Source organism: Lygodium microphyllum, chromosome 12 (genome assembly GCF_053477565.2).
Source record: "Lygodium microphyllum isolate KBCC chromosome 12, Lygodium_microphyllum_v1.1.10, whole genome shotgun sequence".
Taxonomy (NCBI): domain Eukaryota; kingdom Viridiplantae; phylum Streptophyta; class Polypodiopsida; order Schizaeales; family Lygodiaceae; genus Lygodium; species Lygodium microphyllum.
Window position 1 is genome coordinate 75,802,099 of NC_141146.1, and position 144,179 is coordinate 75,946,277.

Here is a 144,179-nt window from a genome sequence, read left to right on the forward strand (position 1 = left end):
TAAACCCACTTACATCCAATAGCTTTCTTGCCCTTCGGCAATGATACTAGATCTCAAGTCTTATTGGCCTCTAATGCAGCCATCTCCTCATCCGTTGCTGCATCCCAATGAGCATGACCAACAGCCTCCTCAAAACATGTGGGCTCAACATCCTCAACTAGTTTCACCATATAAGCATAATGGTGAGCTGCATAACCTTCAAAACCAAATCTTTTAATAGGGCATCTCACCCTGCTAGACCTGCGTACCACTGGATCACTCAATGGAGTCTTTGCATTAACATGTGCTCTCTGCACACCTGGAGTCCTCACTGAAGGAATGCCAAGCTCATCATCCAAGCTCTCTGAGCCACTAGAGTCTCCATCAAGAACTGCATCAATGCCATTTGACACTTTATTCTTTCCTTTGTCTTTACCTGTAGTGCTACTAGATGCACCTGAAGATGTAGAGCTACTCCTTAGTCTCCCAGACCAAGGACTACCAGATGATGTCTCTGGTCCACTAAGAGTCCGTGATTCTTGCTTTTCAGCCTGCACATGACTGCCATGATCATCATCATCATCCAATGCATCACCACTAGATGCATACCAACTACTCATTTCATCAAAGATGGCATCCCTGCTCACTTTGAACTTACATGTGACAGGGTTGTAATAGCGATATCCTTTCTGCTCTAAAGAGTATCCAATAAAGACACACTTTTCAGCCTTTGGATCCAGTTTCTTTCGCAACTCATCTGGCACATGAACATACGTAATGCAGCCAAACACTTTCAAGTGTGAAACATCAGGCTTCTTACCTGTAAAACATTCTTCGGGGGTCATACCATGAACTGCAGCTGTGGGAGTTCTATTCATAATATAAACAGCAGTATGAATAGCCTCAGACCAAAAATCCTTAGGCATATTCTTTTCAGCCATCAAGGCGTATGCAACTTCTGCAATATGCCTGTTTTTCCTTTCTGCAACCCCATTTTGCTGTGGGGTATACCTGCATGTGAACTGTCTCTTTATCCCATGAGACCTCAGAAAATCACTGAACTCATTCAAGAGGTACTCTCCCCCTCCATCTGACCTCAAGCACTTTACTTTCAAGCATGTTTCTCTTTCAACTGCAGCCTTGAAAGTTCTAAAGTGCTCAAACGCTTCACTCTTTTCCTTCATAAAATATACCCACAGCTTTCTAGAACAATCATCAATAAATGTGACAAAGTATGAACTGCCTCGAAGAGATACATTTTGTGTAGGCCCCCAAATGTCTATATGCACAACATCAAGGATATTTCTGCTTACATCTCTCTCATGTGAAAAGGGATGTCTTTCCTGCTTACCAAACTGACATGCTTCGCGTACCTTATGAAATTCTGCAACTCTAAATGTAGGCAAACCTGTAACCAACCCTTTGGACTGCATTAATTTCAGCCTTTGTACATTTGCATATCCAATGCGTTTGTGCCAAATTTCAATATCTGCAACAACATCTTTTCCTTTAGCATACATAACAGCATTCATAGTAGGAATTCCAGCATCTAGAGTAAACATACATCCAACTCTACTTCCCTTTGCTACCAACCTGCACTTGTCATTGAAGTCTTCTACAAAGCAGCCCTTTACATTAAATCTGATTTGCAGCCCTTGCTCTACCATTTGACCGACTGACACCAAGTTCTTTGTAATAGATGGCACATGTAATACATCTGAAAGACTCTTTGTCTTACCATCATGCAAGGACAAGGAAACTTTTCCAACATGTAAAATTGGGTGGCATGAGTCATCACCCGTCTGCACATAACCTGCATTTTGCAAATCCTGCATCTCTCCAAACCATTCTGCATGGCTGGTCATATGATAGGATGCACCTGAATCAACATACCAAACATCATCATGCATTCCCTTTCCTGTAACAGCATTCAACATATGCTGCATAACAAACAGACGTTCATTTTTGTCTTCATTCTGTCGTGAAGACGATGCATAGTTTCCTTGCTGCAACTTACCACTGCGAATATCATCTTTCTTAGCATAACATTGGGCTGCGATATGACCTGTTTTGCCACAGTAGTGACACACAATACCAGAGTTGTTAGAGCCTCTATTCTGCCATCCACCTCTTCCTCTAAAGCTCCCCCTGCCTCTAAAGTTACCATGACCTCCTAAAACCTGCATATCGCCAAATTGCTGATTCAATCTATTTTGCTGGTTGTCACTACCACGTCCTATACCACGGCCTCTTGAAGAGAACCTGCCACGTCCCCTTCCTGAACTGGAGTAGAAAGCTTGGACCTGTTCACCACTTCTTTCAGATGTCTCACTCTGCATGTTGATCTCTTCAATGATCATAAGAGAGACCAACTCATCGAAATCTGGGAATGGCTTTCTAACATATACAGAAGTTACAAAAGACTTCCAAGCCTTTTCATTGTTAAGTCCACCCAAGGTTGACGACACCAAATCATCATCATCGGGCATTGCATCAATTGCTGCCAATGCATCTGCAATGCTCCTTACCTTCAGTGCATACTCATTGATAGACATCTTCCCTTTCTTCAATGTATTCAACTCTTGCTTGAGTTGAATCTTTCGTGCCTTTGTATTTACAAAAAACATACTTTCAAGTATGGTCCAAGCTGCATATGAATTCTCTGCATTTCTAATATGTCCCAGCATATTATTATCAATTACTACAGAAAACCAATACATGACCTTTTTATCTTTTGCATTCCATTCCTTCCGTGCCTTTGTCTCTTCTGCAGTTGGAGGATCACTCACCTCCGGCTCCTTTTCTTCACCTGAAACAAACTTGTAGAGGCCTTTTCCAATAAGAAAGTTCGTGACACGGAACTTCCATGAAGGGTAGTTGTTCTTGTCGAGCTTCTCAATGATGGGGCTTCCACTATTCTCTGCCATTATCACAAAACTAATACCAAACAGCAAGCAAATCTTCTGCAACCCTCGACCTGTAGTGCATAGCAATACACCAGACAGCCTTTTTCACTGTCTGCTCAACAATACATGCAATCTGCAACCTGTTTGTAGATAAACCTTGTGTTTACTCACTGGTAAACACTTTGAACTTACAGATCTGAAATCTGTAACTTCGGTCAATACAGTCGAAGTCACAATGTACCCTGAAACTGATGTCCGCAACCTTGCAGCTCTAAAACGGGGCCTAAAAGGGCCTCAGACGCCCAAAATAACTACGGGCAAGCCCTAAAGGGCTTATCTACAGAATACACAGCGATCTTTGCACACACCAAATCTCACTGCAATCTGAGATTTTTGCTCTGCCCTGCTTCCGGTGCCTCCACAGGCACTATCCAAGAGAAAGAGTGGAAGGATGGGAGAGCTTCTTACCCGTGGCTTGCTTGCTCGAACCTTACTTCTGCTGATTTCTTCTTCTTCTTCCACACACTTTACAATGTACACAAAGTATAGATAAGATACAACATAAAGGAAAGTGGCCTACTAAGTCAAACAATGCATAACCGACTACACTAGTCGACTGGTGCTATAACTATGCCAGTTGTAAATAGGTGTAACAACCTGAATATAATAAGTAATGAGTCAGTGGCCATGTGAGAGTCATAATGACCATCGACGTGCTAAGTGTAGACGTGTGGACCCATCTAACCAGGCGGTCCATCATCAATGTCCGCATGTGTTGAGCTTGTCATCTCAACAACAGAGACCCTAGAACCTCAATGGGCCAATCTAGCCAACAAGAGCAAAAAGGCCACACTGCAAAAACACGTATGTGTTGCATTCGGACTGCATCTAATCAAAGCGGAAAGCAACAACATCAAGCTACAATAGCGAGGATGACTAGATATGACAGTCCTAACGATAGATGCACCTTGAATACCACTGCACAGGTGATCAAAAACATCAGTGGAGAATCCACATCTGGTCGTGCAGTTGGGGACCCAAGGGCATTTGTCAAAGGATTAAATTTATGAGCCATTACCCGAAAGATGAAGACATAGTACCACCTGCTTATCTTAGGGTCAAACTCGCCGTGAAAAGAGAGCGCACTATCTATGCTTTGATTGATGAAGGAGTAGATTTTAATATCTTGACCTATGAAGCATGGACCCTACTAGGCCAAGCAGAGCTCACATCTACTAATCCAACTCTTAGCCCTTACGGGGGACACCCACAAGCACTCATAGGGAAGTGCAAAATCCTTGCGACAATTAAAACTGAAAGCTTGCCTATAATATTTCATGTTCCTCCAAATATTGCTAATTGTGGGAAGGAAACCCTCCTAGGAAGACCCTTCAAAAGGGCGACCAAGTGTGAGGCCGACTATGTAGCAGAGAGGATACACCTAACACTACTGGGTGTGAGGATAGTCACAACCTTTAGCAAGGGTGACCTTATCGAACCTCGAGGGAAAGGTAAGGAAGGTGCTGACATAACAGTTAAGCCTGCAACGAGAGCAAGGACTTGTTGGAAGAGTTGATACAAGCACAGGTCGAACAATGAGAACCAGTGAGTGAGGCCATGCCTAAAACAAGAAGGTCAAGAGACAATGCCAATGATAGGCTTTGGACTTACAAATATTGTAGAAGACCCCAAAAGAAGCCCAAGCCTTATAGACAAAGGCATTGATGGAGGGTCAGCATAACACCACGATGGATATCCAAACGTTGCTACATGCTCAAGGGTATTACGTAGGTAACCGATGGATTTGGGTGCCAAAACCCCCTGCTAAACCTCCTCTGTCGATTGAAGGCCAAATCGTATCAAGAGCAAAGAAGCATAGGAGGAGATCTAAACAAAAAACCAAGTCTCGAGTCAAGAACATTAGAGTGATCAAGCCCCTCACGATCGAAATCAATAAACCAAATGGGACTAATCGAAGGGTAGATCCTCAGCCTAGCATGCTTGACAAGCAGATATCATATGTAATCATTGAGGATACGCAAAAGCCACTAGTGCCCAAGGAGCCTTTGATTCCCCAAGAGGATGCCAAGCAGCATAGGCACAACATTGCTCATGGCAAGGTTAAATGCTCAACAAAGCAAATGGTAAAATCATCTAACATCCACGAGCAAATCTTCCAGCCATCAGTGTCGGAGCCACTTAGGAGTCCCAAGTCTCCTACACCCTCTTTTCCTAAATGGACACAGGAAGCACAACAACAATCATCAAGTGCAGCTGCTTAATCCCAATCTCTATCTCCATCTAAGCTTCCAGATGTCCAAGAGGTGGGATATGACAACATCTGTAGCTCTCGGCCCAAGGATATGCCTATGCAACCTAATGTGACTAGATCAACTCATGCTCGATCTACACAAGTGAATGCTCAAAGGGAAACAAAAGACATGACCACTTTCGATCGCCCTAGAAACTTGACAATGCAATCTACTAATAGTAGCCAGTCCATTGAAATAGTTGCTACTACTTCCAATCAGGGATCACAGCAGTCACAACCCCTGGCCATGACAACGCCCCTTGCGGAATGTGTCCTTAGCAGTTCACCTATGGAGGAGGTGCCGCAACCAGCATCCTTGACAACTCCAGCACTTCCAAAGCACCTAAAGCCTAGGTTGGAGGAGTTAAACAAAAGGAAATCGGCTGAAGAGCTAGACTCTCCAAAAAGAGAGGCAGTTGTAATCTCACAACCTAGTGAGGCTATTCAGCAGGCCACGGCTATGTCCTATGAGGACACACTAGAGAAAGAGAATGCTGAGGCCCAACCAAGCACATCGACGATTGACCTAGTTCAAGGTCTCGAGTCTTCAAGGGATACACCTCGATTGCCTAAGAAAAAGAAGAGAAAAGAACGAAAACAACAACGGCAGTTGCAAGTGGCTGTAGACCCCAAGAAAATTGAAACCAAGAGTGTCGAAGAGCTGAGGAATAAAGCATCGAGTCCATCCACCAATGAATCCATTGATGTCTCTCCTAATAGCGGTGAGACCTCAGAAACATCCATGTGTTCTAAAAAATCAAAGCACATGTTACCATCAACGGTTGCTTGCAACACTCAATCCACTGACAACAAAACTCGAATTGACCAATCAAGAGTGGATACAACGCTGTCACAACAAGGTGACAAATTTATACTAGTCACATCCAAGGAGAACCATGATGCAATAACAAAGCCTTAGTAGAAACATGGAAACCCCAAGAGCATAAGAAATCCTAGCGTTGACCAATCTTGCTCATCGCCTGAGCACCCAGCTATGCTAAAGCATAGGCAAACTCCTAGAACCTTGCATGAGATAGCAACCGAGCAAGGCCTTGTTGAACATAGAAGTGTCGCAGAATGCTTAACCGAGTTGGATGCTAAGCTCAAGGTATTCACACGTGTCTACATCCTTGCAGACATGGGCTCATTCCCTAGGGAGTAGCTTGAAGAATACTTGCTATTTCCCCTATCCTGGGAAGAGCAAGAACATATTGACGAGCACTATGACAGGCTCCTGCATGAACGCATGCGAGTCACCTCTGACAAGGAAGCCGACGAACTACACTTAACTATAACATTCAATGATGTGATCTGCCAACCAAACCTCTTAGAGATAGAGAAACTAAAGTGACAATCAGAGGGTTGAAGTCAATTTGAAAAACGTTGGTTTGAAAACCGTGTTGCAATGGCCGAACTAAGAGCCCAAATTATGATAGTCTCAGAGGAGCGATTGGCCAAATGGCGATCTCAAAGAGACCCAACCTATGTGGCACCAACTTCCTTTCGAGTGCTGACTGCCATTCGGGGTATGGACTTAGCTAGAACTAGCCAAGAGAACTCTTTGGCTGATAAGGTTCTCACTGAGGAGGAGTTACATGTTGCTAGTAGACTCAGACAAGGTGCCATGCTACTCGATGTTGCAAAATATCTATCGTTATTGAGTATGTTGCCACGAGTACTGGATGCGTTGTACAATTGGTTTTTATCCTCGTGAAGTGACATGGATTCGTAAATATGTACATAAATAAACAATGAATTTTGTGACCTGTATAGACAATATCAACACACACGAGCAATGATAGTCAAGCGCAGGGAGAAGAGTTGGGTTTGACATGTTAAGCTCCTCAGGTCCTCCTCTCACCACACATTTAGAAGTCGTGTGACCATTCCTGCCTCCAGGTGGAGGGCATGCAGCCCTCATTATTGCCATAAGAAGCCCTGACCAACATCTCTAATGGTGTAGATGGGGCACCATCCCTTTCTATACACCTTTTCCCTTTCCGGTCTATCCTTTCGAGGATGAACCCTGCCCCACTCCATGACAACCAGACCACGCAACTTAGCATAAGCTAAGATCTGCTAATGGATGGAGGCAAAATGAACATCATCACGAAGCACGTCCCTCTACAACAAACACTGCATGCCTCACCTCTCCCCTCCTCATCATATGCGCTTGATAACCCACTGTATAATCCCTTCCATGTGAATAGTTTTATCCTGCCTCAAGGCCTAATCCTTGGTTCGCATTTTGTAGGTCCCCTACAGTAGCCGACATGGAGCACCCACTGCAGCTAGCTTGCAAGGATGTTATCCACTATCGGAGGGAGCATACAGCACAAGCTCCTCCGCCGGAACACTACGTACCTACCCTTAAAAGGTATGCAAAGAAACGAGGCCCCAAGCAACACCACCCCGGACGTAGGCCAAAAACTCCCCAGGCCATGGGAATAGAAGCTCAAGGGAATGCCCGGGGAGTGGCAACCCCGACTGGGCCCTTCCTAGAAGCTCGGGTCCTAGGTGCTCCAAAGAGGAGAGGGCATCTCAAGACAAGCAGGAATTTGATGCATTGTTCAAAAGCATTCTAGAAACAGTTGCGGCCAGGGACTACACCATTCAGGTCTCGACCGACATTTTCCCTGCCCAGCCTCACAGGAGCCCCTCACCAGCACAGCCTCGTCACCCGACCACCGAGACTCGCCCCGCCTCATACAAATAGAGTAGCCCCATGTATAAAAGCTTATGAAATGCTACTTGGCCATACCTTTTTATCTCTAAATGGTTAAGTACTTACAGGTTCCCCAATTGTACAAACTTTTCATATCTGCGTTTAATATAATTCACAACTTTAGCAAAAGAAAAAGATAATCAAGCACAGGTGATAAGTATCTAAGTCAACACCATGGAATTCATATAAGTGATGTCTCCTTGCATTGCACTGGTTTATTATAGTTGCGGCATGTGCCGTGCATGTACTCTCATGAAGTGACAAGTGGATGCAGGATGACGCAGGTCTTTGTGTGCAAGTGTTCAATACCCAAGACACCGCAAGACTACCAACCCCACGAAGAGCTGCAACAAAGCCATGCTACCAAAAGCGAAAATCACCCTTGCCGATCACCCACATCACATGGCCCAAAGCATGATCATAACCACTTTCTCTTTCTGGGTTACACTCTCACGGCAGCTCTCTTACCTCAATTGTACCAACATCGCATGTTCCAAAGAGGGTTGCAAAATCTCAAGTGTATCTCCCCATCTCAACAACTGCTTCTCCAACAATGAGGCTAAGACACAGTCATCGCTGTAATATCCATTTCCTGAGCCTTCGAAGCTTGACATTTCCCAACCCATTGAAAGGCTGATAGCCTCAACATAATGCAATGGTTGTACTCATGCAAGTCCCAAAAAAAAAAAGAACAAGAAAAAGAAAACAAAAGAAAACGAAAAAGGGAAAAAGAAAAGAAAAGAAAAGAAAAGAATGAAAACACAAGAAACACCCATGGTCACAGCACAACACCTAGGGGTCCTCAAATTAGGTACGTCCAGTGACCTTGGTTGGTTGGCTCCGTCCCTAGTCCCCTAGCCCTTTAACATCACCCACGATTGTTCAGGGCACATCAAGGGCAAGACGTACCCTGGGAGCTTGTCTCTCCTATGGTTAGACCTGTCAACCTGACCCATTCACACAATTCCCTCTTGCACTCTACCTTAATACCATTGCAATCAATCATGGTAAGCACCGCACGAATGGCCATGAAAAGTACATCATCCTCATTAAGCAAGTCCAATAGCTCCCAGCTACTGAAAGTGCGGTGTCCATGTGTTCAATTATGCTACGTCGTGCAGTCACAATGCAAAGGATATCTCATACACCTTCACGTGTACTTCTTCTCAACATGGACAACTTTGCTTTATCTACACATTGTTACGAGAAACCAGCCTGCGGTCTTCTAACTACGTAATATCTAAGTCTGCACGAGCACTCACATAATATCTCCACCAAAATATATACACAGTTTGGGACCTCAAGTGTAGGACAATACTTTCACATTGCTTAGAGCTCGACCTGTCTCCCAAACTAATTGAACTATGTCTTGTGCACGATAAAGAAAACTAGCACTACCCCTAGGGAGAGACCACCTATGAGAGGTTTTCAATTGCAAGTATTAAAGACTCCAATGAAAGTGTCATTCTCTCTTTATCGATACTCAACTCTGAATTCTTATCCTTTATCATTCTGCAAGCCCACCAAGAATCGTCATGTGCAAAATCCCTAACAAACCAACACTTGTGCTAGCCATCCATGCAATCAGCAACAAAAAACAACCCTACCACCAACTCCAACAATCTTACCACCAGTCACCTAGGCCACCAACATGCCCCCAATGACCTTCCTCCACACCACTACAAACACTCCTCCACAGCAACCACAAATGTCCCTTCCACCCACGTTTTCAGTGCATGCCAAAGCCTGCTACCTACGACGGTGAGTGCCATGGGACTAGCACTCGTCTAAGGAGGGGGTAATGTTAACCATCAGATGAACAAGGTGAAAAATTCACAAAAGCTAAAGCACAAGACAAAGGCCAAGGCAAAGTGAAACGGAAGACGAAGGCGCGCCAAGAATAATCTAGAAACACAAGAAGCGCAGAAAAGTCCTAAATAAGGAAAAAAAGTGCACAAGGAAAAGCGTAAGTCAATACTTTTGTAAAAGAGTGCAAGCGCATCATGATTTAATTTAAGGAGCGCCGGGCTCTCACCCATGCAATTTGTAAATGTAGACAGGTGGTGGAAAGGAAGCCAGGAAGATAGAAGAACAATGGGAAAAAGGGCCTAACCATGGCCAGCCAACTCCAACGAAAGTGTCATTCTCTCTTTATCGACACTCAACTCTGAATTCTTATCCTTTATCATCCTGCAAGCCCGCCAAGAATCATCATGTGCAGAATCCCCAACAAACCAACACTTGTGTTGGCCATCCGTGCAATCCCCAACAAAAACCAGCCCTACCACCAACTCCAACAACCCTACCACCAGTCACCTAGGCCACCAACATGCCCCCAATGACCTTCCTCCACACCACTACCAACACTCCTCCATGGCAACCACAAATGTCCCTTCCACCCAAGTTTTCAGTGCATGCCAAAGCCTACTATCTATGACGGTGAGTACCATGGGACTAGCACTCGTCTAAGGAGGGGGGTAATGTTAACCATCAGATGAACAAGGTGAAAAATCTACAAAAGCTAAAGCACAAGACAAAGGCCAAGACAAGGTGAAACGGAAGACAAAGGCACGCCAAGAACAATCTAGAAACACAAGAAGCGCAGAAAAGTCCTAAATAAGGAAAAAAAGTGTACAAGGAAAAGCGTAAGTCAATACTTTTGTAAAAGAGTGCAAGCGCATCATGATTTAATTTAAGGAGCGCCGGGCTCTCACCCATGCAATTTGTAAATGTAGATGGGTGGTGGAAAGGAAGCTAGGAAGATAAAAGGACAATGGAAAAAAGGGCCTATGGCCGGCCATGTAAAAAAGGGGATAAGGGGATGATTGCCCAAAAGGGATTTAGGGTTTTGTATATAAATTTGAAAAGTGAATGAGAAGCTCATTCTTGTGTATGGCCAAAAGTGGGTCTCCTCTTCTTCTTCTTCTTCTTCTTCCTTGCTTGAGCTTGTGCTTGAGAGAGGGAGTGTGAAAGTGTGAGGGAGTGAGTGTGTTAGGGTGAGGAACCGAGGAGAAGAAGCTCTCCATCTTCTCCTCTCTTCTTCTCTTCTCTTCTCTTCTCTTGTCTTACTCGTGGCAATGGAGCTTGGAGAGTGGAGCTTGAGGATGATGGAGCTTAGTTGAACCTTGCACTTGGATCGTGGAGCTACCGGAGTGCACGGGAGAGGAGGTAACTCGATCGGCATGGAGGTAAGCTCACTACACTCATGGATAGATAGTGTGTCGGCTATGTGAGAGGTAGCCATTAGTGCTCAGCTTGGAACGCTTGAAACAATAAGTGGTCCATGGGTCTTGGTGGTTGAGCGAGAGCTCCTACACTTATGGTTTATTCTTGCGAAGTAGGCTACTTTGGAAGCATCCACGAAATCAAGGAGGATAGCCCTTGAGAGTTGTCTGTGATGATAAAGCTTCATAGGTGCAGATCATGAAAGAGTTTCATGAAAGTCTTTGGGCTAGACATCGAGCTATTTGGGTGACCTATGAGAAGATTAAAGAGCGCTATTGGTGAAGAGGCATGTACAGAGATATCTCACAGTTTGTTGAGACATGCCCTGATTGTCAGTTGTTCTCTTTAGTGAGGCATAGAGATGAGCTTCATCCTACCTACCCGCTATGTATTCATTACAAGTGGATTATTGATTTGATTACTATGCGTGTTGATTTATGGCAGATGCACTATATTATTTTGGTATAAGAAGATCTCACAAATCAAGTGGAAAAAGGAGCATTGCGAACGAATTCTACTTCAGTGGTTTGTAAGTTTCTGTTGGAAGATATTATTTGTAGATATGGATGTAATCAAAAAATTACTGCAGATAAACGTGAGTTGGATGATGATGATGCTAGGGAGTTTTTCTCTTGCCTTGGGATTAAACTTGCTTTAACTTTCACATATAATCCAAAAGGCAAGGGGAAGGGCGAAAGAGGCCATCCGTTGATTGTGAAAGCCTTGGCCAAAGCATGCGGTGGATGGGTCAGGGAGTGGCCTAGGTCGTTGCCCTACGCCTTATTGGGTTGATCGCACTACTCATAGTCTAACTATAGGTTATATGCCAGTTGACTTGCACACTTACTTTGAGTGCTTTATCATGGCAGCAAGAAGAGATGACTAGAGAAGATCTTTTAGCTCTTCGTATTCATCCGTTGTTAAAGAGAAGACCTAAAGATATTGACAAATTAATGCAAAATCTCAAAGAGGCTAGCATTCGCAACAAAGACCACTTTGATAGCAGATACAGATTAAGACCTAAAGAGATTGAAGAGGGAGATTGGTATTGGTCTATGACAATAGTCTAGACAACCAGTATAGTGCTATCCGCAAGGTTTCGAGATGATGGTTTGGGCCCTATTTAAGTGCAGCATGTCCATGACAATGCTACATATTCCTTGGAAGGGCTTGATGGTACAGCCTTGTGGATTTCGATTGCAAGGAAGAGAATCAAACTATTCAAGAGAAGAGATTATGCAGCCTATGCAATTGAGGAGTTGGATGATGCGATTTATGATGGACTTGAGGAGTTGGATGATACGATTTATGATGGACTTGAGCCAAGAGATTATGAAGATGCGGATGTGGACATTGCAAATGCTTTTACAGAAGATGAAGAGATTGCATTGACCATTGAGCTTAGTGTTGATGAGGATGGGTAGCTGTGGCCCATCCAGAGGATGTGCAGGTTTGGAGGGGGCGGATGTCATGACACTGCAAGTCCCCATTGCAAACCTAAGGGTGAAGTTTTTCACCAAGGATTTGAACACATTAGTTAGTGTCATTAGGAATTTAATTTCCATTGAGTGTGTCTCTTGTTTGCATTTGCATGATGCACGAGCACTTGTAGTTAGGCTAGGCACAATTTCTTGAACTTTTCTTTTTTGTGGTAGCATCGCTTGATTGATTGCATAGCATGGTTTTCAAATTGGACACTGCATGAATGATTTGGCATGAAATTCTCTTTCAAAGCATATTCTTGATAGAGCACAATGCATGGAAAAATAGGTTCATATGAAGGTTTCCGTTTTGAAGACTCAAGGACTAGAGAAAAAGATTGCAATGTTGATCCTTCGCTTTGGACTTTCCTCATGTGACTTGCTCTTTATGTTATACCTTGCATAAACTTGAAGTTGTTTCCACAAAAACAAGTGACAGTTTGCTTGATGTTGCAATGGGAATTAAGCACCTCCTTGCATTATTAACTTCAGAGGTGCCCTTTTCTGTAATGAACGAGGCCTAGGAAAAACTGTGACAGTTGTTCGTCTCATGTTGAAGACATAAGGCACACTTGCTGGTGCGAGCATAGATCACGTGACATGTAAAAGGATGTGCAACAGGGAATCAATGGTAATGATGCAAATCTTGAGCAAAGAATCCAGGAGTTTGGACCCAAAAACATGATCATAATCCTTCTCAAGGGTTTTGGATGTTTGTGTTTGAAGCATTCCAAGATGTAACTCTTATTTGTTTGGTGATATGTGCTGTAATATCCTTGGTTGTTGGTATTCCTACTTTTAGAGGTGCCCTTTTTGTGTAATGAACAAGGCCTAGGAAAAACTGTGACAGTTTTTCGTCTCATGTTGAAGACACATGGCACACTTGCTGGTGCGAGCACAGATCACGTGACATGTAAAAGGATGTGCAATAGGGAATCAATGGTAATGATGCAGATCTTGAGAAAAGAATCCAGGAGTTTGGACCCAACAAACATTATCAGAATCCTTCTCAAGGGTTTTGGATGTTTGTGTTTGAAGCATTCCAAGATGTAAGACTTATTTGTATGGTGATATGCGCTATAATATCCTTGGTTCTTGGTATTCCTACTAAGGGTATTAGGCAACTTTTAGGACCTAGAGAGATTAAAGAAGAAAATTAAAGTGCAAGTACTATGTTCTAGTGAATGAAAGACTATATGCATCTATAATCTTGTAGTAGGAGATGATGTAGTCTTGTCAATTGGTGATCAAGTCCCTGTTGATGGCATTCTTATATCTGGGAACTCTTTGTTGACAATTGATCAATCAAGTTTGACACGGGAAAGTGAACTTGTTTATCCTAATGAAGAGAAACCTTTTCTTCTGTCTCATAGAATGGTTCAAGATGGGTCAAGTAAGATGCTCGTGACTGTTGTTGGCATGAGAACTAAGGTGGGTTTCTTTGCCTAGCAGGCCAGAAAAAACGAAAGGCTAGCACTTTTTGGACAAAGATTTTAAAGCCCTTCTACGGCACGGCCACTCTAACCTGAGTAAGCTCAACCATCGTTAAGAAGGTAACAACGAGAGGTTTTTTTTTCATCTTTCCAAGCTAAAGGGGAAGCACATCATCAGGCTATTTCCTATTAGAGATGTTGAGAGGATTCTTTACAGCCTAAAGGAAGTAAAATTGACCTTGTCAGGGTTGAAGTCTATTTTTGAAGCCAGATAAGTTTTGATTGTTGGACATATGTGTGGATATTATGGCACGAAGCCTTCTCCTACGAAGGTCGATGCCATAGAGGAGATTGCGAAGACTTGCTCTTCTACTTTGGAGGTTCCCAGGTTTCTTGGAGCTTGTGTATTTTATCTTATTTGGATTCCTCATTTTTCCCATATTGCAAATGATCTTTACTAGCTCTTAAGCAAAGGGCACCGTTTTTCTTGGGAGATAAGACCTACTAAAGCTATGCAGAAACTGAAGAAGTTATTGAGAGCTCCTCTCGCCGACTCTTCAAAAAGTAGATTATGAGTGTGGAAGACCTATTGTTCTTACTATTGATACTAGTCCTATCGGCATTGGATGGGATGTTGGCCAAGACGATGCAGATGGCAATAGGTATGGTATTCGGTTTCGGGCAAAAGTCCTAAACAAGCAACAGCGTACGTATTCAGAGATTAAGAGGGAGCTCTTGGGAGTTGACACAACTCTCAAGAATGACAGAGAGTACTTCACTGGTGATGTTGTGTTGTGGTTTTTGGCCTCTTTTAGGTATGATCAGGAATTGTTCTACTCCAGATATTGCCATGCTTAGGTGGATTGGGTACATAAAATCCATGAAACCTAAGTTTAGGCACATACCAGGTAAAGACAACCTAGTAGCTGATATGCTTTCACGAGCAAGGTATGATTATATGGATTTTTCTTGCATTGGTGATGATGATGGGGCTGATCTTTCAACCATGCATGCTAATCATATTTTTCATGTGTCTGCCTTGGAAAGCTTTGATAATCTTTGTATATAGGAGAGTATTTATAGATTGTTCATTATTTGAGTACCATGTCTAGACAAAATGGATGGACTCATGTAGACTTCAAGAATATGAAATGAAAAGCGTATGGTTTCTTCTTGCAAAGTGGGCTACTTTGGAAGCATCCACGAAATCGAGGAGGACAGCCCTTATGCCTCTGATAGCAAAACTGCACGATTGATGAGGCCATCATGGGATCTCATGATGAAGAAATATGCAGTTCTCTCACACGAATGGCTCTAGTTGGCGATGGTGTTGTCCTAGGATTCGGGTTAGCCTTCACGGCCATCTGCCCCTCGGTATGCTTCTCATCCCATTCCCTGGACCTCAGATAAATCAAAGAGGCCCTTGATAGGACCAAAAATGGGCTGACACTGGCTATGACACTAGTAGTCGGACCTCGTGCATACAACAGACACCTCCACCACCACACGGCCTCGTGGTCCAGGAGTGTTTGTAATAACTAAATGCACACTAGATACTTCTAATATTGCGTTTGTAGCTAGATAAGAGTCCAATGGCACCTTCCCCAAAACCCCACAAAGGGGGTATTCCACACATATTGGCAATAAGTGCCACGTATCACAAACACAGGAGATACCCCACCGGCTGATTGCCATGGCCCCACTACAGCTCTCCTACATCTTGGAGATTGGCCCCTCGATGTCATGCTTTTACATAAAGATACATTCGTACAAAACTCCTCTCTTTGTCAACGAGATCCAAGAGATACTATGTTTCTCACCAATAATTTTCCCCAAGAAACGAACGGCTATCCTACAGCAAGGGAAATCTCACCCTCTCAAACGTGGGTCAAGTATAATTCAAACAATTGCTATGCATTTCTAGGAGTTGATACCACATGTACGATCAATGCAATAGTGGATGTCTCATCGTGCACAAACAGTTATGTTTCGAAATCAGCCTATGTGCTAGTATACAAACAGTCTTTCCATGAATTCCAACTAATACGTATATGCTTTATTGCAAAAATCTAGCACCAAGGCGAACCTTGTGCTACTAGATCCCTTATTTCCAAATAGGCCGTTTTCTAAATGCTATGCATAGAAAAACCAATCAGAATTTATATTATTTCAGCCCTCAAAGTGTTGCACAAAATCCTACTCCCCCTCTGTTGGGGGTAAAGGTGCCTCCGCCTAGCCGCCCATGTATTACTACACTGACAGTCACTACCACTGCACACTGCAGGTGGCGAGCGCCCGTCACCGTCACTTTATTCTTTATTCTTTTAGTGACAGTTTGAATAAAGAAAGGCCCGAACACACATTGTGACTGTTGGAGTTCCCATTTCTTGTCTCTCTCTTTCTTGCTCTTGCTCTCCCACCATAGCTCTTGAGTGCAAGCTTCGATCCTTCTCACCAACTGGTATCAGAGCACGGCTTCCCGACTCTTGAGCTTGGCTCGTGGCATGGTCAACTTCCCATCGACTCCCCACTCGCATTGGGTCTCCTTCCCGACAACCATAGCTCATTCTCTTGAGCTCTCGTCACTCCCCGGCTTCTCGAGCTTCTTCTCGGCCTATTGAAGCACCATCAGGGCATTGACATTGAGGTATTGCTTCATTATTTTAGACATTTATCTCAGTCCACAGGTCTAGGTAAACAGGGTTTTCACAGGTTGTGGGCAGCCATAACTCACACCTCTTGGAGTTTCCTTCATCTGGATCTTGCTTCTAGCCTATCAAGGCTTGCTGAGGCTTGGTGTAGGCCTTCTTTGGCCCCCATTTATGCCCCCTTTGGGCCCCATTGTTGACACGTGGGACAACATACCCCCCCAACCAGCTCACATTTTTTTTGTGCATGTTTCAAAATCTGGCCCAAAAATCACTCTTTTTGTTATATCTCGAGCATTCGAAACCCGATTCAGGCAAGGTAAGAGTCTAACTTGGGGTTTTGGCACACTCCAGAAGCGATGATGATGTCGAATTTGCCAAATTCTGATGATAAAATATTCTGCAACAAATTTCAGGTCTGAGACAGCATGTATTTGTATGCCTATGGCTTATGTGATGCTTCTACTGATGTCTATTGATACCGAGTCACTTGTGGATGTTATGCCTCTTATGTGAGATGCATTTGGAGCTGATTTAGCTCAGCCATTGACTTTTTTGAACAATTCCAGATCTGTCCAAAACAGGACAGCCACCTGTTACTTCAATTTTATGCTTACAGGTCTTGGCATTTGATGCCCAATTATGCCAAGTTGGTGCCTATATATACGGGAATGTGTGCCTATGGTTTGCCTATGGATTTGAGCTTGGATTTGCTCAGTTTACAAAGGTTATATGCTGCTGGAAACTTCAGGGCTGAAGCTATTTATGCTACAATTGGGTTATGCCTATTGCCAGGGTGCTCCTGGCTACTCAATATGATGTCATGATGTATTTGGACTGTGCCACGTCTTGTTTATCCTCCGAAATGCTTTTGAGGTGAGATTAGAGCTCGATTTGGGTTTGACTATCACTTCTTTGCAGCTAGCATTTCATCTATGACATGGTTTATGCCTAGGCTACCTAGTACAGGTTATGATGTCTTGGTGAATGCTTTATGCTTTGGCTATGGATGGCAATTGTTTGAGCTCGTCTCGACATTCATTTGAGTATTCCCTTGAGTAGTTGGACATTGACTTGGATTTTTCTGTTATGACTTGGCTTTTTCCATTACGACCTTGGATACTATTGAGGCATTGGCTTGGTTACCTGTCTTTGGTACTTTGACTTGGTTTTGGTTGAGCTGTTGAGCTCGTTTATCCGCCTTTTGAGCCAGTGGGAGCATCTTGTATGCTTGACCGACATTGAGCAGGAGGTTTATGCTATTTGAGCATTTTGCAGATACTTGAGACTTTGGGATCTCTTACACTTACATGTTGCATGGTTCATGCACTGATATCTTGGAATTGCTTTTGACCTGAGCTTGGGCTTTACACTCTAGTGAGCATACACCTATTGGTGTCAGGTCTTGCCAGTGTTATGTATACTTTGCCCTACTATCCAGGGGGATGCCTACTCATCACTGATGGATGCTTTAGTGACATGTTTGGTTGTTTGCTCAGGGTCTTAATGACTTTTTAGTGTCGATTTATGCCCATTTATGGCTGGTCATGTCTTAGCTGTCATTTATTAACTTGGTGCAGTGATTTGGTCAGCAATCGACTCTCATAGTACCCTGCTATCATTTATTACAGTATGCATATAACTCCGGACTGACATGGATTTTTCACGCTGAAATATTTTGAAATGATGTACTTTCACTGGTACTTGGTGGGCAGCAGCTTTGGTTACACTTTTCTTGCCATTTTTCTCTCAATTTTGGTGATTTTTTTGTCATTTTCTGCAATAAACAACAAGCAGTTTTAAATTGTCTGTAGTCTTCCAGCCTGCATTATGGCGAGTTCATCCACTGATCATGCTATTTTCAACATCACTAAGCTTGATGATACGAATTACTCTTATTGGAAGAGCCAGATTTGGCAGGTGTTGGTACAGAAATGGCATATCAAACCTTTGAGGTTGAGCGGGCATCTGCCTGCAACTATGCCAGATGAGGAATGGCTTGAGCTTGATGAGTTATGCAAGTCCACTATTGTATTATCTCTCATAGAACAAGTTCATTACAATGTATTTGAGAAAGAATAGAGTGCATGGCAGTTGTGGGATAAAATCAAGAATCTCTATGACAAGAAAAGTCCAACGAGTCAGATGTATGCTCACTTGAGCCAGTTCCATCCGTTTGCTCACTTGAGCCAGTTCCATGCTATACTCAAGAACTTGACTTTGCAGGACATCACTTTTGCAGAGGATGCCACTCCTCTTTTCTTGCTTGGTACTCTTAATGAGTCATGGGATGTATTCCGCACTGCATTATGTGCCTCTACTGCTACCTTAAAGTTATCTGATGTTGAGAGTGCTCTTCTGCAAGAAGAGGTTAACCGTAAGAATTTGGATGCCTCTCGTGTGTCGCATGCTATGACACTTAGAGGCAGGAATGATGGATATGGAAAGCATGGCAGTGGTAGTGACCGTGGATGGGATTCTCAGAAATCTCGGTCCAAGTCTCGTGGGAAGTCACGTAGCAAATCCCGTGGTAGGAATGTAGATGTTACTTGTCACCATTGTGGGAAAAAGGGAGATATTAGGCCACAATGCCATGAACTGCACAATGAAAGGCGCAAAGATAAGGGGAAAGACAAAGTGCAGGATAAGTCTTCTGATCGCAGCATAGTGCCTGCAAAGTCCAGTGTTAAAATTGAAGAGATCAATGTTATGCAGCCTGAGGATGTTGATGATGATTATATCCTTGCAGCTTCTTCTAGTGCTTCGCAGATGACAAAGATACACTCTATGTATGCACAGTGTTAGCTCTTGGACTCAAGTGTGTCCTTTCATGTGACATCTTGCCGAGAGTGGTTTCATTCATACCGTACTATTTCGGGTTTTGTGTGCTTGGGTGATGACAGCTCTCTTGACATTGTGGGAATTGGTGATGTTAGGCTGCAGTTTCCTTCTAGCAGCAGTTTTGTTATGCAGGATGTACATCATGTACCTGCTTTGACACGCAGTCTCATATCAGCTGGACAGCTTGATGATGCAGATTATCATGTATCTTTTGGAGACTCTGCATGGAAGATCACTCGTGGCAGACTTGTGATTTCGAGAGGTGCCAAGGCTAGCAACCTCTATCCCTTGACTGTATCTGCTTCTTCCCTTGATCATGTTTTGTAGCTGCAGCAAATGCTCATGGTTAGGGTGTTGGACAGGCAGTTGGGCAGGCAGCAGAGCCTGCCGTGAGATGGTCTACTAGAGACAGACGTCCACCTGATAGATTTTAGCCCTCGATGCATTATGTCTTGGTTATAGATGCAAGAGAGCCTTTCACTTATGATGAGGCTATGCGCAGGGGTGACAGTCACTCCTGGGAGAGGGCTATGCAGTCTGAGATAGAATCCTTGCATAAGAATGACACTTGGGATTTGGTTTCCTTGCCTATGGGCAAGAAGGGTTTGCCATGCAAGTGGATGTACAAGCTGAAAAGTACCCCTAGATACCCCAAGCCGGCATACAAGGCTAGATTGGGAGCAAAGGGTTTTAAGCAGGAGCATGGTGTGGACTTTGATGAGGTCTTTTCTCCTATGCTTAAGATGACCACCCTGCGCTTAGTCTTGGCTTTGGTTGCTCAGCTTGACTTGGATTTATACCAGATGGATGTCAAGATGGCTTTCTTACATGGAGACTTGCATGATGAGATTTATATGGAGCAGCCTAAGGGCTTTGCAAAACCTGGCAGGGAGCACCTAGTGTGCAAATTGAAGAAAAGTCTTTATGGCTTGAAGCAGGCACCTAGGGAGTGGTATCATAAGTTTGATGCCTTTATGCAGTCACAGGGCTACAATAGGAGTGCTATGGATCTGTGTCTTTACACGAAGAAAGCCCTGATGGTTCTTTATTGATTTTGGTACTCTATGTGGATGATATGATGATAGCAGGGACAGCTCATGATGAGCTAGATGCTCTTAAGGCTCAGCTCAAGAAGAGCTTTGAGATGAAAGATCTGGGACAGACCTCTCACATACTTGGTATGTGCATTCGATGTGACAGGCATCAGGGACTCCTCTACTTGTCACAGAGGGAGTACATTCATAAAGTCCTTGATCGCTTCTGCATACAGGACGTAAAGCCTATTGGCTGTCCATTGCCTTCTTATGTGAAGGTATCACAGGCTGATTATCTACAGACGGATGAGCAGAGGGCCGAGATGGCCAAGATTCCCTATGCATCCGCAGTGGGCAGTCTTATGCATGCCATGATCGCCACTCCTCCAGATATTGCCTTTGCAGTTGGTGTTGTGGCACGCTATATGGCTACACCTGGCAAGAAGCATTGGGATACCGTGAAGGGTATCATAAGGTACCTGAAGGGCAATGCAGATATGTGCATATGCTATGGCAACCAAGATATAGAAGTCGTGGGGTACACTGACTCTGATTATGTAGGACATGCGGACAGTAGGAAGTCTATCTAGCTATTATTCATGGGCAGTGTACCAACCGCATCTGCAACTGACAAGTCGGTGACATAAATACACAACAGTCACCCTGGCATATCACGAGTGGAGCTCGATATCTCAACACTCCCCCTCGAGCTCAATCCCAATTCCTGCACACCAAGCAGGTCTCTGAACTTGTGCAGCTTCTCTGCGCCCAATGCCTTCGTAAATATGTCAGCTACCTGATCCTCTGTGCTGACATAAACTAGATCAATAAGACCTAGTAAAACCCTCTCCCGCACATAGTGATAATGCACCTCAATGTGCTTTGTTCTAGCATGATAGACTGGGTTATTTGCAAGTGTATACTACTCATGTTATCACAATAAATGACAGCTGGCCCATCTGTAGACTGATGCATATCATAAAGTAGCTAATGCAACCAAGCTACCTCACATGCAGCCATTGCTGCACCCCTGTACTCAGCCTCCGTGCTCGACAAGGCAACTGTATGCTGTTTCTTGCTGCTCCAAGTGACTGCAGCACTCCCAAAAGAGAACGCATATCCACTAGTAGAATGTCTATCAGAAATGCTACCAGCCCAATCAGCATCAGTGTATCCATGCAACTGTATCTGAACCCCAGTCTCATAAAACAGTCCATACTACAATGTGAACTTCACATACCTAAGTATGCGTCTAGCCGCATCCAAATGCGGTTTCCTTGGAGCCTGCATAAACTGACTTACCAATCCAACAGCATAGCTCAAATCTGGCCTGGCAATAGTCATATAAATCAAACTTCCTACTATGCGTCTATACATAGTAGGGTCTTCCAGAAGCTCACCTACATCTGTGCTCAGCTTCACATTCTGCTCCAAAGGAACTGAAATAGGCTTACAGCCTGTCATCCCATATTTGGACAGCATGTCCAATCCATACTGTCTCTGCAAGAGCTGTATCCCACTTGGTGATCTAATCACCTCAATGCCCAAGAAATAACGCAGCTCTCCCAAATCCTTCATCTCAAACTTCTGCTTCAATAGCATTTTCACATGAAGGATACCTTCATCACTGTCACCTGTCATAATCAAATCATCAACATAAATGACAAGTAGCATAATACCTTTCTCTGTTTTTCTCACATAAAGTGAGAAATCTGCCTTGGAAATCTGAAAGCCAATAGTGACAAGATACTATCCTATCTTATCAGACCATGCTCTAGGTGCTTGCTTCAAGCCATACAAGGCTTTCTTCAACCTGCAAACAAACTCAGGATGAACAGCATGCACATAACCTGATGGCTGCTCCATATAGACCTCTTCTTGCAAATCACCATGCAAGAAGGCATTCTTTACATCCATCTGATGTAAAGACCATCCCTTTGATGCAGCCATAGCAATGACTGCTCTTACGGTTGCCATCCTTGCAACCGGACTGAATGTTTCTTCCTAGTCAATGCCATATGTTTGTGCATACCCCTTGACTACTAATCTTGCCTTGTATCTGTTCACAGAACCATCTGCATTGTGCTTCACCTTATAAACCCACTTACAGCCAATTGCATTCTTACCTTTAGGCAAAGGTACCAATTCCCATGTAGCATTTGCTTCCAAGGCATCCATTTCTTCATCCATGGCTTTCTCCCATTTTTCTTTGCCTATGGCTTGCTCAAAAGAAGTGGGTTCTGGTTCCTGTATCACTTTGACCATATATGCATAGTGAATGGCTGTAAATCCATCATATTTCAGCCTATCCACAGGATACCTAGCTCTCGTAGACCTGCGCAAAATAGGTTCACTCCCAGGTGCTCTCAAAACATCCCTGGTCTTCCTTACTCCAGGTGTAACAATAGAAGGAATACCCAACTCATCATCAATGCTCTGTTCTGAGCCACTAGATTCACCATCCACATAAGAGTGACCTGCATTCACATCAAACATGGGCTGATCAACCTTCTCTTTTCCTTTTCGTGATACATGCATACCACTATCTGCATTGCTTTGAGAAGATTCTCCTGATCTCAATCTGCCTGTCCATGGCGAAGAATGTGAACCAATGCTAGAGGACGCTCCAGGTCCACTAATATTTTGTGACTGCTACTGTGAATTCTGTGCAGCATACCATTTTGTGCATCTACATCATCAATCACATTTACTGGTTTATACTAGCTACTCATCTCATCAAAAACAACATCTCTGCTCACTGTAAACTTACGAATAGAAGGGTTATAGCATCTATACCCTTTTTGCTGCAGAGAGTAACCAATAAAGATGCACTTCTCAGCTTTTGGATCCAACTTGGATCTCAACTCATCTGGCACATGTACATAGGCAATGCAACCAAAAATTTCCAAATGAGAAATATCTGGTTTCCTACCAATATACCTCTCCTCTGGAGTCATCCCATGTATTACTGCAGTGGGAGTCCTGTTCATTATATAGACTGCTGTAGCAACTGCTTCAGCCCAGTAAAAATCTGGCAAGTCTTTTTCATTGAGCATGGCACGAGATACCTCTCCAATATGCCTATTTTTTCTTTCTGCAACTCCATTTTGTTGTGGGATATGACTGCATGAATATTGCTGCTTTATGCCATGCTCCTGCAAGAACCTTGCAAACTCATTTGAGAGGTACTCTCCCCCTCTATCTGACCTTAGGCATTTTATTTACAGGTCTGTTTCTTTTTTCAACCATATCTTTAAGAGTTTTGAAATGCCCAAAAACTTCACTTTTCTTTTTCATAAAATACACCCAAACTTTTCTGCTATAGTCATCAATAAAAGTGACAAAATAATGACAGCCTCCAAGAGATGCAGCTTTAGTAGTCCACACATCAGAGTGGATTAACTCCAATGGCTTCTTACTCTCTTGAACATGTCTAGGAAATGGTTTCCTTGCCTGTTTTCCAAACTGACAGGCTTCACATACCTTATGCATTTCTGCAACCTTGAATTTAGGCAATCCTGCAACAATATTTTGGGCCTGCATTGATTTAAGTCGTTGTACATTAACATGACCAATGCGTTTATGCCAGATATCAATATCTGCAACTACACCGGTCCCATGTGCAAACATTGCTGTACTCAATTCAGACATGTCTGCATCCAACGTAAACATTCTGCCCTTCTTCTTTCCTTTTGCTATCAAGCGACCTTTATTTTTCATATCCTCAACAAAGCATCCATGAGGATTAAATCTGACCTGCAAGCCTTGCTCAACCATTTGACCAACAGAAACCAGATTCTTGGTGATATTCGGGACATGAAATACATCGAACAGGTATTTCTTTTTCCCATCCTGCATAGACAAAGGAATTTTTCCAATCTGCACAATAGGATGTGTAGTATCATCACCAGTCTCCACAAATCCTGGTTTTTCCATTTTCCTTGCATCCTCCATCCATTCTGTATGACCTGTCATGTGGTTTGATGCACCTAAGTCAACATACCACACATCGTTGCTTTATTCTGCACTTGTCACAGAATTGTTCATGTGCTGCACCATAAACAAATGCTCATTTCTGTCTCATCACCCTGTCTACTAGAAGATGCATAATTTCCTTGTTACAATTTTCCATTCATGATGTCATTCTGCTTTTTATAGCAGTCTTTAGCCATATGACCCATTTTACCACAATAATAGCATTCAACATTACTGTTTGCATTTTGGCCTCTTTGCCATCCACCACGACCTCTTTGGCTCCACTGCCTCTAAAGTTACCACGTCCTCCTCCATAGGACTGGTTTTCTTGAGTTTGCTGCATATTCTGATTCCTACCACGGCCTCCAAATCGGCCTCCTCTACCTCTGCCTCTACCTCTTCCAGCATTTGAGTAGAAGACAGTTTCTTTTGAAGTTCCTCCTGAAGAAGATGCACCACCATTTCTCTGCTCCTCTGAAATTAGAAGAGCAATCAACTCCTCAAAATCAGGAAATCTTTCACGAACTGAAATGGATGTCTGAAACTGTGCATAATCCTTTCCTAGACCATTCAAGGTCATAGAAACTAAATCATCATCTTCCACTGGCGACCCAATGGAAGCAAGTGCATCTGCAATCTTCTTCACCTCCATGTGGTAGTCATTGATGCTCATACTTTCTCTTTGCACATTATGCAACTCTTGCTTGAGCTGCATTTTCCTGGCTTGCGTATTTGTGCTATACATTTTTGACAAAGTATCCCATGCCTCCTTTGGCGTACTTGCATCCTGAATATGCACAATCATAGAGTCTGAAATACTGATAGACAGCCAGTACATAACTTTCCTGGCTCTCTCATGCCATGCTTTAAATGCCTGCATTTGCTGTTGATTGGGAACATCAAGAAGAACTGGTTCTTCTTCATTTCCTGCAACAAATTCCCAATACCCTTTTCCCATAAGGAAATTCGTCATTCTAAACTTCCATGCCTGGAAGTTGTTCTTGTCAAGCTTTTCAGTTACAATCTGTGAAAGAGAATCAGACGCCATTACAGAACACTGCAAAAAATTCTGTCACTGCAGAGAACACAGCTTCAGCCTTACAAGGGCAAATCTGCAAAACTGACGAAAGTGGTATTTAACCACACAGTCACTTCCTAGTGACGATTTTGCATATACAGGAACCAAGGATGATTCTGTAACTCCCAATGTCTCTGCACACGTCAAGGAAGCGAGAAGTTTTCTAGGTCTAACAAGATGGTATAGGATATTCATCAGAAACTATGCCCAAATTGCAGCACCTCTTACAGACCTACTCAAAAAGCAAGTTGCCATTATCAACAAGCATAGTTTGGTAACTGCTCCTATTTTAAGGCTACGTGACTTAAGCAAGGAATTTGAAGCTGTCATTCAAAGTTGTCGGCTTTCTTGCATTGGGATGCATACTAATGCAGGAAGGTCATCTTGTAGCTTACCCTTCAAGAAAACTGAAAGCCCATGAAAAGAGATATGCTACTCTCATGACCTAGAGCTGTTAGTTGTGATTCACGCTCTTAAATTATGGAGACATTACCTACTTGGAAATAAGTTTTCCTTAGTCACAGATCATAAAAGTCTTAACTGGATTTTTACTTAGCCTAATCTTAATATGAGGCAATGATGGTGGATCGAAATCCTGCACGAGTATGACTTTGAAATTAAGTTCAGACGACCTGGTAAAGAAAATGTAGTAGCAAATGCCCTTAGCCGTAAATCCTTTCTTAATGCTCTAATCGCTAAAGAACCATCTAGGGTAGAAACTCTGGCTACAATGGTATCAATGCAAACTAATCCTATCATCGAGTTGACCAAGGATGAAGCAAATAAGGACCCAAACTATCAACAATTGTTTTGGGAAGTTCAGAATAAGGAACAAGATCCCAAACTCAAGACTAAGTATCAAGAATTCTCTACAGATGAAGACAAAGGACTTGTTTATTTCAGAATGAGACTATGCATTCCTTCAAGTTAGACTCTCAAGACAAGGATACTTTGGGAAGCACATGACTCTCCTTTTTTAGGACACCCGAGGTATGCAAAAACTCTTAATGCTGTCAAGAAAAGCTATTATTGGCAAAGGCTCAAGGGTGATATACTTAAGTATGTCACTAAATGTCTAAATTACCAAATGATAAAATTTGAACATGCCAAGTTACCAGGAAAACTCCAGCCACTTGACATTCCCCAAATGAAATGGGAATTTATTAACATGGACTTTGTAGTTGGGTTACCTTCTATGCAAGGAGGATATAACTCAATAATGGTAATAGTAGACATGCTAACAAAGGTCACTCATCTTATTCCAACAAAAACCAATTACAAAGCTTCAGATATTGCAAGAATTTTTGTAAAATGGATTTTTAGGTTACATGGGTTACATAAAAGGATCATTAGTGATCGCGATTCTCTTTTCACATCATTTCTGGAAGAGTTTATTTGATGCCATTAGAACTCAACTTTGTTTCAGTACTGCTTATCACCCACAAACTGATGAGCAGATAGAACGAGTTAATCAAGTAATTGAGGATATTCTGTGCACATATTGCAGAAAGGAACCTAAAAGGTGGATGCAATATCTATCCTTAGTGGAATTTTCTTATAATGCCTCCTATCATCGAAGTATTCAGATGACTCCATTTCATGCACTATATGGTCAAGATTGTCGTATGCCACTTAATTTTTCCGATTCTACTCTAAGGGTAGAAGCTTTGAGAAAAATGTTAGAAGAAATGGATGATCAAATCAAGATTATTAGACACGATATTCAAGCTGCTGCCAAGGACCAACAAAAGGCGTATGCTGATCTAAAAAGGCAAGAATGAATCTTCAAAAAGGGAGACATGGTCTTCATCCGTTGTTGCATGGAATACGTACATGGGGTTCCCGAAAGTCGCTCGTCGTAGGGACGCTAAGCAAGATGGAAATAAAGATAATGAAGAGTACTTAACTCAAGGAATATTCACAGAGAAGAAGAAATTAAGATGCAATAAGAATTCTCAAGTAGATTTATGTTTCATTTGAGGCACAAGTTGTTGAAAAGACTCATTCCTCTAATCATAAGCTTGGACAAGAAAGTTTCACATATTTGATAAAGTTTGCAGCATCAAGAATACCCTTCTTCTCTCACTTTGCTTTAGTAGGTTCTTCTTCCATGCAATATTACTACAAAGGAGCTTTGTACTTCTTAGTTGTCTCAACACAACAAAGTTCAAGATGCAGCTGATGTAGTAATGGCATCCATAAGGTAATGAAGAGTCATATTCTTTATTGGTTCTTCAAGTAGTTGCTTCTCAGACTTCGATAGCAAAGTAAATATAAAATTTCTAACGAAGGAGATCTATTCTATGTGTGTGTATGAAGAAAAGATGGTATAAGCTTTCAAAGATATTTCTCTTGTTGCTCCTATTCACATCTTCTTGGAGGTAGGCAGGTCACGGCCATCCTAATAGCTACTCTGGAAGTAGTGGCAGCTATGGAGGAGGTCATGGCTATGACAAAGTGGATCAGTCGGCCTTGATTTATGAGGAGGAGCAGAGGCTAAAGAAGATGTTGGCCATACAAGCGGAAGACCACAAACACAAGAAAGAGGAGCATATGGGCTAGCTGCTGGGGCATCGACTGCAGTTGAATAAGCCCCGTATGAGGCTCAAAAGATCAAGACTGATCTAGAGCAGGATAGACACAAGATCAAGGCCGAGGTGACAAGCGCTACCACCTTCGATCTAAAGCTATTTCTCCTTCCCATTTGAGGTGCACCATACATTTCTACAGCACTGATTTCCTCCCCTTGAGAAGGAACGTAATTTTTATTCTCCCCCCCTTTGTCATCTTCTCTCGGCTTCTCCTTCGTTGTCACCTTCTGTTGGCCTCTCCTTCATCACCTGTATGCCTTCAACTTCTCCTTCGTCACCCGTCTTTGTCGTCGCTCGTTCGTCACTCGTCTTTGTCGTTGCTTCTTCGTCATTGCCCTCCGTCATCTTCTGATGCTTCCCCTTTTTAAACTTGTTCGCCGTGCCTCTATCCCCAAACTAGAGTTCACCGTTTGTAAAAAGAAACTCACTGCTTTTTCCTCAGAAAAAACTTAAGAAAAGCTTTTGGCGTTAATGATTACGTTAAGGAAAAGCTCTTGACGTCAATGATTACGTGCTTTCTTCTCCCTTGTGAATCCAAAGCCACAGTGTTGCTGACGCTTCTACACACAATAATAAGCTTCCCTCTTCTGTCATGCACATAATGATGATTAACTGTAGTTTGGGAGTCTTAAATGCCTTGGCTTTCTATGAGAATCAAAGACCGTAGATCATGTATACGTGACTCAAGGGCTGACAGATGATTTTTGACGATGAGAAGCGCTTAAAAATAGGAAAAAAATCCGAATTTTTGGGGGAAAAATAGAATTTGTTGAAGGTGTCAGCTGCAATCAGTACGCTTTTAAGCAGCAACGCCCAAAAGTGCTTTAAAGACCCATTGGACGGCGGTTGGTGAATTTTTATAATTTTTTAGCATGTCAAATGTGACTCTAGGAGATGCCTGGTAGTATGGAACTTCAACATGGATGCCCATGAATTTTCAGATTGTAATTCGGACGCCAGACGTGGAAATGGGAGTGCCCGGGAAGCCAAGGGCCAAAAGGGGCCATGTAAAAAAGACTTTAGCCCAAAAGATGTGACTTTTGGGGCTCCCTTTGGGGGGGACCCTAACTAAATTGATTTCGTGGGGGGGGGGTGTTTTTTGCGCACTGATCAGAGATGAAGGTGCCATGCTTGGAGATGACGACGTTTTGATGGAGGGGGGTTGGAGAGCCGCAATGTACCCCCCTCCTCCCCCACCCCCCACTGATTACATCTGCCTGATGCACTTTTTCTTCACTCCATATCGCCGGTCTCTACTCCTCCAATGGCTACCCAGTTGCTGAGATCCAAATTCAATATTTCTCTCTCCTCCCTCTCTCTCCCCTTAAGAGGTAGTTCATGCCCATGAAGAAGATTGAAGATTGATTGAGGACCGCTTGTCCGGCATGGTACTCGATCACTCTGTTGAGATATCGAGCTCCACTCGTGATACGCCAGGGTGACTGTTGTGTATTTATGTCACCGACTTGTCAGTTGCAGATGCGGTTGGTACACCGCCCATGAATAATAGCTAGATGACAGCTATCCTTATCTACTCTAGTTCGTGGCTCAGTTAGTATGCCACCTTAGTTAGTTGAGTTTGGTTTGAGACCCGTATATAGGGTTCTTCTATTTCTTTGTATGAGAGTTCTTTTGGCTTACACAACTAAGAAGAGAAAAACTGTTTTCAGCCTCCACCTTTGTGTGTATTCCCCCATTGTGCAAGCAAGAAAGCTACAAGTGAGACTCCTTCCTTCTCTCCCACAATTGTGACATGGTATCAGAGCCTTGTTCGTGGTAAGGAGCTCAAGAAAGCAAGCCAAGCTCGCGGTGTTCTGGTAAGAGGAGCAGTGTTGCTTTCATTTTCTGTTTTGGGAGCAGATCTCTGCAGGTAGCACAGCTGGAAATTGCAAGAGTGCATTATCTCAGGTTGAGACGCCCTTCGCAGTGAAGCAAGAGGGCAGTATATGCTGCGGGCAAGGGCTTTAGCCCTTGGCGACCTTGTTTTTTTTATTTGAGGCCATTTCGAGGCCTGTTTTGGAGGCGGAAGTTTTCTGCACACACTCAGGAAAAAGCCCTGTTTTATGCTGTGTGACCACTGTTCTACAGGTCGGTGAAAAGGTATCATAGATATTGCATCGTATTACAAGGAGAAATCATTTCAATTTGTTGCTTTCGATTCTTGTTGCATTTAGTGTAGGATAGGATTAGGAAATCGAACCGGGAAAGGGTAGAGTTTATTGTTGCAAAACATGGCATAAATCATGCAAAAAAGGGTAAAAAGATTACTTGGGACGCTTAATGTCGGTAAGTGAGTGATTGGTAGCATCAAAGCCTTACCCGGGAGGGGGTTTAAGAGCCAAGAGGCCAAGGAAGAGCTCATTTGCAACCATTGCACAGAGAGAGAGAGAGAGCCCCCGCAAAGATTCGATTCGATCTTGTCATCAGAGAGCCTACCGCTCACCCCAAGTATACCAATCACTTCCTTTGGTGCCTTAGTTGGGATCTAGAAGTTTCTGCTTGGAGTGATTACCTGACTCATGAGATTCGATCGAAATCATCATCGCCGGCATTCGTCATGCCGCGTTCGGCCCCCGTCCGAGCGGCCTTTGTTAGGCCAAGTCCTAGTCTCGGCCCTCGGACCTTGCCATTTGGCCGGCTCGATCCGAAAACCCTAATTGGCCCTCGGCCCATAGTCCACTCGTCTCGTCTGAGTGACAGCACTCGACCCTTTGACCAACATGACACTCGGCCCGAAGTCCACTTGGCCCTTGGCCCAACACTTGACTCGGCCCGTCCGAGTCATGCTACTTGGACCTCGGCCCGCGAAAAACTTTTTGTACTCGAACCAATGCGATTCGGCTCGTCCGAGTCACCCATTCGGCCCCTGCAATTCGGACCATTTGGGGCCAAGTGTGCATTTGCCTCAATTTCTTAGAAATTTGACCTGACCCAGTTGGAGCTCAGCAGTGCAAATTGTCGCAAGCCCTCTTGATGCTCAAAACTTGATGCGTGCGGAATAGACAAAATCGTAAGGCGCAGCCGCTTAGCAGTTTGAGTGGGCTGTCGCGATACCTAGAAACCTAGAAACCTATAGGCAACCTACTAAGCCATAAAACCCTGGCGAAGGCCTCATTGCCACACTGTGGGAGCTTTCACTCAACTGCTAAGACCCATGGACCGCTTATTGTTCAAGCGTTCCAAGCCAGCTCTAATGGCTATCTCTCACCTAGCCGACGCGCCTTCAATCCTACGAGTATAGTGAGCTTACCTTGATGACCGATCGAGTACCCTCCTCATGCAATTCATAGTTTAAGAGAGAAAGAGAGAGTATGCATCTATGTGAATGAGTTTTACTGTTTAGGGTTATATAAAAGAGGATTTCACTTTCTATCTTATTCATTGAGTTCTCACGTCTCTTGTGCAGGAAAGATGGCTAGGTCTAAGGTAGCTGCAAATAAGCTTTCGTTCAGAGCTCCATATTGTGTTTAGCCCCTTGGAGCATCTACTAGCTCCGATGCACCCCCTTCTCAACCTAACCCAACTTCCTCTTGCAATGATAAGCCAACTATTACATTTAGTTTGGGGAGAACAACGTTGTATTACATTTATCTACAATAACTATATAATAGTATGGTTTCGGGTCATGGATCTTCAGGAATCGGTAAATCATTGAAAGTTCAGGGTATCCTTTCCTTTGGAATCCATTCTTTTCATGGCACCCTAACACTTTAATCCTATCGGCAGGGATTACATGGGTTACTTCCTCATATACATATAGAGGAAAAGAAGATCAAGAGCAAGGGAGACACAAGCATCCCAAGAGGATAACAACAACTCCTCTATGTGAAAGGGAAAAAGAGCATAGTTTGTAACTTTTGTAAGAAAACTGGGCATATTGGGAATTTTTTCTATGCTAAGAAAAGGTCTCAAAGAGCATATCTTACTACAGTCAAAGAAGATGAAGACAACAATGAAGAAGAAGAAGAAGACCTACCAATACCACCTACTGTAAGCCTATAAAAGGAACTCATGATACACCAAAAAACTAAATATAATTGAGACCTCTCCCACCCTTTTATAGATTAAAATTAGGGTTAGGATTAGGTCACTTCTCTAACATAGCACCCTGTTGCATTTTAGAGTTTGCATCCCTTTTGTAATTTATGGTTTACACCCCTTTTGTGTTTAGGATTTCCTCAATTGTGAATTAGGGTTTGCACCTTATTTGGACATCCTATTCAAGCATATTTGTGCCTCGACCTAAAAAGACCTAGCCTAAAGACCTAGTTACATAGTTCCAAAAAAACATATAAAATGAATAAGAAGCATGTATAAGCCGTGATCAAGGTAACCATAGTTGTAATCTCTGATTTCATGAAAGAAAGAAATGTAACAAGCAACAAGGCATGCACCCCTTGCAATGGTTGTGCAAGGTACTCACCCCTTACAATGGTGGGAGGTCTAAGAAAGGAGTCCTCAAGAATGAGATTTGATTAATGGCAAAAAGATCCTATGCACAATTACATCCAATCCTTTTATACTCCCCCTAACCTTATGTTAAACCTATCCCAAGGTACTTATTTGCTCTATTATGAATCATCCCATCCTAAAGAAGCATTGTCCTCAAAGCTTGCAAAATTTTAGAGAATCTACAATGGATATCTTAAGGATAGCTTGGTGGCATGTGAACCCATGGTGAAATATAAGCCGAGTCTGAAATAAAAGTCTTGATACCATAGAAGAGTCCTTTAAGGTATGGAAACAAGTAAAAGAATCTAGTGGATTGCTGTAGACTATTAAAGCATGGTTGCCATCAAAGTTTTACCCATAACTTATGATAGAGAAGTTCAAATGACACGAGTTAAATCTTGTTGTAAAGAAGAGACTATAAGGAACCTATCTAGCATATAGAATTCAATCATTGTTGCCAAAAGGGCAATTCAATTCATGATAGAAAACTCACACAATAAGTTGTCCATTGTCATATAATTGTAATAATCCCATTATTTTGAAGGATTTGTGATGCCTTAGAAAGGATGATTGAATATGTTGAGAGATAGGTGTCGCAATCTTTATTTATAGCTTGCCACCAACAATGATGTCACAAAAGCCAAATACCTCTCTAGGTTCAAACGAGTAGCCATAAAAAAAAGTCATCACATCCATAAGTAAACACTACAAAAAAATACATCTCATCATTGCCTCCAAAGTCAAATGGAAATAAAGAAGCATCCTCATGATTCCCCGAATCAAATGGAAACATAAAGTCATCAAATGAAACAAGTAATGTGCTTCCATAGATTGGTATAGATCCTCATTGAACTCAACATGTGCTTCTTCAATTTCGTCATTTACTTGGTCTTTGGCATGGTCCAACATAGAAAGCCAATGGGTGTCTTGAACATCTTCAAAATATTTGTGCAACTCTCTAACTTGGACTTGATTATCTGCTAACTCTTCCTTTTCTTCAACTTTCTCTTCTACAACTTTATCTTTATTGTCTGGAAACTCTATAACTAGTGTCACATTAGCATTCATTTTCCTACATATGTCTTTGTGATTAGAGGATATTGGCTTAGTACATCTATAACATAAACCTTGAGCATGTAATCTCCTTATATCATCACTGGTTAGGAGTTTTCCCCAAATAGCACCATGATCTCCACTATGATACTCATGCTACCCATAATAGAATGGTTGTCCATAGTCATGACCATATTCATACCCACTAGCATAATGCTACTATCCATGAAATGGTTGATCATCATCATAATATTGACTATGGGATGGCTGATCATCATCATAGAAGTATCAATCAACATGCTATCCATATTCACTAGCATAATGCTACTCATGTCCATGATCATGATCATATGCATGTTGTTGTCTATAGTATGCATGTTGCTCCCCATGATAGTAAGCACGATCATCAAAAGCATGATGTTGTTCAATAGAATTTACATCACTATCATATGCATGATGTTGGTCATACCAATGCTCCTTTTACTCATGGTCATAGTACAATTGCGGATCATAGTGATACTACTATCCATAATACCATGACAAGAAGATTTGTTGCTCATAATATTGTTGATGATGAGGATGATGTCCATGCCCTATACATGCTTCTTAATAAGCATGTTACATGTCTGCATGGTATACTTATTGTTCATGCATAGCTCCTCCAAATGCATAGAAAGATGGTGGCTCACTGTTGTTCATTTTTAACTCCTCAAAAAATGGCAGTAGGCTTAGTTTTATAGTATTCTAATGCTCCTATGTATATATCAAGCTTCAAATCTATGATCATGCTTTACTCTGAATCTTTCAAGGTTGCATTATCAGTAAAGGAAGGAGCATGTAAAGAAGCTGTAAAAAAAAGGACTTGTGATTTGCCAAAGCAAGGGTAATACTCTCTTTCAGATTCATCATCCAACTATGATTGAAGTAGATATTTAGCAAATAGTGTACTCAATTGGATAGCAAGCCCTTGTATTCTCTATCACACATTTTGTCTGAATAATCCACATCTTAGATTTTCCTATTTTCCAAAATTTATTGTTTGTGGCATTTGCAATGGTCAAATCTGCATCTAGTAATGAAGGATGGTGTGCCAAATTATGCCCAAATACATTAATACATGCTTAGGGTTGTAAGTGAGAAGGGGTGCATCAACTTTTAAGCCAACAAATTTCTACTATAATATGACTTCACCATAGTAACTCTCAATAAAATCACTTGAATATATGAATCCTTGCATAACAATATCTCAAGGATGGCAAGCACAAGAGTTGCAGTCGCTACCAAGTGTAATCATCATCAAACTTTGGCTCCAAGGGATTTATCTCCTCAATTTTCATGCTAAACTTACTAGGAACAATGCTGCGATGATCAAACGTTTCCTACACTTTACCCTTTATTTTCTCTTTTTGGTTTATCATCGTGTATCTTATGGAACTATGGCTAAATATAACCCTCCTTCCCACAATAATTGCATGTAAGAGAGGCCTTATGACAATGGGACTTACTGCAAGACTATCCACAAGACCAAGACCTCTATGAGTCTCTACTAGAGCGGTCATTACTGCTATTACCATCATGTCTTCTCCTAATGGCCAATGCATGAGAAGTATGGGATGTATCCACATCCTTCCTATTTATCTCCTCTATGAGTAAGGCGCCCTCAATATATTTTTAAACCATTCTTAGGCATATTAGCACACATGGCAATCCAAAAAGTCATGACTCAGAAAGTGTTACAAACAAGAATAAGGTAGGGAGATTATCATTAAACTCAATGCCTTGGTACGAAGTCAGGTGGCTAAAAATAGAATGAAATTCGTTCAAATGTGCAGATACACTAGTCCCTTCATGATGTGAAGGTCCATGAGTTGTTTCAACCAATACATTTGTGAGCAAGACTTCGCTTGTCTGTCATAAAGATTGCATATCTTTTTCTACCATAACTACCAAGCATTATCCTCAAGTGCCGCAACATTAAAATAAACCTATTTTGACAATAATAATATAAGAGTGTATTTACATAGCTCATCCAACTCATCCCAAATATCTTGATCAAGATTTTGGGCTTTACGCTCTTGGTTTTCAAAAGTCCTAACTTTCTTTTTTTGAACCAATACCTACCATATCTACATCTTCCAATAAGTGAAATTTGCCATCAAGCTTTTCAATATTGAAATTAGTATTGTCATTCAAAGAACCAACCATAAAGCCAAAATACTATGTAAAATTCAATAGAATGGGCTACTATAAATGACTACAAATTAGCTTGTAAAACTCATCCAAAACAAGGGCAAAATAAGAGGAAACACAAAGTATAGAGCTATCCACCAACACTTCAAGCAATAAACTACCAAAGTACAATGTCTGCTCTCCCAAAGAGTGCTAAAAACTATAATTATAGTGATTCTAAAATAAAGACAGTAGTATATATCAATTAACTATGGGAAATAACCAAGAAAGAAAGCTCCCACTTCTAGGGATGGTCAAGTAGCAATTGGGATACAAAGAATACAACTAGTAGTGACTAAGCATAGACCACTGGTACCAAAGACTGTTACGAACTCAAATTGTCTTAGTAAGCTATACATTCCATAAGCATATACATCATTGAAAATTTGCTAATAGAGGTAAGTTTTGGTTTGAAATAGAGAATCAAATCAATCCACAAGCGAAGGTAATTACATCCAATAGCATATAAGAGAGCATATACATGAAACCAAGAGTCCCACAGCCTCAAATAACCAAGCTCTACCAAGTACAAAAATCTCCCACCACTAGAAGTGAATTCGGAATGCAAAGTGAGCAAGTAAAGCTCAAGACATATACATCAAAGCATCCAAGAAGCCCAAGCACATCACAAATACATAGAGGAGCATAAGTGTCCAATCAAGCCCTAGCACATCATAAATACATCCAAGATTAAGTGAGTAAGTATAAAAGCTCAAAACAAATGAGCAAAGTCTAAGTACATCAAATGTAGCTTAAATCCAAGTGCCAAAGCATGTCATAACCATATCCAAGCTCATAAATTAATGCTAGATATTATCGTAGACATGTAGCATACATGAAATACCATGTAGGCACAATAGACATTCAAAGCATGAGATTTATTATTGTATGCTTACTATCCAAATTGTTGTGACAACAATAAATCTCTGAAACATTGAGCTAATCAAGCTCTAAATAATCCAAATAGCATCTCAAAGCATAACTATACCATATAGGCACAAAAAATAACATCCTTGAAGCATAAAACATGCATTTTTGAATTTATTGTTTGCTATCTAAACTAGAATTGTTCTATTTTGTGTGAAATATGTTGAAAGATATGACAAATGATGTATGATCTAGGAAGAGATGCTCTGTATCCCATAAACACAGTGAGGAGAATGGAACAACCCAAAGGCTATTAAGCATGTACTTGGTTCTTATTTCAATGCAATGCTATTGTACTTTATACTTCCGATCTGTGTCCTTGTCATTTCCTACTCAAGATTGTGTTTATGAGTCCAAGCATTTAATCTTGGAACCTAATTCACTTGAGTAACAGTCATTGTCTCAAGTCTATGTCATCATGAGTCTTGTATTCATCTTCCAACCTCCATAGCTACCATGCTCTAGATCCGTGTTTCTGACAAAATAGAGAACTAAAAACTACACAAAATCAACTATGTGAGTGCTTACATCTATAGTTCTCATTGCACTCTTCATTTCTAGCTATAGGACATCTGAATCCAATGTAGTATGCAAAAGTTATAGCCAAAATACAAAAGTGTTGTCAAGCTTCCATAGTTGTCCACGACTTCTGTGGCATGCTTTGTATCCACTCAAAATGGATAGAATGGCTGCTCCTTAGCTCAATAACCACTCAATAATGCTTGGCAAAAAGCCTTGAGAGGCTCTCAACAAGCCAAAAGCAAGTTGAAATAAGCCAAAAGAAGGGAAGACTCAATGTATACCTCAAGGGGAAGAAACAATGATTGCCATGAAACCTTGAGTTGAAGCTTTGAATCTAAGCTAAAGTAAAGGATGAAGAAGCTCCTTGAATGGTTAGCTCTAATACCAGTTGAAAAGTAGAGTCCGAGTGGAAGCACATAAGTGAAAGCAATAGCTACGGCAAATGGAGCAAGAGAGAGAGACACTATATGTGGGAACTTCAACAGTCACTATGTGTGATCAGCCTTTCCTTATTCAATAGTCACTAAAAGAATAAATAATAAAGTAATAGTAATGGATGCCCACCACTTGTAGTGTACAAGTGTGCAGTCACAGTATGTGAAGTAAATATATGGTGGCATAGACACATGTGCCTTTACCCCCAACATGTGCTACCTTACTATCTAAACATACTAGAATATATGAATGAGAGCCACTTCATCAATTGCAACCATCCCTTCTTCCCCATCACTCTAGTGGCAACTTAGGTTGCAATGTAGAGCTATGTCATGAGCAAAGCTTGCTTGGAGTGCTCTCTAAAGCCACTTCCCTATCCCATACAAGACAAGGAAAGGGACTAGTATACAAAAGTACCCAAACAAAAAAGAGAGAAAAAAAAAAGAAAAAAGAAAATGCACATCTCCACACATGCATGAGTATCTATGGGTCCTCAAGTTAAGGGTGTCTAGTGATTCCAATCGACTGGCTCCATCCTCAACCCCTTAGCTCTTTCCCCCATGTATCGATCTATCACCTTAAATTTCACATCACGCATCATACACACAACCCTTCACCGATAGGGTCCTCAAGTGTGGGACAAACCTAGGAAGCCTCAACATGCCTGGCATATACCCAACTCCCAATCTCACTTTCCATCACTTCCACATTACATACTATGCACAACATTTTCTTACAACATTCTTAAGGTGACACTACCAAACCCTCCAAGCGCCACCCATCCTTCACCATCACACAACCTCTTATCCTCATATTCCATTCCATTTAAGTCCCAAGCATTTTCTAAATGCCATGGCACTAGCACTAATTAGTGAGGGGGTAATGTTAACTCGATGTAGGTTTATCAAAGCAAAGAGCAATTAAGAGCCTATACAAATTTTAAAAATAAGGAAAGTTAACTAGGACACATGATAAAGATTGAAAAAATGCTTTAAAAATTCAAGTCTAAGAAGCAAGGATGCAATGAATACTAGAAGCCCAAGACAGAAGCTTCCAAAGTCTAAAATGGCTGGGAATAGCAAAGATATGGAAACGTACTAAATTGTAAATCTAATTAATAGAACTTCTTGAACTTTTAAATTATTTTGAGTACAACGATCACTCTCATGCACCTTATAATTTGATTTATCATCAATGACCCTAAGGACATGCATGAACGGAGTTGTTGGCCACGAGCACTTTGAAAAATGGGCCTTGCCGAATTGTGAAAGAGGAACCCCATATTTAAGTAGGAAAAAACCTTAAATAAATAAATATTGTGGTTGAAACTTGTCCATTTCTTCTCATGTTTTCTATTGACTACAAGCTTCTTTGTTATATGCAAACTTGAAGGAGTGAAGTAGAGTGTATGCTTGTGATTGAGCTTGCCTTGTCTTGTTTCTCCACTTTCAATTGTAGAAATCTCAATCCAAAACATGATGGACATCCAGAGGCTGTAGCAGGGGCCTCACAAAGTGTACAGAGGCTGTAGCACAAGGATAACTTAGGAGTTTTACGAGTTGTGTATGTTTGAGGCATTAGGATTAGGAAATACAAAACTAAAAAAGTCTATCTGAATAGAAGGACTGATGAGATTTGTCATTCTCCTGGTGGTCTTCTTCTTCCTGTGTATGTTTGAGGCATTAGGATTAGGAAATACAAAACTAAAAAAGTCTATCTGAATAGAAGGACTGATGAGATTTGTCATTCTCCTGGTGGTCTTCTTCTTCCTTTGCTCCGTTTTCTTCTTCTTCTTTGACTGCAACTAGATAGGCCTTTTGGGACCTCTTTCTGGTGTGGTAGAACTTCTCGATGTGTCCGATCCTTTTGCAGAAGTCACATAAGAGTTGATCCTTCTTGCCTTTGTACCTGTTGCCAACATATAATGCATGTTCATCTATAGAGGTGCTTGGTTCTTCCTTAGTTTTTAGCTTCTTTTCCTCCTCTAATAGTGATGCCTAGATATCAACAAGTTCAGGGTTTGGCATATTAATTAGAGTTGTTGATACATTATTATATTCAGGAGGCAAACTCTTAAGTAGAACAATGCAAACATCTTCTTCCATTTTAATGTTGATTCCTGCAAATTGGGTTAAGTCCTTCCATGTAATTTAGATGCGTGGCAAATGATGTGCTAGACTTCATTTCAAGCCTAAAAAACTCTATCAGGAGACCATACTTTGATGATTTAGACTGTGCACCGAACAAAGTGTCAAGTCTCTTCCATGTATCTTGTGAGGTCTCACAGTTATCCACATGGTGGATATAGCTGTTGTCTAGCTTCAGTTTGATAATGGCCTGAGCCTTATCATCATTCTTTTGCCAAGTGATAACAAGATCCGCATCACAAGGCTTCTTTTCTTTTCCAGTGGTAATGGCCCAGAGGCGCTTCTTCATTAAGATGAGTTTGATGCGGGTCTGCCAAGTATGAAACCTGACTCCTTTGAAACTGGCTGTTGGAGAATCTTTGTCCATGTTAAACTTGCAAGAATAACAGCAAATCAGCTTTAGAGTTATCAGATTTAAGCAGCAGAAGAGTTGATTGGGATGCGTAAAAAAACACAAGTGCTTAGAGCACTAAAATGAGTGTTAATAGACACTATGTTTCTTCCTTAAATCTTCAAAATCTGCAAAATCCTTCAAGATCTTTCAAATCCAAATCTTCCCCTTCTTGATTTGATGCTGGGATCTTCAAATCTGAGTGACAATGGGTTGTTTCAGGTGGTAAGAGAGAGAAAGTGATGAGATTTTTGAGCTTGATGAAGTTTGGCCATGGCTTCTTGGATTAGGGTTTTGACCCAGCCCTGGTTTTTTCCTGATTGTGGGAGCTATACTTGATCATTTTTAAAAAAAATTATATAAGGATGAAGCTTACTTCAGATTCTGACAGCGTGACGAATCTTCAGCAATGTTGAAGCATGGACTAATGTTGTAGCGTGATGTGCCATAGAGGAGCGCCTGATGTTGAGGAAGATTTGTCTAGAAGAAGGTTCATGAAGATATGCTCTATATTTAGAGATCCAGCTCCTCCAAGGTGGGTATGTTCTTCAGGCCACAGACTGAGGTTATGACAGTAACTGACAGAAGTGACAATGCTGAGCTCCAAGTAGGGCAATCTCAGGATCTTATGTGATGCAGAGAACCATTAGTAGCGGGGGAACACTTCTCCAGAAGGAAGCTCGGTAAGATTTGGCCGGTAGAGGAAGTTATGAGAGCTTCGAGCAGGCAAGGTACTGCTGGCTATGGCTGCCACAAGGTCAAGTGGAGAAGAAGGAGTGGGAGATGAGGTATTGGACTTGTCCTAAGCTGGACTGAGCTCAAGTTGAGCTAGATGAGAGTAGTATGAAGGTGGAGGAGTAGTGCCATGCTCGACTGAGCTCTGATGCCATGTAAAAATACGCGGGATCTAGAGCATGGCAGATGCGGAAGCTATGGAGGTTGAAAGAGGACAAAGGAACTTATGAAGACATTGAACTTGACAAGGACAAATTGTTACACAAGTGAATTAGGCTCCAAGATTGAGACTTGGACTCATAAACACAATCTTGTGTATTGACAGTGACATGACACTTTACTGGAAAGAAAAGAGTACTATCATTGCATTAGAAAAAGAGTGCAAGTACAATGCTTTATAGGAATTGAGTGGTGGTACTTTCTCCTACTGTGCATATGGGATTCTGGTCATGAGCCCTCATTGCTCCTCACAAAGGGACTAAAGTAGGTGTGATTGCAAATATTTCAACACAAATGACAAGAGGCATATGCTTTTTCCATATAAATGACATTCGGCCCTGTTATTGTAGTAGTGAAATCTCTAAGAAAACCGAGCCAAAAGTGTTCTCAAATCAGTCCAATAGCATCTCATAATATTGACATAGAATTCTTAAGTGAGCATGTTGCTACCCTTTCTATGCAGAATGCATAAAAGAACAGAGAATATTTCATGAAGCAAATACTCCATATCATGCCCAAAAATCACAGAAACTCAAAAATAATCATATGACAACATAGATCTACTCTACTCAGCACTACAAATCAAAGAATAAGAACCATAATGCATAAAGCATGCTGTAAATAGAACAAATACACTAGAAATGATGGCACCAATTGCCAAATCCTTCATATTTTGAAGTAAATCCATCATACATCAGAATTAGACATTAGAGATGATCAGATAGATAAGAAGGATACGTGAAAATATCTCATCAGGTCACCTTTTTACAACTACCCAAAAACTACACTTCATGAGGCAAAGAACTTCATGAGACAATTAGAGGCTGTCTCACACATAGAACTATACATGATCAATATACTGTGAGACCATGACCATGGCTAACAGGGCATCAAATAGACATTCCAAGAAGCATAAGTGGCCTCTAGACAATAAGGTAAGTGCTATCTTGAACTATATAGCAAATTGTCATAATTTGTGAGACGATGGCTGATCCCGAGAGCTTCAAACGATGTCTAAGCTCAATCCCAAAGTATAGAGTACAATGCCAAGTTAATGCCCAATAGTGCTCAGGAGCTCAGAAGTTGAAGATGAGGAGTAGACTGATTAGAGATGGAGGTCAATAAACTGGCACAATTCATGTTGAGTTGTTGGTCATTCTTGCTACCATTGCTGAGTGGAAGGCGGGACAAGGGGAGTTCTAGTAGGACCTAGGGAAGCCCTGGAACAAGCCACAAGTGGTGGAAAGTAGCCAGGAGAAGATGGAGCTCAATGCATACCTTGATGGTTGAAGCTATGGTTACCCATGACCATGAATTGCTATAGGTATTTGAATGGAAGGTGAAGCAATGCCAGGTTGGGGGCTCGAGCTCTCGGTTGCCTTGGTTGTTGTGGTCAGTCCTTTGCTCTTCCCAACACTAGCTTCAATCTGGATATGGTAGCAACTTTTGCTTCCGCTCAATGAACATCTACTTTTTCTCTTGGATGATGCCGCATGGCTATGTTGCAAGACTAACTTCTGAGGCTTTGGAAGCCATGGTTGAGCCTTTGATTTGTTTCCTAATTCACGACTTGGTGTTATAACTGAAAGACTATCTTGTGAGTAGACTCATCGACATTGCCTTGCAATTGGGGTGCTTGCTCATGACAATGTGAGCAGCTCCTTATTATGAGTGTGTCATCTTAACTATTTTACATGCTTAAAATTGATTTTGGTGACCCGGGTTACACATTGATCTTTCTTTGCACACCAATGGTTAGGCACATGTGCCTTTACCCCTAATAAACACAACTAATGGTTGATCATTTCGCATTATTATCTTAATCAGAGTAGAGAGAGACCCGTTTTTTCAATTCAAAAATCAATCAGTCCATTTATGTTAAGCTAAAAGCACAGGGATTGTGTTGATTTTTTTTTGAGGGTGCTTGCAATCTCTTATTTTGTAAAAAAAATTGCCTTGCAAGTGTAGACAATGATACTTTATGGGAGAAGTATACATAGTATGTAGGATTATAGGAAAGGAGATTCCCCTTCCTTCACAATCATTAGATTCTTATCAATGCAATAATTGCACCAATAGTGGAAAATAACATGAGGACCCTTAGCCAATCTTGCAATATTTGGATCTTGTGCTCTAAGAAGAATTCGGTCTTCTTCCTTGGAAACCAATGTACTAGAGACTTCTTCTTGCCGGGGTTTCTCAATATGTGAGGGCTTGACATAACATGTAGCAATGTACCAAGGTTCAATGCAACCTCCAAAGTTGCTGGCCTAATTGTTCTAGTTAGTTCGTTGCTCTTTCCAACACTAGCTTTTATTTGGATATGGTAGCGACTTTTGCTACCACTCAATGAAATTTTGCTTGTTCTCTTGGAGGATGTCGCATGGCTATGTTGCAAGACTAACTTATGAGGCTTTGGGAGCCATGGTTGAGCCTCTGATTCGTCTCCTAATTCACGACTTGGTGTTAGAGTGGAAGTATTGTCTTGTGAGCGAGCTCACCAATATTGCCTTGCAATCAAGGTGCTTGCTCACGACAATGCGAGCAATTCCTTATTACGAGTGTGTCATCTTAACTATTTTACAAGCTTAAAATTTATTTCGACGACCTAAGGGGTTACACATTGATACCATGCCCTCGCCAAACCTCGGCTATCATGAAAGGCTAGAAAAGGTGTGAATTTGAGTCGCTTACTCTTCTTTTCATACTTTCTTTGCAACAACTCATTTAGTAGTGTTGTGCCTATGAGACAATTGCGCAACTCGTAGGATGGACCGGGGTGGGTGTGCTAACCTTTTGCTTAAATGTAACAAAGACAAGTAAAGTACTTTTATTCCAAGAAAACAATTCAATTATGAATGAATTAGACAAACTAGTATGCTATACGTACTATTTTTTGTGATCAAAGGGGGTTTCTCACAAAAATTGTGAGGGGCGCAATGTTACCAACAGGCTTTGTTGGTCAACTTGCTAGTGAAAATTTGTGTTGGTAGTATTCCAAGTCTATTCATTTTCCACACCCACATGTTGAGTGATGGGGACACGTTTACACATCACCATGTGCAAGTGCACATAATCTATGTAGCCAGTTCTCCAAAGCTTGTTTTTTTTTTTTGCTAGAGAGGGTAGGGGTCGTTAGATAGGTGAAGCCGATTTTTAAAAGAAGAAGAAGAAGAAGAAGAAGAAGAAAAAAGGTCTTCCATTAAATTCTCTTGGGCACGTTATGGTCCTCACTAGCAAAGGTCTCTTCTTTTTGAGCACAGCTTTCTTTCTGTTCTTTTATTTTCTCTCTCTTTTTAAATCCCATCATCTTCATCTTGTTCTGCCTCGCCATAGCCAGCCTTCACTTCCCCCCTTTCTCTAAGGGAAGCTAGGGTTTTTTCCTCCTCCTCCCCTTCCGGTCCCTTACCGTCCTCTCTGCGCAGAGTACTTATGCCCTAAATTTTTTTCTTTCCCCAGCCACGTCAATTCACGGCACCTCTCCCATCGTTATTATTACCATTGTGACGTCGTCGTCGTCTTGTTCTCCCTCCCCCTCGCTCTTTCGGCATGGCTTGCAGGGACGAGGAAGGCGCGAGTTGCTCCGAGGTTGCTCCGTCGTTGCACAAATTGTGCAAGTTCGACGCCGCAGATTCTAACGGTGCGGAATGGCGATCCTGGGAGCAGCTTGAAGCGTCTCCTGCTTCCACGTCTCCTCCCTGGGATAGCGGTGATGATGACTCCCCTGGATCGTGCGTTTCAGGTTAGTGGCAAAAATTCGTTGATCGCCTTTTCTTTTCCTTCCTTGTCTCCCGCCATGTCTAGCAGAAGTTGCTCTATAAGGAAAGATGCATGACACAAAGCTAATTTTCAGTGCGCGTCTATCACATGATTTTAGAGAAACGTTGCTTACATAGTGCTTTACGAAACTCCTCCTGGCGAACGAGAAAGAAGGAAAAATGGAGGCGCGCTATCAATAGCCACTACAGGAATCGGCTTGCATTTTGGTTCTAATGATGACGGGGAAAACCCTGTTGTCATTTCCAGTCCAGCGATAGGCTTCAAGCTGCGTTGCATTGATTAACAGCAGGAAGTTGAAAGTCGTTTGTTTGCCAGATTTCTACTTGTAAAGCAGATAGACGCTCGATTGAGGAGATTCAGGTCCTTCATTTGCCGCATGAACTCAAAATTCAGGCAATTGGTAACTTGAATCCTAGGATCCCACTGATGTAGCATTGATGGCCCCACAGACTTGAGAGTGGATTGTGGACAGTGACTCGTCCCACCACATGACTTCTTCTCTAGATGGCATTTGCCCATATGCATGGGCACATTCTGATTAGTGATAGTTCTTCAGTTCCTACATAGGGTAAGGGTGATATGCAGTTGATTCCAGATGGGCATGGTAGTGCTCATACTTTCGAGGTTTTTTAGTTTCCAAGCTTGGGATATCATCTCCCTTTGGTGAGCAAGATTTGTGGACTTGGACTTATGGTTGAGTTTAATAGGGACTCATGTTGGATTTTTCATGGAAAGACGAGACAAGTGCTTTGCCAAGGGTGCAAGGAGAATGGTGTTTATAAGATGCGGAGTTCCTTATCTTGTACTTTTGTTCTTCTTACTTCTTTGTCTCAGTACTTCTCTGTCTCAGTTTGAGCTATGGCATGCTCGGTATGGCCACCTCAACTATGAGAGACTTAGGGAGGTAGCTTGTGACCACTTGTGTGTGGATTATGAGCCATTTGCCATTTGTATCTTGCATCCATAGTAAACACCATAGAGATGTGATTCGGAGAAAGGCTTTGAGAAGGGCAAAGGGACCCTTGGAGCTTGTTTCTACAGATTGATGTGGACCGATGAGAACAGAGTCACTCAAAGGGAGTCTTTACTTTATGTTGATTGTGGATAACTACAGGAGGACTTCGGTATGTGGATAATTACAGGAGGAGGACTTGGGCATATTTTCTAGCACTAAAGTTTGAAGCCTTTTCACATTTTAAGGATTGGTTCATCTTCGAGGATGCTAACATGAGCACTTCTCAAGAGAATGGTATTTTGTGGAGGAAGAATAAAAGTATGATCAAGATGTTTTGAACTATGTTGGAGCATTGGGAGACACCTCAATGTCTTTGGACTGAACTAATGGCCATTGTAGTTCATATTCTAAATCAGTCACCTACATTTGCTATTACAAGTATGACTCCTTTTGAGGTGTATTTTGGGCTAAAGCCAGACATTTCCTATATCAAGGTGCTTGGATGTGATACTTTTATTCATATTCCAAAGAAAAAGAGGGATAAGATCGAGCTGGATTCTAAGAAACAAGTGTTTGCTCTCTCAATCACAAGGGTACAAGATATATGATCAAGATATGTGGTTCGTGGAGTTGCTAACTTCAAAGGGGGGTGAGGAGCACCCTATTTTGGAGATCTAAGTGATAGTTAGGCACCTGAGCTAGTTCTAGTGGAGTTTATACTTCTTGAACTCCATTTACAGAAGAGGAGATTGTTTCTTCTCTAGCTTCCCCTCTGATGGATGTTCCAAATGTAGACAATCTTGTGGCCTACGCGTTGATGCCCTTTGATCCATGATCTGGGCTCCCTAGGTATTTTAACTGTCATTAAATGCAGTTGTTGTCCCTAGTGTCTTAGGCACCAAGTGGCACAAGGGTTAGGTTTTTTTTAGGGTGTCCTAATATGATTAATCCGTGAGGGTTTCATTTTTTATTATTTAAAGACACTTTGTGCCTCATTTGCACAAGTTTGGCATTATTTAGTGTCATCACCTTAAGCGTTGTACTCTTTCTCTCTCTCTCTCTCACACACACACATTAATACACTATTCATTCATGATCAAGTATTGTTATGCATTCTTTCATTCTCATTCATTTTCCATTAAATTAATCACACAATTGCTGTGTGCTTGGGCCAATAGTGGTATCAAAGCGAAGTTCGCTCATCGTGCTCACCATTGCTTGCAATCATTTTCCACTAGCCATTGGCTGTTGAGCCCTTGCTCGGATGGCTGCCCCTCAAGCCATTGCCCTCACATTGGCTCTAATTCTCTCATTGGCGATTGCAGCCACTATCTTTGCGTGTTTTGCACCAATTGTTGTCCAAGGCTTCACTCTGTATCTACTGAGCAAACAATGTGCCAAAGACGACTTGCAGTATCATCGACAGTCCCCTTTGTCGTCATCGTCACTTGTCTTAGGCCATAGTTGCCTCATCACCGACCTGTTTACCAACACATGCATTATTCATTGTTATGTCTGCCGTTTGCCATCTTGTTGCCTTGTCCACGCTCCAAGCCGTGACACCCAACTGTGTTGGTTGCTTGGAGCCCTTGCCACGACGCCGTGCAATTTGATGCCCGCATTTGATACGCCTGTTGGTTACCATGTCAAACATCGCAATGCATTGCTTGGCTTCTCAATTCTGTCGTGCTGTCCTGGATTGCGGATATGTTGGCTACACGTCGACTTGTCATGTGCTGTTTGTTGAGACACGAACTGACAACTTGTGCCTCAACTCACATGTTTGCCATATTTGTTAATCGTTAAGCCCGTCATGCCGCTGCTTAACATGTATGGACAGCCTCATGACCTAGTTGCTGCCCTACACACGCACGTGTTCAACACGGAGAAGCTACTGACCATCATCCCGCTCCATGTCAATCGTGGACTTGCTGCCTTATGCTCGACAGCCTCGACATTAAAATTGTTCTTTACAATTATTTCTCTCCATTATTATACCAGCAAAGCCTTGTTTTGTGTTGCACCTTCTCAAGCACAATTGGGCCAAAATTTGGGGTTTTTGTCAAAAATTTTCCAATTTAGCTCAAATCCATGCTAGACATCTTGGAGCTTCCATCAAATTCACAAATTTCAATATCAAATTGAAGAAGTTAGCCGACTGTCGTCATTGAATTTGGGGCTTTTGAAAAAATTGATCAAATTTTCACTCCAATTTTGTCACCAAATTTGGGGCTTTTAAAAAACTCACCATTCTTCATCGACATTGAGGGCCAATTCATCAATTGGTATGACATCAAACATCTTTCGGGTAAAAATTTTACAACAATTGTCAAATCTCTCTTCAAATTTCCGATAAAATTTGGGGCTGTTCGACATTCAAGTCCAATTTCACCCCAATTTCTTCGGAAGATTTGAGGCTTTCCTGAAATTCATTAAATTTCATCGATATTGTGGCTCAATTCACCTTGTGGCGCGACATTGAACACCATTTGGGTAAAAATTTCACAAAAATGGTCAAACTTCTCTTCAATTTCCTGATACAATTTGGGGCCTTTCTTCATTTAAGCCCAATTTCACCCCAATTTCTTTGGAAAATCTGGGGGTTTTCTGAAATTCATCAATACGAATGAAAATCGTATTATTTGGCCGCTGCCCCTGTTTTTTTCCCGATATTGAAGACAAGTTTTATTATTTTGTCGTATTATTGGGCGATTTTTCAGTATATTCTGCTGCTGTCTGCATTATTGGAGCACTTTCAGCCATTAATTCTGATTTCAGCACATTGCTGATTGCTGCCTTGATTGGGTAATATTTTATTTCTGAAAATTTTGCATATTTGTTTGTCTCCTCAACATAAAGACAGCAAGAAAAATTATTATCCTCCATATTATTTGACTTCATTGAGGTGGAGAACAACTCTTCTATCAGTGATTTATTTTTATTCGGGCATATATTCTCTTTCTTCACTTGAAAAATATTATTTTATTGTCGATTTCCACTCATGGCCTGAAATAATAATGATTTGTTGGGCATGCTTGGTGCTAACGACAAGCTTGATGGCCATAGTGATAGGAAGTGGCCGGAATGGCCCCTCGGCACGTGGAATTGCCGTCCCCGACACGAAGCCGTCGTGGGATGCGTTCCGAATTGGTGGAACGTTCCCTGTCCCGTTTCAGACAGGGAACGCAGCAGGGAACACGTTTCGACAGGGAACGCCATGTGGCACCACTTACCTTCAGCCGGTCGCTGCTCTTGCCCGGATCGTCTGCAACTGCGCGTTTCGCCCGGCTCCTGCGTGCTGCTCCCGCTCGAGATTGTTTGCCCGTTGTTCCTGCCCTCGTGACCAGTCCACAGCGCCCCCCGTTCCTTGTTGTGCTGCGCCAGTCCCAGCCGCCAGCGGCGAGTCCCTCGTCTCCTCCCGCTTCCAATCTCTCTTCTTTTTTCTTCTTTCTCTTCCTTCTCTTCCTTCTCTTTCTTCTCCCTTCTTCCTTCTCTTCACTTCTCCCTTCTCTTTCTCCTTCTCCTCTTCTCTTGAGTCTTCCTTCTTCTCCAAGTTCCAAGTTTCCATTTTTCTCCTCTTCTTCTTCTCCCTTCTTTCCTTTCCCCTTCTCTCTCGATTCTTGAGTGAGCCTTGACTCTTCAGCCTTCTCCCTTTTCTCGAGCCTTCAATTTTCAGCTTGAAATGGCTTCATCTTGAGCCTTCAATGTTTCCTTCTTTCGACTCTTGAGCCTTCAATTTTCAGCCTGAAATGGCTTCATCTTCCCGCCCCGCTCGTCGGGTTGGTGGTCGAGGAAGGTTCGATGATTGGTCATGGTGGGAAGAAGTAAATGCTGATCGCCCATTGAGTGGTGGAGGATCTCGACCATGGACTTGTAAGCTTTGCCCATACAAGCGAACTAGTGGAGCAAACAAGGTAATCCATTAAGCTGAGCATTTGTATTTCGAATTTTTATTGATTTTGATTTTTTAAAGTTAATTATTAGAATATGGAATACCAATTGCCACTTGTTCCATTTTAATATTTAATGCATGATCAGGTCCGAGCTCATCTCCTACATGAGCCAAATTCAAAGGTATAATTTTGTCTGAATGTGACCTTGGAGAAGCAAAGGGAGCTTTGTGACCGTGTAGTAGGTTAACAAGCTTATCTTGCATTTAGACCACGATGTGTTGCAGTTGACCCTGCAACTTTTGTGACAGCATCCCCATCAGATGTATCTAGAGCAGGGTCATTATCAGGAACTGCTACCTCCACACCTACTGCAGGCATTGCATCAGCCATGGCATCAACAATGCCACACGTTGCACATAGACAGAGCATATTTGATGCTAGTCGGGATCCCAAGAAGAAGGAAGAGGTGGATACATCAGTGGTACGCTTTTTTTATCATGATCACATTCAATTTCGTGCAGCCAAGTCAGAGTATTTTAAATTGATGTGCAAGAAGATTCGTGAGATGGCGCTTCGTATGTACCTCCATTATCAGAGACCTTACGTACCACTTTGCTCGACAAGAAAAAGCGCCTTGTTGAGCAAGCAACAGTGACTAGAAAGAGCATGTGGACTGGAGTTTCCTTGATTGCTGATGGTTGGAGTGATACATGCAAGCAATCCATTCATGTTATGGTTGCTTATTCTCGTGGGTAAATGTATTTTATATCTTCACATGATGCATCGGGGACAAGAAAGTCAGAAGATGCACTTGCAACAGAGTGGGTTACAGGTGTTGAGCTTATTGGCCGAGAGCATATTGTGGGATTTGTTGCAGATGGAGAGCCCGCAAATAGGGCAGCAGGTGCTATTATCGAGGGATATTATCTGCATATCACAGCTTCATATCGTATGGCTCATTGCTTGAACAACCTACTAAAGGATATTGGTAACCTGTCATGGATTACACCTGTCATAGAGCAAGGAGCTCAAATGGTTAGCTTTGTTTTGAATCACCAGTTTCTTCGCTATCACTTCTCTTTGCGGTCGAAGAAGACACTTTTAAAATACTCTCATACCAGATTTGGCTTTAACTTCTTGATGCTAGGCAGGTTAAGAGAATGTAGTGGTGCCTTGAGGCAGTTATTTCTTAGTGATGAGTTTACCTCATCAACATTGGCAGATACTCCTACAGGTATCTTATGCTTGGAAAAAGCAAATAACTCCACTTTTTGGGATGATGTAAAGCGGATAGATGATATGGCATCACCTATTGTACATTTATTAAGGGTTATGGATGCTATGCAACCTTGCATTGGCAAGGTATATGAGGCTATGGATAGGCTGAATGAAAAGTTTCAGGAGTTTGCACCAAATGATGAGGTGTATGAGGAGATACGCCATTTAGTTGTGACGAGGTGGAACTCCTATAGCTCACCCATGCATGCAACTGCATTTGTTGTGGATCCTAAGTTCCAGGGCAAGGGTCGGGAGAATGACACTGAGGTTATGGATGCATGGAGACTTATATTGTCTCGTATAGTGCCTGATCATGACACTAGACAACTTTCATGTTATGGGACCTTTAGGGGTTCTTTTTGTTGTGGGGATGCATAGGAGGATCGCTGTAAGATTGGGGTAGCTTTGTGGTGGGAGGACTATGGTTTCGATGGTCTTGAGTTGCAGCAACTAGCCATCCGTATTTTGAGTTAGTCAGCTAGCTCCTCTTGTTTGGAGCAATTGTGGAGTACATACGCTCACATTGCTTCAAAGAAGAGGAACCACCTTGGTGTGGAGAGGGCAAACGATCTAGTATTCGTTAATGCTAATTTGAGGATGTTATGTAATAGTATGATAACAAAGCTCGATCCATTCACAGAGTGGGAGATGCAGCAAGAAGAGGAGACACATGCTGATGTTGAGGGAGATGCAGCAATTCATGATACACGATGACGAGGCTGGCACTTCAGGAGTAGCTAGAGTAGCCTCAGATCATGATCATGATCTTTGATTTAGTTTACTTATCATGAGTCTCATGATACATGACACATGTACATTGTATATGATATTATGATCATTGATGACAGTGTGATACTTGGGCTGTTGATAGTTGTGCCATGCCGATATTATATTTATACTTGAGTCTTGCAGTCTTGCAGTTGCCCTTTGGGCTATTTTGACATGCTGCATTTTGCTTTAGTCTAGAGATTAGACTTTATATTTGTAGTCTTTTTTGGGGCAATGAGCATGTTCTTTCAAAGATTAGACTTCAATTTCATATTTGTAATCTTTTAAGTCTTTTGGCAATGGGGCCATAGACACGTTCTTTCAGCTTAGACTTTAAAGCTTAAAGTTTAGTTCATTGTTCATTGTTCAATCATTTATGGCATATGTATTATGCATTTTATTATTTATAATTGAATAGCTTACCTCTTGAGCCTTGTAAGTCGCAATTCAATTTCTAATGAGTAGTTTTAGAATGATGCATGATATCTTAAAGTTAAAACTTAAAATGATTTGTCCTTGTGGAATATATACCTTGGTTTAAGTTTTAATACTCCAAAGTCCACATGGATTATGAGTGAAATATTAAATTTTTTCATGTATTTTAATTTTTTAAATGCCGTCCCCGTTCCCACGTCCCCGTTCCCTAGGTTTGGCGTTCTCGTCCCGGTCCCTGTTTCCCGTTTCATGTTTCTATGTTGACGGCACCAATTACTCGATGTGGGCTTGCATGATGTGACATGCATTAACTATTGAGCATTGGTCAAGCTCTAGTCAAAGGATATAGTCAAAATGTTGAGCTAGAACACGCTTTACAACCGATTAGCATTTTAAACAGCCCCAAAACATGCTTAATTAATGAAAAACACAAATTTGTTGCGCGGTTCGAGAGAGTTTCAGTGGTCCCCTAAAATCCTAATTTTTTGGGGTATCCTTTAATATCTATAAATAGACAGGTTGTCCACCATTGAGCCTCATTCTTTTGTGTCGGTTTCTCACTCTACTATGCAGATTTCAGCCATCAGCCACCTACCATCTATTGTCTAGCCATCATCGTCTGCAGCCCATCACTATCGAGCCCTAGGCGGCCTGTTTTCAGCCATTGACTTGTTGTTTGGAGGTCTCCATCTCTATCGTCATATCATGTGATCAACCTGTGTTTTCAACATTTGGTGCAAGGAGAGAGGTTGTTGCCATCTCTCCCACTAGGCGATTGTTGTAGTATTTGCGTTTTTGTTGTGGAGCAGGCCATCTACTTGAGCAAATACCTCTCTTGTTGTCTCTGTTAGCAGTCATGTTTGTCATGCCTTGTCATCTCCTGCCTGTGAGCCTCAGTCTGAGTCAGACGAGGACATTAGGAGCTCTGACATGTCTGTCATGTGTTATGATGGGGGAGGCTAGTCACTCTTGACTGGCTATCTTAGGATGTGTATTTCTTTTTGGCCTCTTTTAGTGGGCAGCCACTGGCTGCCCGGCCACTTTTTGGTCACTGTTGTGGGGCGCCCATTTTAGGGCATTTTTAGGGTTTGCGCCCATTTTAGGGTTTGCGCCCATTTTAGGATTAGGGTTAGGGTTTGTCCGTTGCCTATTTATTGGCAGCCCCCCTCCCCACTTGGTCAGTTGTCTTCTTGCAGATTCCGACACTCCTCCCCCGTGGTGGTGCTGCCATCATCATCAGCCTGATCTGGTGCCCTCACTGACGCTGTGGGCTGCGTGCAGGGACTGATCAGTCCATTTCAGTGTATTCAGCATTCATTTCAGTCAGTGCAGATTTCTCTTCCTTATTTTCTGCTTTCTCTCTCTCTCTCTCCCTCCGTGTTCGTATTTCCTCTTCCGCAGCGCACTCTCACATGGTATCATCGCCAAACTGAGAGCACGGAGGTCTTCATCGACTGGAGAGACACCACACCTATCATCTGTTGCTGCCCCCCTTCTCTCCAACAGCCAGGCGGCCCCTCCAGGTGGTCTATACATTTGCGTTTGCTGCATCAGCCCCTTCCAGAGGCTGCCACGTCATCAACCAGCCCCTGTCTACTTGCGTTTTCAGCTGGGCGGCCTTCTCTTCAGCTGGGCGACTCCACTACAGGCTGCGTTTTGCATCCAAGGTGGTCGTTTTCCCTCCTGGCGGCTCATCTCCAGCTGGCGCTTCTCTTCTGGGCTGCGTTTTGGTGCCTGGCAACTTTCCCTCCGGATTTTGTGCCCTACACAGCTGCGTTTTCACCTCCTGGTGATAGGCGACCTGATTTCCTGGAGTTTGGTGGTTCTTCTGGTGGTTGGTGACCCTTCTGGTGGTCATTCTTCGGCATTGGCACAGTTTTCTTTGGTGTTTTGCAGATTTAGAAGATGTCTTATCATCAGTCTACAGGTTTTGATGACTCAGATGATGAGCTTTTGTCTCGACATTCATCTGAACGGAGGCGTGATTTCTATCGCGAGGATCGTCATACGGAGTCTATTCCTCGTTCCCGTCCCCCTTCTATTCATGTCTCTCAGCGATCCCCTTCCAGTGGGCCGAAGATGCAGCCTTTGGTACCCCCTGTACAGGTACCCGTACTTCCTCAACTGCCCAAAGAGGACCGGTTAGATGGCTCCAAATTTTCTCTATGGTCCTGCAAGGTGGAGTGTATCTTGGACTCCTTCGATCTTTGGGAGCTTGTTTCTGTTCCTATTCCCCGGCCTCAGGTGGATCCCGCAGATGGGACATCTACACTCCTCCCCCATGGTGGTGCTGCCATCATCATCAGCCTGATCTGGTGCCCTCACTGACGCTGTGGGCTGCGTGCAGGGACTGATCAGTCCATTTCAGTGTATTCAGCATTCATTTCAGTCAGTGCAGATTTCTCTTCCTTATTTTCTGCTTTCTCTCTCTCTCTCTCCCTCCGTGTTCGTATTTCCTCTTCCGCAGCGCACTCTCACAGTCTCCTTAGTTCCGTGACACTTTGGTGATTAGCGTTTGGTGTTTTCTGCACTTCGACACTCGACTGGTGGTCAAAGCACTTGGGATCTGTCTTTGGTGGATGTCACTCTCTGACATTGCATTACTTTGCCCTTGGGCATATTGTACACTCTTAGATTCAATTACAACATTCATTCACTTTAGAGTTTCTTCTCTCTGTGTTTGAGTTTTGAGTTTTTGTGTTTTGCGTTTAGGGTTTGAGTTTTACTTGTCTTTTTTTGAGTCTTTGTGTTTCAGTCTTGGTTGTACATGTTGTGTTTCCTTAGCGCAAACCCTAGCATATCTTCACAAAGATATTCCAAAAATTCACTTGCCATCAAATCACATTTGTGAAGGTTGCTTACTCGGTAAGATGTATTGATTCTCCCTTCCTAAGGATTCTCATGTTCATTTGCCATCTATTTTGCATCTCCTTCATAGTGATGTTTGTGGTCCTATGTAGATAAAATCCATTGGTGGATTTCTATATTTTATCACATTCATAGATGATAAATCCCGATTCACTTGGGTATATGGGCTGCAATCTAAGTTTGAAGTCTTCTCTTGCTTCAACACTTTTATTGCTATGGTGGAAGATCAAAGTGGCTTTCACATTTGGACCGTTTGCACCGATAGGGGGAATAAATATCTTTCCAAACAGTTTTCAGAGTATCTTGCATCTCGATGCACCATTCCTTATTCCTTACCATAAAATGGAGTAGTGGAACGGAAGAATAGGTCACTTATGGAGATGGCAATATTCATGTTGGAAGTAAAAATCTACCTCTAATTCTTTTTGGTTCGATGCTATTCTATGTGCCACTTATGCTTTGAATAGGTGTCCCACAAGAGATTTATGCACCATTACTCCTTACGAGGCATGGATTGGCTCCAAGCCTTCTCTCTCTCATATGAGGATTTTTGGATCATTGGTGTATGCTCACGTGCCTTCTCAAAAAAGGCATAAGTTGGATGATAAGGCTGTTTGTTGCATATTTATTGGATATAGTGCTGAAAGTAAAGGGTACCATCTTTATCAACCCTCTACAAGGAAGGTTATTGTCAATCGTGATGTCTTTGCTGAATGGTTCCTTGGCTGATTCTTCTTCTCAGTCTTCATTTCCACCACCTACAGACTTATTACAGTAGTCTATTCAGCTTGATTTATGGCTGCAACAGCATCATGATATCTTGTTTGATAAGCAGTCCCCTATTCTTGATCAATTGGAGTATACAAGGGCTGAAATTCAGCAGCCGAAAAGAGTCCCTTGCTGGCTCTAGACACTCTTTGGGACAGCAAACAACCTCTTCCTTTGGCTGCCTACACACGAGTCTTTGTCGTAAGGATCAAGGTAATCTTCTTGCATGTGCATTGGTGGCTATAGCATGCAATGAAGAACCTCTATGTTATAACGATGCTTTTTCAGATGATTGTTGGGCGGAAGCAATGAAGGCAAAGATTGATTCCATCCATTAGAATGACACTTGGGAGCTATGTGACTTGCCTCATGGCAAGCATGCAATAGGTACCAAATGGGTTTATAAAATTAAAAGAAAATCAGATGTTTCTATTGACAGGTACAAAGCTCGCCTTGTTGATAAGGGTTATGCCCATCAGCAAGGAATCGACTTTGAGGGGACTTTTGCCCCTACCTTTTGCATCACTACCATTGGGAGTGTTGCTGCCCTTGCCACCCACTTTCATTGGGAGGTACATCAGCTGGACATCAAGACCACATATCTCCATGGATATCTTATTGAAGAGGTATATGTTTCTTAGCCTCCAAGATTTGCAATTAAAGGCTTTGAGCACAAAGTCTATGGCCTCAAGAAGGCTTTGTATGGTTTAAAGTAAGCTCCACAGGCTTGGTATGCCTGCATACATTCTCATCTATTGCATCTTGGATTTTAGAATAGCCCTTCGGCAGCTACTCTTTACATTCGACATTAGGGATCTGATTTTATTATTCTTGTGCTTTATGTTGATGACATGCTTGTTACTGGGGCCAATGCTGGTTAAATGGTAGCATTCAAGGCTGATTTACGGCAAACATTTACTATTTTAGATCTTGGTCTACTTCACTATTATTTGGGTATCCAATTTGCCACCATTGAGGGAGCCATCATTATGACACAATCCAAGTATATTGGACATTTTCTTCAGTGCTTTTAGTTTGAGGATTGTAAGCTCGTGTGTACTCCCTTGGAGCCTGGTTTTAGATTCACTTTTGATGATGGTAGTGGATCCTTTGATACTACTTTATATCAACAGGTTGTTGGATGCTTGATTTATCTATGTCACACGAGGCCCAATCTTCAGTTTGCTGTCTCTCAGTTGAGTAGATATATGCACAGCCCTTCAGTACCTCATTGGCAGGCAGTGAAGCGTGTCTTTCGGTATCTTAAATTCACCTAGGATTTTGGCCTTTTCTACAAGGCTGATTCTTCACTCTCTTTGTATGAATATTCTGACAGTGATTGGTTCTCATAGCGCCAACTGCTTCTTCTTGGGTACATCTCTTGTTTCTTGGTTCAGCAAGAAACAAACTATAGTCGCTACTTCTAGTTGTGAAGCTGAGTATAGAGCAACGTTCATAGCCATAATGGAGTGTGTTTGGCTCCTCAAGTTACTTGTAGATCTTCATGTGAGCCAGACAGCTCCAACACTTATCTACAATGATAGCCAGAGTGCTTTGGTCACTGCGCGGAACCCAGTGTTTCATGCCTATAGAAATCATATAGAAGTTCGTTATCATTATGTTCATGAGCGGATGCTAGCTGAAGAAATAGAGTTGTCTTATGTACCCACTGAAGACAACTTGGGAGATCTTTTTAGGAAGGCTCTTTCTCGACCAAAGTTTCAGGTTTTTCGACAAGCCTTGAACTTGATTCGATTTGTTTCATGATCTGTCATACTTTTGTATTATCATAGGTAGCTAGCTATATCCACTTTCTCGACCAAAGTTTCAGGTTTTTCGACAAGCCTTGAACTTGATTCGATTTGTTTCATGATCTGTCATACTTTTGTATTATCATAGATAGCTAGCTATATCCACTTGGATGAACTTATGCAGCCATGACCTTATATTTCCTTTTATTTTCTAGGATTTTGTCATTTTTCCTAGATCAGACCGCCCATTTCATGGAGGGGGCTTTGTAGGCCATCTTGTGGGCTATGCGTTGATGCTCTTTGATCTATGATCGGGGTTGCCTAGTGATTTAAACTGTCATTAAATGCAGTTGTTGCCGATAGTGCCCTAAGCACTAAGTGACACTAGGGTTAGGGTTTATTTCAGGGTTTCTTATGATGGTTAAGCTGTTAGGGTCTCATTTTTAATTATTTAAAGACACTTCGTGTCTCACTTGCACAAGTGTGGGATTACTTAGTTTGATCGCCTCAAGCGTTGTACTCTCTCTCTTTCCCATTAATACACCACTTTTCATTTGTGATCAAATATTGTTGTGCATTGATTAATTCTTTCATTCTCCTTCATTTTCCATTAAAATAATTCCATATTGCTCCACGCTTGGGCCAACACCAAAGACTTCAATAGAGGTATAGAGGTATAGAAGTAGAGTAGTGAGGGGAGTATGGGCCTCTTTGTCGTTGGGCTTATGATGTAATTTGTGATGTAGGGATTGAGGGGCTTCTCAAGGAGTGGCAGCTGTAGCATGGCCCATGGTGATCTTTGTTAACAATCAGAGACAGAGACAAGAGTGAAGAAGCAACAATCAGAGCAGAGTGCTCTCCCACTTTTTCATTATCATTCGACACACAACTTAGTGAATGTACAACCTAAGGTCACAAAGGACCATTCACACCAAAGCAGTTAAGTCCTAAGCACCGACTTATTTAATGTCCGCATAGTGTGGTACAATTGGACAACTTAAGTGTTGAGTATGGTCATACCAAAGATAGTAGATCGAGCTTGAAGTCTTAATACTCCCCCTCAAGGTCAAGATAGCATCTGCACACCAAGCAGCTGTCACAAGACTCTGACAACTATTACCTTTTTGTTGATTTCTTTATTACATATTTTATTTGGTTTTTCTTAGCCCTCTTGAAATCTAAACGCTTGAGTTGCATGGCCAGTTTGTGAAACGGACAGGAATGTCTAGTGAGTCAAGACTGGACAGTTAAGGTCCAGTATAAGTCTGGAAGAGACTGATAGCACTGTAGATTGACAAGCCTGGAAGAGACTTGTGAAAGTGTATATGGATAAGTGTGTTGAAGAACTAGCTTGGAAGAGACTAGTTCAAAGTGAAGATGGACAAATCTTCAAGAGATTAGTCCATGTGGGGTCATCAGTGGAAATTCACTTTCAGTTGAGCTACATTACAGATTTGGATGTAGCCATAGTCTGCAAAGATGGTCAGAAGACTAGTGGGGATGCAATGGAAGCAACTCCTAAAATTTAGGGAGTTACTATTTTTGGACCCCAGAATCTGTTCGCGTCATTATCTTCGTTTTTGTACAAGGATTAATCCTCTGGTGTGTGCCGAGGTCAAATTTTGAACCAAGGATGGAGAATTTTAGACCGAAAGGTTTAAACAGGAAAATTGTTACATATATGCCATGTGTCACAATTTGGGCATAAATTCCCAAAAGAGAGAGAGAGGGCAGTACAAAAACGAGTTTCAATGCATGGGGGGCTCATTTTTGTGAAAGGGAGATGGATTGCTGCAGATGGAGAGCTCTTGAGAGCTGGTCTACCTTGTCTATGATGCACAGAGGCTTGAGCTTGCTTCCTACTCTCTCTCTCTCTCTCTCTCTCTCTCTCCCCCCCTGACAGTGTGGTTATGTTGCAGAATCAAGGGCCTTTCTTCTGATTCAGGTACAGCTGTGTGGAATATGCTGTTTTTGCATGAGGCAAGAGCCTCTTTTCTTCAGGAACAGGAGCAGTTGTTTGCAGTTCCCAGCAGGGATAGGTGAGGGTGTTAACCTCACCAAGCAAGTGTTTGAAACAGCATTAAATCAGTTCTGATTCTGGACTGTTCAGAGGTTATTTCAGAGCCCAATTGATGTCAGAATCAAGGGGCACTTGGCCCAGATGATGTAGGACAGTGCAGGGAACAATATGAGCTGAGAACAGGTGTCAGAACAGGTTTGAACCAGTAATTACAGTGGGCTGAACAGTACAGGGAACAATATGAGTTGTAAACAGGTTTCAGAACAGGTCTGAACCAGTAAATACAGCAGGTTGAAATGGTCAATTCTGCACTCCAACCAGAAGATTCAGACTTGGGCAGAGTTTCCCCTCCTGGTCAACTTGATTTGGGTCAGTAATTGTACTGTTACGTTGCCAAATTTCACCTAGAATAGGTGAAAGACAGCTCATTGTATTTTCTCTCCTTTTAAAAATAAAGAAATACCGCAAGGGGCGCCTAACTTAGGGGCCAACAGGGTGTATGTGTTGCAACAGGAGCATTCTAGCTTCCTGTATGTCTTCTTGATTCTGTGTCTTTAAGTTCAGGTAAAGTGGACGATTGTAAATTGGGTGAAAGCATTTATGTATTTTGGTTGTACACTACCGCCCTTTCCAGTGAACAGGCCGGTTTCAGTAGTTGTCTAAAAACAGTGAACTTATCTTTACCCAAGAACTTGGTAAAGATATCCGCAACCTGCTCATCAGTCTTTACATGCATGAGATCAACTCGTCCTGCAAGAACCATCTCTCTGATGAAGTGGTAGTGTACCTCTATGTGTTTCGTTCTGGCATGATATACTGGATTCATGGCCAAGAGTACACTACTCAGATTATCGCATAGTAGCTTCACTGGAGCATCTACCTGTATGTCCAAATCAGCCATAAGCTTGAGCAGCCATGAAATCTCGCATGCTGCCAATGCAGCACCCCTGTACTTTGCCTCAGCACTCGACAAAGCAACCGTAGGCTGCTTCTTGCTGCTCTAGCTAATCATGCTGCTACCAAATCCAAAAGCATATCCACTCGTAGATCTACGGCCATATGAGCATCCTGCCCAATCTGCATCCGTGTATCCAATGAGTTTCAAGGGCTTATCTCTGACATAAAACAGCCCATACTCTACAGTGGACTTAACATATCCCATAATGCGTCTAATTGTATCCAAGTGCGGCTTTCCGGGCTTCTGCATAAACTGGCTTGTGAGCCCTACAACATAGCTCAAGTCAGGCCTAGTGATGGTCAAGTAAATCAGACTGCCAACCATCTGCCTGTACATAGTCACATCCTCTACTTCAGCTCCAGTGCTCACGTCTAGCTTGACATTCTGATCAAGAGGTGTATCCAGTGGTTTGCATTCAGCCATGCCATACTTCTTCAGCATTTCCATGGCATAGTGCTTCTGCATCAGCCATAAACCATTTTCAGCTGGAACTACCTCAATGCCCAAGAAATACTTCAGTTCTCCTAGGTTCTTCATGTCAAATTCAGATTTCAGCATCTTCATTACATGCTGTATGCCCAAGTAATCATCACGAGTGATTATCAAATCATCAATATATATGACCAGCACTACCAAGCCACTATCAATCTTCTTTGTAAATAGGCTGTGATCAGCCCTACCAACAGCAAATCCCAATCTCTGCAAGTAGTTACTGATCCTAGCATGCCAAGCTCTCAGAGCCTGCTTCAGCCCGTACAATGCCTTTTTCAGCCTGCATACATAATGCTGAAAATTAGGGTAAACATACCCTTCCGGCTGAACCATATAGACATCCTCTGCTAAGTCACCATTAAGAAAGGTATTCTTCACGTCCATCTGCTGCAATTTTCAGCCTCTAGCAGCAGCCAAAGCAATCACGGTGCGTATGGTTGCCATCTTGGCAACAGGGCTGAATGTTTCCTCATAATCAAGTCCATACTGTTGGGCATATCCCTTTGCGACCAGCCTGGCTTTGTATCTCTCCACACTACCATCTGACTTGCATTTGATTTTGTAGATCCATTTGCAGCCAATGGTCTTTTTCCCTTCAGGCAGTGGCACAAGATCCCATGTCTTATTTTCAGCCAAGGCATTCATTTCTTCGTCCATAGTTGCACACTAGTTCTCATCTTTCACTTTTTCAGCATATGCACCTAGTTCCTTGATCTCCATCACTTTTGTCATGTAAGCATAATGCTTTGCAGAGTAGCCACTGTATGTCAATCTGTTAACAGGGTATCTGACCCTCTGCGAGAGTGTCTAGGCTGTGGTGCACTGCTAGATTTCCCTCTCTCATGAGGTGGAATGTATCTGCTTTGCCTTGTACCAGGCGTATAGACAGTCGGAATACCAAGTTCACTGTCTAAAGTATCAGCAGACTCATAGCCAGAAGTCATTCTACCAGGTGTTATCATACTAGATGCATCCTTAGTAGCTTTCTCTTTTCCTTTGCTGTCCAAGACATCATATCTCCCCCTCACTGACATACTGGTGTCAGTGGACAGTGAGCTCCTCAATCTCCCTGTCCATGGGGATACTGTTTGACTACTAGGTCCTGTCATAGCAGTGCTCTGCTGCAAATCAACTGTAGATACATGAGTGGAAGGCATATCCGATGGCACTGTAGCCGGTGATACATACCAATAACCCATCTCATAAAAAATAACATCCCTGCTCACCAAAGTTTCCCTGGTAGAAGGATCATAGCATTTGTATGCCTTCTTCTCCTGCGAATATCCAATGAAAACACACTTATGCGCTTTTGGATCCAGCTTCTTCATTTTCTCATCTGGAATGTGCACATAAGCAAGACAGCCAAAGACTTTCATGTGACTTACATCCGGCTTATAGCCATACAGCCTCTCAAACAGTGTTATCTCATGAATACTTGCAGTGGGAGTTCGATTCAAGATATACATGGCTGTCGTGACAGCCTCAGCAATATAATAGAGCGGCATCTTCTTCTCATTCATCATGGCACGAGCAGCTTCTATCAAAACCCTATTCTTTCTTTCGGCTACCCCATTCTGCTGAGGAGTGTAGCTGCAAGTAAGCTGCCTACGTATGCCATTTTCAGCCAGAAAATTGTCAAACTCATTTGACACATACTCCCCACCGCTATCTGATCTCTCAAGCAAGATATATAGCAGTCAAATTCCTTTTCAACTTGTTTTTTAAACTGCTGAAAAACAGCAAACACTTCATCCTTTGTCTTCAGAATGTAAACCCAAGTATAGCGACTATAATCATCAATGAATGTCACATAATATTTCGAGCCTCCCATAGATGCATTATGGGCTGGCCCCCAAACATCAGAGTGCACTAACTGCAATGGACGTGTACTCTGCCTTACATGCGTGACAAATGGCAACCTTGAGTGCTTACCAAATTGGCAAGCATCGCATACATGACCAATATTTGAATATTGGAACTTCGGTAAACCTGTAACAAGCTGTTTTTTCTGCATAATTTGCAGCCTTTGCAAATTCACATGCCCCACTCTCTTGTGCCAAATTTTCAAATCTCTGATAGTGTCAGAACCATGGGCAAACATAGCTGAATTCAGCTCTGGCAAAGTAGTATCAAGAGTAAACATTCTGCCATTCTTATGACCGCGAGCTATCAACTTGCATCCATTGCCTGACTCTTCAATAAAGCAGCCATACTTATTGAATCTAACCTGCAAGTTCTGCTCCATCATCTGACCGACAGTCAGTAACTTCTTCGAAATCGAAGGAACATGCAATACATCATGCAAATTTTTCTTTGTGCCATCATGAACCACAAGAGGTACTTTGCCTTTATGCTCAATGCTATGCTGTGTGTCATCACCTGTACAGACATAGCCATGTTTTTCAGCCACCATATTAGTAAACCAATCACCGTGAGGGGTCATGTGGTTCGATGCCCCTGAATCAATGTACCAAATTGTATCATCAGTGCATTTTTCAGCAGCCCTGTCTTTCACATACTGCATGGCAAACAGTCTATCACCTGAGAAATCATCTCCCTGACTAGATGTAGCAAAGTGTCAATGTTGTTTGCCCTTCTGATTGCCTTGCTTCTTCCAGCAGTCCTTGGCAATATGCCCATACTTCCCGCAGTAATGACAATCCTTATTCCTATTGGGATTGTCAGATGGGCGCTGCTGCTGCCAGGAGCCTCTGCCTCTAGGGCTAGATCTCCCCCTGCCTCTAAAGTTTCCACCACCTCTTGCATTCGATACCTGCTGGTTGTTATTGCCATAGGATGCATTCTACTGGCCTCCTCTGTCAGATCCATAGCCTCTACCTTGGTTGCCACGGCCGCGCCGATTCGAATAAAAAACTGCATCTTTGTTTTTAGAATTGCTTGACCCTGTAGCCAAGCCAAGTTTAACCTCCACATGTATAAGCAATGCAACCAGCTCATTAAAATCAGGCATTTCAGCCCTCACAGACACAGAAGTGTCAAAAGACTTATACTCAGGCCCCAAGCCATTCAAAGTCACATTAACCATGTCTTCATCTTCAACCTGTGAACCAACAGATGCCAGTTAATCCACAATGGTCTTAACCTCTGTGACATAATCTTGTATAGATCTGCTCTTTCTCTCCATGTTGTTGAACTTCTGCTTCAACTGTATTTTCCTGGCACTTGTGGTTGTGCCATAGTACTTGACCAAAATGTCCCATGTATTCTTAGGAGAGTTGCAGTTCATTATCTGCATTACCATGGCATCTGAGATACATAAAGAGAGCCAGTGCAAGACTCTACGAGCTCTTTTTGTCCAAGCTTGGTGTAATCGTCTCTGATCAGCTGTAGGTAGATCTGGGAGCTCAGGTTCAGCTTCCGCTCCAGTCACCAACTCCCAGTAGCCTTTCCCTATTAAGAAGTTCTCCATGCGGAACTTCCATATGGCATAATTGTTACTGTCGAGCTTTTCCCCCCACTATCTGGGTTATGTTGTCAATCCTCTTTGCATTAGCCATATTGTACCAAACAATATTTAGTCACTGCTTGACTTCCTGCAAGCCAACAAGTTTGACTGACCAAGTTCAATCCTCAATTGTTTATGACAGTTTTCTGCAATTAATTGCAGTAAAAAACCAGGGTATTTCAGCCCAATGACAGCTCAAAACAATCCACAAACAAGTGGTCTAACCCGTAGGTATAACAGTCAATATATATGCTATGTAGTTGCTTCAGCTTAAACTCCTGCAACCTCACTGCTAGGGTAAATACGTACAATCTGAAAACTGTAAATTGTGAGTAACCAGCTGTAATTTTAAGGCCAAAAACATTGAGTATACATGTCATACATGTCCCATAACGCTTGCAGCAGTTCAGAGATCTATCTCTGCATATAGTTCCCAGTCAAGTCACTTTGACATAGAGTATGACATTTGTTGCAAGTACAAAATAAGATATACCTGTTGTATATTTCAGCCACCAAAAGAAAACAGTCACTGTCAAGGTAACCATGTATCTAGTTGGAGGGCACATAGTGTTTGTGCTTTGTGGACGATCTCAACTTGATAGGTGACCATGCCTAGATGGTCGGGCAAACTAAGCAAGCACTCCATGAGAAGTTTGAGATGATGGTTTTGGGGCTTCACTTCTTCCTAGGTCATGAGATATGGTAGATTGAGAGGGGAATCTCTCCCCTAAGAGTGGTATGTGCAGGAACTCTTGACTAGTTTTGAGATGTAGGAGCGTTGGATCATTTCTACTCCCATGAATTTGAATTGGAAGGCTATTGCTTATGCCAATTCACTGTTGGCAGATTCTTTGTGAAGAAAGCTGCTAGGGTTTGCACTGAGGACACACAGTGTATGACCAGGACAGAAACACAAAGAGACAGACGTAGACACAGAGAGCAAAACTCAAACCCTAAACGCAAAACTCAAAACTCAAACACAGAAACTCAAACACAAACAGAAGAAGGGAGAGAGAGAACACAACTTTGAAGTGAATGAATGCTGTAAATGAATGTAAGAGTGTACAGTGTGCTCAAGGGTAGAGCAATGTTGGAGAGTGACATCCACTGGAGACGGATCCCAAGTCTGTGACCACTAGTCGGAGTGTCTGAGGAGGTAGATGCTGTAAATGCAAGTGACAGCAGATGTTGATCAGCAAACGCAAACAATAGGAGTGTGTGTGATGGTTGATGGCTGTCCCAGACAACAAACGCAGATCTGAAATTGCCGCAGGATGATGAACAGTTGACGCCTAGGCTGCACAAGTGCAAACGCAGGCTGAAACAGTGTCTAATGTGGCTGGCGATGACTGGATGATCAGATCACAGCAGATGATGATGTCGCCAGCAGTTGACGTCAACATGGATAAAGGCGCCGGCAGCAGGAGCAAACACGGATGGAGTGGCAGCAGTCATGAGGGCTGGACAGCCACGTGGGAGGAGGCTGATGGCTGAAATCTGCACATGGAGTGAGAAACCTGCATAGACGGAATGAGGCTGAGTGGGGGCAACCTGTTTATTTATAGATGTAGAAGGGTGCCCCAAAAATTAGGGTTTTTGGGAGACCACTGAAACTCTCTTGGACCGCTCCTCTTTTTAGGGTTTTTCATTAATTAGGTGTGTTTTGGGGCTGTTTAAGAATGCTAATCAGCTGAAAAGCGCATTTTAGCTCAACATTCTTCTCACTATAGATAGTTGGTTGGGTCGTTTGAGCTTGTCGGGCTCAAGGGGACAAGATGCCGTGTTGATGTGGCGATGTGGCAAGGGCTGTCGGCAAGCATAGCCGGTGATGGGCAAGGTTGGTGTGGTAGGGAGCAGCCCACAATCACCCTATCATTTGTGGCGGCCAAGTATCGACGAGCAAGTTGTACTACCGGTTGTGAGATTGTTTGGTTTTAGAGGTTGTTGGAGGAGCTTGGCTGTTCACAGCCAGGAGCTACTATACTTTTGTGTGACAATGAGAGTTACATAGCTTTGGCATGGAATCCCACTACGGACAATTGTAGAATTTCAGCATTTCTCCCTTTGGGCCAATAGTGATTGTGCCACCTTGGACCTCTCGACCAGCCAACATGACCTGCTGGCTGCTTGTGGACTGCCACCCTCGTCATAGTCTGCTGCCCTGGTTGCGATTGTCACACTGTGTCTGCTGCCTTGATTGTCGAGTTACTCACTGCCACACAGACCTGGCCCGTCACCGTCTACACTTGCCGACAGCCCTTGCCACATTGCCACGTTCAGACTGCAGATCCTTTGCAAGAAAAAATGTAGAGTTTAAAAAAAGTAAGAAGCATGCTGTAGCATTCCGGGGAATGAAAAATGGTGCAAGTACAAGGTGAGATTGGTGTGTTAGGTTCAAGAAAACCTTTGATGTACTTCAAGCTACTACTATTTTGGAGCAATTCTGAATTGAGAAGCCTGTTTAATTGTGCTTTTAATGGCAGGACATTCAGATTCTTAGTATGCTAACCTCATATTAGCTTTTAGAATGATAGCTTGAGGCAACAAGCCATTATGGATTACATTATTTGCTGAGAATCCCCAGTATCTCTGTACTGAAGCTTTGTCATTCCAATCCCTTGTGTTTGTTGTTGGTCATTTGAAGTGCTATGCCATTTTGTTCATCATAACTGGTTCACAAGTCGCTACCAAGTTTAACAGAGACTCGAAGATATTATAACTCCCAAGCAAAACAAGGATTCCTTGCTCTTAAGTGATACGAAGTCATTCAATCAATTTCAAAAGTTGTTTTTACACATGCATCACATTCTTAGATGAAACATGTGGAGTGAAGGTCTACAAACTACTTTTCTTTCACAAGAAATTGTATGGATGAAACAGTAAGATTCTGCCATAGTACACACAGTAACCTGTCACTGAAGCCTTTCAATTTGTGTTCCAGGATCAAGACCATCAGATCTTTATGGAAAGTTTACTTGGAAGATCGAGAAATTTTCCCAAATCAGTAAGCGGGAACTTCGAAGTAGTGTCTTTGAAGTTGGTGGTTACAGATGGTAAGATGAGAAGTGCATGCATGCCCTGAACATTGTACATCAAATCAAGTATTTTGCCTTCCATAAACCATGAACCCATTGTAATATTGTAAGTGTTTCCAAATATGGATATTCCAGGGAGCATAGCATCTAGAATATACTTGTTGCTCGGGCACATCTTTCATTGGCCCTGAGTTTATGTCAATGCTCTAGTTCAAGTTTTTGAAATTTCATGTGTTGCTTGTGCTTCTGCCAGCAGGCTAACACCACATCAGGAGTCCCTGAGTTGAACAAACATAGGTTAGCAATATATGAAACATCTGTTCTAGCCTTTTACTCTTTTATCTTAACTCATGTTCTTGTTTTGTACAGGTATATCCTTGTTTATCCTCAGGGCTGCGATGTATGCAATCACTTGTCTCTTTTTCTATGTGTGGCTGATTATGATAAACTTTTACCAGGTCAGTTGGAATCTGTTTTGGCTCTATCAGTTTGTGGTTGTCAATAATTTTCACACATTGGAAATGGATCACTGGCTAACTAATTTTTGGTTGATCATTTTCCTTTTAGGTTGGACTCATTTTGCTCAGTTCACAATAGCTGTTGTCAATAAAGATCCCAAAAAATCAAAGTATTCAGGCAAGTGCTCTGTTGCTTCTAGCTGATTTGACAGTGGAACAGAAGGTAGTACATTGAGAAAGTTAAATGTGATGTGGTGTTGTACAACAGGCATGGCAGCACAGGCTTACTAACTACACTCAACATCAACTAAACTATATAACATAACTTATGCCATCTCTATGCGAATTATTTTTCCATGGTTTCGATAAACACTTGCTTGCTGTTTACATTTTGAAGGTTCACTTTCTTAAATCTGTGAATATGTGCTTAAAAAGCTGCCTATTTACCTGTTATGATGTATGTTCTTCGCTAAAACATTATGGAAGTTTGTGTGAAGCTTTAAGGTCTCTGATTGCAGATACTCTTCATCGGTTTTGTAAAAAAGAGCACGATTGGGGATGGAAGAAATTTATGGAACTATCGAAAGTGCTTGACGGCTTCACTGTAGCTGATACTTTGGTTATTAAGGCTCAAGTGCAAGTGATCAGGTTGGCCTTGATATTCTCATAGTTTTGTCTATGTTAGACCAGATTATCAGGACTGATAAAAACACTCTTTTGTTCATCAAGTTGGAACTCACGTCTATTGGGTAATTTGTTTGTGATCTAGCCCACTGTCATTTTAAAAGAGATGAAATGCCTGATATTTAAGTCTCTTGAAAAACTCACGTAGTTTAAAATATGATTATGCAAGCCTTTTAAACAGGGTGTGCCCACATTCACCGATTACAATGTTTGTCTTGCGTGTGTGGGAAAATTGCTTTTTACTACTCAAATTTTAAACTTGAAGTAGGAAGCGTAGGTCTTGCTTATAGTTCATTGTTCAGAGAGGACAAGTAATCAAATTTATGTCCCTTTCACATGGGCAGGGAGAATCCTCATCGTCCATTCCGCTGTTTGGATTGCCAGTACCGAAGGGAACTAATACGTGTCTATTTGACAAATGTGGAAGGCATATGCCGCCGTTTTATGGAAGAGAAGCGTGAAAAGATTGGAAAACTTATGGAAGATCCTGTGAGATGGTCCAGGTATATTACAGAAGTGATGGGAGTCAGGTGTTTTCCTGTTTATTTGCATGCATAGAATTCACAATAATGTGTGCAAGAATACTGGCACTTGAACATGAAAAAAAAAGTTCTACACACACAATACTGCAAGATTTACTTCCTTTTTTGATAGCTTTTTGCCTGGCAAGGGAATTTGTGACACTAAGATAATGAAGGTTCTGTCAATTTGCACATCAATTAGTTGTCTGCAGGTTGACAGTTTATGCTGAGTTTGTTTGTATCTTTCATTGATATGGACAGCTTTCGTGCTTTCTGGTCATCTGTGGAAGAGAATGTTAGGCGTCGGTTGTCAAGAGAAAAAATAGAAGTAATTCTAAAAGTAATTGTGAAGACCTTTTTCAATGAAAAGGAGGTCACTTCAACACTGGTGATGGATGCTTTGTACAGTGGGTGCAAGGTCCTAGATTATTGTGGCAAGAATAAGAAGGGGACGATAAACGGAGTAGTTATGGAAGAAGCTGCCAATCCAGTTGTACATGTTGACAAAGAGACTTTCGTTCTTGCTGGAGATGTGCTAACATTGCTGGAACGTACAGCAAATGAGTCCTTGCCCCCTTATAAGGATGATAAGGCGCCACAAAACAGAACAAAGGTAGAGATATTTCTATGACTTGTTGCAATCAATTATCATTTTGTGTATTCTAGAATTTCTGTTGCTTTGCTCTTATATGGTTATCATTATGTTACATTTCCACTCAATGTTTCTTATTTTTAAAAAAACATTTGAAGTGATTGCTGAGCATGAATTTCAAGAATCTGCCATAAAGGAAAGAAGACTGCTGTGCTTTAAGACTATTTGTTGGTTCTTAGTCAAGCTTTAAGCTGTTGGGCCTTGATTCACACATTCATGTGTCCTTTTGGAAAGCCACATGAATGCTGATTTTACAAAACAACAGAAATCGATCCCTGATTCCTCATATTTCAAGAAAGGAATTCCATCACATCATGGAAACTATTCATTTCTCCCATGTTAGTTTCTTCATGGGTCATGTAGAGCTTGTTGTTCATTGTTCCCATTTTGGTAACCTTTTGATGCTCAGTTGGACAGACAGATAAGAAATGCAGTCAGAGCTAATAAGTAGAGGCAGGCGCCACAGTGCAGATTTCAGTGTGTCTGTTTTTGACTTCAGAGCTGTGCCATTTGGGGTTCTGGTGTCAGTGTGCCCAAGGAACCAGTGCTAGATGACCCTACCAGCTGGTGGCAGGAGATGGCAGCAGCTGGCTTTGTTTGTATGACGGCTTTTAACGGGGGCAGGTAGTGTTTGACAGTAGCAGCAGTGCTGGAGTCTCTGGGACAGCAAAACACAGCTATTGGGCAGTTGTGGCAGCAGCAGGACTGTGCTCAGCAGCAGGGCAGGTCCGGACCATCAGCCATCATTGAGGGAAGTAGGACTGCAGCAAGTCTGCATTTAGGGGCAGTGAGAATTTGCTAGGTAGCAGAGATGATTGCTGGGGAAGCTCACAACAGCACCTATCTCCAATGATGGTGATGGAGGTTGATGGAGCCATGCCTCTTTGTCCATTTGACAGATTTTTTTGAGCCAGTTGGCCTACCAAAATTTCTCGAGTTTCATTTTTATTTGAATTAAATTGATTTTCATGTTGGGCTGCACGAGAGCTGAATAAATTGGCCAAAGATTCAAGGGTTAATTTGCACCTAATTGTTTTTCATAGCTTAACACCCCCATGTCATCTTTGATGGTACTTTTGTATCTTGAAATTGGTGCAGTAGCCTGATTCACGGTACTGTGGCATTTGCCTTGGGAAAAACACACAACAGCAAATGGTTTGGTCCCATATATGGTTAGCAAGCCGATTCCTATGGAAGTTGTCATTTAGATTCACGGTGTCCTGGTGTTAGGTTTAGCGTCTTTTGTGAGATTTTGTTAGCCAAAACTAGGATTTCTTTAGCCAAAGTTGCATAGCCAAAACTAGGATTTTCTTAGCTGAAAGTAGGATTTCCTTAGCCAAAGTAGTAGATGTTCACCTTATAGAGAGAGATTTTTTAAATCTTGCTTGAGTGTGACCGATGAGATAAATAGCACTTGTGAATCCAAGGATAAATAGCACTTGCATGAATCCAAGGATAATAGATGCATAAACATGGTGGTACATTCAATATAGTAGCACTTGAGTCTTGAGCATGCCCAGGGAATAATTGATAGGTTTTATATTTGTAGTGTGTAACTAGTTGTAGTAGTAATTATGTTTTTTTATAATTATAATAGACACTATGGACTCAAAATATGTTCCATTATAGGTTATCAGTTCAAGTCAGATGGTGAGAATATTTGTCTATTAAGATGGGTAGATAAGATAAATGAAAGCTTTGTCTCATTTTAACTGAGCACATCCAATTCTAGATAAATGATCAAAAAGCAACAGCAAGAAGGCAATATGGAAAAATTGAAAAGAAGATTCATAGTACATCAAAAGATGTTAAGGATGAATCACCTAAACCTTCTGTTTATGAAGGCCTTCTACTTACCTCAGCCCAAACCAAATGCTCCCTTCGCTCCAACAGTTGGTATAGCAGCTGATACCTACAACCTTTGTTGTGTTGATCGAGTCATTCATGGAGGTTATTATGGTGGACTCTCTAAGTTGTTCTAGTGTGAAAACATCATCACTGAGTAGTTTGTACCTCCTTGTGTGGGAGGGGTTGTTCCCCGTGTGTAACACCAACTTCGTATGTAGGTCCTTTACCTCAGGGTTTGTACCTTTGTTTCAACTCTTGCATCAGTGAAGGTACGCTTAATTTACAATTTGTGTCCTGCTCTCTCCCTCCCTCTCTCTCTCACACACACAAATGTGTTTGCTTTGTGTGGCACCAAACCCAATAATGTTATAAGAGCGCCTACTTGGCCATCTCATTGTGCATTGCTCACAGCAGTTTGCTCTTGCAGTGTCATGCCTATGACCTGCAATCTTGCACCACAACATAACAAGAGAGAAGGAGATAAAGAGAATATGTGAGGGAAATGGAAGAGAAGAAGTAAGAACACAATTAGGGTTAGGGTGGCTTGGAGACAATGAACATTGAGGAAGGTAATGAACGAATAATGAATGCTGAATATATATGATGCTCAATGTTGACCCTCGAATTCTCATGTCTCTCGGATAGAGGCACAGAGCATGAGGTGGAGTGTGCTGTACTCTGATGGATCTTGAAACACAACAAACAGCTTCCGTGAATGTTTGGCAGTAGCAAACACAGCTTAGGCATGGCTGGATTGGTTGCAGATAGGCAGAGGGAGTGCAGAATCACCAAATGCAGGCTAGAATGATGGTGTGGAAGCAGGCAATAGGCTGCTGACTGCAAAAGGCAGCAATAGATGATAGAACAACAAAATACAGGTTAGAATGGCAACATCAACAGCTGGCAGCAGCTGTGCAGATCCAAATACGAGCTGGAAAGGCAAGAACAATAGTAAATGTGGCCAACTAGGGAATGCTAGCAAGCTGGAATCGGTTGCTACAGATGGAAGAGGTTGGGCAGTAGGCGCTAGGTGTAGATCAGCAAGGAACAGCAGCTCAAATTGAGATATCCTCCGCGAATGGGGTATGGACTATAGAGATAGGTGCTAACAATTTGCAAAACAAGATTGGGCTGAGTAGTGGGCAGCTTGTCTATTGATAGATGGATGGGTTTTCCTAAATTAGGGCTTGGCTTATGGGGCATAGACACTCCCTAGGATTGCACTTCTTGTTAATAAAAGTTTGGTAGTTTTGAGTTTTGGGGCTTATGCGGCATAGACACCCTCTAGGATTGCGCTTCTTGTCATTAAAAGTTTTGGGGTGGTTATTAAGAGCTAATTAAGTTTAGAATACATTTTTAGCTTAACACACCCTCTCAGACCCAAAATTGGAGCTAGGAAGGGATTGTTAAGATAGCTCAAGCTCAATTTTTATTTTATCCCAAGGCATCCCACTTGAAAGCAACTAGGGCATCAGGCAAAGGGTGCTTGTTGGCTACCCAATGACTTACCAAGACTATAAAGGTGATAGTTATCTTACCAAGGGGGCCAAGTGATCATTAAGAGAGGCCAAGGCATTGGACAAAGCTTGTCGGCTACCTAGTGGCCAGCGGATGGAACCACAATGGACTTTTTTTTTGGGAGTGTTTTCAATGATAGCTTTGGTCCTATTGAGTAATTTGTGCCCCTAGAGGAGAATAAAAGGGATGGTAGACCCAACACATAAGAAAACAAACAAGCTATCTCGACCAACCTTGGTTGTTGATGATGAAGGAAAGATATCGGGCATATATGGTAAGAAGCAAGGAGACTGCCATGGGAGTTGTTGTGAATATGGTGGATCCAAAGCCGATCACGCTTTGTTGAAAATGAATAAATGTGCATTGATGCATGTTTACAAGAACAAAATGCCAATGCATGGGGTAATGCAAATTATCATGCTCATGCAAAATGCCATGCAATAGTTTACTTGGATAGTGTCCTTGCAGGAGAATTATTCACTTGCCCAAATGCCCTTTTACAAGCACAGTCATCCTGATGATGCGGATGATGATACAATAATACAAAATAATAATATCAATGAAGCATTGGGGAATCAACATCTTGTTATCACCAAGAGAATAAGGTTGTTTTCTCACAAAATGGAAGGGAAAGCGAGAGGGTATCCTCTCTCCCTATCAATCTAAAGTAGAAAGGGAGGGAGCACCCATGTCGATGCAAGGGAAGTAGCCACTATCTCTTGCTTATGGCTTGACCATGAAATGGGAGTTGTGCTAAAGAGTAGATGTAGCCTCTATAGGAATGCCAGGTGTCAGGATCTCTTGCTCAGTTGGAATGAGTATAAGCCCATAAATCCGAATCATGACTATAAGTGAGTCCATAAGAAAAGGTACATCGAATATATCTCAACACACGCAAATAGGCAGCCTAATGTGACATTTTAGGTGCGTTGAAAATTGAAATATTGACCAAGCAAAGACACTGGGTAAGCCAAATTTGATATAGTGTGAACCAACTTAAGTAATTTTGCTACAATGGATCTATATGTGTGCTCGTCGAAGGGCTTACTATGGGAATCCTTAGCTAGTTTGATAGTAGGATCTAGAGGCGTGGCCATTAGTTGTGTTTGATGAGTACAAAACTGTTCAACTAGCTGAAGTTCATACTTCTATTGAGAGACAAAAATAGAATCCCTAGATCTAACTACCTCCATCCCCAAGAAGTAAGACATCTGATCAAGTTCAATCATCTCAAAGGTAAAACTAAGTTGAGCCTTAATATTTGCAATGATACTAGAATTTGGTATAGAGTAAGATATAGCTAACCCCCTTTGAAGTAGATTGGATGTATAAGTTTAGGGCATAAGGGGTAGAACGGATCATATGTGTCTATTTTATGGAACCATGATTGTAGTGCTTGCTTTAGTATGTAAAGAGCTTTTTGCAAACAAAGGACCTTATTTTTACGATCCATAAGAATAAAATTGGGAGGCTTTTTAGGTTTAGGTTGGGTGTCTCTTGTCTTTGATTAACAATGGTGATGAAACGGATAGCCTTTTGATAGTGTTGGCAATACGTAGTAGTTGACTCTTGAACTCATAGAATGTGGGCATAGTTAGTTGTAAGATCACTTGCTGTATGAAATTGAAACATTTCTTAGAGAGCTTGTTTAGGAACAACGTGACTTGGTTGTCATGGGACTTAAGAGCCTTTGTGGTGGAGAACTCGGCAAGTAAGCACTAATATTCAAGCAACTTTACCTTAACGTCATTGCGTTTTGTGATCCTAAATTCTTGGAGCTCATGGTGAAGATTTATACAATAGGTCCTATCCTTGTACACGGTCCCACAAGTTCTGTGAGTCTAAGACATGTCTCATTAGGTTTGACCAAGTAGTGTAACTAGACTTGTTAAAATGAGTCTTGTCAATGAATGCATGCTTGGTTGAGGAGGAGAAAGAACCATGAGGTGTTGGATAAGAGGGGTAGAGTGGATAGTAAGGAGGAGATGGGTAGGCAGGAATAGGTTGTGATGGTTGAAAAGGTGTCACTTGAGGAGACACGGAGACTCGATAGCCTTGCCCAGCTGAGGCACATGCACATGCACATAACTAGTTGGTCCGCTAGGTAAAGCCATTTGGGGGGATTGTGGTACTGATTGACCCACACTCGAGAAAGCTTGGGAGGGTATCCCTTGCATGAAGCCCGAAAGTGTGTAAGATGGAGGTCAAGCCTTTTGCATAGGTGTATTTGCACCACTTGGAAAAGAAAAGGTCCTAAAGGATGTGTTTATGTTTGATGAATCCCCCGGTGTGATGTGAGATGTCTTTGGTGGTATATGCATAGGAAAAGTGAATGATATGAATTGTAATGCAATGGAAGAAGTGGGTGGGATGGGTGCGAAATTTAATTGAGGTGATGATGTGTGAGCGAATTAATTGTTTTTTTGAATTCAGCCTTTGAAAATGAATGTGGATGAAGATGGAAATGAAGAATGAGATGTTTCACCTACTTCAAATTGACCTTGAGAAGCAAAACTTGAAGAAAAAGTACAAGAAGGAAAACTTATAGATTGGTGTATTGATTAAAAAAAAAAAAGTCTCTTCTTGTGTTTACATATTGATAATGTGAGAGTGCGCAACAGAAGAGAACCATGAACACGGAGAGAGAGAGAGAGAGAGAAGGACAATAAGAGAACAAAGAGAGAAATCTGGACTGATTGAAAATAATGCTGAATACAAAGGAGTGGACTTATCAGTCCTTGCACGCAGCTTGAGCCGTTAGTGAGGGCACCGGATCAGGCTGAAATGATGATAGAAGCACCAACGGTGACGGTGTTAGTGACGCAGAAGGAGAATATCCAGCCTGCTGTCCGCACCAGAGATGGAGAAGACTGCAGCCACCGGATGGAGTGCGTGTGAAGCAAGGGAGTGAATGATTTATCAACAGTGAGTACCTAGTTTTGATACTATGTAAAGAAATACTGTCTACAACAAAACACAGACTAACAAAGAAACATAGTTAGGGTAACTCTGAGATAATGAATATTGAAGAAGATAATGAATGTTGAATATATACGATGCTCAATGTAGCAAACACACTATGCAAAGGTGAAATATGGACCGTGAACTCTATATCTCTAGGACTAGGGCAAAGTGTATGAGTTGAAGAGTGTCTAGTCTGGTCGGATCTATTTGTTCCGGATTGTACCTTTCGTAGGTGACCATTTTTTTGATCATCATCTAGGGTTAAATTTGACCATTTCTGCTGGTTTTTAACCGTTTTTCTTGCCTAAGTTTTTTAACCTGTTTTTTTTCAAATTTTTTTTCCTTTTCAAATTGTTTTGGTCCTTTATAAACAGCTCGTGCCTGCTTCAATCTTCACCCTCCACTTTCAAGTCTATTGCCTTCTCCACTCAAGCCTCATTGCTCAAGCCTCTTCCTCGAGCTCACAATTCATCTCCCTCTTCCCTCTTTCTTCCAACTTCCAAGTTCCATCTCCCTCTTCCTCCTCTTTCTCCATTACCACTTCCAAGTTACTCCACATCCTCTTCCACCTCTCTTACCACCTCCTCTATCTACACCTTGACCTCTCTTACCACCTCCATCCCTTCATCATGCCTAAAGCCCTTCATGAAGCCTTTCTTTTTACACCTCACACCTTGAGGAAGCCATGAATTGTACCAATGCCTATCATTGGACTTGCAAGTATTGCGGCAAAGTCCGAACGAGTAGTGTGATACAGCTTCTCATCCACTTGTCGAAGATAGATGGAGAATGTGGTCCATGCTCGAAGGTCCCTCAAGCGATGGCCAATGAGATCATCAAGAACTATTTTTCCATTTCAAAGGCATTGGGCAAGGTATCCTCTAGTATGGCGCAAGCTTAAGAGGAGATAGTTTCCCCTTACGTATCCACACCCATGGCCCCCCCTTTGGCTGCACCTATGGCTACTATGGAGGGATTCATAGATCCCTTGGATTTCCTTTTCACTTCGGTTGCCTCTGTCGTTGGTGCCACTCATGGGTCCAAGAGGCTCAAGAGACAAGCCACACTTGTTGAGACGATGAGCTGTGTTTCGGGCCTACTCTCATTCCTTCGAGAACAACAAAGGAATGCGAAAATCGAGAATGCACGAACCATCATTGAGTGCAATCTCCCTTTCCACATTTTAAGAGTGGATAAGGAGAGAAGAATGGTGAAGGCTATTGCCGCCGTGGGTCCATGCGAGGGGTGGTATGGAGTTACCTATAATGACATGCGCACAAAGAAGCCAGATGAGGAGAGGGAGAGGATCAACAAGTCTCTGGAGTCCCTGGTTGGGTGAAGTATGGGTGCTCCATTCTCTTTAATGGATGCAACGATTGAAAGAAGAGAGAGATTAGTAATATACTTGTCTCTTGTCTTCTTGGCATTTATTTATTGCGTGTCATGGATGCGAGTGTAAAGGGGAATAGAACGACCAGCCTATTTATCTACAAGCACATTCGGCAAGCCATTATAGAGATGAGTATAAATTCTTAAATATTTGTGTTTTATAAATTATCTTTTATGTTTTATGCTTCTTGAATATTATTTTTTATGCTTTAGGTTTTATCATTTATGTTTTAAAGTTTAAACCTTTATGCCTTTTGAATATCTCCACCTCTCTCTCTATATCTATCTTCATCTCCATTCTCGATTACCCACCTCTAAGCCATACTATATTTTAAATTTCTATATGTATATAGGTTTAACCAGGCAATGTTATCCAAGTTGTCACTGGCAATGCTTTAAATTGTGAGAGGATGGAACGATTGCTTGAGGAGAAATTCCCCTTTATAGTGTGGACACCTTGTGCTACACATTGCCTTGGCCTCCTAATTGAGAACATAGGCAATTTGGAGTGGGTGAAAAAAATCATGACAGATGCAAATGCAATCATTAATTTTATCACAAAAAAGGTAAAAGTGCTTGTCACGAGGATGTGAAAAATTGATGCTTTGCTTATGTTTAATTGGCATTTGATTAAAGGATTAATCAAATGTGCGATTAAAAGATGCACACGTGAGGTGCAAGCTACTTTTTCAGAGTTGACGGCCGAAGGACCCTGTGAAAAAGATGGGTGTCAAAGGCAAAAGTTGTAACAAGTTACACTTGTTAGATTCTAGGTGAATTTTGGTGTCAGTTTGCCCCTAGGACCATTAATTGGCCATTAAGTGTCAGTGGTGACACTAGGGACTGGGCATTAATTAATAGATTAATGCTTGTCCAAGGGTCAATTAATGCATGGGACCACTTTGGGTTGCAAATGGCCTAGCCAATTAATTTTTGGATGGGCAAGGCAATTTTTGCCTTGCCCATCCAAAAATTAATTGGCTAGGCCATTTGCAACCCAAAGTGGTCCCATGCATTAATTGACCCTTGGACAAGCATTAATCTATTAATTAATGCCCAGTCCCTAGTGTCACCACTGACACTTAATGGCCAATTAATGGTCCTAGGGGCAAACTGACACCAAAATTCACCTAGAATCTAACAAGTGTAACTTGTTACAACTTTTGCCTTTGACACCCATCTTTTTCACAGGGTCCTTCGGCCGTCAACTCTGAAAAAGTAGCTTGCACCTCACGTGTGCATCTTTTAATCGCACATTTGATTAATCCTTTAATCAAATGCCAATTAAACATAAGCAAAGCATCAATTTTTCACGTCCTCGTGACAGTGCTTGCTATTTTTTGCATGTATAGTCATGTGGAATTAAAAAAGCCATAAAAAACTCACTTTGCCGTCACATGCTTACTCCTTCAGTGATTCTATGATGTGCAAAGTAAGTTGAAAAGTGTATGGCCTCTGAGAAATTTAAAGTATGGATGGACGTGGAGCCCATAGTAAACACATAGGAGGGCAAAGCCATCAACGGCTTTGCCTAAAAGAATAATTTTGGGTTGAGGTACAAGCTGTGGTCATTGTGATCACACCCTTATATAGGGTTCTTCGCGCGATTTTGATAGAGGGTGGTGTCACTATAGGCCTCCTCACTCATTTCATAAGAGAGGCCATGGAGGTGACTAGGGCTTCCACTGTTCTTGATGCTGGGATTCCATGGTAATAATTTAAAATTAGATTTATTTTTAAAATGCACATTCAATCTTTTTCAAATGCAAAATGAATCTCACTGATTTTAGTGTCCTTTGATTTTTTTCATAAATAGTGGCACAATTGATATTTTGGATGATACCTTGCGAAGGGATGGCATTCTCTAACCTGGTTGAAAAGAGGTGGAAATGGTTGAAGAGGGCTATCCGCGGCCTAGCAACTCTTTTGTATCCAACTTACAAGAGTTTCTCTCTCTTCATGGAATAGGAGCTAGCGTCGGATAGGGATGCTTATCTCTTGAAGGTTTTCTATGAGGATGTGGATGGTCCATTTTTCTAGGAGCTAATCAACTATGGAGACTAAAGGGAATGACCTTTACTAGCACTTTGTACTAGAAAAGGGCCTCTTTGGTCAAGCCACTATTTTGGTGGCAGTCATTTGGGTATCAGATACCAAATGTACAGAAGGTGGCTTTGAGGGTCCATTTTTCTAGGAGCTAATCAACTATGGAGACTAAAGAGGATGACCTTTACTAGCATTGTGTACTAGAAAAGGGCCTCTTTGGTCAAGCCACTATTTTGGTGGGAGTCATTTGGGTATCAGATACCAAATGTATAGAAGGTGGCTTTGAGAGTGTTGGCTCATGTAATTAAAATTTAAATCTTATTATTATGTTTTTAGTAAAGGTTCTACTTTTCTTATAAATTTTCAATTTCAATGAGTTGAAGTTATTTTGTTAACTTGAATAGGATTATTCATTTGGTGCATATGAGAAAAATTGGTCAGCCTATTCTCTTATACACAACAATACACAACAAGATCCGAAACAAATATAGCACCGAGTAGTTAGAATGACTTATTTGTTGTTGTTCTAAATTGCATATGCTTAGGGATATGCATGAGATACTGATGGCACTGCAAGTAATTCTGAACTTGAGTCCATACTTATTTTAAAATTTAAATTCATGAATGTCACTATGCAAATTCTTAAGTTATCTTATTATTTATATATCCCAACTTTAATTTTTTAGGTGAATGTAGATAAGTGCAAGTTAATAGGGGCCACACTTATAAGTGTGGAGAGAGAGAGAGAGAGAGAGAGAGAGAGAGATTTACGAAAAAAAAAAAAAGAGAGAGAGAGAGAGAGAGATGAAAAGCAGACGTCATCTTTAGAGAGCTCTATATGGGGCTGGAGGAGATTGACCGTCGAGTGTTACATACTTGTAGGGGAAGTCATGCTACTCCTCAAGGCATTGTAGTCGCTCTATGATGTGTAAAGTAAGTTGCAAAAGTGTATGGTGTTTGAGGAATTTAAAACATGGATGGACGTCGAGGGCGCCACTAAAGATCTTCTCACTCATTTAATAAGAGAGGCCATGGAGGAGATTAGGGCTTTCACCATTCTTGATGTTGAGATTTCATGGTAATAATTTGAAATTAGATTTTGAAAAAATGCAAATTCAATCTTTTTTAAATGAAAAGTCAATCTCACTACTTTATGACTTTTTTTTTCATAAATAGTGGTATTGTTGATGTTTTGGATGATACCCCGTGGCGAGATGACATTCTCTATCTCGTTGAAAAGAGGTGGACATGGATGAAGAGGCCTATCCACCGCCTAGCAGCTCTTGTATCCCACTTACAAGAGTCCCTTTCTCTTCATGGACTAGCAGCTAGTCTTAGATTGGGATGTCTCTCTCTCAAAGGCTTTGCATGAGGATGTCCATGGTTTGTTCCTCTGTGAGCTAATCAACTATGGAGACCAAAGGGCCCTTTGCTAGCACCGTGTGTTGGAAAAGGACCTCTTTTGTCATTCACTATTCTAGTGGGAGTCGTTTGAGTATCAGCTCTATCAAAAGTGCAGAAGGTGGCTTTAAGAGTATTGGCTTAGGTAATTAAAAATTAAATCTTATTATTATGTTTCTAGTAATAGTTTTTACTTTTTTTTATTAATTTGCATTTTTAATATGTTGAAGTCATTTTGTTAACTTGAATAGGATTGCTCGTCTGGTTTGTGTGTGAGAAAACTTGGTCAGCCTATTCTCTTATATACACCAAGATCTGAAATAAACTTAGCATGAGGCAGTTAGAATGACTTATCTATTGTCGTTCCAACTTGCATATGCTTAGGGACATGCATGAGATGTGGATGGTACGGTAGGTAAATTTGAACTTGAGTCCATACTTATTCTAAATTTTCGAATATAAAATTTTAAGTCACTATGCCCTTATGTCATCGATTCTTTAGGACAATGAGCCTATTGTAGTTGATGAGGCTCTTGTACAGGATGTTTGGGGTAGTGCTATGCAGGTTGAGCTCGATTCTATCGAGTGAAATGAGACTTGGGAGTTGGTTCCTTAGCTAAAGAAGCAAAAGGTGATTGGTGTGAAGTAGGATTGTAGGACCAAGTATCTTGTAGACGGGACCTTGGACAAGCATAAGACATAGCTTGTTGCCAAGGGACTCTCTTAGCAGGTAGGTTTGGATTACTTTGAGACTTTGATATCTACAAATAAGATGTCCACTATTCGTGTTATTTTGGCTTTAGCCGCCCATCACCATTGACTGGTTTATCAGATGGACGTGAAGTTTTCCTTTTTGAATGGTGTCTTGGAGGAGAAAATTTGTGTCTCATAACCTCCTGGTTTTCTTGTGTAGGGGAAGGAGAACCATGTTTATAGGTTGTGGAAGGCCCTCGATGGCTTGAAGTAAGCTCTTAGGGCTTGGTATCAGCGGATTGATCGATTTTTCTTGGACAGTGGCTTCCATTGAGATCAGATCATGACGCCAACCTTTATTACAAGGTTGTAGAGGACACTTGGTCGGACATCTCTTTTGTGTTGGTCTTGTTGTCTTGTTTCACGAAGACTCCTACATAGGCTAGTGAGCTGCTTTGTGCATTTTGTGCTTTCTATAGGGGACTTGATTCTATGGGATCATGTATGGAGAGGAGGCCACTCTTTCTAGATGGAGTGACTTCGATTAGGCAGGTGAGGTGGATTTGAGATGGTCCACTGTAGGTTATGCCTTCTCCCTTGGATCGGGAGCTATCCCTTGGAGTAGTAAGAAGCAGGCTACTGTGGCCCTTTCATCTATAGAGTTTGAGTATTGTACCCTTTGTTCTATAGCTATGGAGGTAGTTTGGCTCCATCGCTTAAAATAGGACCTACAAAGGTGTGCGTGGACAACTAGAGTGCCCTTGCTCTAGCAAAGAACCTAGTGTTTCATGCTCGCATGAAACACATCAACGTTTAGTATCACACCCTACTGTCATACTCAGGACAGTGGAGTGGATCTCTCCACGAAGCCTTTACCAAAGGCTTTTATGGTTCATCACATGAGATTGTTGGGCCTTCAGACAATCCCAGGATCTGAGAGGCGGTGTTAGCTTACACCTCTTGCCAGTGCCTATGTGCTTCCAGACTGTTCGGGATGCCATGACATTGTTTGTCACATTTTTTCCAAGTAGTGGGACTGCATTTACTGCAGTCCTATGGTCATTTTCAGCAGGTCAGCCATATTTAGCCTCTTTATGCAGTTTGGCCAGATTTGGGGGACCTCCGCTATTTATAGCTGGTCCCTCCTCACTTTGGCCATCATCTTTTGCAGGTCGCTCCTTTGACTTCAGGCATACTCCATCTCTGGTGCTGCTGCCGTCATCATTTCCAGCTAGATGTGGTGCCCTCATTGATGCCTTGGGCTGCGTGCAGGGACTGATCAGTCCTTCCATTTGTATTCAGCATTTATTTCAGGCAGTGCAGATTTCTTTCTTCCTTCATCTTCATGTTGTCTCCTCTCTTTGTGTTCATGTTCCTTCTTCCGTTGGGCACACTCATAGGTTCAAATGCAAGCTGGAAGGGATGGACAGTAATAAACACACCCAACTAGGTGATGTCAACAGCTTGGAATTAGCCGCCAACAGATGAAAGAGGCTGGGTAGTTGGTGTAAGGTGTAGATCAGCAAGGAACAGCAGCTCGAATTGAGATATGCACTGCGAATGGGTATTGACAGTAGAAACATGCGCCAACAGTTTGCAAAATAGGATTGAGTTGAGTGGTGGGCAGCTTGTCTATTTATAGATGGATGGGTCCTCCCAAATTATTGCTCTTCTGAAGCCTCTCGGTCTCCCCATAAAGAAGTCTATAAGCTGCCTTTGGATAGGTCCTTGATACATTGGAGCTCTATTCTTGAAGAGAGTCTCTTTGAGCCATTGATTCTCAAGGAGAAAGAGGCCAAGTTATTGTTGATTATAATTGAGGACTCTTGACAATGGCCGAAACTTGTCTTCGATGAGGCAATGAAAGCGCCCTCGAACCTCATACTAGGCTGAGCAGTAATATTTGTAGTGCTTCTTTGTCTCTGGCTCTAGTCGACATATCTGGCATATGTGCTCCTGTGGGGGTATGGATCTATATCTTCTAGTCTTAGTCTGTGATTGGTATGAGGAGATGTATAACTGGCCAATAGCACATTTAATCCCATGAGAAGAGTGGGTATTCATGTATTTTAGACAAACATTAAAGCATGGTAACAGGGATGGGTCTTGGAGACGGGGATGGGGGCAAGAATTGCCATCTCTTCTTACCATGAGAGGGGGCTCTAACATGGGGATGTGATTGGGATGGTACAGGGATGGGATGGGATAGGGACAGGGACAAGAAGCTAATAAATGGCCATCCCCCTGTTGCAATGCATTAAAGCTATTCTTTTTGATATAGAGGAGATGCTCTTGACCGAAAGCCATCTTCATCCCCAGCTCATGCATTGGTGCTAGCCATGTTCTTTTGGTATCCAAGTGAGGTTAAACCTAATAATCGTACTAATCTTTGAATAGCTCAGAGTGAGAAATGGTGTATCAAGAGAGTATTGAAAGGAGAGTAGTTTGTCCATGTTGAAGCCATGTAGCTCAAACTAAGCTGATATTTGTGCATACCAACATGAGGTATCTCCTTCCTTGGCAAGTTGTCAAGAAGACTCAAGAGCTAATTTGGGTAGATCCAACAGGCTATGTATGAATGAAGCCAGGAGTCCCTAGCTTAGGTCTTCAATGATCTCACATGGGACAAAGACCTTACATTTGATCATCTTGGAGATTATGGATAACCAAGGGTCTCTCCATCAATCTCCATCCATCATATATGTGGCTTGATTGACTGGATGATCAAGACTATGCCCCCATACTTGGACTCTATAGACTAACATAGATGTGAGGAGTGTATCAAATAGCCATAGCTTAGTGCATGGTTCTTGGAATTGAACCTATGAACATATCCTCTTCAATCCACCCAATGCTATATATCCTCATGTCAATCTAATATCTAGTGCTTGTCTCATAAAGAAAGTGGGACTTGTGTGTGAATATGACTTCCAAGTATGGATAAGAATCCACATACTCTCTCTCCTCGTGTTGTATGTAAACATAGGTATTGATCTTTTGACCAATAGTGATGGAGTTTTAAACCCCATAACTTTGGTTTTACCAAGGTTCATCGAAGCTTCATTGTCTAATACTTCATAAGAATTTAGTGTATCCAAATGTCTCTAGAGTTTATGTGGAGAGTTAGCTATCAACGCAAGGCCATTTGCATATAATAGTAGAGGCATCCAAGTGCTAGTTGCCACAAACTCTCTATCCTCCCCTTGGGCGATATAATTAGATATCTCGTCAATGTAAAGCCAAGATATTATCGGAGAGAGGGTTCTTCCTTGCTTCACCCCAATGGTGGAATGAATAGGTGTTGAAGACTCTTAGGTGTGTGCACTTTAGTGATGACTCTCTCATACAGTGCTAAAATCCCCCAAATAAGCTCCCTCAGTACTCCCACAACATATAGCTTGTGTGAGAGTTTGGCTCTCAATATTGTATCAAAGGTTTTGTGGAAATCCTCAAAGCAACAGTAGATTCATATACCATAAGCTTTACCCTCCTCAACAATCGCTTGGGGTGTGAGAATGTGATTTAGTTTAGAAAAGTCTCTCTTGAAACCAACTTGTTCATAGGCCCTAAGATTCCACCTCTTTACCCAAAAGAGCTCAACTGATGTGCAAGGATAGAGGCGTATAACTTAGCCAATGTGTGACCAACCATGATAGTTCAATAATTTGTAGGTAAGGTAGAATCACGTGACTTGAGGATAGACACAATAATGTTAGTGTTCTAGTTCTTTGGAAAGCCTTTGCACAAAGCTCATGTATTAAGAGATATAATCGGTGTGCCCGGGCAATGCTCTCTGGACAATGAAAAGCCTAACCCTCTTTGGAATCTTGACACAAAAGCAACTGCTACAAATCTGTCTCCAAAAGGTTTAAAAATCCCCTCTTCTTTCACCATATGAGACCTCTAAAGAGTAGCTATGCTTGTTTGTGTGTAGTTAAATCCTAGTCTTGTGGCAGTCATGATCATACCAACTATTTTGAGATCATTAAACTGTTGGGTGAGCTCATGTAGTGGAGTGTTAGGATGAGCATCATATAACGGTTTGAAGATCTTTGTTGAGTAGATATCCTTTGTCATATCGTAGGGAAAAAGTTGACATATGGCCATGTACATAATGCATCCCATACCTAGTACTCTCACCCACATTTACTTGGGCCTACTTATCCCTATGGAGTACCTGGATTATTGGGTGTAGCTTTTTTCTTAATAGTACTGTCACTCCACTTGAACCATAAGTTCCATTATTTATGTGTCTCCTTTCTCTGTGCTAACTCCCATTTATATTAGAGTGTACTCTGTAGATCTTGATGTATCTGCGAATCAAAAACTCTCTTTCTGTAAATGTCTCCTTAAATGCACCAATGTCTAGTCACAGTACTCCAGTGCAATTCTTAGATGCTATTGAGAGGCTAGTCTCATAGGTCTTGCACTGTCATTTGGTGCATCTTTTCGTGATCACCACTCTCCCTCCTCTATGGAAGGCCAACTTTCCTTACTTTGTGCCTTCTTTCCTTCATCGCATATATTTCCTTGTAGGGGCTAGTTGTATAGGTGTGATGAAACTAGCCTTCGGAAATAATGTAAAGGGTAGAGATCATAAAGAACTTGCATACATTAAATATATCAAATGCTCTTGCATTGTAGATGACACACAATATGCCTCAAAAGTTGGTACCCCTTTCGGTATTTCTTTATGATTATTCAAAGCTTGCACAAATCACAAGCAACTTGGTGCCACAAACCAACATTCTCTTAATGCTAGTGATTCCCATGTGCCCTGCTCTTGAATCAGCCACACTTGTCTCTAGTGCGATGTTCTCAATTGCTCTTACCAACCTTGACCAAATGTGTGTCAAATTTGTCCAATTAACCTAGACTTGTCTCTAGTGTAGAGTCCTCAATTGCTCTCACCAACCTTGACCAAATGCATGACAAATCTGTCCATTCACACTCTAACAAGTGTAATGTAGGAGAATACATGCTGTCCGTAGTCTAATGACTTGCAAAAGTGGCATTCAAGGTGCAAAGTTAGTCTTACATGGCTGCATGCCAAAGCTCACTCAAATCACTATCCAATTGAGTAGATTCGAACCTACACATTAGATTGGCATTGTGGCCATAGCAAGCCACTGTTTAATTCATATCCAAAAACAAAAGGCAATTGGTTTGATCCATTAATATGCATTCCATTAATTACTGCCTTACATTTCCGTAATTTTCTCATGCATTTCTTGTAATAGAATGGTTGTATCGAAGCAACTTTACATGGCACAATTGATCCATGAGTGCTTAGTGACCTTGTTATCTTCAATGTTGGTCTCCAATCAACTATAGTGCGTTTAAAAATGCACACGAACACTTGAGTCTGCCAAACCTTAAAAATGATAGCTAACATTTGAGCCCAATTTCATAGAGCATTTGCTTAGATAATTCTCTCTCATGGACTGCTTCAGCCAAGCAACATCATATTTGGGGTGTTCCATCAGTGAAGACAACTTTCATGGCTGTTGATTTTTTTCATTTTCTTGTGATGAAAGTATGAAATTTCTCTCCTTTTAACATTCTCTCTTATCCTCCAATCTATTCTCATCATTTCTCAGCAGTTTCTTGCAAAATCAGCCATTGGAGATGGAGATTTTGACTAATCTCTATTGTAAACCCTAATTTATAGCAAAAATTAGGGTTTGATGGCCACCTTGAAAAGCGTGTTAAAAAAAAATCAAAGGCCTAGAGACTTGAATTTCAGTCATTGAAATTGGGGTAATTTCAGGAGATTCAATTTGTCTTTCAGCTAGGAGACATTTGGGGCTCAATTTGTTAGCAAAGGAGCACAATTGAAGGCCAATCCCCGAGCAAACTGAGGGGCAAACTGGTTTGAAGGCTTGTTGGTTATTTATGATAGCAAGAGGCACTCGTTGTACTCCATCCATGTGCAATTAAAGATAAAGAAATACCTTATAGACGTGTTTACTCCCATTGTTAGATCACTCACATTTCAACCTATGCTTAGATTGGTTTTTAACCATAGTAACAAAGCATTGAAATGCAAGCAAAACTTCTTACTTTTGTTTTATGGGATAGGCCCAAAGCTTATGCGAATAATTATCAATGAACGTAACGAAATACTTTTCATCTAATGATTGATAGGGTCTAGGACCACAAACATTTAAATGCATAAGAAAAAATAGCCTTCCTACTCAGATAGGGTGGTAAAAATTGATCAAGCACTTAATTATAATATTTAATAAATGAGCATAAATTGAAATACACACATTACCTTATCAATCTTGGACAATAGACACTTGGTTGGCCCCAAAACTGATGCCCATTTCGGTTTTTTAAAAAACTTTAATTGCTAATGGATTGAGTACAAGTTGAGATTCCATAATCTCCTTTGTTGATCCAAAAGCCCCTTGCTGTAGAAACAATTAGCAAGCAATTTGGGCCAATTGCCCCTTGATTTTCACCTAGGACTTGCACAAATGGAACCACTAGTTGGCCAACTGTTGCGCCAATTCACAATGGATGGCGTGACATTTGAAATCCCTGTCAATTCCACGAATTTCAGGTGTTGATTTTAGAGTACGATAGCTTCTTTTGTTGGCACGGGTTCGAGGGTGGATGTAAACCCTGATTTCTGCAGAAATTTAGGATTTATATTAGAAATCCTTCTGTTGTTCACCAAAAATGACTGAGATCTACTCCAAAAGGCTAAGGTTTGTTGAGGTTATCGGAGAATAGACTAGAGAAGATGAGAGAAAGCTGTAGAGAGAGAAATCTCAGATTTTCTTCATGCGGGACTCTCTAGATTGATTGTTGCCTTGTCTAGGACTGTTAGGGAGTTGTCATTTGCTGCCTAAGAGCCCCAAATATGTAGTTGCTAGCCCCGATATGTTGTTGACAGCCACAGGAGGGATCAATTTTGGTGTCGCTTGCCTTTTGGAAGGTGTTGGCTACCGTTGCTTGCCCTAGATGGGACTCCATTGTTGCACAAATTGATCAGCAACCTTCTCTCTCTCTTCTCCCAAGTTTGAATGAATTGAATCCATCTCTCCAGCTCTAAAAACGTTTTTTTAGTCTGCATGGGCATTTTTGCCAAGTGGCAGTCTTTTAAAACCATTTTCCAGCATTATCTAGCCATTAAATTAATTTTAAACATTAAATATCAGTCCTTTTGGCCTTGCCCAAAATTAAATATATCCATCCATAATTAATTGGCTAGGCCATTTGCAACTTGGAGTGGTCCCCAACCTTTGTTGATTCTTAGATTGGCATTAATTTAATTAATGCTAGTCCATAGTGTCAGTATTGACGCCTATTGGCCAAACAATTGTCCTAGGGTCAAAATTGACACAAATTGACCACCAAAACCCAATTGACATAACTTATCACAACTTTTGCCTTTGATACTTATTGCATCCTCGAGATCCTTGGCTTGTTACCATGAAATAACTGCCATGTGCATTACATGTGCTAAACAAACTTGCACATTTGATTAATAACTTAATCAAATGTTATTCGCAAGATTAGAGTATCTCAAAATTTCACCTCCTCGTGATATACGAGTTTGCCTGTCATATAAACAATGATCATATGAATTAAAACATGAGTAGTTAAGAGGCGATGAGTATTGCAAATGAGTCAAGAATTTCATCTACTTTAAGGGATATATGGCTAAGATGGTGATGCAAAAGAGATACATGGGGAAGGTCGGTCATGACCAGAACACGATCAATAGATCCAATTACAAGTAAGGGATAGAAGTTGTTAATCTTGGCACCTCTAGCAAAAGTAGGGTCGCCACACATAATCTTCTATGCAAAATCACCACAAATACATGATACCTTACATCATCCAATTACCTAGTTGAGATAAGGCTTTTAGTCAAAGCGAGGACATGACATATATCATGCAACACAAATGGAGCATTGGTACCAAACTACAATCTCACATCACCTATGCTAACAATTTTAGATACATGATCATCACCTAGTCTAACTAAAACTTTAACATTGTGATAGCTATAAAACCAATGACGATGTGGGTTAACATGAAAGGAAGCAAGACATTTACCTCCTTAATCTTAGCAATGGACTTAAACAGTGCTGTGATCATAAAAAGACTTTACATTATTTTGTACTTTCCCTTTGCTAATTTCACACCTATCATTGTGCATTTTATGGCACTATGGCCTCACATAATAGTGTTGTCCACAATAATGATAAGTAAGAGAGGACTTAGGACCACATGATTTACTGCATGACTATCCATGAGACTTAGACTTGACCCTGTTGGGTTGTGAGTCTATACTAATACTACGACGATCATTCCCTTTACTATCATGTTAGCTTCCAACTGTAAGTGCATGAGAAATACAGGTTGCATCAATGTTCTTCCTATTCAATTCTTTTGTAAGCAATGCGCTCTCTTTATCGGAGCATTTAAAGCCATCTTCAGGAGGATCACAATAATGACAAGCAAGAGAGAACTTAGGACCACGTGATTTATTGGGTGATTGTCCATGACACTTAGACTTGCTCCTATTGGGATGTGAGTCTCTACTATGATGATCATTCCCTTTATCATCATGTTTGTCTCTAACTGTAAGTGCACAAGAAGTATGGATTGCATGAATGTTCTTTCTATTCACTTCTTCTTCAAGCAATGCGCTCTCTACATTAGAGCATTTAAAGCCATCTTCAGGAGGATTAGCACTCATAGTAGTACGGAATTTATTCCAAGACTCATGTAGTGTGACAAGTAATAATAAAGACTTTATGTAATCCTCAAATTGAATGCCTTGTGAGGCAAGTTGGTTGAAAATGGAGTGGAACTCATTCAAGTTAGTGGACATGGGAGTGCCCCCTTCATACGAAGGTCCACAAGCTTTTGCAATCAATACAATTGTGAAGCATGACTTTGCTTGTCATGAAGATCACATATCTTTTTCCATAAATCATAACCACCATCTTTAGTTATAACAACATTGAAATAAACCTACTTATACAGAGACAAGATAAGAATTAACTTGCACAGCTTATCAAGCTCTTCCCTATCATCTCTATTCCAATCTTCTTGCTTTATGCCCTTAGTTTTCAATGGCCTGACTTGTTCCTAAAATTGCAATAAATGAATGTGCAAGTGTAGGCAAACAAGCAAAAGACAAAGCTCCCACTGCTAGGGATATCCGTGTAGCAACCAAGATATAAAATGCAACTATCAATGCAAGATAGAGCATAAACTACCAAGGTACCAAATGCTATCAGAGACCGAAATATGTCAGATACATAGATGCAAACTGAAGCAAACAAGTAGCATGTACATAATCCAATTGTGCATAAGAGATCTCCAAAAGCAATAGACATCCACCAATCTGCAGCTAACTTATTGCATATGAAATGTGAAGCGCAAGTACATGACCAGGAGTGTATCCAAAGTTGACAAATCCGTTTGACAGAAGGAAGTACCGTGTGTACAAACCAAAGCTAAATCACCCCACAATCATCGATTCTTGCAACAAGGACAATGTATGCATAAACCAATAAGCATGTAAGAGTCTCCCACTAACTCAAGAGTCCAAGCTTTGCAATGAAAATATCGAAGTGCTCCCACAGAAGCAAATTTAGAATATCCAAGAGCAAAGCAAGGCGCAAGACATATGTCTCATAGGATCTGGCAGCCCAAAGACATGAAGCAATACTTCTGGGAGCATATATTCACAATAAGGCTTCAAGCTCGTAAATGGGAATCCACTGAAGCAAATAGCTACTGCAAATATGTATCCAACGTAGCTCAACTCCAAAGTTTAGAGCTCAACATAAGCATATTCAAGTATCACAATCAATGCCAAGTATCAATACATCCATGTAGCATCCTTTGAGCATATGTAGGCATTCAATACATAAGCCTTCACAGTGAATGCTTGCTACCCACCCGATGTTACAGCAAAGAACCCTTTAAATGCTGAGCTCAACAAGCCTTAATCCATTCAAAAGGCTTTCCCGAGCACGAATACATCATCCGGGCATAACAGACTTGCCCCGTAAGCACTAGTAGAGCACTAAACAATCAAATACTTGCTGTCCAAACAGTGAACAATAGGTCTGTCTTGAATAGTAGGTCAATGGCTGACCTCAAACACTCCAAATAATGCTCAAGATCGAAGTCTTCAATGCCAAGGAGGAGGCCAAGCAAGTGACCACTGATGCTAGAGCTTAGTAGGATTTGAAGGAGTTGAACAATGTCAGGAATAGGGATAGCCAAATTGGCACAATTCTTGCAGGCTGCTCCTAAGTGTTTTGCTATTGCTATTGAGCTCAATGCTCACTTTGCAAAGCTTCAAGGTCCCAAAGAAGACCTTGATCAATGCTAGAAAGGGTGAGGTGGATTGGCCAAGCAACGGGATTGATGCATATCTGGTTGAGTGGATGCCATGGAAGTTAAGAATGAAGTTCTCTTCTTGGGCTGTAGTGAAAGTCGGCAAAGCTCCTCGAATGCCCGCTCTGATACTAGTTGAAAGGTGGAGCATGAATGAGAACACAAACATAAGCAATAGGATATAAGAGCTATGGAGGTTCAAGCAAGAGAGCGCAAGACGGTATGTGGGAACTCCAATAGTGGCAAGGTGTGACCTGCCTTTTCTTATTCTTATTGTTTTTTTTTGGGAGAAAGGCTTGAAGTTTGAAGGATGCCTCAAGGGTGTATCCAAGGTTTGAACTCACGCACTCGTATACCTACTCACATACTTAAACTGCTTGGGCTACAACCTTTTTGGTGCCTTCCCTTATTCTATTATCATATAAATAATAGAGAATAAAAATGACAGTGATGGGCAGCCGTCACCTACAGTGTATAGGTGTGTGGGCACTATGTACAAAGTAAATGTAGGCTACTAGGCACAGATGGCCTTTAACCCCCAACAATATGCATATTGGTTTGATAATGAAGCTGTCCTTGAAAGATGGAGATGATGGTCCTTGAAAGGCTATCTTTGTGTCAAGTAGTGTTAGTGATGAGATCCATGTCCTCTCAATCGCTATCTTGATGTCCATTTCAATGAATCAATTTAGCTTGGCATGGCTAAATGACATGGTAGGTGCATGCATGTTGTATTGTAGTAGCGCCCGCCCCCGGGCCCTCCCCCCCCCCCCCCCCCCCCCCCCCCCCCGGGGCCCCTCGTAGTGAGCTACTGTGATAGAGTGCACGCCATTGGAATACATATTTGCATTAGCTTTTGTAGTCTATGGGTGTATGATGTAGCTTTTTGGAGTCAGCTTCTGTAGTCTTTAGTTGAACATTACCACTTGGATGTTGTGTATCATCCTAGCTATCATCATAACTAGTGTCTCTCCATCCCGCTATCCACTATGGAGGCCCTATATAGATAAAGCAATTCCTTACATTAGGGCTGTGTTGACTAAAGTGTCAAAAAGAAATAGCTTTGTCCTTGGCTTCTAGATTGGGTTTGGGCAAACTAGAGTCACAAGTTATGGGTGAGATGTGATGGCTTTGTCTTAGTCACAAGGCATGGGACGTTTTGTGCTGTGTCACTCGCAAAGTGAGAGGTGTTCATGCATTGCATTCCTAGATGACATTGCTTGTTGTGACATGATAGACAACAAAGTGATGGATGTTTACATGTTTCAGGACAACACTTCATGTTGTGCTGCCAAATGGTACCAATGTGTGGCTGGTGGTGTGTAAAGAAACTGTATGTAAAACACAGGAAACGCATAGTGTATGATAATGCAGATGATAGAATTTATAGAATGCTGAATGGTAATAATTGAATGAGAATGAAGATGATACAAATGAGGGGCTTCAAACCTCCATGTCTCTAGGACCGGGGTTGAGGTATCTGAAGAAGGTGTTAAGAGTGTGTTGTACTTGAGATGGGAATATGGAGCAACAGCAGTCCCACACGTGTGTGATTATGACAAATGATGGTGGCAGCAATGTTGTACTCCCACATGTGTGTGATTATGACAAATGATGGTGGAAGCAGTTCCGCATGTGTGTAACGATGACAAATGATGGTGTCAGCAATGTATGCAATCCAGGGTGCGGAAGAACACAGATCTGGCTGACAAGATGATGACGGCGGCAGTCTGCGACAGGGCAGCAGGCTGGGCAAACAGTATGGTGGCCTGTTTGGGAAAAAAACAGATGTAGGAGCAGATCTAGACCTCCAAACAGCAAAGTGCAGCAGTTGATTTAGACTCGACTGCTGGTGGATGATCCTTGGATGTTGGGTGGCCTGTACAACAGTAAAACATAGCAGTAGGAGTACTTGAAACAGGTCATATGTATGGTCTGATGTCGGGGGCATTAGGATTGCCAGCTGATGGTGAGGATATATCAGTAGGAGGGCTTCTAATCAGGTTGCCTGCTCAGACCACATGGACAGATGGACAGCATTCTAATGATCTTTCACAAATTGACAACATCCTCTCGAAGGTGTTGGAGAGAGCTGAATGCTGGATGGTGTAATGATGTGAGGATTTGAAGGATGCACTAACAAAGACTCATATTTATAGTAGAGAATGGGGGTGAATTTGTCCTACTGTCAAAAATAAGCATTTATTTTTGGTTATTTCACATTATTGCCTTAGACTCTTCTAAGAGACTAAATTAGGGGTAAATGCTCAAGAATTATGATCAAGTGCAAACCCTGATAGTAGTGGCTTACTAGGGACACACGACTGTTTCTTGATTTGCAGGCAATCATCAAATCTCTAGCCATATGCCACATTGGGCTATATGTGCACATTCGGAATAGTTGGGTGTGATGAATGTGATGTTTGTGAGGCTGTATCTCCTTAAGGGGGTGAGCCATATCCAGCCTAGTGATGTGTTTTGTACTGATATGACTTCCTTTGTGAATTGGTGATATAGATGTGATTAGGCCAGAAGTCGATTTGTTTGATATGCTAGTAACATTAACCAACCCAACAATAGTGCTATAAGATGCTTCCACTCATAAACATTGTTTCCAAGAATGCTGTTAGTAAATTGGTCTCTGGTAGCAGTATCATGGCATATAGTTGTGCACTTAATATCTGCTGTCACAAGTGGTGAACTTATCTGTATCATGGATTCATGATGCAGTTAACTTTAGCCTTGTTATGATATTGAGCGTTGACTTGGGTGTGAATGTCCAATTCTTTTGGCTTTGCTAGACCAACAAATGATGTGTAATCTTACAGCAGCTGTGTGTAATTCTTCTCATAATTTTGTTGTTGAATTCTACAGTAGGGCGTATTTTGATAATGGTTAGTGCTTTACCTTGACGAGGGCTTATGGATTCCATTTATGCAATTTTAGGGCTGACCATATATAAGAAAATCATGTTTTATTGCAGTTTGATGTCAGTTCTGAAGTCCTGCATAGTTGCCACTTGAGAATCTGCACATATGTTTAGTGTTTTCTTGCTTGTTTTTAAGTTTTATTGTTGACTAAGAGTGCTTCTGATAAGTGTGTTGATGCTGCAGGATTGCAATTCTGGGGATGATTTTGGTAAAGATACTGTGGAACGGGATGAGAGGCGATTGACAGAACTTGGACGGAGGACTGTTGAGATGTTTGTGCTGGCCCATCTGTTCAGGTATGTCTTGTTTTACCATGATTCAGGGAAAATATTATTGACATTTAAATATGTATTTCAACAGTATGAGATGCAAACCGATACATTGTGTATTGTAAAAATTTTGTCAAGGCCCACAACTATGGTTGCATCTCATTAGTTTCTATAATCCATATAGAACACTTCCAATCTAGATTGGATGCCTGATTTTTGCTGTGCTCTTTAGAAGAGTTTGTTAGTCAGATTCTGAGTTTGAAGTAGCTCCTTTACTATTAAATGTGAAAAAAAACACAAGGCAGTGTAAAAATCCTAACTATGGGTGCTGCATCAAGCTCGACTTGGACTAAGTTGCTTTGATTGATAAGTGAAATTATTTTTGCACCTTTGGTAAGAGGATGGAACATTATAAGAATTTTGAAGGTTTGTGTGTTCACTAACAGAAGTTCGATTGAAAAAAGTTGTAAAATATGCACATTATGAAAATGATATTGTTCCCATGTAACGGTTAGGAATTTTTGTTTGTAATGAATTTGCTAGTATAAGCTATTTGAGCTTTACAACACTACTTAAGCAGTCATTTTTTATTTGTGTCAGGATCAATTCACAGATCTGGTACTTTGCTGTGGCCCAAATAATAGCTTTCTGTTTTGACATATGCAGAAATTGAGGATTGTGATCTTTTTAGGATGCCTCAATCCCAGGACACTAGACATGTAGTTTCTGAGTTTGATATCATTTGAACCTTGCTTTTGTCAAAAAGCAACATGAAAAGTGCCAAGTGAAATCTAAAGGTCTCAAGAAAAACTGAAAAATGTAGACCAAGCTCAAAAGTTGGAAAATAGCACCCAAATAGTTACTGGAACATCCTGAAACTCCACATTTTTGCCATTTCACTCTTTCCATTTCCGTTTCCATTTCTGCTGTTCTCATGCCTATAGCTATTGGAAACTCCCCAAAACTTCAATTTTTTGCCGTTTCCATTTCAAAGTCCGTTTCCCTGTTTCCCATACCTATGGTACCAAAGGAATCAAATCACATTTTAGGGCATTAGAGCCAAGGCAGCCATCAGCAGAGCTGCAAACAGTTGAACAGCAGCTGTCTCCTTCAATAGGATTCACTGGGTGAAGGTGTGTAGACCTTAACCATTGGCAGAATAGTATTCTGCCATCACCATCAATAGGAAGATTTTTGCATTGTTACGGAGTGATGCAGATTGCTGCTTTGTTTTCACTAAAGAAGGTGTTTATGCTTTAGTTTCATTAGTCAAGGCCGATCCAGGGTTCTCTAGATCAACATTTCTTCATGAATTGTGATGGTGTTTTGGACCTATCCAAACCATTTTCAAAAGATTTTGTGACAAATTTTCTCGAGGGTTTGATCAGATGTTACTTGTTGTATGCTCAACCTTTAGGGCTATATTTCAGACATGGGGAGTCGGGACATCTATCTTCCTTATCACCTTGTTTTGGCCAAACTCATCCATTCCCCTTGACAACTCCTCAACTGTTTGCTCCATCTCATCTTTGAAGAGAATTACTGCTAGTTTAGGGGCTAATAAATGCTTAGGATTGCTTGTATAACCAATTGGCCCAACCAATTTAAATGTTGGTTGGTGTAGTCAAAATTTTGACCAAGATTTAATAATTAAATTAAATTTTAGAATTAATATTCTGAGAATTAATTTAATTGGATGAAAGTTGCTGAAAAATGCATTTAGAAAGCTGGCCCTTGGCAAAACTTGCCCATGCAAGTGAGGGAAAGGCTATCAGAGGTTGTTGGAGCCTCTCTCTAGGATTGTGGAGGTTAGGAGAGAAAAAGAGTTGTTGTTGCAATTTTCCAGCCGTTGATGATCAGCCTAGCCATCGGAGGCTATCAAAGGGATGCCTCCTAGCTGATTAAGAGGCCATTAGAGGCAAGTGATAGCCCCTAAAACAGCAATTTTGGGGCCCACAAGGGCAGTTGACTACATGTAGGGCTTCTATTGATGGTGGGCTATAGTCAATTGGCCATTCACAATAGGGCAACATTGAATTTCAGCCAACTTTGGCAATGAAACTCTGAAATTTCTCTCTCCAGCTATCTATCTATTCTCTCAGGTAATTCATAGTTTTCCTCAAGGGATCCTAGCCAATTCAGTCCCAAGAGGGTGTAATTAAAGTCTTTTTACTTCTAAACTCTAATTTATAGTAGAAATCAGGGTGTACTAGCCACATCGTGAGAAGAGTGCTCATAAATTGTGGCCTAGTACTTGAAATTCAATAGCTGAAATTTGGAGATTTTAGAGAATTTCAGAAGGCTAGTTAGTAACATTAAGTTTGAGGTAGAATTTGTCTTCCAAGGAGCAAGTTGAAGGCCAATTCCCAAGCAAACCAAGGGGCAAATTGGTTTGAAGGCTTGTTGGTTGCTATGGATAGTAAGATGTATTGAAGATTGAAGGAGATCAGGTTGCATCTCAGTGTACTTCAACCTTTAGTAATACAAGTTAAAGAAGTACCGCAAGAGGCACTAGTTTTGGGGCCAATGTGGTATCCATTGTTTAAGATTCAGTGGTAACATTTACATTTTCAGTTTACGTGAATATTATGCTTGTTAAATAAAATTAGTGTTAAATTAGGTTATTTATCACCCTTTGCGAGAAGAAAGGTTGGTTTTAGCAACAAAGGTAATGGGTGGCATATTTAATGTGATTGGCATTTTCAATGTGATTTTGCAAGATTATCACTTTAGAAACTTGTTTTTTTCGTGTTATACTATTGAAAAATTACAAACCATTGATTAATGCCGTATGTGATATACTAACTAATTTGATGTAGTTGGCATATGTAATGAATGCGGTGTTCCAACTCTAGTTACACATATCTTCTTGCTTTGTATACCTCCTCTCTAGAATTAAGTATACGGGATTTGACATTGCCTCTATCAAGGCAAAACCTTCCCATGATCTCTCTTTCTTATGTTTTGTTTCACATGTTCAGTCATCCATGAATGGAAGGGGGTTTGTTAGTTATTTTTCATCTCCGTGTTTGAACACACATTATAGTATGTAAGAATGTGTTTAGGTGTGAACATCTTTCACACCACCTAGCATTAAACATTTAGGTGCATACCTCAGCCTATATATATTGAGGCCCTATCAGTTGCACTTTCATCTCACTCAATCTATTATTCAACATTAGTATTGTATACTAGATTGAAGCATGTATCTTGAAAATCTATGGAAGTAGCCTCACAAGGTTTGCTACTCACACTCATTTAATAATCTTTGTACTTAAATGGACATTCATAAATTACACCCAAATGAATATTTTGCATCAAAGGAAAACTCGGAAGTAAAAATTTTGGCTTTTAGCACCGCGGATGAAACATCTCCTTGGATCCAACTTGTGCACAAGACAGAAGTCAAGTAAAATACCCACGACATAGAAACCATTGTAGACATCAAACTCACCTCCATAGTAGCAGGGGGATGTAGTTCCATCCCCTTGGGAACGTGGGAATGCATTCCACACCCAAAAAAACCCATGGGAATGGGGCAACAGTGCGAGGGAACACCCTTTAAGGGGGAATGGCTAGGGAAACGTGGGGGGAACTTGATGTGTTGCCGTTGCCCTTTGGGAAACATGGAAAAAGAGATGTGCAGAAAGTATGGGCCTGCCTTGGGAGTCTTGTCCTTATTATTGGGAGTTGTGTGCACATTCCGTACTGTTGGAAGCAGCTGCAGGGCACCGTGCACATCGCTCAGCACCCAGGTTAGCAAGATTAATCTGATTTGCAAGTGCAATTTGTCACATCCTATAGGACCAGCAGCGAACCTCTCTCTTTCTCTCTTGGTGTGTGTGCCCTTTCAAAGGGTTATAGGGCTCGAGCTATAGTAGAAAGTCTACCTCTCTATCTCTCTCTAGATTCTCAGCCTTTACTATTTTACTATTTTACCTTTACTCTCTCTCTCAAACAGCTCTCTATGTTTACAACATCATCCCCCGCCCCCGCCCCCGTCCGCACCCTCTCCCCTCTCTCTCTCTCACACACACACACACACACACACACACACACACACACACACACACACAAGCTCTGTTTTTGCAGCATCCTCTTTCTCTCTCTCTCTCAAAATAGGCTGAGAGCCTCAGTTTTTACTGGCTACAGATCTCTTTATTATGCAAAATAGCTCTCAACCTTTTCTTTTACTAATTACAATGCTCTCTCTCTCTCTCTCTCTCTCTCTCTCTCTCTAAAACAACTGTGTTTAGTGTCTTTACAACATTCTCTCTCTCTCTCTCTCTCTCTCTCATGGAGGGTCGACCAATGCTTTTGATTTTTGAATCTGTAGAAGTCATGGCTTCCTTGGGATCAAAGCATGTGGAAAGAAAGTGATCTTAGCCTACTTGATGGGACTAGGTCGAGAAAGTGGACCATTATGCATCGAAGGGAGGTGCAAAGAAGTGGAAATGCAAAATATGTGAGCAATGGAAAATAGGAGGATCCAATCGTATGAAGCAACACTTGTGCCATGCATCGAAGGGAGGTGCAAAGAAATGGAAATGCAAAATATGTGAGCAATTGAAAACAGGAGGATCCAATCGTGTGAAGCAACACTTGTGCCATGTTGACATTGGAGCCCAAATAAATTTGTGCCCAAATACCACACTGAAAATGTAAAGGAAGCTCTTGGCAAAGTACCCAAGTGAAGAAGACAAAGCATATGCAAGGAAAAAGCAAGCAATTGATGCCTCTTTTTTTAGTGGACAAGCTGATGATGTAGTCATGGGCGATGGAGCCATGCATAGGGGACTTGGAGTTCTACGCACGGATTCAGTTAGCCACTGTTAGCTGGTGCTGCCTTGCCTTAGGTTGTGTTGTTGTCAACCAGCTCTTTGCCCAAGGAAGAGAAGGACGAGCTGCTGCTGTTTTCAGCTTGCATGCAGCTCTACATGCAGTCCCGTATGCAGCCCGCACGGAGCCTAAGGAGCTATTGTTTTCAAGGAGCTGTTGCTGTTTTCAGCTCTGCCCCTTATTTTCTCACTTTTGCCCGCCATATTCTCGGCCCTGTCTACGATTTTTTGCAAACCATAAAAGTGCAGAAACCCTAATTTTCAGATTTGGGGTTTTTCAAAAATTTTGCAATTTCCTATCTATTTTGGGCATCTCTTTTTGAATCTCAGCTCATGCTACGCAAAATTTGGGCCTTTTGTCAATTTTTGTTACCGGAGTTCAAATTGACAACCAATTCGAGGAAATTTCACAATTTCTTCAACATTCCATCAATAAATTTAGGGCTTTTGCTCGATTTGCAGTCCCACGTGCGAATCCTCATTGGAAACACCAACATTGCATAATTTCATTGACATTTGTGCAAGAAATTTGGGGCTTTTTGTCCCAGAGGCTCCGGCATATATCACGAGGCAGATTTCAGCTCCTATTCATTGTTGGCACACACCCCGAGATGACATTATTGCAGAAATTCAACCTGTAAGGTACAAATTTCTTTAATTTCTTTGAAATTTTAGGAAGAAATTTGGGTCTTTTGCTGAGCACGCATTCCAAGGCAGCAAATAAGTTGTACAACAATATTTAATTGCTGTTATAGTCAGATCGAGCAAATTTTTTTGGAAAATTCAGTAAATTTTAGTAAGAATCAGCATTAAGTTGCTGTAATTTGTACTTTTGAGTGCACACATTACGAGACAGGTGTGGTATAGCAGTACATTGCTGTTATTTCTTAGCTGAGTGCGGATTTGGGTCAAATTGGGCATACTTCGACATTTGTGTGACAATTTGGTACTTGTTACACAATTCCAAGGGGATTTTCGGTACTTTGAGGAATATAATCTATACTTTAGCATAGAAGTATTTGGCAGCAGATTTTTGTCCATTACTGGCAACATGGCACATCATGGGACTAATGATTAAAGTGACATCCTTGGTGTCCTCACTCAGGAGGACAAACTTAATGGATCAAATTACCCGTTGTGAAGTTTTATGATTCGCAATCTTCTTGTAGCGAAGGACTTGTGGAACTATGTTACAAGTGATTTGTAATGACCAGGAGGTCTTGCACCTAAAACACCTCAATGTTATTGTTGCAGATGGTTTTGACTTCATGCTTCTACATGTCTTGTTTATGCTTGGCATTACAAAGAATTTATTGTCTATCTTTGCTTTTAACAAGCATGGCTTTCAGCTCATCTTTGAGAATGACAAATGCACTATTAGAGATAGAGAGATGGATTATGTACTCAGGCTATCTAGGACCCTATATAAGGGTTTGTCTTTGTTGGATACCTATAATGCACAGCCTCATGATGCTCTGACAATCACTACTCTATCACTCGCTATGCAAAAAGGCAGAGCTATGGCATGCCTACTATGGACATATGACTTTTGGGAGTTTGATGACCTTTCAGAGGTATCATATGGTAGATTGATTGCCTCTTGTGAAGACTCCACCTCCTCATGCATGCGAGGGATGTATTTTGGCCAAGATGCACAGATTTGCCTTAAAAAGAGGATGGTGCGATAGGTGCTATCTGGAAGTTGTAGCTTATTCACTATGATGTTTGTGGTTCCATGAGGACACGTGCACTTGGAGGTCATCTTTACTTTGTTACATTTATTGATGACTATACTTAGTATACATGGGTATATGGGTTGAAAGCAAAATCTAATGTGTTTATACATTTTAAACATCTTGTTGCAAAGCTTGAGGTTGAAACTGGCTTGAAAGTGCAAACACTTCGCACGGATAGAGGGGAGGAGTACATGTCTCGTGCTTTTGAGACATATTTGCTTGATCATGGCATTACGCATCGAGCCATTGTAAAAAATGACTCCTCAGTAGAATGGTGTTGTTGAAAGGAAGAATCGCACTCTTATGGAGATGACTCGTTGTGTGCTCAAAAGCAAGGTGTTTCCTCATAAATTTTGGTTAGAAGGCCTTTAGTGTGCAAATCATGTGTTGAATCGTGCACCCACTAAGGCATTAAAGACGATCACTCTGTTTGAAGCTTGGCATGGCAAGAAACCCAAGGTTGACTACTTTTGGGTGTTTGCTTGCACCGCCTATGCACATGTTCCGAAAGAGCTTCATGGGAAGCTTGATGACAAGGTTGTAAAATGCATATGTATTGGCTATAGTCCCAAAAGTAAGGGCTATTGCTTGTACGACACATGCACAAAAAACTTTTTTGTCAGTAGGGATGTCATATTTGCTGAAAATGCTGCATTTTCACATGATCAGTTTCAAATGCCAGCCACTTAGGACATTGGTGATGTGTTTGAGGGTCTCTTGCCACTTTCTTTGGAGTCTGTGCATGCTGTAAATGGTTGGACAAACATAATATAGCAAGCTGTTGCTACACCATATGCGCTTGAACAGCAAGGTATTGATGATGGTTTGCCACATGCAGTACAACAAGAAAGCGCTACTGTGAATGCAACAAAAACAATTCCGGGTTGGCTGTTACAAATCCCCAAGGAGAGTAAAATGGATGCTCCTTTAGCTCAATGCTCTAGAAGGGCTGCTAGACATATAGCATATAATGCAAGGGGAGCCCATTTGGCTGATTTTACGGAAGTAGATGATTGTGATGAGCATGTATTTATGAGCTCATTGTTGGATGATGATGAGCCTATTGCCTTGGATGAAGCTTAGCAAGATATACATTGGATGCATGCTATGTAGGATGAGTTAGACTCTATTTCCACTAACTCTACATGGGATCTTATGGATTTACCACTTGGTAAGAAGGCCATTCGCACAAAATGGGTTTTTAAACTGAAACGCAAAGGATGATGGTACTATTGATAGGTACAAAGCACGGTTGGTAGCAAAAGGCTATGCATAGAATAAGGCCATAGATTATGAAGGGACTTTTGCTTCTACATCCCATATGAGCAGGGTGAGATATGTAATTGCTATGGTTGCAAATTATGGTTGGAAGGTACATCAGTTGGACATTAAGATAACATTTTTGAATGGGGATTTGCATGAGGATGCTTATTTGTCACAACCTCCAAGGTTTGTGGTGGTTAAGGGAAAAGAGCACATGGTATGCAAGCTAAACAAAGCTCCTTATGGTCTCAAATAGGCTCCTTGTGCATGGTACTCTAAAATTGATGCATATTTGGCCAACAAAGGATTCAAAAATAGTCCAATTGTTTGGCTGATCTACATTTACCATTGGAGAGTTGTACACCCATTCTTTTTGACAATCAGAGCGCTATTGCAGCGGCACGAAATCGTGTGTTTCATGCTCGCACAAAACATATTGAGGTGCATTATCATTATTTCAGAGAGAGATGCTATGCAAGAGAGATCAATTTGATGTATGTTCCTACATAGGAAAATGTTGCAGACATTTTTACCAAGTTACTACCTCATGAGAAGTTTGAGAGTTTTCACAAGTCCTTAAACTTGCTACCCTTTAGTGATTGATCATTCCTGTACTTTACCACATTGGTATTGCAGGGGGGTGTTACAATTTGCCAATTCTATGGGCAGTGCCCAATGTTTTAGTCTTTAGTTTTTTTAAAAAAAAGTTCTTAGGGTGAACACAACTAAAGTTATAAGTTGTGTTACCACTCTTAGTGTTAGAGTTAGAGTCGGTTAACTCTAGTTTAGCTAGAGCTAGGTCTATCTTAGACCTATCTTGTACCTTTCATTCTCATTCTTTTAGTTCAGCAAATGCACTCTACTATTTTGCTTCAACACACTTTGATTGTCTCTCTTTTCTCTCCTACATAGCTGGCTGTCATTTTCCAACATGCTATTGCGAGACATTGATGACAAACATAATGACATGCTATGGTTTTTCTCTATTTTCAGGAGCTAGTAGGACCGATATCGATATTAGGTTCTCTTCGAGGCACCTTGATGGTGGCTTGATCACCCATTGCTTAGGTATCCATGGTTCTATTTGGTGCTTCTATGTCGTATGGAATACAATGAATCATTCTCATTGTATCATTGTATTGTATCAGATCACCATGATGTGAGAGGATGTTAGGAGTATTATCAGCTCATGAGTGAGTCTGGGCCATTTTTAGGCGTTTTATTGTGGCATGTATGATGCATATTTGGGCATGTATTATTGCCCAACTTGATACATTATTTACATTCTTTTTGTTGTATTTATTTGGGCTTCTCCACATTTAGTCATTCATCACTTACTGATGAAGTGCATATCTTGGTGGAGAGATGAGCCAGTGCCAGTGTCAACGCACTAGTGACTCATTGTTGTACGTGATTGTCTCGTGTTTGGTATATGGATTTCATTTCTCAAGAATTTTTCTAGGTTCTCTTCTTTGCAGTTGTCTCTCTTTCTTTATCTTTTGTCTTGTGTTTAACAGTTTATTTCAGAACTTGTTTATGCTTCCATTGTCGTGTCAACTTCTAACACTTTGCTCATTGTTTGAGCAATTTGCTGAAAGACATGGGTAGCTTGTTATCGATTGGTCTCTTCATCCAAAAGGGAAAGTATATAATCAGTTTCATCCAAAACCATCAGTTCGTTCTTAGTGAGTTCCGTAAGAGATCACCTAAAAAAGATCTCTTGAAGTACTCTGATTATGGGGCACATACACTTGAGCTTCAAACATTGGCAATGCAGATTTTGTCTCAAGGTGCAAGCTTCTCTCCCATTGAGCAACTATGGAGTGTATTTGGGCATGTTGCATCTAAAAATAGGAATAGATTTGGGACAAAACAAGTGAATGATCTGATATTTGTGAGTGTAAACTTGCGCTTTCTTGCAAAGGTGGCTTCCCTCAAGGCAGAAAAGGTTATAGCTCTTGATGAAGAAGAAGTCCTCGGATGATGAGGATGAGAGGACACCTATGCCTCTAGATATGGCTGATGATTAGGATGCTTTGGAACTTGCAAATATTGATTTCGATGATGATATGGCTTTCTTAGACAATGTGGACGATAGCCTTTTGGATAGTCTTGCTACTAGTGGCAGCTATGTATGATCCAATGGTTACTTTGAGAGACTTTCAAATTCCAAGGTGCTATATTTTGTCCACTATAGTTGTTAGTTGATGCTTCTTGACTTTTTTTATGTATTATTATCTTAGATTATCATCTATTTTGGATCTCATGTGCCATTTCAATGTAAGCAAACTTTCATCTATGATAAAGACACTCATGTTTTGCAAATTATACATGTGTTTTTCAAAGAGCTTTTATGAAATATATAAATGAATAGTTTGAAATATATAAATCATGTATACAGTACAAGTCATTCCTGTTACGTTGCCATTCCCCTTGGGGCTTCGTTCCCGTTCCCTCAGGACCTCTTGTATCCATTTCCGTTCATGTTCCATTGCTACTATGCTCCCCTCCTAGCCCTAGAGCAAAATTGGCTCACCCTTGGGCTTGTGGCCAGCCACGCATTGGGCCGCACTCATGCTATGTTAGTTATTATTCATCTTTGTGTGTGAACATGCATTATATTGTGTAAGAGAGTGTATTTAGGTGTGAACATCTTTGACATTGTTGAGTGGAGGAGGTCATGAACAAAGGCCAGCATCATGCAGATGGAACTTCACGGGGGGGCACAGAGAGAGAGAGAGAGAGAGAGAGAGAGAGAGAGAGAGAGAGAGAGATTAACGTTTGCTGAGGCTGAAAATGGCATATGAGACAAAACTATGTACAATCGTAATAGTTGCCAGATAATCAGTGGTATATAGTGCAAAGCAGAGTGTATAGTGCTTTTGATAAGTTTGCTAGAGGGTGATTAAAGGTTTTCCTCATTTTTTTTGTTGCTTACAGAAAGTTGCTGATAGGGGGAATTTAGATAGTGTCCTGCAGCCAGCTCTAGGTTGGGCATATGCACTTCTTGTCCTGGGTGCCTAACTATTTTATGCATTCTTGTGCCACATGAGTTGTACACCACAGTTACACAGTTCACGTAGTGGAGATAAGTTGATACTTTGTTGAACTGTTCATTTTGACCTAATCCTTATAAGTGGAATGTAAATGGTCCCACATTCTAGCAGAATGATAGGCTGCTGCTTAGTCCTGTTAGGGCTGAGACAACAAATTGGTGCACAAATTGCTTAATGATAGGCTGCTGCTAAGGGCTAAGGCAACTAATTGGTGCACAAATTGCTCAATGCTCATGCTCCATGTTTTGTTCTTCCTTCTTTTTGAAATCGCGAGATATCCGAACAGATTTCATCTTTGATGGATTTCCTCTTATTGCTTCAGTAAGGATGTTGCCAACAGTATGCCTAGGTTGTTCAGAGTGGAGCATATCACGAAGTCAGACATGATGGACTTTGAATGGCATTTTAATATTTGCATAGCTAATCTTGTCAAAAGTAACCTTGCTCTTGAGTCTTGGCAAACCTTCAAATATTAAGCAATATTGGTTGAAAAAACCCCTGGAAAACCTGCAAAATTTCAACCAGTGTTTTCACACTTTTGAGAGTTGCAGCCACTAATGTCTTAAAAGGTGGGTGTGACATAAGCCAGTTATAGATTGTTAACTTCAAGATGTGCTATACTCTAAGGTCCTTTAACCTCCAGTGTTTTTGAGTTTGTTGTTGCTTCCTTTGAGGGGTGCTTTTAATGTCACAGTCAAAGAGCAGATGAAAGAAAAAGTGATGTCTAGCTCAAGATGACAGGGTGCCACAAAGCTTGAAAAAATAATTTATGAGGAGTTTCAAGTTTTGAGTAAAGGAGGAGACTAGATACACATCTTATCAGGATCTGTGCCTCTTGATATTAAAAAGAAAAAAGATATGTTTCAATTCATGATTGTTGACAAGGACTGTTGTCACAGCCAGAGCTAGGTGGAACTACTACACACAATGTGTTGTTCGTGAATTTTAGTTATTTCTTCTATATTAGCTTTCAGTGTGTCAAAGATCTGCTTTTTCATTCAGAAGATGTGATCTGATTCGCTTTCTTCTTGTTTGCTTGAAGTTCAGCACTAGTGATCAGTTCTTTTTATTTCACTGTCAGGAGATGGATGCACTATTACAAAACTTTTTGTTCATTGATTCTAGTTACGACTTCGATATTAGGTTTCAGTGTGTCAAATATTTGGTTTTTCATTCGGATGTGACATGCTGACCTGGTTTTTCTTTGTTTGCTTAGGATCTTAGCACTAGTGATCAGTTGTTTTTATTTTTGTCCTTTTAGCTTTCAACAAATGGCCTCAGGTTGCTATGCATTTCGATGTTGGTTACATACTTCTCATGTCCCTTCTTTTGCCGGTCTTCAGTAACCGTGTCGAGGTGGCCTATCTTGAAGCAATTGCTTTGAAAAGACAGGAGGAACTTATCCGTGAAGAGGAAGCAGCAGGGCAAGCTGAAATTGAGCTAAAAGCAAGACGTGAAGCCGCAGAGAAGGAGAAGCGTACCAAGAAAAAACAGGTTAGAATCCACAGCCTTCTGTTAGGCCTGTTGAGGAGATGGCACAAAGATGATATTTACATATGCCAATGTTTTGCTGACTTGGGCCCTATGGTCAATTTAATAATTTACAACTTTAATACACTAGAATCCTGGAGCAATTTTGTCTGGTGAATTACATAAAATGTCAAGGAAGCAGTAGTGAGATTGTGGACTATTTTCAGTTTCATGTTTAGTTTGTTGATTTACTTAAATTAGGCTAAGCAAAGGCGAAACAAATGCAAAGATAAAGATAAAGAGTTGAATCCGAAGGGATCAGCCATAGCTCAACTCCAAGAATTGCAGCATAGAGAGGGTTCTGCAAACAATAGGGATTCAGATGTGTCGATGTTGAAAGGGGCAGTGGTCTCCAATGCAGACCTTAGAGAGGAAGATGATGATTCAAGTGTTTTGGACACAACAGATGGCATTGTAGGTACGTTAAGGCCTGCTGTTGATGATGGGGATGCTGACAATGCAATGTGGGAACGAGAAGGATTTGAAACACATTATATGATGGAAGCTAGCTTCAGTGGAGGTTCTTGTCTCAATTTTGTTCAGAATGGACGGTTGGGTCATCAAATCATTCTTGATGACAGCTCATCCACATGCTCATCAGATTCTATCCCGCCAATTAATGGGACATTTAATGGGTCCAGCAGGAGGAGGTCAAACATGACTGATCAAAGGCATATTTCAGCAAACAGGTTTGTATGGGATTGCCATCAATCTTTCACTCCAACCACTTATTCTTTCCCTTTTCTTCAAGTTGAAGGAAGTGTTGAAATCTTTACTTTTTGTTGTGAGATTTATTTGCTTGATAGCTATATTTGCATTGTAGGGGACTATTCAGAGCCAGTGGAACATATGAAAAGGAGTCAAGGTATGTGGACATGGATGGAACTCCCTGGAGTAGATTAGGGACGGTGGCTGCTACAGAGCCCAGCTGTAGCTCAGGAGATCTTGATGCAGAGACAATTATTACGTCCTTGAAGAAGCGTGTTCAACGGCTTCAGCAGCGCCTTCAAGAAAAGGCAAGTGTTATAGCATGCAAATCGTACTGTTTATTTTAGTCATTTAGAAGCTGCACAATTTTCCAGATCCATAGTGTATTCTAATTGACTTAATATACTCTGACAGGAAGAAGAGGTTGTCTCGTTGCATGGGCAGCTTAGTTTCTATAAGCTTAAGTATGCCAGTGATCCCGAACAGAAGTGTGACTCTACGGTGTGTGAGCAACGGCTAGGTACTCCAGAGAGAGAGAGCCTCGATGTTGCACAGACTCAGATAAATATTGAAGCTGAGATGCAGACTACTGGAAGGGCTACTGGAAAAGATGCTGCAGTAATAACTGGGTCCAGTTCTGTTTCCATGAGTAGTCTAACTGACCTGAAGGACACGGCTGTGTCACAGCCTCAAACTGTAGGTACATGTGATGTGCCAGAGGTACGATCAAGCTCAGCTGCATTGGCTCAATTGAGTGGTTCATCAGAAGATTCAGTTGCTTCACCCATTGGCGATACTGCAGAGACAAATCTCTCAAGGCCATCCAGTGCTCCTGATGTTGCAGAACTTCCGAAGGCAAACTTTTCTAGCACGCAACAGCTCCATCCATCAGCACACCCCCTGACCCGTTCAACTAGTGCAACAGGCAGGCTGGGAATAACAACTTCAGAGCGCACAACGATCAGCCCTGCTGCACAGCAGGCCTTATCAGCTACACAGTCTTATAGAAATAATACAGCAGCTGGTGTAATTCAAGGCAACAGCAGCATTGCTCCTTCGAGTCCCTTTGTAGCAGCTCCACTAGCAGGTGGTGGCATCAGACCTTATGTAAATACTCACACAAATGGTGGGACACCTAATGGGCTCTCCCACCCAATGGCAGGTGGGCCAGGTTTTAGAGATTCACCTGCTTCTCTTAAATCCTATTCACAGACTATCCCTTCTGTGTGTGCACCTCAGACTGCTCAGGGTGCCAATGCCATAACTGGGACAGAAGGTGTTCCGGCTGAGGGGATTTCTGCACTAGGGTTGGATAATAGGTACCCTGGACCAAGTCGAAGTAATATGGGGTTCACTTTTGGAACACTGACTCCTGAAATTCTTCGCTTGCAACATCAGCAAGATCAAGGACATCATTATACAAATGGTACATCATTGCATATGGAGCTGCAATCACAGACACACACTTTCTATCAAGAACAAAGGCCTATCCAGCATCGTTCCAAAAGTGGGGCCCACTGCTTGGATTTCATGAAAACATCCAACGATATATTACATAATGGCATAGACCAAGCTGGAAGAATCTGGCAGGCTACTCACACTAGTGCAGAAGCCTCTACAAGTGGTGTTGTAATGTCTGAATTTCCTCATTTGGACATTATCAATGAGCTATTAGATGATGACAAGATGCTGAATGCCTTTTTGCAACAGCCTGGTATACAGAGTCTTCCACGCCATCTTTCATACCATGATATTCACAGGCTTTGTAATGGTCAATTTCCTGTGGAGATTTCTGTTCTTGCTGAGGGTTTGGATAAGAGTGACAGGGGACTGCATTCTGAGGACTCTCTGAGGATACCATTTCTTAGAGAGAGCATTCAGTTGCTTCATCCTGCCACCCATCCTCATTTACCACGTTCTTTCAGTCATCATAACTGCTCAGTGGATGGCATGGTGGGTCAACCTTGGCCAGTTACTAATAATGATTTTCCCATTCACAGTTGCATGAATGGCACACAGAATGGTCTGGATGTTTTTATGGGGTATCCCTTCCAAAGTCCTCATCTACCATTTGGAGACTGCCCTGCGTTTGCTGTTGGGCAGAATGGGTATCCTATGTATTCACCAATTAAGCATCCTTGACAATCTTGATTATAGGGTCAAAGATTAGTTGTTTCTTAAGTACACATTCAATGTGTATCTTAAGTACACATTCAATGAACTGGTTTTGGTCTCTCCTCCCTCAATGGATTTATTGTCCCTCTGTTTTCATGGTCTGATTTGTATGAGGAATATTCTGGATTGTTAAGGATCATATGGTTCAAAGTAGCTTTTAACTAGAAAATTTCAGTCTCTCAAACGTGAGCAGAATCTAACACATTTTTGAAAGGTCTGAGTAATTCCCTACTTCAAGTTCATTCACTCTCCCATGTATATGCACACACGGAGGTGAGGTATAAAAGTCTAGTCAACCACCTCTTATTAATACTTCGAATATAATAGAATTTCAAAGGGCAAGGTGTAAGGTACAAGCATGGATTGATAGAGCGAGGTTATTCCTCCATGTTTGCTGGTTGCTAGTGCGATAAAAAAGTTTAGTGAAATTGAAAGTAAACAGATAATGGTACAACACATAGATCTGTAGTCAATTATAGCAGTTGAGTTTCACCGATGGACGTGTTTTTGTTATTTGGCCATCACAGGAAGCAGTTGTGCAGGCCAGAGAAATAGAACAACTACACATCCAGTTGCCTTGTGTTAGCAGTTGGCTTACTTGTTTATCATCTCCCTAGTTGAAGCATATTATCATTTAACCAATTGGAATAGAGCAGGCCAAGGTTTGATGTCTTGATTGGAGTGGCACATTGGTGGAGGGTTGGAGTCCTATGACACAACGTATGGAATGCCATGATTCCATGCATATTTATCGCCTGGATACAAGAAAGTGACCTAAGCTAGAGCAAAAATGCTGAACCTGATATAAGCATGCTATACTACTATGGATCTACAATCATGATAGCCATTCTCAATAAACAAATAAATCTTTTGAAATAAGAAATGCAAGCAAAAAATGGAATATTAGTGGCTCTGAATTTCGAAAATGAAAGTGACATGACTATGTCATCTGAGGACAATTCTCATGGGTTATCAAAGCATGATTATTTGTCGTCCTAACTAAGATAGCGACTTGGGCACCCTTGAAAGCCCATTTTAATATATTAGACATGTCCATGGTAGTAACTAAATCTTTTGAAATAGAAAATTCAAGCTAAAAATAGAAAATTTAGGTTTGAATTTTGAAAACTGGTGTCAAAATTGTCATATTTGGTAATGAAATTACCAATAAAAGAGAGGTATATAGTGGCTTTAACATGGAATTGGTGTGAGGATGTGGAGCTTGTTAATAATCACACGTTGAGTTGGTGTTAGATTGTGTGGAGCTTGTCAACAATTACACATTGAGCACCATGAGATAGATCCAAATCCATGTATTTTGGCAATACCAAAAAGTTGTCGGATGTCAAAGACAGTAGATGGTCTTGATAGAAGGCAATCTTTGTACCTAAGGGTTGTGCTTGGTTTTTAGGAGTCTCAACTGCGTTTGTTCTTGTTGTCTCTTACTGGAGTACCTAGTTCCACTTGTGATAGCTAAGAGCATAAGATGGTGCCTTTAGGGTGTACTCGAAAGGTGGTAGCACCTAGGATTGAGGTTGTATAGCCCAAACTAGACATCAACCTATGAATACAAGCAGGCTAAGTCCTTGCATGTTGCTAGCTATTGTGAGGACTCGAAAGCTGGTCTTGTATACCTCCCCTTAGGGATGTCTTGTAGTCTTTGTAGAAAGCACTCTCTCAATCAAGCCCTTGGTCATAATAGGCATGTCTCCTAGCTCTATATTTACAATTGTGTGAAGGACCAAGGCCTTACTCTAGGTCATATGGGGGATCATAATCACTAGAGGTTGCTCTTGTGGTTGCCATCATCCATCATACTACACCTCAACCCACAACCTCCTCCTTATTCCAAGAATTTTATATAAGTGCATTTGGACTCCAAGGTACTCTTAAGGTTGTATACCCTCGTGTCAACTAGTCTTGTATTGTCCTAATGCAAATTGTGGCTGAACAAAAGTACCCCTAGGTAGACAAAAGGTCATGATCTCGATTGGCTCCCGCATATGTTGGATTTGTGATCCAAGTCTAGGGATGCAAGGTGAAGATATGTTGAAGACGATTGCCTTTAGTCTTCCTAATTTCATTGTGAGGTTTCAATTTATACAAAATTGCCACAATACATCAAGATGATGTTGTTAGCCCTCGTGTGAATTTGGTATGAGCACAATAGCTTTTCCAAAGCAAGTACTACAAGGTGGTTGTTTGGTGCAAGTGGATGCATGGGGGAAAGTACTTGTAGTTGCAAGGTGGAGGAAGTTTGCAAGTTGGATGGTGAGGGTAGATATATGCATGCACGAGAGAGAGAGAGAGAGAGAGTGTGTGTGTGTGTGTGATCTAAAATGCATCAAAGGTGCATAGGATTGAGCAACACACATCAATATTTTAGATACAATCCATTTGAGAGTACTATTGACACAAATTGAGAAAACACAACTCTTGGAGTTATAAGAGCTACTAAATGCCTTATGAACCTGTAACAACTTAGTACGTATGCTTTTTGAACTCTTATCAGAGTTTTATTGCCCATTTGCACTCTTTTCTCTAATGCACATTTGGTCCCTTTGAAACATCTTGATTGCTTTGAGTAGTGTTGATGTAAGTTCATCTATGATACACGTTCTGGTTCCTTTGAAACATCTTGATTGCTTTAATGCTTGAACTTAATATTGTATGTCTCCAAACTCCAGAGCTACTTTATCATTTGTTTGTTTGTGGTGATATGTCATGAAACATCTTGATTGCTTTAATGCTTGAACTTAATATTGTACGTCTCCAAACTTCGGAGCTACTTTATCATTTGTTTGTTTGTGGTGATATGTCATGAAACACTCAACTAACCTTTGTTTTTCAATATTGGCATTTCCTTCACATCCAAATCACCCAATAACTTTTGCAGCCATACCATCTCACATGATGTTGCTACAACACCACCTCTATACTTAGCCTTTGTACTTGGTAAAGCAATCGTAGGTTGCTTTTTGCCTCTCCCACGTAATTGTTGCACCAAGGGAAAACATGAATCCATTGGTAAATCTTTTGTTAGACATGCCACTAGCCCAATTTGCATCTGTGTATCCAAACACCTATAGGTCATAAAAAAATCCATGATGCAAAGTGGACTTCACATACCTCAATATGCATCTAATTGCATCCAAATGAGGCTTTTTAGGCATGTGTATAAACTAATTGACAAGGCCAATAGCATAGCTCATCAAACTTCCTACTATCCTCTTGAACATAATAGAGCCTTCTATATCATCCCTAACATTAGCACTCCACATTTTGCTCCAATGACACCAAAATTTTGTCTCTGGCCTGTATGATTATGAACATAATTGTTGCGTTTTATTATCTAGTTCCTCTTATGTTTCTTTATGCCACTCATTGTAGGGATGCTTCCTAGACATGCATGGAATGCAATCTTCTTTTCCAATGTACTTTCATTAACTAAAGATAGTTACTATCATACCTTGCTCATTTACCTAATTTCTTGGTTGGATTTCTTTTTAAACCTCGTCTTCCACTTAGCTTGCCATTTTCTTGATTTCAAGTTTAGTCTTCTTGTTAGTTACAACCATGTTATGGCAATCTTTTTATCTAGCTTTGCCAGTTGCATGTGTACTTCGGCAAATGAGTTCCTCAGGGTCATATTCTTTGTTCGTTATTCATTGCTTACAAGTTGCAGAGGCATTGAATAGATAGCCCTCCCATCTAAATGGTTGATTTTTGATGGATTTTTGAATGATGTTTAGTTGCTTTGGAAATGTTTAAGAGTGTTTTGGATGAGGTTAATTATGTTTTGGAAGCTCATGATGTTTTTCAGTCGAGATATGAGGCTATATGATGTTCTGATAGGTTTTGATTGGTTATGATAGCTTCTGTTTTGTTCTGTTTTTCTTCTGTATAAAGTATGGAGCAATGATTGATGAAGTTTGAGGTTGATTAAAAGCTCATTGAATGGTATTTGATAGTTTGAAATGGTTTTAGTATGAGTTATGTGGTTCTGATGCTTTATGTTGACCTTCTGTAACCCTCGCCTTTGTTCCTGTTCCTGTTCTATTTTGTATACCTCTGTAAGTGTTCTGTGAAATGTATGTGAGACTTTGGGAAAGTTTTTTAGCCTTGGAAAGAGGTGAATGCAAGTTCAAAAGAGCTCAAGGAAGTGGAAGAAGTAGCCGCCGCCGCTGAAGACTTACGAGAAGATTGGAGTGAAGTGACAGTGATGAGCTATGAAGAGTCATTGTAGTGGCTCTAGTGACCTTTTATATTAGACACACCTCTTGGTAGGGGCATCCAAAGAAGGGTTATTGTGAGGGATTATTGAGTATTATGGTGAGGAGATGATGTACTATTGATTGATTGATTGAGAGAGAGAGAGAGAGAGAGAGAGAGAGAGAGAGAGAGAGAGAGAGAGAGAGAGAGAGAGAGAGAGAGAGAGAGAGAGAGAGAGAGAGAGAGAGAGAGAGAGAGAGCCAATTCAATGCCAAACAATGTATCTACCTATGAGAGATTGTAAGAGAAAACTGTGGAATCTTTGAAGATGAATCATATGTGATATCTTTCCATTCAAAGTGGAGCATTATTTTGTGTTTTCAATGTTTATTTGTGAATTATATAAAGAATATGAAGAGAATGATGGATTTTGTCTAAGTTAAAGCCGTGGGAGAATAGTTTCTATGAAGCTGTGTGAAGATTTCTTGTTCTTGGTGTTGTTTTCTTTGAAGAGATTATATGAAAGACAAAAGACATGGTTGTTGATGATACAATATAGATTTCCTTGCAGTAGAAACACTATTTCCTTGGTGTTTCTTTTGGGGCTCCAGGTTTTTGATGCGCAGCCCAAGGAAAGATTGCCATCAACAAGCATTAGAAGAGGCTGAAAAGAAAGAAAATGACATTGCAAAGAAGAGAAGAATTCAATGGATGATTGCAAAGTTCCTTCAACCACTAAAGATTTGGAGATTCTCATTGTGCCAAAGCCACTTTCTACACGAAGATTATTCCACAATGGCGGAAACATATTACCATTATGATGTAGGCTCTATGTGGTGGACTATTTCCTCTCCTTATTGAAGCAATAGAGACGTGCATCTTGGTAGCAAATTGTTTGGGAGCAAACTGAAGTGAAAAAACAAAGAGAATGATTATCCATGGAAGATTTGACATTCATTGAGAAGTTTCTAGACATCATCAAGTGGGAGATCATGAAAAAGCTTCAGGAGTCGTGGTCAATGGAGGTTCACGAAAACAAGAAAGAAAAGAGTTGGAATTTGTTCGTGGATGCTCAATAGCAGGACACATGGGATGCATGGTGTACTGATAATCTCCTGTTTGTTCAATTAGCAACCCACTGGAAGTTGGTGGATAGAGTATTCTTCACAACATACACTATTGAAACCATTAGAAGAAGCTGGCATTACTATGATAATGGCACCACAACGATCCTCAGAAGAATGAGTTTTCATACCTTCATAACAGAATACCTTTATCTTTGGTTGCAGTCTAAAAGTTGAATTTAGAGACATTGAAAAATAGGAAGTAGAAGAGATGTTGGCCAGAGAGTCCTCCAGATATTGAAGTCCCCTCTGATTCTGTTATGTTCAGTACGGACCAACTAGGTGGAGCTAACTCCTTGATGAATGACACAATCAAGATGCAAGCATTAGAACGAGTTCAGAGGTACGTGAGAAGAGAGAAGGCAAAGATCAAGGTCGAGAACGAGCTTGTAGCAGAAGCCTCCGTTAATGCCGTAAAAGCACTCTTTACAGAATTCCCCATGGCGACTTAAGGTTCCCTTCCTAGTCAAATCCATCCTGGAAATATTGATGACAGGCCAACGAATGTAGTCCCATTGCCCATTTTTAAGGGAGAGTATAATGAAGACCTTGATCTTCATGTAGGAGAGTTTATAATAGCATGTGTGGCTAACAATGCCAAAACCTGTGAGCATTGGTTAGCAATATTCCTCGCCACTTTCAAAGGCGCAGTGTTTCAGTGGTATGAGAGACAAGAGCAGCAGGAACTTTTGGCACATGAGACGACTTGAAATTGGCCTTCCTCACTAAATTCAGGCGTGAAGGTTTTGAAGAGTGGATATGAGAGGAGTTCATGAGCCTAAGTTAGTCCTTTGGTGAAAGAGTAGAAGCTTATGTCTAGTGAATGGAATCCATACTGAAGAGATGGACCAACCATCATTTGGATGATGAAGGCATCCGGAAGGTAGTTTTTCTTAGAGGCCTATAACTAGAGGTTGGCAAGTTCGTGCAAGCTGTAGTTGAAGGTGTGAGACTGTATGACAAAGTTGAAGCAAGGTTGTCAATGACCTCAGGAAGAGGGGTCCTACTTTCTCCCATGCTAGGAATGGTATACCCACCAAAGGTACTACTAGGGACAGTTTCCTACCTCTACCCCCAGATGCAAACAGTGCCGTAGTACAATTCACCGAATCCACAACGATCGTAGACAACAATGCCTCAAATGATGGTTCAACCACAACAACACTGGCCTCAAATAGTTCCTCCAATGGCAACTCAACAATAGTGGAACCCTACCAACTAGAATTAACAACCCTAAGTCTCAACAGGAGCTCTGAATTAGAACCAGAATAGAGAATCCTCTGGATCAACCCAACTCGTGTATGCAGTGATTACAGAAGCTTCTCAAAACCCTACTACAAGTACTCCAGGAGGTGAAAATCTGAAGGACTAACTGTCTAATTCAGTCGCAAGTATCAAGAAAGAGCTTATGCATGTGATTACAAAACAACTACAAACACTGAAGGTGAATTCCACTAATATATCCACTCCTGTGGGAGGTGGGAGAGATGTGATGAGTTCTATACATGGTGTGGAAAGTGCCATCAAGTGGGACATTTAGCTACTGAATGTACCCGAAAACTAACCATTCATGGGGCCTTCTATTCATACTATTTGAGGAAGAACCATACAGAGGATATCTGCTCTCTGAAAGAGATGCACGAAGAAGAAAGAAAGATGAAGACGCAAGATTCAACTTGCTGGAATCCAAAATGAAAACGTAGGACATTGGACTAAGGCCTAGGAAATTTGGTCCTGATTTCGGTCCAAGGAGGTTTCCCTCTCAGAGTTACAGAGGACGACATGGCGGTGGCTAGAGATCAGAGGTAGAGTGTTACGGATGTGGAGAAAAAAGTAATATTTCATCGAACTTTCCAAACCCTAGAAGGTCTATGGACTCCAAGCCCTTATGTAGTCGATACAAAGGAGAAGGCTACATTGCAAAAGACTATCCAAGTTCAACTCTTTTGAAAGCTACCTCTGAGACCCAACCAAAAACCCAAGAACTTATTTTCCAATTTGGTGGAATTGGAAGTTCTCGCAATAATGCGTGCAAAGAAAGGAGAACTCGTAGTTCCAAAAGAGAATGTTCCCTTTGCGAAGACCGTGAAGTTCAACCTTCCTAGGGAGAAACAAAGCAGTGCAATACAGAACAATGTAGTACAAAGCATTATAGAGCCACAGAGAGCTACAAAGACAGTTGCAGAGACATGACCAGAGGTCCAAGAGATAGAGGATGTCAAAGTACCTCCTCAAGGAGAAAAAGTACTTATGTTTCCGTTCATAGAAAAAAAAGGGAAGATAAAAGTGGGTGTGGCCCCATTCCCTAGCCGATTGGAAGCACCTGTGGATCCTATATCAAAGAATATGATTTGGCCAAAGACCTAGACACTTTTAAACCAAACCTAACATTCCGACAATTGGTGATGTTGTCTCCTGGCTGTCGAAATAAATTCAAAAGTATATTGACAAGAAGAAGAGGCTTGAGAATTGCTCCCTTTGCAGTAACCAATTCCAATAGAGCCTCAAAACCTGTGAAGGAAGTGGATGTGGCCAACTCCTTCCTGGATCTGGGAACCCTAGAGATTGGCGTATGGATCAAAGGATGCTTTATAGGAGATGCATTGATTGATGGAGGCTCATCAGTAAACATAATGATAGATGTGACAATGAAGAATCTAGGCTTTCAAGGAATGCAACTTGTAGAGTGGCTTATCAGATTGGGAGACCAAAGTAGAATCAAGCCTTTGGTCATTCTCTCATATGTAAAGACAACCCTCATAGGAAGAGAGTATTGGTTGACATATCTGGTCGTTAAACCAAAATCCTACAGGACCTCATACCCTCCGTTGTTGGGAAGACCTTGGCTTTTTAAAGCAAGAGCAACGACGGACTGGTTCAAAGTAACCCTAACCCTAGCCAGAGGACCCAACAAGGTAGTGCTAAAGTTGTATGGATCGAAAAAAGGCAATGGATCTACATCGATGGAAGTCGTAACGGACTTCTCCAATGAAGTAACAGATGGTACATTAGGAGATGAAGAGGCCGTCAAACAGATCTTTCTTAAGAAAACCGAGGCACATTCCTCCTTGACAGTGGGCACTGTAAGCCAACTGCTGAAGGAAGCAAAGTCTCTGTCCATGGGAGAATACCTCCTTCTTGAACCCGAATTTACTTTTGAAATCACCTTTGATAGTGAGATATAAGCATGAATATACTATTCTCCCTGTTACACGACTGACAAAGACAGAGACAAAAGCAGATACAAAGCCAATAGACAAGGATAGAAGCAGAAGCAGAAGCAGAAGCAAAGGACATAACAAAGAGTTCGTTCTTCTCTTATAGAGCACCTATAGTGGTAGAAACAGAATCTGAAGAGGATAAAGGTGATAATGCAAAAGAAGATTATGAAAGTGATCTAGAAGAGTCTATCCTACTCATAGAAGGCAGAGATGTAGAAGAAGTTCTTGAAGCCTCAGAAGTAGAAGATCCCTTTCTGCTCGATAGAATGATTATGGCACCCTTTGGACTGATTAATGAGTCACGTCATAAGCAAAGCCTCTATAAGAAATGGATTAAGAAAAATATGCTTTCCTTTAGTAGTGGCTCTCGTCACCCAAAGTTACCCTTCCTAAGAGAAGATGATGACGATGCACCTTGCCAACAACCCCTAGCCTTACAGCTTAAACGGAACGTAGAAGGTTCCTGTTATGTGATGTTATTGGATGCATCCTTGGAAGACGAGTCCTCGAGCAGCTAAGAAGTAACTCATTTCCAAACCAAACCCGAAATCGCTCTAATACATTTTTAGCTTCCCAAGGAGCAAGCTAAATCTCCACTGAAAGAGGAAGTTGGTTCCAATGAATCATCAAAAGAGAAGACCACTCCCTTGAAGGAGTCGACGGATCTCTATCCAGAAACCGTCAGTTGGACATTCATCCGTGAAGTGGATGGAGAAAAGAAACTAACGTTCGAGGATGTTGAAGGGACTGAACATCACCTGAAGGTGGGCCTAAATCTTCCAGAAGAAGAACTATTGGTCTTGTGTGACCTACTAAAGGAGAACTTAGACGTGTTTGCATGGTCGTACAAAGATCTAAAGGGGATTGATCCCATAGTATGCCAATATCACATCGACCTAGAGCATGATGCCAAACTTGTGAGGCAAAGATAGAGGCGTGTGTATCCAAATTATTCTGCCCTTGTGAAAGCCAAATTATTGAAGCTCCTTGAAGTTGAGTTTATCTATCCAATGGTCAATAGTGAATGGGTTTCGCCCATTGTGGTAGTACCCAAGAAGAATGGAAAGTTGCGAATATGTGTGGACTTCTGAAAGCTAAATTCCAAGAAAAAAAAGGATCATTTTTCTATCCCTTTCACGGACCCCCAACTATTGGACACAGTGGCAGGCCATGAGCTCTATTCCCTATTGGATGGATTCAGCAAATACAATCAAGTACAAATCGCAGAAGAAGATCAATCCAAAAGGACATTCACAATAGAATGGGGAACCTATGCTTATAGAGTGATGCCGTTTGGGCCCTGTAATGCCTCTGCTACTTTCCAACGAGTGATGATGGTTGCATTCCAAAACTATTTGCATGACTTCGTTGAGGTGTGCCTCGATGGCTTCTGTGTCTATAGCCTAATCCGTGAGCATTGGGGATACCTAAAGCACAGATGTTAAGAGTATGGGATTTCTCTCAACCCCGACAAATGTGTCTTTGGCGTCTCATCAGGAGTTTTTCTAGGCCACATTGTCTCTGCGTAAGGGATAACAACATATCCTGCTATATTGAGAAGATTGCTGTCTTAATAGCCCCAACCAATCTTTAACAATCGAGGGGATTTCTTGGCCATGTGGGCTATTACAGAAGATTCATTGTGCACTTTGCGACAAAGGCAGTCCCTCTGCATAAACTCCTAAGAAAAGATGCAGAGTTCACATGGACCAATGATTATGACAAGGCGTTCAACACCTTGAAGCAGTGTTTGATTGAAGCACCCATCTTGCAGCCTCCTGATTGGATGAAAGAGTTCCATGTGCACACCGATGCATTCTAGGTGCAATCTTATGCCAAAAGGGCCCGTCGAAGTTAAATCAACCTATCTATTATGCAAGTCAGAAAGTAACTGATAGAGAATGAAACAACACAGTGATGGAGCTTGAGTGCCTAGCAATGGTGTTTGTCTTGGAGAAGTTCTGACACTATCTGCTATTGATGCACTTCAAATTCTACGTGGACCATGAAGCCCTATCTTTCCTGATGAACAAGGCCGATGCGAAGGGAAGAATGATGAGATGGCTCCTTTTGTTTCAAGAGTTCGACTTTGAAGTGGCTACCAAACCTGGTCGCTCTCATGTCATGGCTGATCATTTGTCATGAATCCCTCAAAGTGATGATGAAGAAGAGCAAGATGATCTAGACCTTCCTGATGCTTCCTTGTTTCTAGTTGAAACAACTACCCCATGGTACGCAGACATAGCCAACCTCTTGGCAACCAAACAGTATCCCTCGGGCATCTCGAGTCGTGAGAAGAAGAAGCTTTTGTTGGAATTAGCCCCCTAGACCCTATTAGGAGATGTTTTATACAAGAAAGGAAAAGACAAGGTCTTGAGAAGATGTGTTTCAAGATATGAGATTGGAATCGTGCTGAAAGCATGTCATGACAAGCCTTGTGGCAGGCACTTCACGAGAGAAGAGATAGCCAGAAAGGTCTTACTTGCAGGATATTGGTGGTCAATCCTCCACAAGGATGCCTATGACTATTGCAAATGTTGTGATGCTTGTCAGCGAGAATAAGAAAGCCTACCAAATCTAGCGCCATACCCCTGCAACATATCCTTCCCCTAAAGCCGTTCGAGAAGTGGAAAATTGATTTCATAGGTCCCATTGATCCACCGACCAAAAGTAAGCAGAATAGATACATCTTGGTCTGTACAGACTACGTAACTAAGTGGTATTAAGCTAAAGCTCTAAAGCTAGACGATGGCAATAGCGTAGCCTTGTTCTTGTACAAGAACATCATCACCTGTTTTGGCAGTCCCCTAGAGCTCGTTAGTTGACTGAGGTACTCACTTCCTTAATTAGATCATGGAAGAGTTAACAGATTTGTACAAGATCCATCATCATTAGTCCACACCCTATTACCCTAGAGCCAACGGCCAAGTCGAAGTTACCAATGGTATCATTTGCTTGATTCTGATAACGATTGCTGCACATCATCATGATTGGGACGATTCGACTTACAGAGGCCCTTTGGGCTTATAGAACCTCTCATAAGACTGCTATAGAATAGAACCCTTTTCAGTTGGTGTATGGAACAGAAGCCGTATTTCTTGTTAAACTAGAGCTATCCTCTCTACGCGTGGCTATCAAAGAACACTTGGGAGATGATGAGTCCCTGCAATGCTGTCTCTTGCACTTGGAATGTCTTGATGAGGCTCGTAGAATGGCCTTGCAGTGTATGGAAGCCACACAAGCTCGCAGAAAGTCCTATCATGACAGTTTCATCAAGCAGAAGGAGTTCAAGAAAGGTGACTTAGTCCTAGCTTATGATTCCCGATTTGGCAAGTTTCGAGGCAAGCTTCAACAATGCTGGATGGCCCCTTATAAGGTACTTGCTGTCAATCTTAATGGCTATATCCAAGTCCAGAAATTCGACACTTTGGATGATCCATTCCTAATTAATGGCTATCACCTCAAAGAAGTATTACCCTCCCTAGGGATCTTAACAATCATTGTCGATAGCTTCTTCATTCCTTGCACGATGGTCGATAGATCTTTACCTAATGCTCTTGGTAACCCTCTTTTGCTGATCTTGATTATATGGCTTCGTTCTATTAGCCCCTTATAGCCACCTTCCCCTCCTCCTTGGCTTCCTTTCCATTTGATGCAGCAGAGGTAGTGAGGATGGTTCTGATACATGGTGTTCCTGCCATTCTACTCTTAAAAAACAACAAGAAAAAAAATAAAATAAAAATATACTGGTCATGGGAGAAAATGACTTCGGTCCCTATTATGCCGACCTATTCTTCGAGAAAAGGTGGAAACACCCTCGAGAGTAGGGCAAAAGAAAAGTATTAAATAAAAATAAAAATAAAAATACAATTGTTATGGGAGAAAATGAATAAATTCCCTGTCATAACAAGTTTCATTCCAAGAAAAGGTGGCACACACCCTTGGATGGGAAGTTGGATGTGAAAAAGGTGGTAACACCTTGTAGTCCAAGACCTCCGAATCTCTAGCCAAACTCTTGCAAAAGAAGTTTTCGAGCCACCTCCCTTGGTGCGCTGAATCTTGTAACCTTATTAGTGCTTCTGATTCCTACAACAGACTAAGTTTTTGACATGCAATTCAAGTACTGACCTTGTTGGCTACCTCCTTGGGTATGCCTCTTCATCAATCGATCCAAGTGACATTAGCAACCTGCTGACACCGATCTTCATCGACAAACCTTTAGCGATGTAAGTTTGCATCCTAACTGGATGGGGATGTGAGTATGGGCTGCGCTGTTGTGTATTCATCAATCGAGCATGAGACAAGGGGCGGGGTGAGTGACTCGTCCTTGCCCTTTATATCCAACTGAGAGGTGAAATGTGTGAATGGAGCGTTGCATGCACGGGATGGGCCTCTCAATGCACAAAACACAAAATTATTCTTGTGCACGACACTACAAGGCTTCCTGGCCTGCCTTCTTGCACCCTATGCCGGCACATGGCGGGATGCACAGTTGCACCATCAATTGCGCAACACAAGGCATACACCGTCTACACAAGTGACAACGATGATAACATCAATGGGTTTCAAGAACGGGCTACTCTCTTGCATCTATTAATAGAGTATGAGACAGAGGGGAGGTTGAGCATGATTCATGTTTTCTCAAACACTTAATGAGAGGTGCAGATTGAGGGACGTACGAAACTTGGCATCAGGTACGTTCTCATTTTCCTATGCACACACGGGATGGGTTTTTACCATCACCACATTACACCTCACCCTACTCCGTACATTGCGCTACAAGGCTCCCTGGCCTTCCTGCTTGCACCTATGCCATACGAGGTTGGACATACTCATGCACCATCAATTGTGCACATTGGCATACTACCTCTGAACCATCTCCCTTGTTGACTTTTAAGCCGGGTGTGAGACTAGGTTTCCATTATTATCCAAATCAAGCGATGTTCGTTGTGACGTGAGTGATTGTTCTTTCATTCCAATTTGAGTGACTGTGAGCCGAGTGCACTATCCTTTGCCATCAATGATTTTCCACGATTCCCTCAACAAAGCTGCCTCTGGTGCACAGATCGGATGCTGTATACTTGCGTAGTGAACGCTGGAAGGTCCCCAAGAACAAAAGAACTCTACTTTTTGCACAAAACTCAAAGTAGAAAGCATGCACGACATGAACAAGAGACCAATTGGGTGCAATCTCCCCCCATGCCTTGTGTGAGTGCTCCACAAAGCATGTATTTTATGTATTAATCATCTTCAAGCTCAAATAATAGTCCAAATTACAAAATAGCACACTTTTGGCTTTTTGAGTTTGCTTTAGTACAAAATAGAAATAAAGCTAATGGGCGGGCGCCCAAATAGTCAGGCATACCCAATACAATGTCCAAATACAAATATCATAATCGTGCGCCCATGCGCATACAAAATAATAAATAAATATCCAATGCCTTAATAAATAGGCGCGACAAAATATAGGCGCCATGCCTAAGGTATGCGCCCATAAAAATATAAGCGATAACTCGAATACACACTATCCTCCAATGCTTTCCTCTGCCACTGCTGCTATCTCTACACATTAACTAAAGCATTCACAATCGTTAGTAAAATAATACAATTAAACCGACAAAAGTGAATACCTAGCAGTCTTCAGCTACATAAATAAATCAACTGGTTAGAAATCAATCCTAACCTTAATTTATCACGAGTGTACACTCTAAACTCATAAACGTTTATTAATTTAATATGTATTTTGTGGAATCACCCGCTATGGAATCACCTATGTACACACTAAATTAATGAAACGCCTGAAAAGGATAGGCGTCCCCATCAACTTCTCGCACAAAGAATCCACTTTGCGTATGAGCCCCGGTCAACAAAGTTTACGGAATCCACCGTGGCACGAAATCCACCGTGAAATATGCCTTCTGGCATCATACCCCTGGGGTGGGATAGCAATTTTCCTCAATTGCTATTAGCTCAATGTAGAGCTAACAGAGTGGGGAAAGCATTTAAGTCTCTAGCGTGCATCCATTGGGCTTCCTCAACAGGATGGTTTTTAAACTTGACCAAATATCTAGAATATCTACGGCCAATTCTAGTGGTCATAAAGTCAGTATCTATGATAGCTTTAGGCTCAAGTATTTCAGTCTCTTTATCTAACGAAAGTGGATTTTCATAAACAGGGTGTACAGGTAATTGGCCTCTAAAGGGTCGTAATAAACTAATGTGAAAGGTGTTGTGAATTTTCCAGTGAGGTGGTAGTTCTAACTTGAATGCATTGTCATTGATTTTGTGAATGATCTTAAATGGTCCATAGAATCTAGGTGCTAATTTCACAACTGGGTGTTTATCTACACTTTGTAATTTACGTTTTTCTATTCTCAACCAAACATAGTCATCAACTTTGAAATTCATGGCCTGTCTTTTCTTATTGGCTTGTTTTGTATATGATTGCTGGGCTTTGTCAATCATGTTTTTAACCTCATAAAAAATAGTAGTGTGTATATTAGCAATATCATCAGCACTCTGAATACTATTTGATAAAGATGCAACAGGTGTAGACAATCTATAACCATAAATCACTTCAAATGATGCTTTCTTTGTAGCTGTGTCTGGTGTATTGTTATATTCAAACTGCAGTAAATGTAAATGTGTATCCCATGTCTGTGGTTTAGAAATAGTGTAAGCACGTAAAAGATCTAAAATAGTAATGTTAGTGGCTTCTGTTTGTCCATTAGTTTCAGGACAAAATGCAGATGAGAAATCAATCTTTGTTCCTAGGTTAGCAAACAAAGTAATCCAAAAGTTGTTACAAAATCTAGAATCACGGTCAGAAATAATAACTTTTGGCAATCCATGATTAGTAAAAACAGTTTTCAAAAACAATTGTGCTGCCTGAGATGCTGTTAAAGTTTTCTTGCATGGAATGAAATATGCTTGTTTACTAAACCTATCTACAATAGTCCAAATCATATCATGGTTAGCTTTAGTATTAGGTAAATTAGTAATAAAATCCATAGAAATCTATTCCCATGGTCTTGATGGAATAGATAAAGGCATAAGTAATCCATACTGTTTACCATGATGTCTCTTAACTCTTTGACAAATCAAACATTCAGAAACAAAGTTAGATACATCAGTGTCCATATGTGGCCAATAAAAATCTTCAGTCAATGTACGTAAAGTAGATATGATACCTCTATGACCTTGATATGGAGGACAATGAATCTCATTCAAAACAAAGGATCTAAATGGAACTGTAACACATAATCTCTTTTCATAAAACATGAATCCATCATTGTAAGACAGTGAATCAATAAGAATCCAGTTATTTCCAACTAATTTATTCAAATCAGCATGAAAAGTACTGTCTTGATGATAAGTATCTTTCATAGGGGTTAGAGAATCAAATGATATAACCGAGATATTATGAATGGTCGGTCTTCTACTTAATGCATCGGCCACTACATTTTCTTTACCTGGTTGATATTGAATAAGAGGATGAAAACTCTGAATAAAAGCTGCCCATTTGATATGTCGGTCAAATATTTGGGGTTGACTAAGGAGATGTCTAATACTTTGTTGATCAGTCTTAATCATAAACTCAAAACCCATTAAGTAATATTTCCATTGTCTTAAAACTTGTACAACAGCTAACAATTCTTTATCATATGTGGAATATTTAAGTTCGGATGGTTTCAGTTTACAGCTAGAATAGGTAATGGGATGATTATCTTGCATAAGTACGGCTCCTATTCTAGATCCGCTAGCATCAGTAACTACTAAAAAGAATGGTCTATTGAAATCAGGTAGTTGTAATACAGGAGCATGGGTTAATGCATGTTTCAATAAATCAAAAGATTTCTGTTGATTATCAGACCAATGATAAACAATACATTTCTTTAAAAGTTTAGTCAAAAGCAAAGCAAGTAATGAAAAATTTCGCACAAACTTCCTATAAAAACTAGCAAGACCTAGAAAAGAACGTAACTCATGTACATTTTTGGGTATAGGCCAGTTCAATATTGCTTCTATCTTCTTAGGGTCAACCTTAATACCTTCTAATGACACAATATGACCTAAATATTCAATTTTTGTTTGAAAGAACTCACTCTTTTCCGGATTAGCATACAATTGATTATCTTTCAACAACTTGAAAACCAAAGACATCTATGTTCATAATGTTCTTTCTCATTTTTACTGAATACCAAGATATCATCAAAGAATACTATAACACAATGCTGATATTTCAAAAATATGCGGTTCATCATTCTACTAAATGTAGCAGGTGCATTAGTCAATCCAAAAGGCATCACTAGAAATTCATAATGACCAAATTGTGTTCTAAATGCAGTCTTGAATATGTCAGATTTATCTAATCTCACCTGATGATAACCAGATTTAAGATCTATTTTACTGAATATGGCAGAACCTTGCAGTTTATCCATAAGATCATCTACCCTAGGAATTGGATATCTATTCTTTATAGTAATCTTATTTAGGGCATGGTAATCAATGCACATACGATAAGTATTATTATTTTTCTTTACCAACAAAACAGGTGCACCAAATGGAGAACTACTAGGTCTAATTAATCTCTATTTAATAATCTCTCAACTTGATTTTGAATTTCTTTCTGCTCTATCTGGTTATGCCTATATGGTGCTTTACAAGGTGGTTGTGTACTAGGAATTAAATCTATTTTGTGGTCTTCAGGACGTGAAGGAGGTAATCCAGGTGGTAGATCTTCAGCAAAACAATGTTTAAATTGTGCAAGAAATTCTTTATGCCTAGGGTGCATATGTTTTTCTTTAGCTTGCAGTTCATTCACCCAAATTAGATAAGATTTACTACTTTTGCGTAATGCACGTTTAGCTTGAGTATGAGTAAGCAGTGGAAAACCATTAGATGCGTGCATACCATACAACGTAATGTGTTTTCCTTGAAAATGAATTTTAATTGAATGCGTGGAATAATCTATGTCAGGATTATGCTGATGACGCCAAGGCATACCTAGGATAATATCACTGGACTGTAATGGTACAACTAGAAAATTCCTTCTTTCAGTGTATTCACCCATTTGAATTTCTAAATCACGCACCTCTTGTGTTCCATTATACCTTGTGCCTAAGAATGCTGCTTTAATGCGATAATGCGTAGGAACAGTTTGTAATTTCAATTCTTTCACTAACTTTGCAGAAATAAAATCATGTGTACTTCCATCATCATGCAAAATAATCTTTTCTTTTCCATGCACTAAACATTTCATTGTCAACAAAGAATGTGGAGTTGGCATACCTGGTAAAGTATCCGAAGGAGTAGTAATGTCGTCCTCATCTTCCGTAAAGTCACGCATTTCCTCATGTTCTTCATCTTCCATTGCTCCAAGATAGTTGATATGGACAGGTGGCTTCTTCGATTGGCAATTGGCTGCTAGATGTCCAGGTTGATGGCATTTGTAACACACTATAGGTTTGGCTTTAGATACATTGTTTGCAATGGCAGGAAGTCTAGGAATATTAGGATTTGGCTGTGAAGATGGCTTAGGGTTTTGATTGGTATTTGATGGGCAAAGCAAGTGGTTTTGTCCAAGACTTACGGAAAGATGATGAAAGAAATCGACTTTGATAGATGGAAGCCTTGAACTCTTGATCCTCGCTTCGTAATAAAGGTTGGCCCAACACAACGCGATAGAGGATTCCAACACAATGTGAATGCACGAGTTCCTTGTGTTTCTGTTTGCACACCCTTGCTTCATATTTTTCCCAATCGTAGTGCAGTGCGAGAAGACAAGAAGAAGCTCCAATACGACACGATGAAGGTTGTTGCTAAAGTTCATGATGTATGCTATCGTGTTGTTTCTGACTTTTTTACAGCTCTATACCTCCAATACAGCGTGATGATAGTTGTTGCTAAAGTTGTCGAAGTATGCTATCGTGTTGTTTTGGGCAACTCAGTAGCTTTCGACATCATTAACGTCAGACATATGGCACCTCTGTCGATCAAATACATCAGAACTATCAGACAAACAGTAGTTGTGACATAAGGTGTGAATTCGTGTTCACGTCAACTGAGAAGTTCTTATATACTTGTGAGTGCTGATGTCCATGTGTCATGTTCACATTGGCCATTTGATTAGGGTTTCTGGAACGTTCCTTCTTCCCCCCTCGTGCCTATATAAGGCCACCCAAAATTTTTTGTGCACTTTTCTTCTCCATTTCCTCTGACTCTGTCTCTGTCTCCATGTCCTTCCACGCGGTGCTCTGAACTATCCGTCTCCTTCTCCCCTCAGCTCCAAAACCATCTCCTTCTTTATCATGATGCCTCCTCCGTCCATAATCCCATCTTCAATCTCCATGTCACCCCTGGTGTCCATACTCCGTCGCCCCCTCCGTCCATACTCCGTCAACCCCTCCGTCCATACTCCGTCAACCCCTCCATCAAAGTCGTCCTCCACCACACGCACATTCCTATCGCATTGTATTCCTAACTCATCCAACACAGCATAAGAAGATGAATAGAAAGGTTTTAATTTTCTTCCTATCGCATCGTATTCCTACCTCGTCCAACATGTCATTTTCCTACCCTCGCAAAAACGGTGCGATGTTGGCGTTTGGAGATTATGAAATGCTTGTATTCGCATTGTATTCCTAACTCGTCTAACACTGAGCGAGCGCACCACTTAAAAAGGCTTATACCTTGATATTCGCATTGTATAGGCAAGCAATCTAAAGCCTCTAGAGCTATTGTATGTCAAGAAGATGTCTAGTACAAAGATGTCACACAAGTCTGCCTCTACATCTATGAAGAGGAAAAGAGTCCTTGAGCCCACAATGACAAAGGAGTCAATTGCCTCAGATGTTTCAATAGCATCTCATATGTTTGTGACAACTAAAGGTTCAAGTAAGGATTCAAAGAAGGGAAAGGCTTCAAAGTCTCTTGTGAGGATCCCAGGACTATCTCAAATTACTGATGTCACAACCTCTGAGAACCTATGATGTGCCTGTCGTCCAAGCACGTGTTAGCAGTCCATCGAGAAACAAATCTAAGCATCACCACCCACAGCACCCCCTTGGAATGTCATGGGGTTTGTCGCCTAGGGTTTCCTAGTTGGCCTCGCAACGGAACGTTCACAGCCGAAACCACTAGGATCGACCTGAAACTTAAGTCCCTAGTGGTCAAGGTATCCTGACAGCATTCTAGCATCGGGACCTGGGCATTCTACTTTACACAAAGCTATCCAATCCGAAGCAGATCCATACCGCACTTGGTTCAAGGAGAATGAGAAACGAGAGGGATATGTCGCTCAACCCCTCTGTCCATAGGTCATAGTCCCGTTCCGATCCCCTAAAACGGTATGAATCGGGTACTAACCGTGCTGCCTAAAGGTCGAATGATGGTAAAATCTTGTGAGAAGCCTCCCAGTTCTCAAGGACCACCCTTCCATAGAACCCGTCAAGGGTTCTGCCCACCCGCTTCCCTCAATAGGTGTACTTTAGTTATCTAATTAGTTATCTAATTAGCCCTATCACATTTATGTACAACATTTAAAAGCAGCTTTCTTAATTAAGTATTTTAGGGAACGGGTTTCGTTCACGCAATCTTATGGCATTGACACGAAAATAATTTCAAACAGGTTCCTTGGAAATAAACTTAATATTAGCATTTTAGTTGAGATACAAGTCTTGTTCAAAAAGGGACAATATCCGCAATCCATGAGGATGCACCTTATTTCCTCCAAGATTCCACCCTTGCACTAGTAACAAAGGCCCTCGAGAATCTATCCGGAGTCTCGTAGATCGTTTGAGCAGGACCCGAAGAGGGAGGGAATTTACAGCCAAAGTCCCCCCTGGCATCCAAATGTCCTCCCACGTTCAAACCAACCTACAGAGAGAGCTCTCGTGGCGGGCTCGATCCACGTTCCCGTCATGGCTATTTAGAACCCCCTTGACTAGGATTGGTGGCCAGCTGGGGGTGGTTTGACGCACCCTCCAAAAGTTCAACCTGATTCATTATTCCCATTTCTTTTATGAGTTTGGGGTTATACAATCTTTACAAGCGGTGTTCCTAAACTTACAAGCACAAACAATGGTGCAGGTGAGTGCTCGCTAAGGTGGGGTCCCTATCTTTGACGCTTAGCGTTTGTCCCACTTGCCTTGGCAGAAATTTCCAATATCCTCTGAGGGATATGGAATACCTTGTTTTTTACCCCACTCTTGTATGATAGGAGCAAGCAATTATGCAATTGAATCTATATCCGATAGTTCTCGAATGGTAGCTATCCTAGCTTGCCAGCCTTTAGTCCAGGGTTCTGGTCTTGGAAAAACAACACCCAAATTTTCTTGTATTAACATTGAGTTGTGTCATGGTTAAGGGTGATATCAAGGCTGTTTTGGCTTTATTGAGGCCAGATATAGGATAGAGACCAATGAGTGTTTTACTTGTCTCAAGGTCCTCCTAGTAGTTTGGCTCACTTACTTTTAAACCCTAAGTAAGTCGAGTTAAGCCCTATCCTTGCGTATATAGGGTTCATTTTATTGAATGGACCTTAGCAATTAAGTTTAGTCCTTCATATGCACGTCCTTTAACTATCTTTAAGATGAATCCCTAGCACTGCAACTGAAACCAACCATTATACCACGCAGTCTAGATGTGAGTCCCTATCTTAAGACGATGATACAATGCGGAGTTCTAGTCTTGGGAATTCATTTCAAGGCACTTATGCAAATCATAAATAGAGACCTGTATTTTTCTTTGGTGTGCGAGGATCACGAAGTCATCAGACCGAATGCAAGTGCGAGCTACTTCTCTCTAAAGGTTTATAGGAGCCTAATACCCTTCCTAGTATTGCAATGACCTAAACATACTTAATTGTTACCATAGCAACTCACGATTCCCATGGACTTGATTCAAGCCTTTACTCCTACCTTTCCAATTTCACAAATTTTGTGATGCAAAAAGTACGAGTTTCGCTTAATGATGAATATGCTTTATCGTCCCAATAACCCATTTTTCAATTTCTTTTACCTCTCAAGCATGCCAATGCTAGTGCATAAATCTAATGCATTACGAACACAATCAATAAACTCCTTGATTTTAGCATGCACAAATGCTAAATCTTTTGTGCAAGTTGTTCGTTTAAAACATGCCAAAGTGCAATAAAACACAGTTTCCAACATGATTGAATAATGCAACCTGATTGATGGTTAGTTATCATAGATTTTTTTGCCCGAATACTTCTCCCTTCCCAATGAAGTCGATCTACATTTTTAAGAGTTCCCATGGAGTAGGATTTATGGGACACACCTGGTTACCAAGTGTCACAGTTCCTTGACCCACAACTCCATTGGTTGAAGCGGGATTTGCGCTCGATTGGACCTTACTTTGCTTGGAAGGCATCGTATAATTTGGTTTTTTTTCTTCGTGTCCACGCACCCAGGCTGCAAGAGAATTGACTCCTTGTGGAAGGAAACGTGAAAACCCTCATGGAGAGGGGGGAAAAAAGAAAGAGAAAGCTCGGAAGCCTCTAAGGAAATTTTTCCCTCTCTCTCTCTCTCTCTCTCTCTCTCTATCTTCTCTTACTCTCTCTCTCTTTTCTCTCACACACTCTCTCTCTTTTCTCTTGCACTCTCCCTCTCTCTTTCTCTAGTTCAACAACAGGGAAGAGTTCCAATCATAATCCCCTCCCTTGTCAGTCCTAAGGGGCTTTTTATAGTGTATTTGGGGGGGGGGGGATAGCATGGTATAGAGCCCCCCCTATCCCCAACAAAGTGGCTAGGTGGGTGGCTACCATGCATGGTATGGTTGATGCTCCCCATCTCCTCCACATCGTCTCGTCATCACTCGGCAGTCCTCGTCCATCTGCAACTCATCATCTTCTAGCTAGAGCTCCCTCCCATGCCCACATAAGCATTCTGGAAGGCCTCAATGGGCTCTGTGAATCCTGCCCCCTCCAACCTCACCAGCTGGAGCTCCCCGGGGCCATGGCCGCATGTCATCACCCAGCAGCCCCCCTCCGTTCGCCAGCTGGCGACGTGAGTAAAAGGGGGGCATTTATTCTTTTCTTAAAAAAAAAAATCATTAATAAAGGGGGGGTCATACGGCGGGAGGGAGGGAAATATTATAGAAGCTTTTGGATTTTCTCATAAAAAACAATATTGACATTGCTTTCTATCCAACATCTAGGGAGATTTTCAATCCAAAGTGGGGCCTTGATCAAGTTCTTAATTTCTCAAATGACTTTATCAATGAATATTTTGCAAAGTTTGAAGAGTTGGCATATCTTGTTGTTCAGTTGGATTCCAAGGAGATTTTCAATCCAGAGTGGGGCCTTGATCAAGTTCTTAATTTCTCAAATGACTTTATCAAGGAAGATTTTACAGAGTTTGAAGAGTTGGCATATCATGTTGTTCAATTAGATTCCAAGGAGTATGTTCACACCCCTGTTGGAAGGTCAAGCACTGAGAAGTCCTTGTTTACCAAGAAATGTGGTCATCATTCTCTTAATAGACTTTATGCATCTCAGTTATGCTGTTTACACCCAAAAAAATGCAAGCTTATGCTTAAGTCTATTGCATTCATTGTATTTTCCCTTGTGAAATACCCTCTAATATCTGATGAAAAGCATAAAGAAACCTCGAAATTATCCAGTTGTTGCCTTCTTAAAGAGATTGCGGATGAAGTTGATGTTGAGAAGCAACTAGACACCTAGATGGAAGCATTAGTTGCAAAGGATGTGGATGTTGTTGAATTCAAAGCAGAGATAGTAATTGAAGAGACCACTATAGAGGTTGATGAGCCATCTCACACTCCTTCAAGCCTTATCGTTCCATCTTTTCCTACTTTCCCATTTAAAGACAAGGAGTACATATTATTGTTTGATCCCCAAATTCTTTTCAATTTAGAGAAGATTATTGCTTGCCAGTTATTGCAGAGGTATCTGTAGATGCAAAAGGCATAGTGAATGTTGAAAATGAGTTCAAGAAGGACTTACCTAAATTAGATACTCAAATGTCTGATGATAAGTTTGTAGATGCATCAAATGCTTTTTCCCTATGCTTAAGCAAGGTTAAAGATGCTGAGAGAGAGTTACAGGCTGTTGACAAAGAGTTTGACCAATTTCAAGAGAAGCTTGGAATCTCCAATTTCAAAAGGGAGGAGTCACAATATGTAAAGGAGCTCAAGGATCTCAAGGAGACATCAATTAGCTTATGGAATCCAAGCAACTTGAGAGTAATGAAAATCAAATGGTAATGCATTCTTTTGTTTTTGTGGAACCACATATATATTTTCATTTTTTTCATTTTGACTTTTGCTTTTACAGTTGGAGATTGCAGATGAGGATAATTTCTTGGGAAGAGCCAAAGGATCGAGAGTTGGTGGTAGTTCCCTAAAGGATGTTGCACTTGGGCATTACATATCAAAGATTGATCCCAATATTCTGTTGGTTTTGCATAGCACTTTCTTAGAGGAGGCCTCATGGCCAATTTTTTGTGTTAAAGCACTTACAAGGATTCTTGGATACTCAGGTTTGCAGTATAATGTGCACAACGTTATGTTTTTGGAAAAGACATCAACCATCCAAACATTTGGTTATGGCCCCAGCTTCTTTGCCTCCAGGGTTGGATACTTCCTGGCATACTCATCTTATATTTTGGCAGCAAACAAAATAGATAATCAAATCCATAGCTGGATACAAGAGAAGAAAGTTTTTACGTTATAGAGGAAAAATGCCTAAGGAGGACAAGGATGTAAAGGCTCTTAAAAGCTAGCCATGTATATAATATTTTGAAAATAGTATCGGTATTTTAGATTCCACTGCATTTATTGTGTTCTCTATCTTTGAAGTTGTCTTCGAAAAAACCAATTGAATAACTCCTGAAGGGCATTGGTTTTTGTTTCTCCTCCTCCATGTCTAGTGCTTCGAAAGAAACACATACGTGCTTAGTAGTGATATTTCTCCATACCTTGGCTACTGTAAGTTGCTAGGGGTCCTTGCTCTTCCACAAAATAAGGCCCATGAATAAGAAGAATATATTGTGACAACCCAACAAGCAATAATCAGTTTAAATCCTTAAACCTTGTTTTCAAAGTAGAAAGGTTCAAATTTATGTCTATCTTACCAAGTAGAAAGTAATATCCTTTTCTCCCCAAGCTTCCTTAATTGCTTGAACAAGATTCACAATTGAACGTTTGTACTCTTAAAAATAGTTAGATGTTATCTTTTGTTCCCTTAGGATTTTTAAAAATATGTCAAGGTGTCTCCAAACCTCCATTCGTAGGAATGCAATTTGTGGTGTGCTAGCCAAATTTGTTGTGATTGCACACAACTCTTTCCAACACTCCCACAATGCGTTCATTTGATTACCAGTATGATTTCTTAGAAATCTTCTAGTTTTTGCACCCCCCAAAGAGACATCTGCTAAGACTTTTCTTGTTTTCCCTAAGGCTATTGGATCATTTCTCAAGTGAACTTGACCTCCATGAAAACCCATTTTTGACAGTAAAGCCTCACATTTATCAATGCAGTCATCTGACAAAGATATTGGTTTTATTGAATATGCATAGTCAAGATGCAATCTAAGCAACTTATCAATTATTCTAATCTCTACATGTAATGTACAAATATGAACATTCCTTAGAGAGATTGAGAGAATAGGATCCTACAAGCCATCCATGTTTTTGAACTTGCTCAAATCTATAGATTTCCGAGTCGGGGCTCTTCTTGCTAGCAGCAAAGTACCCCATTCTTTGGATCCCAAGCTCTCCATGCAATAAATACAATGATATTTTGCATTGGCCCCATTACTTAATCCATGCATACATTTGATGCTTTTTAAGTCAGCACTCATATGCCATTCAACATTAAAACTACCAACACCATCGACTATTAACATTTCACCTTCACTTTGAGACTTTATAATATTAGGAATACCTGTATGAGAGAATAACCATTTCAAGATTTCATGACTTTCAGTTGGTACTTGGGCCGCACCAATCTACCAAAGCTCCATCTCGGATTGTATCTTAAACTGTTGTTCTTGCCCCCTACCAGTACTGTAATCCAATGCCCTATTCATGATACACATGCTGACTCTTTCTATATTTTGTCCCTTTTGAATTTGTGCTTCATCCAATTTTAGTGCAAACTTCAAAATACCACCACATACTCCGCAAAAACATCTGGAATCCTATGATTCATAGCTATCCTAGCAATTGAAACTGTAAGAGGCCGAGGCAAACCAAATGCACTTATTCTATGACATTTAAGATTTGTAAACCACAATTTAGAGAGAGCACGATAACCTCTATGACTGATACCCATACTGTCACATGTCTCCACCACTATTTCATTTGGTTTAACTGTTCCTTTTAAATCTTTTACTAACTCTTTCAGATTTTGGCTTCTCAAGTCTACATTTTCAAGTGATTTAAGAATCCTTATAATGTCCTTCTTTGTCATGGTTTCTTTATAAGCTTAACCCTCTCATCATTCTCTCAAATATTAATACCTAAAATATTAGAGACACGTCTCTTTGCAAGATTTAGTCTCCTTTTCTTCACCCGACTACACAAGTCTATTATTTAATTGAAATTTTTCTCTGTCTAAATCCTATTGGAGTTTCTTTCAAGTGCAATAATTTTTCTTGCAATGACTGATTAGAGTTTTCTAAATTATCAACCTTGTCTGTTAGCTCATAAATAGTTTTTTGTGCTAATGTATATGCTTCCTTCATTTCATGTATTTGTTCTCCAAATGTAAAAGATGCAGAATATAAGCTCATGCAATAGCCAAGCATCCCATAACAACCATCTCCAACATACCTTATGAAGTTGTGAATATTGTCAAAAGGAGGATGTTTACCTATAGAAGGGTCCTAAGGATAAATATTTCCATCCATCCATAAGTCTACATGCTTCTTTCCTTGTAATCGCAACCTGTTAGCTTCATCCTTATTCAACAATGCTCGATGGTGTATACTCCTCCAAGATAAATAGACGGGATCTAACTAAATAGTAAGTTTATACTTGCATGGTGGGGCTACTCTTGTATTGCTAGAAGAGGTACTGGTAAACATTTTGGTAGGGAATCCTAAACGGGGCAACAATATCACAGAGAAGGAAATAGAACCACAGGAAAGAGAGGTGCAAAAGATGAACATCGAGAATAAACAAGTGGCATCTTTTGGTGCAAAAATTCAAAAATAAAATATTTTGCAATTTCCAAGAGAATAAGACTAAAAAGGTGACACTTAACGTCCATTAAAGATTGAAAATATTTAATACCCCAACCTCTTAAATGAATCATACATTCTCTCATTAATCACGTTTAGGTAGCCAAATTTAGAGGGTTTTTCTCTTCTAAACCTCTTCTAATTAGCAACTTAATCATTTTCTTACGAGTGCTTTTTTGAAACATTTTTTGCCCTAATGTTTCTATTTTCTCATGATTGAGCACTTCCAAATATTCAAGCCACTCTAGCTCTGATGATGACGACTCCTAAAAGTAGTCCTCATCCACCTTTTTTGGTTTGGGGTTTACTAGGATTTGTTTGATTGTCTTGCTATTTGAATCATATTCTCTGGATTCATTATCCTCATCATCTTCACTTCTGTCATCTATGAAACTTTCTTCCAACTTTTGGTTCTTCTTCCTTCATCAAGCATGCAATCAAATAGCTGTGATAATTAAAAAGCACCTAGTGCAACCTTGTCACTTCCACTTGCACTACTAAAGCAAATCCTCAAATATTAAAAAAAATTCATTGATCTTGCCCTCTAAATACCAACACCACTGATTGAGAATCTCTCTCAACTCTTAATGGTTGGCAAGGACATTGAATCCCACGGCATCAAGTTGGAAATTTCTTGGGATCATCGATGAGGATAGGTATTGTAAGTTTAGAGTTGCTAGGCTAGATTAGGTGGGCAACATGTTGTCCTCTCTAGCTTGACTTAGTGTCATGTTAGCTTACCTATACTTCTCTTCTACTGTAAATGGAAAGTTGAGCATGGTAGGATGTGCATCTAGTCTTTCTCATCATCTAGGCATGGGATGTATTTTTTTAAGGACTTCACTGTGGCACTACATACTCTACATCTTTTTTAACTATGTTTGATATGGCATTGAGATTGACACGAATGGTTTTCCTAATTTCCATTTCTATCCTCACTATCTCTTACTAGTTTTCCAAGAAGACCAATCCATTTCCCTAGTCCTTGATGAGTCAGGCATTCTACAACCAAGGGCAACCTAGAAGCAAGTCATAGTCCACTCCCTTCATGACTAAAGTTTAGCATGAAGTTGTTGATACTCACAATTTTAATTGGCCAATATTAAGTACGTCGAGTGATCTAACCTTGTCACTATTGGCCACCCTTAGATTGAAATGCATATTTTTGATAGGTGGGCTTTCCCAAGCATCTAGCATCAACGTCTATACTGACTTTTCGATCCCTCATCTTGATGAGTCACCTAGATCCTCCATGAGAGGAATTGTGTGATGCTCAGTTGCTTCCCAAAGGTGTTGACCCCAAGAGCTCTTAGGGAGGGATCATTTGTCTCCACATACGCATTGCTTTTGTGAGTCTTATGTATTGATGGCTCTTGCAAGTCCAACCCACCCTCTATCCAAATTTTAAATGCTTTCCAAAGGTCAAGGATACTAGGCATGAATAGTCCAAGTCTATCAATCAGCTGGTTGAGGCCAAGGTGGCAATGAGGCTAGGTTTCACATTTTTATAGTGAAACCATTAGTTTTGCAGATTGCTAGTCTATTCAAGGATTGTGATACACTGGCTCACTTCAACTTCAAGTGGGTCAGAGGCTAGCTTTTCTATCTCAATTCCTTGTCTTAGGCCAAATAGTGGTGTGGTGCTCTTGATATCTCTAAGCCACTCACATTGAAATTAGGTTCTTCTACTTGCTTAGCTTGTTAAGATTCTTGCACCCACTTCTTGACCTTGTCAATGCTCTCTAGCTATTTCTTAGTATTAGGATATTCCTTGATTTTAGAGGCTTCCACCTTATCATCAATGTGAGGAGTAGTAGTTGTGCTCTCATCAGTAGTAGTAGACATGACTTTGTTCATCAATTCTATTGTAATCCCTTTACTTTGCAAAATGAGCTTTTCTAATGCTCTTTTCCTTCTCTTCTTGGCATTTTTTTTTCCAATCATGGATCCATTGGTGGTGGATAGGCTTGGGATGCTGGCACTGGCTATTTTTCTCTAAGCTCTCATAATGGTGTTAAAAATAATGGGGATAATTTCCTCATCATGAATCATCTCTACCTCAAAGAGCATGAGAGGCACAAATGGGATGGTGGCTTTACTTGTGATGGCCTTCCTCCTAGGATAGTCAGGGTACATATGGATTATCCCCAAACTTGGGGCATCACAAGTTTGGTTAACCATCCTTGGAAGGCTCCATTTTTTGGGGACATCTCAAAGACACATGTCCTAGTGGTTGCCAACAATTCCAACAATTTGCTTGGTGCTTTACCTCTTCCTCACCCTAACACCATGATCCGAATGGGTTAATAGTTCATGAGAATTGTGTTACCCTCCTCATTATAAGTCACTTAGTGATTTGAATATTCATCATCCTTGGTTGGCTCCTCAATGTAACATATAGGAGTGTCACTTTGAGGATGAGTGACTACCTTGGCTAGAGGTCAAGGTATTCTTGATGGACTAGTCTCCGCTCTTTGAGCTACTAGCTTCTACTCATTGGGGGCTGGCAAGGATAGTTGTTGTGGCCTAGGGTAGTATGGTTCCTTGTTTTCTATTGGTATGGATTACTATTTTATGGTTGTGCATAGGGTAGGAATTTTAGAGCTCGGTAAAATAAATTGCATCATGCCCTAAACACCCATAGTTCATACAAAGGCATGGAGCTTTAGAACATTTGGATGGGAGATAGTTAGCCCCGCAATACATGCATTGAATGTTTGGTCAATAAGGCTATAGTTGCTTCAAGGCATCTATCAACCTTGCTAGCTTAATCTAATGTTTCTTAAATGTGGTGAGCATTTCCTATGCTACACTCATCTCAACACTATAGCTTTTTGACAATCAACAAAGCACTACTTTTGGTTCTATATTTTTTGTATCCGTTCCTTTCTCTATGAAGTTCATCTACACACAAGCCTCATCCAACACAACATTTAGGTTTTCCCTATTGAGTATCGATTGAAGCTCCCTGGAGAAAATAAAAAACATAGGGAAATAAATACATTTAAATTTATCTTATCTCACCAACAAGCATGTTATTCATCTCTTTATGGCACCATAGAAATAAAATAATAGGAACAACAATAAGATCTTCACACAGCATCATATAGAATATCTCCCATGTATTTATATTCAATTCAACACATCATATCTTCATAGCAATGAACCAAAAAGAAATGAATATAAAGAAATGCTCATAATTGAATGGAAATTATTGAATAAAATCCATTCATCTCTTCCACAATAATCCATAGTATTGTGTCTCAATATCTCACAATCCCACTCTCAAATACAATATTTCTGGTATACAAATGGCTCTCTCTCTCATAATCTCTCACACACACATGCTCTCTATCATTCATGTGATGGAATATATTAGAATGTATATCTATAATCCTCATTTGTTTGTGAAGACATGCCTCAAGAAGTATGGCTGATCCAAAAGGTCATCAAAGCCACTATAGTGACCCTTCATAGCTCATCAATGACACTATCACTCCTAGTCTTCAGCTTTAGTCTTCAACTAATCCATTTTAACTACCTACTTTAAGCTTATATTCTTCTATTTCCAAGGAAGGAAATTTCTCCTAAGCTAAGAATTCATCCAATAGAACACATACAAAAAACACTCACCAAAACACTCTTAAAACTAACTAAACCTATTCAACCATGCATCAAAATATCTATTCAGCTCCAAAAAACCAACAAAAAATGGTGAAAAATCAAATCAATTTAGCACAGAACATATCCCCACACTTAGTCTAGGAGCATCCTCGTGACCTTGGAAGGAATAGAATACACAACTCTCATAGCTAATTATCAACTCTTCAACTTTACTCAATAAATACTCTCGAATGCAACCACAACCCCAAGATATCTTCTTCAAATGAACCCGAGTCTAAAAATATGAATGGAATGAAAAGAGAAAACTTGATGAATCGTTCCATTAATAACCAAATAAATAAGCTCAATCTATTAAAGGATATGAATGGATCTTTCATATCTACATACATCCTTATTTAATAAATCAATAAATTTATTTGTATCTTGAATGCCCATCAACTTTATCAATTGTAACTACATCAGCTTCTCCAATAGATTCATTGGGATGAAGAGAGCATACACACCACACAACTAGACATACATATAGATATAGATAATAATGTGAATGAAATTGCCAAGCTAGGAAAGAAGAAAGAGTGTCATATTAAATATATAAGGAAATACACTCAAGAACCTCCACGAAGGTGTTCTCTTTTGAAGGCTTGGACTCAAACTCTTTCCAATTACTTATGCTCATCTGTAAAGATTTTTGGAGGGTTTTGCAAAATTTGCGAACAATACATCCTCTCTTAAAGTACAATGTATTGAGATGGGAAGGTTTGTGCATGGAAATAGAGAAGATTGATATCAATATCAATGTTAGAATTTAAGCACAACTTTGGCATTATCTTTGAATCGTTTTGGGAATATCTATGCATAAAAGCTAGATGAGAGCTAGATACAAAGAAAAATGCACTAGCAATCGAACTAGAGAATTTGTGAACTAACAATAGATCTTGGGAAACTAGAAAATTTTGTGAAAAGATTTTGTTGGTGCATCCAAGCCTCCTAGAATAATAGGCAAATTAATATGTGAACTTGCTAAAGAGTCTTGGAAACTCCATTGTTGCCTTCAAACCACTTGAGAATCAAACCCACTATATGCATTGACCATCTAAGGGGGATCAAGAAGAAGAGAAGTGGAACAGGAAGGGGAACAAAGGTTAACACATGAAGGAGAGGATAAGAAAAAACATAAAATAAAGAACGGGATAATGAAAGGGAATTATGTAGTTGAATGGGTTTAGGAAAAATGTTGAAAATGTAGAAACGATAGGGGTAGAAGACATAGGAAGAGGAGGGGTAGGAGAAAATGTGTGATCAATAATATAAGGAAAAAGATTAAAAATGGGCGAGGAATGAGTTAAGATTGAGTTTGCATCATGGAAAGGTAGGCTTCATATCTATGAGAAAACTACTAATAATACATAAGTGAAGGAATTGTGAGACCTATGGCAAAATGACAAGAATAAGCTTCAAAAAAAGAAGAGTCAAATGGAGGTTTTTGAGAAATGTAGGAAAATTTGGGTATAGTTTAGGACTCAAGTAGGGGCCTTCAATTCTCTAATTTAGAGCAATAGAGTCCACTCAAAAATGCCAAGTTTCCACAAAATATTTGTTCACCTTAGAGGAATAACCTTTAAAAATCTCATCAACACACAACTCCAAAGAATGAACATACAATGCTGCTTGGAGGATCACATCCCCAACATACTAAGACAAGCCTCTTAAGAAAATCTCCTTGAACATATATATACAACATTAATATCATATCAAGAGTGATTGAATCCTGAAATACCATCAGGATCACTTCAATAAGTAGAGAAGATATCCACACTCCAAACCACCCATCCTCTAGAGGGAAAATATCCATCATTGATAATTTTATGTAAAAAGCTAAATTTTTTTTGTGATATTGGATGCAAAATGAATGATTAAGCAATATAGACTCTACATATCACTCAAAATGGGTCCACTCTAGACTGTAGCCTTTCAATATTATCTTGAAAGAGTGGAGATAAAGAAGCATTGAGTTGAATGGGCATCATGTCCATGGGAGAAAGAGATGGTGCTACTAGAACATTAGGACTTGGGAAATGGAATGGGATTGTGCTAGCTAATCTTGCAACACCCTTAATTTTCATGTTCTTGTGGAGTTGGAAAACTATAACTCATCCACTTAAGTGGTTCTTAGAGCTTTGATTTCTTGGATATCTTGATTAAGATGATCCGTTTTAGTAGTAATAGAGGTCAATTGATTTTTTCCTTCAATAAGCTACACTTGTAGGAACACTATTTCATCCTTATGGACTTCCAACAACTTAGTAGACCATTCCATTTGTTTGAAGACATCAAATAAGGTTTTTTTAGTAGAGATTAACTCAATTGTAGCTTTAAGGAGTTCATCCTTAGATTGTTGCATTCTTCACAAAAGGATGAATACAACTGCTATACACATGATGTAACTACTAACTCAATAGATCTTTGAATACCTTTACATAGAAATAGGATAGCATTTTCTGCCACCACAAGGTGGTGGAGGAAAGAAAATATGACTTTAAGATTTCCCTTTATGTGTGCCAAGAACAAGTTTGGACATGTTAAGAATGTAGAAAGGGAACTTCCTAATATGACAAGAATAGTGGTTGAAGGAACTATAATGTGTATTGTATTATCTGCTACATGCTTCAAGCATTAATGATGGGGGAGAATCTAAATCAACATCCACTTGCATGGGTGCAAAAGGAATAGAAGGCATTGGAGGATCTAGAGATGAAGTAACCTGTCTTAAGGCACAAAATATTTCAGGAAAGCATATAAATACAAAATATAAGTAACATTGGTGGTATTATTTGAAGGCTTACATCAAGATGAAATTGTGTTTTATCCATTGAGAGAAGAATTTCTTATAGAAATCTGCCATTGAAATTTT

At 41.0% G+C, this 144,179-nt stretch overlaps 1 protein-coding gene across 4 annotated transcripts; it reads left to right on the top strand.

Annotated features, from left to right (window-relative positions):
- The first annotated feature begins 44,545 nt into the window (after nt 1-44,545).
- On the top strand, nt 44,546-111,038 carry LOC148027927 (uncharacterized). 4 transcript variants are annotated; one of them, XM_087689624.1, is made up of 12 exons: nt 44,546-44,579; nt 67,711-67,822; nt 68,174-68,262; nt 68,372-68,440; nt 68,781-68,910; nt 69,291-69,449; nt 69,729-70,080; nt 95,469-95,581; nt 107,791-107,941; nt 108,179-108,666; nt 108,801-108,997; nt 109,104-111,037. In XM_087689624.1, exons 1-12 carry the CDS (start codon nt 44,561-44,563, stop codon nt 110,825-110,827), a joined length of 3,603 nt encoding a protein of 1,200 aa, XP_087545750.1. In that variant the 5' UTR covers nt 44,546-44,560; the 3' UTR covers nt 110,828-111,037. The 4 variants fall into 4 exon arrangements, with proteins under 4 accessions (XP_087545750.1, XP_087545749.1, XP_087545748.1 ...); XM_087689623.1 differs by lacking the exon at nt 44,546-44,579 and adding an exon at nt 44,588-45,079 and having other exon boundaries at nt 108,813-108,997; nt 109,104-111,038; XM_087689622.1 differs by lacking the exon at nt 44,546-44,579 and adding an exon at nt 44,589-45,079.
- Nucleotides 111,039-144,179: the final 33,141 nt, after the last annotated feature.

What these genes read in the sequence shown, in the direction of transcription:
- LOC148027927 (XM_087689622.1), top strand. Translation starts at nt 44,887, where the DNA reads ATGGCTTGCAGGGACGAGGAAGGCGCGAGTTGCTCCGAGGTTGCTCCG. An exon ending in AGGCATATTTCAGCAAACAG is followed by an intron (nt 108,667 to 108,800) that starts GTTTGTATGGGA and finishes TTTGCATTGTAG; the next exon opens with GGGACTATTCAGAGCCAGTG. An exon ending in GCGCCTTCAAGAAAAGGCAA is followed by an intron (nt 108,998 to 109,103) that starts GTGTTATAGCAT and finishes TCTGACAGGAAG; the next exon opens with AAGAGGTTGTCTCGTTGCAT.